This window comes from Lolium perenne, chromosome 1, assembly GCF_019359855.2.
Source record: "Lolium perenne isolate Kyuss_39 chromosome 1, Kyuss_2.0, whole genome shotgun sequence".
Taxonomy (NCBI): Eukaryota; Viridiplantae; Streptophyta; class Magnoliopsida; order Poales; family Poaceae; genus Lolium; species Lolium perenne.
Window position 1 is genome coordinate 20,153,300 of NC_067244.2, and position 144,179 is coordinate 20,297,478.

A 144,179-nucleotide genomic window follows, 5' to 3' on the forward strand; every position below is an offset into this window, starting at 1 on the left:
ATCTTTCTTGGTTGCGCGACCAACGCTCTCGATGGGAGTAGCCCCCGAGCATATGGACAAATGCTTGCATTTGATCATAGGCTCTCTCCTTTTCTTTCTTGCCATACTCGAAGTTTCCTTCTCTCTAAAGTAGCTCCCGAGCATTTGATCAAAAACTTGTATTTGATCAAAAGCTCTCAAAATTATCATCACTTCTTCCTTATCATCAATCTTCATAACACCGCAGTCGAAATTTTTCCTTTGTTAAAGTGACATCAATGCTGACGATAGCCACGACCTCTGTATCGAGAACACGCGAATTCTGCCCTGTCACTGAATTGTGGACCCAAAATCTGTGGCACATTGACACGTTACGCAAGTGGGGGACACACGTCCTCCGCTTTTTCTGGCACGCGCTTTGTAGCGCATGTCCAGTTCCTTCACAGTGAAAATACGTTTTTACCCCTTGATCCACGTGTAAATCATCAAGTCCATTACTGCTGCATCCAACGGTGCGTCGATTCGCAAGTTGTGTATAAAGGACCTTCTTCTTCCTCTGTTCTCCCCTTCGCTGCGCCGCACCTCTGCTCAATCTCTTTCCAAAATCCCCATTGCCAAAACGCTCTTGCGCCCGTGCTTACTTCCCTACCACAGTTAGTTCCACTGAATGCCGCCGCGGTCAAGGCTTTCCAAGCACACCTCCCCCATGGCGACGGAAGACCTGCAGTTCTCCGAGTGGGAGAGATCTAGGATCTCCAATCAAGACGTGAACCTGCTCAAGAAGCTCGGGTTCATGAAGCAAGAGAAGACGCCGATCTTCCCCGGCAAGGAGAGCTACCCCACGCCGCGCATTGGATACCGGGTAACCTTTGTCGACCACCTCATCCGCGGCTTAGCTACTCCGATCCACGAATTTCTTCGTGGGCTACTCTTTGTTTACAGCCTGCAACTCCATCATCTCATCCCCAATTCTATCCTTCACATCTCGATATTTATCACCCTCTGCGAATGCTTTCTCGGGACCCCTCCCAACTGGGGCATGTGGAAACGCATATTCCTTGTTCGCCGCAACAGCTCCCACACCACCGCCTATAATGTAGGTGGTGTAGTTATATGCGTCCGTCCAGATGTCGAATATTTTGATGTCAAGTTCCCTAACTCTGTTCAAGGGTGGCGCAAAAGATGGCTTTATATCCAGGAAGAGCACAATGACGCGCAGGAGTACAATATCGCTCCTTTTGATGGTGGCGAGAAAATCTTCCGTCGTCATTCTTGGGACGTTGAAGCTTCTGATGAAGAGAAAAAGGCGACAGATGCGTTGATGCAGCGCATCCACGAACTCCAGAATACCCGCGGCAAAGAACTGTCGGGTATTCAGATTACTGCGTACTTCCTTAGGATTAGGGTGCAGCCTCTTCAGGCTCGCAAGAACCCTCTCTAGATGTATGCTGGTGACAAAGACGTGGACCGCTTCTCCCAGGATCTATCAGTAAAAGACTTGGAGAAGCTTGTTCGCAAGATTTCGTCGCTGAGCAATTAGGACGCCATTCCTTCCTCTTGTCGCGTGGAGCCGTATAAAGGCACCAACGCCCTCCCCAAGGTAAACTATTTTTGCCCTTCCGAGTTTTTAACATTTGTCGACTACTATTTTTTGCTCACTTCCCTGGTATAACTTACTGTCGACATATCTTTTCCTCCTTGTAGAAACACCAAGTTTTATCTTCCCTTCCTCCCCTTCCTGAAGGCGGGGAAGTCGAAGAACGAACCGTCGTCACAGACGATAACCAGGGCACTTCTCACCCTGAGAGTGAAGTTGCGGGTTCTCATAAATCCGCGGCTTCCTCTGAAAAAGAAGCTGGATCTGAGGCCTCTGAGTCTACGCAATCCCTCCCTTGTGTTGTTTCTCCGACGAACAAAAGAAAAAGGGATGAAGTCGCAGACTCTGGCACCTCCAAAGCGGGTAAATCCCCTATCGAGGAAACTCCACCCGAAGAAGAGGGGAAAGCCTTCAACCCTTACGATGATGCCCTCGTCAGCTCGTAAGTCTCTGTCGCCTTTTTTGCACCCGATATTTTGATTGTTAAGCGTTTCTTATATTCTTTCGTGATGCCTAGTGGCGACGAGGAAGAGGATCCTCCTGTTAACGTGACTGCTCTAACGAGCACGTCTCGTACTTTAGTGATCTCTGAGTCTCGTCCTATTACGGACGAAACCTCGCCTCCTCAACAGGACGTAGGACATCCGACTCCTGTCGGGAGCCCCCGTGCCCCATCACCGAAGAAGGAGAGGATTGAGTTGGGCAAAGAGTCGAGTCTCTTGACCAGTAGTTCATCGACTCCTCTGAAGGACGATGTAAGTTTCTTGATCATTCTCTTTTTGCTGTCGAACCTCTTTCCTATGTTGATTTTCTCATCTGTGTTACTTTTCAGCCTCTAATGAAAGAATGTATTCGTCTTGGTACCCAGTTTATCGGGTACCGTGACTATGCTGATAAATTGAAAGGTATTTCTCTCTTGCCTCTTTTCATCGAGTAGATTTTTCTCTGCTGTTATGTTATAACATTGCTATCCTTTATTTCTTGCTTAGAGGAACTTTCTGGAGCTAACAAGCGCGCCGATGACCTTGCCCTCGAACTGGCACAAAGCAAAAAACCTCGCGAAAAGGCTGAGTTAGATGCTGCCATTGTCGAAGATCTTTGGAAAAGACTTCATGACGTGGAAAATGCCTTGAGCGAGAACATAATGATACGCGTACAGCACGCGTCCGTTGGGAACCCCAAGAGGAAGGTGTGATGCGTACAGCGGCAAGTTTTCCCTCAGTATGAAACCAAGGTTTATTGAACCAGTAGGAGCCAAGAAGCACGTTGAAGGTTGATGGCGGCGAGATGTAGTGCGGCGCAACACCAGGGATTCCGGCGCCAACGTGGAACCTGCACAACACAACCAAAGTACTTTGCCCCAACGAAACAGTGAGGTTGTCAATCTCACCGGCTTGCTGTAACAAAGGATTAGATGTATAGTGTGGATGATGATTGTTTGCGAAAACGAGTAGAAACGATGTGCAGTAGATTGTATTTCAGTATAGAGAATTGGACCGGGGTCCACAGTTCACTAGAGGTGTCTCTCCCATAAGATAAACAGCATGTTGGGTGAACAAATTACAGTTGGGCAATTGACAAATAAAGAGGGCATGACCATGCACATACATATTATGATGAGTATAGTGAGATTTAATTGGGCATTACGACAAAGTACATAGACCGCTATCCAGCATGCATCTATGCCTAAAAAGTCCACCTTCAGGTTATCATCCGAACCCCCTCCAGTATTAAGTTGCTAACAACAGACAATTGCATTAAGTATTGCGCGTAATGTAATCAATAACTACATCCTCGGACATAGCATCAATGTTTTATCCCTAGTGGCAACAGCACATCCATAATCTTAGAGATTTCTGTCACTTCCCCAGATTCACGGAGACATGAACCCACTATCGAGCATAAATACTCCCTCTTGGAGTTACAAGCATCTACTTGGCCAGAGCATCTACTAGTAACGGAGAGCATGCAAGATCATAAACAACACATAGACATAACTTTGATAATCAACATAACAAGTATTCTCTATTCATCGGATCCCAACAAACGCAACATATAGAATTACAGATAGCTGATCTTGATCATGTTAGGCAGCTCACAAGACCCGACAATTAAGCACAATGGGGAGAAGACAACCATCTAGCTACTGCTATGGACCCATAGTCCAGGGGTAGACTACTCACACATCACTCCGGAGGCGACCATGGCGGCGTAGAGTCCTCCGGGAGATGATTCCCCTCTCCGGCGGGTGCCGGAGGCGATCTCTGAATCCCAGAGATGGGATTGGCGGCGGCGGCGTCTCTGGAAGGTTTTCCGTATCGTGGCTCTCCGTACTGGGGGTTTCGCGACGGAGGCTTTAAGTAGGCGGAAGGGCAGGTCAGGGGGCCACACGAGGGCCCCACACTACAGGTCGGCGCGGCCAAGGGCCAGGCCGCGCCGCCCTATGGTGTGGCCGCCTCGTGGCCCCACTTCGTCTCCTCTTCGGTCTTCTGGAAGCTTCGTGGCAAAATAGGACCCTGGGCGTTGATTTCGTCCAATTCCGAGAATATTTTGTTACTAGGATTTCTGAAACCAAAAACAGCAGAAACAAAGAATCGGCACTTCGGCATCTTGTTAATAGGTTAGTTCCAGAAAATGCACGAATATGACATAAAGTGTGCATAAAACATGTAGATATCATCAATAATGTGGCATGGAACATAAGAAATTATCGATACGTCGGAGATGTATCAGCATCCCCAAGCTTAGTTACGCTCGTCCAGCGGTAAAACGATAACAAAGATAATTTCTGGAGTGACATGCCATCATAACCTTGATCATACTATTTGTAAAGCATATGTAGTGAATGCAGCGATCAAAACAATGTATATGACATGAGTAAACAAGTGAATCATATAGCAAAGACTTTTCATGAATAGTACTTCAAGACAAGCATCAATAAGTCTTGCATAAGAGTTAACTCATAAAGCAATAAATCAAAGTAAAGGTATTGAAGCAACACAAAGGAAGATTAAGTTTCAGCGGTTGCTTTCAACTTGTAACATGTATATCTCATGGATATTGTCAACATAGAGTAATATAATAAGTGCAATATGCAAGTATGTAGGAATCAATGCACAGTTCACACAAGTGTTTGCTTCTTGAGGTGGAGAGAAATAGGTGAACTGACTCAACAATAAAAGTAAAAGAATGGTCCTCCATAGAGGAAAAGCATCGATTGCTATATTTGTGCTAGAGCTTTGATTTTGAAAACATGAAACAATTTTGTCAACGGTAGTAATAAATCATATGTATCATGTAAATTATATCTTACAAGTTGCAAGCCTCATGCATAGAATACTAATAGTGCCCGCACCTTGTCCTAATTAGCTTGGACTACCGGATCATCGCAATGCACATGTTTTAACCAAGTGTCACAAAGGGGTACCTCTATGCCGCTTTGTACAAAGGTCTAAGGAGAAAGCTCGCATTGGATTTCTCGCTATTGATTATTCTCAACTTAGACATCCATACCGGGACAACATAGACAACAGATAATGGACTCCTCTTTTATGCATAAGCATGTAACAACAATTAATAATTTTCTCATATGAGATTGAGGATATATGTCCAAAACTGAAACTTCCACCATGGATCATGGCTTTAGTTAGCGGCCCAATGTTCTTCTCTAACAATATGCATGCTTAACCATAAGGTGGTAGATCTCTCTTACTTCAGACAAGACGAACATGCATAGCAACTCACATGATATTCAACAAAGAATAGTTGATGGCGTCCCCAGTGAACATGGTTATCGCACAACAAGCAACTTAATAAGAGATAAAGTGCATAAGTACATATTCAATACCACAATAGTTTTTAAGCTATTTGTCCCATGAGCTATATATTGTAAAGGTGAATGATGGAATTTTAAAGGTAGCACTCAAGCAATTTACTTTGGAATGGCGGAGAAATACCATGTAGTAGGTAGGTATGGTGGACACAAATGGCATAGTGGTTGGCTCAAGGATTTTGGATGCATGAGAAGTATTCCCTCTCGATACAAGGTTTAGGCTAGCAAGGTTATTTGAAACAAACACAAGGATGAACCGGTGCAGCAAAACTCACATAAAAGACATATTGAAAACATTATAAGACTCTACACCGTCTTCCTTGTTGTTCAAACTCAATACTAGAAATTATCTAGACCTTAGAGAGACCAAATATGCAAACCAAATTTAAGCATGCTCTATGTATTTCTTCATTAATGGGTGCAAAGTATATGATGCAAGAGCTTAAACATGAGCACAACAATTGCCAAGTATCACATTATCCAAGACATTATAGCAATTTACTACATGTATCATTTTCCAATTCCAACCATATAACAATTTAACAAAGAAGAAACTTCGCCATGAATACTATGAGTAGAGCCTAAGGACATACTTGTCCATATGCTACAGCGGAGCGTGTCTCTCTCCCACAAAGTGAATGCTAGGATCCATTTTATTCAAACAAAACAAAAAAAACAAAAACAAACCGACGCTCCAAGAAAAGCACATAAGATGTGATGGAATAAAAATATAGTTTCAGGGGAGGAACCTGATAATGTTGTCGATGAAGAAGGGGATGCCTTGGGCATCCCCAAGCTTAGACGCTTGAGTCTTCTTAGAATATGCAGGGGTGAATGATGACCCACAAGTATAGGGGGTGTATCGTAGTATTTTCGATAAGTAAGAATGTCGATCCCAACGAGGAGCAGAAGGTGTTGACAAGCAGTTTCGATGAAGGATTCACTGTAAATGCTCACAGACAAGTATTCAGGGGGTTTTGATGTAACAGTTGAATAAAGTACGAGTAAGTAAAGTGGGAGAGTAACAATTGCAGTGAGTGGCCCAATCCTTTTTAGCACAAAGGACAAGCCGGTTTGTTTACTTATAATGACCAAACGTTCTCGAGGACACACGGGATTTTAGTCTAGTGCTTTCGCTACATACGGCTAAATAATCTTCATTATTATGATAAGTGTTGTGTGGGTGAACCTATGCTAATGTACCGCCCTTCCTAGGACTAATACATACTTGTGATTATACCCCTTGCAAGCATCCGCAACTACAAGAAAGTAATTAAGAATAAATCTAACCACAGCCTTAAACTCTGAGATCCTGCTATCCCTCCTGCATCGATATACCAACGGGGGTTTAGGTTTCTGTCACTCCGGCAACCCCGCAATCGGCAAACGAGTACAAGATGCATTCCCCTAGGCCCATAAATGGTGAAGTGTCATGTAGTCGACGTTCACATGACACCACTAGAAGAATGACACCACAACTTAAATATCATACCATTGAATATTACTCAACCATAGTTCACTACTAACATTTAGACTTCACCCATGTCCTCAAGAACTAAACGAACTACTCACGAGACATCATATGGAACATGATCAGAGGTGATATGATGATGAATAACAATCTGAACATAAACTTGGTTCAATGGTTTCACTCAATAGCATCAACAACGAGTAGAGATCGATACCGGGAGAGTTTCCCCTATCAAACAATCAAGATCAAACCCAAATTGCTACGGCGGTGACGGTGTCCAGCGGTGGAGACGGCGGTGATGATGGTGGAGATGATGATGATGGTGATGGAGATGATGTCCAGCTCGATGACGGTGACGATGGCGTCGATTTCCCCCTCCCGGAGGGAATTTCCCCGGCGGATTCCTGCCCGCCGGAGAGCTCTTTCTCTCTGGTGTTCTCCGCCCACAGAGGCGGTCTGTAACCCTTCGCGAGGTACCCTACGTGGCTTAGGTTTTCGGGACGAAGGATTTCGCGAAGAAAAGGAGGCGAAAGGGGCTGTGGGGCCCCCACACCACATGGTGGCGCGGCCAGCCATGGGCCGCGCCGCCCTATAGTGTGGGCCCACCCTGGGTCCAGTGGCTCCTCCTTACGGCTTCCTTCGTCATCTTGAAAAATAGGATTTTTGGTATAATTTCCTTCCACAGTTGATCTTCCGAAATATTGCGTTACGACGGTGCTTTTTCCAGCAGAATCACAGCTCCGGTGCTTGATCCTCCAATAATGATGAAACATGAAAAAAAGAAGAAATAACATAATAATTGTGTCCAAATAAAAAATAAATCAATGAATAACAACAAATTATGATATAAAATAGTGATGCAAATTGGACGTATCAACCCCCCCAAGCTTAGACTTCGCTTGTCCCCAAGCGAAACTGAGCTCGGTAAACAGGACCACATGTTTATGGAGTGAAGAGTCGATAAATAAAATACGGACAAGAAGCATCATATTCATTCGCACAAGACATTATAGTAGACAACTTCCTCATATAACTCAACTTGAAACAAGTATAAGGTAATCACAAATAAAGGTGCATAAGAAATCATAATTGGTGATGGCAAACTTCGTTCTTGGTCAGAGAACAATTAACAGATTATACTTATCTCATTGAGCAGCGCTCTCATGTTAAAGTTTATAAGGCACAACTTGCATACTCAATCATAATGGTCTCTTCATGATCATTGATAACTTGCAAAGCTATATTCATTCAGATAAAACTTGTACTAAACAAGGAAGAATAAAAGACATGATGAAGCAAATCACAATATAATGGTTTGATCACAACTACTCAAATGCTTGCTTGAGATGGAGGGAAATAGGTTTACTGACTCAACATAAAGTAAAAGACAGGCCCTTCGCAGAGGGAAGCAGGGATTAAATCATGTGCTAGAGCTTTTTCAGTTTTGAAATCATATAAAGAGAATAAAAGTAACATTTTTGAGAGGTGTTTGTTGTTGTCAACGACTGGTAGCGGGTACTCTAACCCCCTTGCCAGACAACCTTCAAAGAGCAGCTCCCATTTTATTTTTATTTTGTGTGGCACTCCTTCCAACCTTTCTTTCGCAAACCATGGCTAACCGAATCCTCGGGTGCCTGCCAACAATCTCATACCATGAAGGAGTGCCTTTTTATTTTAGTTTTATTATGATGACACTCCCCCCAACCTGTGCTTACACAAGCCATGGCTAACCGAATCCTTCGGGTGCCGTCCATCAATCACATACCATGGAGGAGTGTCTATTTAGTTTAATTAATTTGGGACTGGGAATCCCATTGCCAGCTCTTTTTGCAAAATTATTGGATAAGCGGATGAAGCCACTAGTCCATTGGTGAAAGTTGCCCAACAAGATTGAAAGATAAAACACCACATACTTCCTCATGAGCTATAAAACATTGACACAAATAAGAGATACTAAGTTTTGAATTGTGTAAAGGTAGCACATGAAGTATTTACTTGGAATGGCAGAAAATACCATGTAGTAGGTAGGTATGGTGGACACAAATGACATAGGTTTGGGTTAAGGTTTGGATGCACGAGAAGTATTCCCTCTCAGTACAGGTCTTTGGCTAGCAAGGTTAATTAGCAAGCATAAGAGTTGAGGGAAACAAACAAATATACATGTGATAGAAACAATCATGCATCTTCCTTGTAAGCACAAACAATTTTAACTTCAGAATAATAAGCTATGAGCTAACAAGAAAGAAAGACAATGAAACAACTACATGTATTTCTCTTTTCTACTTAAACCTCAAAGTGTTGTTGCTATTGACCAATGCTAAGTTTGCCAAAACCAAATAGATTTATTCAATGCTCCCAAAGTGATACCAATACTAACAACAAGGTAAATCATATAGTAGAGATTGCAAACTAAAATAAGATGTGCAATATGTAAATGATAAGACTTCTCATTAATATTCCATAACGATAACTCACACCAAGGGATACATAGACAACCAACTAAAGGAGAGATACTTCCAAACTGCAACCCATCTTATATGATAACTTCCCTACTCATGATATGACACTACTTGACAATAAAAGTAAAAGGTAGTGATGATGTGATACCGCGACACTCCCCCAAGCTTGGAACAAACCAAGGGGATGCCAATACCGATGATGAATTACCCCTTTGGCGATGGTGGTGATGAACTCCTCCCGCGCTTCTTACAGAACTCTTTCAACTTCAGTTTCTCAGCATGGCAATTCTGCACTAAGACTCGAAGAGATTCATTGTTATCTGAAGTTGGCGATGATGACCTTGTGATGTGAATCGAGTGGTATTCCAGCATTCTTCGGAGGCGGCAATTCTCCTCCTGGAGTATCTCCACTTCTCTTCTTAGAGCCCGATATTGATCACAAAACTCATCGGTAGTTCGTAGAACTTCTTCCAACACAGGGAAGGAGTCGAGGCTAAGAGCGGGTGGTAAAGGTCCCTGCAAGTTATGAGAAAAAGAACGTCGAGTGTCAACAGATCCCACCAAGATTTGCTTGCTCCCAACGGCTGGCTGCTCTTGTCTTGATGGCACCCTCTTCACTTCTTCCTCCGAAAGCCCCTTGCCCTTGTTGTTGGAGGCCATGGTGCTTCTAGACTGAAAACAGATCCTGGCAGAAACAGCTCGAAACAAAACACGTCGAGAAAACGATATACGGACCTCCAGGGGTCCGGGGAATTATATAGCAAAAATTTTCACGACAAAAGGAAAGTACCAGATGGCTCGAACCAGAGTCGGAAAGGGGCGACGAGGCGGCCAAACCATAGGTCGGCGCGGGCCCAGGTCAGGCCGCGCCGCCCTATGGTGGCACCCCCTCGTGCGTCCTTTCCACTCCGTTTCGAACTCGTAATTTTTCATATTTTCCAAAAACAGCAAAAATATTGTTCGGAAAGTAAATTACGTACTTTTCATTACCAGTACTGTTACCTATTCAAAGTCGAGTTCTGGCGGACTGTCAATTTGCCCTTTGATGAAAGCCTCCGGTGTTTCCACTTGAATAATATCAACATCAACATTATAGGAATCACCTGAGATATAATGCTTGAGTCTTTGTCCATTCACCACTTGCGTAGCATTGCCTTGGAGAGAGCTAATTTTGATTGCTCCTGAACGATACACCTCCTCGACAACATATGGTCCTTCCCATTTCGAGAGTAATTTCCCTGCAAAGAATCTGAGACGAGACCGATACAATAGGACTTTATCCCCAATATTAAATTCTCTTTTGATAATCCTTCTATCATGCCATTTTTTAACTTTCTCTTTAAAGAGTTTAGCATTTTCATAAGCTTCACTTCTCCATTCATCTAGAGAACTTAATTGCAACAACCTCTTATCACCGGCAAGTTTAGGATCTTTATTTAATTCTCTAACAGCCCAATAAGCTTTGTGCTCTAGTTCTAAAGGTAAATGACAAGCTTTCCCATAAACCATTTTATAAGGTGACATTCCCATGGGATTTTTATAAGCAGTTCTATAAGCCCATAGTGCATCCTTCAATTTACTAGCCCAATTCTTTCTAGTTTTATTAACAGTCTTTCCCAAAATAGATTTAATCTCTCTATTTGATAATTCTACTTGACCACTAGTTTGAGGATGATAAGCGGAAGCAATTCTATGATTAATACCATACTTAGCAAGAGTTTTTCTAAAACCTCCATGAATAAAATGAGAACCTCCATCAGTCATAATATATCTAGGCACTTCAAATCTAGGAAAAATAATGTCTAAAAGCATTCTTAAAGAGGTCTCACCATCGGCACTTTTTGTAGGTATTGCTTCCACCCATTTAGTAACATAATCAACAGCAACAAGTATGTGAGTGTTACCTTGAAGACGGAAAAGGTCCCATGAAGTCAAATCCCCAACAATCAAACGGTTCAATAACAAGAGTATAATTCATAGGCATTTCATTACGTCTGGAGATATTACCAACCCTTTGGCATTCATCACAAGATAAAATAAACTTTCTCGCATCCTTGAAGAGAGTTGGCCAATAAAAACCTGATTGTAGAACCTTTTGCGCGGTTCTTTCTCCGGCGTGATGTCCTCCATAAGCACTACCATGACATTTACTCAATATCTCTTGTTGTTCATATTCGGGAACACATCTTCGCATAATACCATCCACTCCTTCTTTGTATAAGTGTGGGTCATCCCAGAAATAATGCCTCAAGTCATAAAAGAATTTCCTCCTTTCTTTGAGCTGAAAAGGTTGGAGGCAAGTACTTGGAAACAATAAAGTTAGCATAATCAGCATACCAAGGACTCGTCTCATGAGCTCACCTTTATTACAGCCAACTATTCATTTGGAAAACTATCATTAACTGAGAACAGGATCATAAGCAATATTTTCCAATCTAGACAAATTATCAAACAGGGATTATCAGCACCTTTCCTATCTACAATATGTAAATCAAATTCTTGCAAAAGAAGTACCCATCTAATAAGCCTCGGTTTAGCATCTTTCTTTGTCATAAGGTATCTAATTGCAGCATGATCAGTATGAATAGTAACTTTTGAATCAACAATATAAGATCTAAATTTATCGCAAGCAAAGACTACAGCTAATAATTCTTTTTCAGTTGTAGCATAATTTCTTTGAGCAGCATCAAGAGTTTTACTAGCATAATGAATAACATTCAGTTTTTTATCTACTCGTTGTCCAAGAACAGCGCCTACGAAAATCACTAGCATCACACATAATTTCAAATGGTAAGTTCCAATCAGGAGGTTCAACTATAGGAGCAGTTGTTAAGGCTTTCTTTAGAGTTTCAAAAGCTTCCTTACAATTATCATCAAAAACAAATGGTACATCTTTTTGAAGAAGATTAGTAAGAGGTTTTGAAATCTTGGAGAAATCTTTAATAAACCTCCTATAAAACCCAGCATGACCAAGAACACTACGAATACCTTTAACATCCCTAGGATAGGGCATCTTCTCAATTGCTTCAACTTTAGCTCTATCAACTTCAATACCTCTCTCAGAAATTTTATGTCCCAATACAATTCCTTCATTAACCATAAAGTGGCATTTCTCCCAATTAAGAACAAGGTTAGTTTCTTCACATCTCTGCAAAACTTTATCAAGGTTTCAAGCAACTATCAAAAGAATTCCCATATACGGAAAAATCATCCATGAATACCTCTACAATACTCTCACAAAAACCATGAAAAATAGCAGACATGCATCTTTGAAAAGTAGCAGGAGCATTACATAAACCAAAAGGCATACGTCTATAAGCATAAGTTCCATAGGGACAAGTGAAAGTGGTTTTCTCTTGATCTTTAGCTTTAATGACAATTTGTGAAAACCAGAATAACCATCAAGAAAACAAAAATGAGTATTTTTAGACAATCTTTCTAGCATTTGATCAATAAATGGTAAAGGGTAATGATCTTTCTTAGTAACTTTATTAACTTTTCAAAAATCAATGCACATTCTATACCCTACAACTACTCTTTGAGGGATGAGCTCATCATTATCATTAGGCACAACTGTGATCATTCCTCCTTTCTTGGGAACGCAATGCACAGGACTAACCCATCTAATATCAGCAATAGGATATATAATACCAGCTTCAAGAAGTCTTAATACCTCATTCCTTACCACTTCCTTCATCTTCGGAATTAGACGACGCTGATGTTCAACAACAGGCTTTGCATCATCTTCCATATTAATAGCATGTTGGCAAATAGAAGGAGAAATCCCTTTCAAATCGTCAAGAGTATAGCCAATAGCTCCTCGGTGTTTCTTCAATATTTCCAATAACCTTTCTTCCTCAATCTCTGAAAGCTTAGAACTAATAATAACAGGATATATTTTCTTATCATCAATATGAGCATATTTAAGATTATCGAGGCAAAGGCTTTAATTCAAAAACAGGATCTTCCTTTGGTGGCGGTGTTGTACCCAAATCTTCCAGGTAAATCATGCTTGAGAATAGGTTGGCGAAGAAAAATTTCCTCAAGCTCATCTCTTTCTTTCCTAAAAACTTCACTCTCGCTATCCTCCAAATGTTGCTGCAAAGGATTGTTAGGAACAAGAACAATAGATGCACATTGCTCCATTTTAAAATCATCACTAGGCAAATCAGCTTTATAAGGAGTTTTGGTAAATTTAGAGAAGTTAAACTCATAAGATTCACCAGCAAATTTAGTCAAAATTTTCTCTTTCTTGCAATCTATAATAGCTCCACAAGTATTTAGAAAAGGTCTACCAAAAATAATAGGACAATAATCACTAGCAGCAGAACCAAGTACCAAAAAGTCCAGGATATTTAATCTTACCGCATAAAACTTCCACATCTCGAACAATACCAATTGGAGAAATAGTTTCTCTATTAGCCAGCTGAATAACCACATCAATATCTTCAAGTTCACAAGAATCAATTTCGTGCATAATCTCCGTGTAAAGCTCATAAGGAATAGCACTAACGCTTGCACCAATATCACATAATCCATAATAGCAATGATCACCAATTCTAACAGATAGCATAGGAACACTAACTTGTTTGGGTTTATTAGGATGTGAAACAATATTAGAAGTATCTTCACAGAAAATAATATGACCATCCTCCACATTTTCAGTCACAAGATCTTTAACTATTGCAACAAAGAGGTTCAACTTTTATTTGTTCTTCGTGTTCTACGTGTTTCTTTTCACTTTTATGAACCGCACTATTTATAACAGAGTACTCCTTCATTTTAGCAGGGAAAGGAGTTTTTTCAATATAAGCTTCAGGAATAACATGATCAGTAGTTTCAACTACAACGCATTTATTAATAGATGAATCAATTTTATCTTTATACGGTTCATGATACTTATCAAAATTCTTCTTTGGCAATTCATAATGAGAGGCAAAAGCTTTATAAAGATTTGCAGCAATTTGAGAATCAAGACCATATGTAGCACTCATATTACGAAATTTATCAGTATCCATAAAAGCTTCAATGCATTTATAATCATAAATTATACGATTCTCTATCCTTGTCGTTCTCCCAACCTTCGTATTTTCTTGGATCCGATCAAGAAGGTCCCTTTTAAACTCTTCTTTGTTGCGTGTAAATGATCCAGAACAAGAAGTATCCAGCAAGGTCTTGTCTTGAAAAGAAAGTCTTGCATAGAAATTATCAATAATAACATTACCAGGAAGCTCATGAATGGGGCATTTGAGCATTAAAGACTTCAATCTCCCCCAAGCTTGGGCAATACTCTCTCCATCATGAGGCCAAAAATTATATATGCGATTCCGATCCTTGTGAATTTCACTTGGAGGATAGAACTTAGAATAAAACCGGGGCACAATATCATTCCATTCAAGAGAATCCCCATTATCTAGTAATTTATACCAATGCGCCGCTTTACCAGACAACGATAAAGAGAATAGTTTCTTCCTCACTTCATCCATAGCAATACCTGCACACTTGAATAAACCGCATAATTCATGTAAGAACAATAAATGATCTCCAGGGTGGACAGTTTCATCCCCTTCATAGCGGTTATCCATAACACGTTCAATAATTTTCATAGGTATTTTATATGGTATCACTTCCTCACCTGGCGCCTCATCCACTACCGTTGCAGTAGTAGTAGATTTCCCAAATAAAAATTGAAGAGAAGATCTCTCCATAATGACTTATAGCAGCGAAAGAAATAAAATCAGCACAAATAGTAAAGGTTTTCCTTACCAATTCCACTTACCAATAGCGCTTCACTCCCCGGCAACGGCGCCAGAAAATAGTCTTGATGACCCACAAGTATAGGGGGTGTATCGTAGTATTTTCGATAAGTAAGAATGTCGATCCCAACGAGGAGCAGAAGGTGTTGACAAGCAGTTTCGATGAAGGATTCACTGTAAATGCTCACAGACAAGTATTCAGGGGGTTTTGATGTAACAGTTGAATAAAGTACGAGTAAGTAAAGTGCGAGAGTAACAATTGCAGCGAGTGACCCAATCCTTTTTAGCACAAAGGACAAGCCGGTTTGTTTACTTATAATGACCAAACGTTCTCGAGGACACACGGGATTTTAGTCTAGTGCTTTCGCTACATACGGCTAAATAATCTTCATTGTTATGATAAGTGTTGTGTGGGTGAACCTATGCTAATGTACCGCCCTTCCTAGGACTAATACATACTTGTGATTATACCCCTTGCAAGCATCCGCAACTACAAGAAAGTAATTAAGAATAAATCTAACCACAGCCTTAAACTCTGAGATCCTGCTATCCCTCCTGCATCGATATACCAACGGGGGTTTAGGTTTCTATCACTCCGGCAACCCCGCAATCGGCAAACGAGTACAAGATGCATTCCCCTAGGCCCATAAATGGTGAAGTTTCATGTAGTCGACGTTCACATGACACCACTAGAAGAATGACACCACAACTTAAATATCATACCATTGAATATTACTCAACCATAGTTCACTACTAACATTTAGACTTCACCCATGTCCTCAAGAACTAAACGAACTACTCACGAGACATCATATGGAACATGATCAGAGGTGATATGATGATGAATAACAATCTGAACATAAACTTGGTTCAATGGTTTCACTCAATAGCATCAACAACGAGTAGAGATCGATACCGGGAGAGTTTCCCCTATCAAACAATCAAGATCAAACCCAAATTGCTACGGCGGTGATGGTGTCCAGCGGTGGAGACGGCGGTGATGATGGTGGAGATAATGATGATGGTGATGGAGATGATGTCCAGCTCGATGACGGTGACGATGGCGTCGATTTCCCCCTCCCGGAGGGAATTTCCCCGGCGGATTCCTGCCCACCGGAGAGCTCTTTTCTCTCTGGTGTTCTCCGCCCCGCAGAGGCGGCTGTAACCCTTCGCGAGGTACCCTCTGTGGCTTAGGTTTTCGGGACGAAGGATTTCGCGAAGAAAAGGAGGCGAAAGGGGCTGTGGGGCCCCCACACCACATGGTGGCGCGGCCAGGCCATGGGCCGCGCCGCCCTATGGTGTGGGCCCACCCTGGGTCCAGCTGGCTCCTCCTTCTGGCTTCCTTCGTCATCTTGAAAAATAGGATTTTTGGTATAATTTCCTTCCACAGTTGATCTTCCGAAATATTGCGTTCTGACGGTGCTTTTTCCAGCAGAATCCTGGCTCCGGTGCTTGATCCTCCAATAATGATGAAACATGCAAAATAGATGAAATAACATAAGTATTGTGTCCCAATATGAAATATATCAATGAATAACAGCAAATTATGATATAAAATAGTGATGCAAATTGGACGTATCAGTGAACCACCGGGGCATCCCCAAGCTTAGAGCTTTCACTCTCCTTGATCATATTGCATCATACTCCTCTCTTGATCCTTGAAAACTTCCTCCACACCAAACTTAGAACAACTCATTAGAGGGTTAGTGGACAATAAAAATTAACATGTTCAGAGGTGACATAATCATTCTTAACACTTCTGGACATTGCATAAAGCTACTGGACATTCATGGATCAAAGAAATTCATCCAACATAGCAAAAGAGGCAATGCGAAATAAAAGGCAGAATCTGTCAAAACAGAACAGTTCGTATTGACGAATTTTATCGAGGCACCAGACTTGCTCAAATGAAAATGCTCAAATTGAATGAAAGTTGCGTACATATCTGAGGATCACTCACGTAAATTGGCATAATTTTATGAGTTACCTACAGAGAAAACAGCCCAGATTCGTGACAGCAAAGAAATCTGTTTCTGCGCAGTAATCCAAATCTAGTATGAACTTTACTATCAACGACTTTACTTGGCACAACAAAACACTAAACTAAGATAAGGAGAGGTTGCTCCAGTAGTAAACAACTTCCAAGACACAAAATAAAAACAAAGTACTGTAGTAAAAACCATGGGTTGTCTCCCATAAGCGCTTTTCTTTAACGCCTTTCAGCTAGGCGCAGAAAGTGTGTATCAAGTATTATCAAAGGGTGGTGCATCTACAGCGGGATGCGGAGTTTTCTCAACCAGGCATAGTATATTAGATACATAAGTTTTAGCGTCCCCCTTTTCATTAGTCTTGGGCTTGCTACTCTCATCAAACAAATTTTCAGGAACAAGCCAAGCATAATTATTTTCTAGTGCATCATTCATCGCTAGGAGCTTACATGGTATTGGTGCTTTGATCTCCCCACCATCATTAATATTATTAGTGTACTTTATTCTATCCATATCCATCTTTTCGAGGAGACTAACAAAATTGGTATAAGAACCAAGCATATTATATTTAGCAAAGACCTTTCTAGCCTCTCCTGCTATACCACCAAATTCTCTAAGAAGGGTTTCTAAAACAAAGTCTTTCTTTTCCCCTTCTTCCATATCACCGAGTGTAAGAAACATGTGTTGGATTATAGGATTGAGATTAACAAATTTAGTTTCCATCATACGAACTAAAGCAGCAGCGGCAATTTCATAAGTAGGAGCAAGTTCTACCAAGTGTCTATCTTCAAAATCTTCAACGGTACTGACATGATTGAAAAATTCTTCTATATTATTTCTCCCAATTATAGACCCACGTCCTACCGGTATGTCTTTCGTGGTAAAATTAAAAGGAAACATGATGAATCAAGTAAAGTAAATGCAAGTAACTAATTTTTTTGTGTTTTTGATATAGCAAACAAGATAGCAAATAAAGTAAAACTAGCAACTAATTTTTTTGTATTTTGATTTAGTGCAGCAAACAAAGTAGTAAATAAATCTAAGCAAGACAAAACAAAGTAAAGAGATTGGGATGTGGAGACTCCCCTTGCAGCATGTCTTGATCTCCCCGGCAACGGCGCCAGAAAAAGAGCTGCTGGCGTGTAGTTGACGTGGGAGTTAGAGATCTTTGTGATGTAACTTTTCTTCAGATCCCCGGCAACGGCGCCAGAAAAAGAGCTTGATACGCGTACAGCACGCGTCCGTTGGGAACCCCAAGAGGAAGGTGTGATGCGTACAGTGGCAAGTTTTCCCTCAGTATGAAACCAAGGTTTATCGAACCAGTAGGAGCCAAGAAGCACGTTGAAGGTTGATGGCGGCGAGATGTAGTGCGGCGCAACACCTTCCGGCGCCAACGTGGAACCTGCACAACACAACCAAAGTACTTTGCCCCAACGAAACAGTGAGGTTGTCAATCTCACCGGCTTGCTGTAACAAAGGATTAGATGTATAGTGTGGATGATGATTGTTTGCAGAAAACAGTAGAACAAGATTGCAAGAGATTGTATTTCAGTATAGAGAATTGGACCGGGGTCCACAGTTCACTAGAGGTGTCTCTCCCATAAGATAAACAGCATGTTGGGTGAACAAATTACAGTTGGGCAATTGACAAATAAAGAGGGCATGACCATGCACATACATATTATGATGAGTATAGTGAGATTTAATTGGGCATTACGACAAAGTACATAGACCGCTATCCAGCATGCATCTATGCCTAAAAAGTCCACCTTCAGGTTATCATCCGAACCCCCTCCAGTATTAAGTTGCTAACAACAGACAATTGCATTAAGTATTGCGCGTAATGTAATCAATAACTACATCCTCGGACATAGCATCAATGTTTTATCCCTAGTGGCAACAGCACATCCATAATCTTAGAGATTTCTGTCACTTCCCCAGATTCACGGAGACATGAACCCACTATCGAGCATAAATACTCCCTCTTGGAGTTACAAGCATCTACTTGGCCAGAGCATCTACTAGTAACGGAGAGCATGCAAGATCATAAACAACACATAGACATAACTTTGATAATCAACATAACAAGTATTCTCTATTCATCGGATCCCAACAAACGCAACATATAGAATTACAGATAGCTGATCTTGATCATGTTAGGCAGCTCACAAGACCCGACAATTAAGCACAATGGGGAGAAGACAACCATCTAGCTACTGCTATGGACCCATAGTCCAGGGGTAGACTACTCACACATCACTCCGGAGGCGACCATGGCGGCGTAGAGTCCTCCGGGAGATGATTCCCCTCTCCGGCAGGGTGCCGGAGGCGATCTCCTGAATCCCCCGAGATGGGATTGGCGGCGGCGGCGTCTCTGGAAGGTTTTCCGTATCGTGGCTCTCCGTACTGGGGGTTTCGCGACGGAGGCTTTAAGTAGGCGGAAGGGCAGGTCAGGGGGCCACACGAGGGCCCCACACTACAGGTCGGCGCGGCCAAGGGCCAGGCCGCGCCGCCCTATGGTGTGGCCGCCTCGTGGCCCCACTTCGTCTCCTCTTCGGTCTTCTGGAAGCTTCGTGGCAAAATAGGACCCTGGGCGTTGATTTCGTCCAATTCCGAGAATATTTCGTTACTAGGATTTCTGAAACCAAAAACAGCAGAAAACAAAGAATCGGCACTTCGGCATCTTGTTAATAGGTTTGTTCCAGAAAATGCACGAATATGACATAAAGTGTGCATAAAACATGTAGATATCATCAATAATGTGGCATGGAACATAAGAAATTATCGATACGTCGGAGACGTATCACATAACTCGACAGACTGCTCGCGAGGAAGATATCATCGCCCGCGTGGAGTCACAAATCGACGTTTCGTTAGTAAGTGCTGAAACCATTTTGACTCTTTGTGAACGTTTGCTTTTTCTTGCTCATTTTGACAACCCGAAGATGTTGTTTCAGCAGGGAGGATGCACCAAGATTTTGAACTTAAGAAGCCTGAAGAAGACCGCCTTCTTGACGCTCTTTGTCTCCTTGAAATTCATGGAGACGAAGTGCGCCAGAGCATCTCTGATGCTAGGTCGGCGTTTTCTCGGCTTTTCCCCTACTTCTTCGCGAAGAAAGAAGAGCCCAAAACCTTTGCTGCGCTGACCAAGCATTTCCTCCCTCAAGAAGATCTTGGGCTGGGTCTCCGGCAAGAAGGCTTGAAAATTGGCGTTGAAGGCACCATCGCTTTGGTTGCCGAAAGCCAACAAGCCGTTGACTGGGCGAAGGTTGGTGATGTGAAGAACATGGAGACGAAGAGGTGGCAATCCCTGATTAAGGCTGCCAAGCCTAACTCGAAGAAGATCCTCTCCTTCCTCGGATGCAAACCAACTCCTTCCCCTAGTTCGTCAAAGCCGGAGGTCAAGTAGACCGTCTTGTCTCTGATTTTGCTTTGTTCTTCCTCTTTTGTTGTTGTCGCCATAGTAGCTTTTGCGACAGCTTACCATTGTTTCACTAGGGACCTTCTTTTGCAATGCTCATGTAAATATCCGAATGAATCAATGGAATGCTATGGTTGCCAAGTTATTGATGTCGAAATTTTCCTCTCCAGTTGGTTTTTGACAACTATACCGTGGTGCCTCGTTCTTCGGATGCGTTACCAGCCACGTCCTATGCGAGAAAAACTTCCGTTGACGAGTTTATTGAAGGTTCCTCGAGCGCTGATCAAATAGAAGATTTGAACGAACTTCGACAGCAACTTCAGTCAATGAAGAAACAGGCTCTCGTGATAATGGAGCAGTCTCGAAGATCCTCTGAGAAGGAAAAACTTGCTCTTCAACAGGCTCAGGAGGCCTTAGCACTGAAGGAGGCCGCGGTTAATGAAGCTGCAAAAGCTACTTCGTGGGAAAATTCTATGCTTCAACTGATGAATGACTCCAGCTTGGATATGGCGGGTACACTTCCTAAATTTGACCTTTTTCAACTTTATCCTTCTTGTTTTATAATTCCCGCTGATGCTTCCGTTGTATAGGTTCTTTTTTTGCATACTGCTGCCGAAGATCAACGTGTTGAAGCTAGGTCCAATGTGCTTCTCAAGCTTGCACTCGAACATGGTTCTAACTTCTGGGCTACGCCTGAACGTACCCGACAAATCGTCAGATTTCAAGACCGCGCGGGTCAAGTCCGCGATTTTCTCGAGTTCTGCACAAGGACATTAGCTTTAGTTTATAACACCATGTTTCCTCGCAATTCTCCGCCAGAGACTCTTTCTGCTCTGATGGACAAATTCCGGGATGCTCCTCGAAACCATGAATTTGTGCGGGCCCAACTGACTGCTGGAGCAAGATTTGCCATGATTATGTTGCAGATCTGTTACCCGAAGTTAGACATGACCAAAATTGTCGCCAAATGTCAAGCCAAGCTAACTAAAAGGAGGAGGAACATCGATAAAATCAATGATGTTGTGACCCTATAGCCGAAGAAATGATGGATCAATTACTTCGGCTAGATGCCAAATTCTTCGTAAGAGGTAGCTATGCTGAACATAGAACTGGTGCTGCAAACAATGAGAGAGTAAACATAGATGATATAATGGGTAATAACTGAAAGTTTCTTTTTCCTTGTCGAATTTTCCTTCAAGTGAAGATATGTATATTGTAAGCACAATCTATGTTGTAAGACAGCTGATACGTTTTTTCTTTCATCAAACCCCCGAGCTTTTTGTTGGCCCGTGTTTATATCTTTATTTGTTTGCGAGCAATTTTTGCGCCAGGGATAATAATTATATTTTGCGGAAGTTTATGTATATATTGTTATCGTGGGTTATGAGCCCCCGAGCTTGCCGATGAAAAAGATGTATATCACCAATATCTTTACTATATTGTAGCACCGCGAGTCCGTCTCATTAAAAACCTTTCAGCCCCACTCGGTGCCCTGAAAGGAAAAGAGTGCGTCTGAAAACTCGCGAGCATTTCAGTACATTGTATGTTTACAAAGAGGACTATATTTCGACTTCAGGCATAAAATCGCCTAAGTTGCGCCACGTTCCATGGATTTGGCTCGGCGACTCATGTCTTCTTGTCCTTTATTCTGTATGTTCCTCCTTCAATTACTTCAGTGACGATGTACGGGCCAATCCATGGCGACTCGAGTTTCTCATGGCTATTTTGCGTAAGCCGAAGAACTAAGTCGCCTACCTGGAAGGATCTTGGTCGCAAACGTCTACTGTGGTAGTTTTTCATATCTTGCTGGTACTTGGTGACCCTTGACAATGCCTCATCTCGAGCTTCGTCGAGTGCATCGACATCATCTTCCAGTGCCTTTCTCGAGGTTTCTTCGTTGAATTCCGCTACTCTCGGGGAATTGTGCTCTATCTCTATTGGCAACACTGCCTCAGCTCCATGGACTAAAAAGAACGGGGTTTCTTGTGTCGCTGTATTTGGTGTTGTTCGAATACTCCATAACACGCTAGGCAACTCCTCTGGCCATGTGTGTCGCGCTTTTTCCAATGGTGTTAACAGACGCTTCTTGATGCCATTACAGATGATGTTGTTTGCTTTCTCGACCTGACCATTGGTTTGCGGATGCGCAACTGAGGCAAATTGTAGTTTGATGCCTACCTCTGCGCAATATGCCTTGAACTCCTTGGATGTGAAATTGCTGCCGTTGTCTCTGACAATGCTATGAGGGACTCCAAATCGAAAAAAGATACTCTTAACAAACTTGATTGCGGATGCCGCATCTGGTGAATTGATCGGCTTCGCTTCTATCAAAAGCTCTCTGGTGACAATGAATCGATCCTCTCTTCGTCCCTCGACTCCCCCTTATATAGGAGGCGGAGCCGAGGGTTTCGCAACACACAAGTTACAGAGTTCGGAAGACAATTAGAGTCCGTCCCGTAGTAGTTACATGTCAAGATTCCTAATACAATTCTATCTTTCCAAACTTTCTCCTAACTGGGCTTCCGAACTTCATAATCCTTGGGTCGTGGGCCTTCAATAAAACCCCGGGTACCTTCTTTGGCAGGCCCATTGGGGATGCCTATGTCAGTAGCCCCCGAGATTTTGCTTGAATCGAAGAATCAGGGAAAATCTCCAACTTTATAATTACAACACAACTTCTTCGGGTTGACACATTTGTTTTAATAAATTAATCATATATTGCACAGGGATAACGGTAATTGGGGCTAGTTCATCTGACGGATCAGGTACTAGTTAAATGCTCTTGCGGCAATCCTCCAAAACCTACTTCAAGATCACGTCCCCGGACATGATCTCGGGATACTGGTGTAATTCGACATGCACCGCTTATGGTCTTACCGAATGTCGAATTCCAGTCATGTTTTTATCGGGTACCTAACGCGTCCGTTAGGATTTTTCTTCGTATTTGTTGACACGAAAAAAAGTAGCAAAACGCCGTCAGAGACGATGCTACGCCGCACAGGACGGATCCCGGGGACTTACCTTCGCAAAGTATTGCGGCATTCAGAGATTAATTTGCGACTGAGGCACTCTGAGAATATATTGTCGAGTACTTTTTCGGCTGTTGGAATAGCACATTTGTTCGAGTCATCAGATGACTTGTATATTTTTATCTTGGCATCCCGATGGGAGTATATGAAGAGTTATTTGTATAACTCGAAATATGCTCATCGCACTCTTTATATTTTCATCGGGCACACGAACAGCGTTCCCGATGGGAGTAGCCCCCGAGGCTACAGCCAAGTACTTGGACTTGGTTGTAGGCTCACCATTTTAACGCCTTTTGTCGCTATATTGTCATCTTTTTCGAGTTCTCCTATCTTTCTCGGGTGCGCGACCAGCGCTCCCGACGGGAGTAGCCCCCGAGCGTATGGACAAATGCTTGCATTTGATCATAGGCTCTCGCCTTTTCTTTCTTGCGATACTCGAAGTTTCTCTCTAAAGTAGCCCCCGAGCATTTGATCAAAAACTTGTATTTGATCAAAAGCTCTCAAAATTAACATCACTTCTTCCTTATCATCAATCTTCATAACACCGCAGTCGAAATTTTCCTTTGTTAAAGTGGCGTCAATGCTGACGATAGCCACAACCTCTGTATCGAGAACACGCGAATTCTGCCCTGTCACTGAATTGTGGACCCAAAATCTGTGGCACGTTGACACGTTACGCAAGTGGGGGACACACGTCCTCCGCTTTTTCTGGCACGCGCTTTGTAGCGCCTGTCCAGTTCCATCACAGTGAAAATACCTTTTTACCCCTTGATCCACGTGTAAATCATCAAGTCCATTACTGCTGCATCCAATAGTGCGTCGATTCGCAAGTTGTGTATAAAGGACCTTCTTCTTCCTCCGTTCTCCCCTTCGCTGCGCCGCACCTCTGCTCCATCTCTTTCCAAAATCCCCATTGCCAAAAACGCTCCTGTGCCCGTGCTTACTTCCCTACCACAGTTAGTTCCACTGAATGCCGCCGCGGTCAAGGCTTGCCAAGCACACCTCCCCCATGGCGACGGAAGACCTGTAGTTCTCCGAGTGGGAGAGATCTAGGATCTCCAATCAAGACGTGAACCTGCTCAAGAAGCTCGGGTTCATGAAGCAGGAGAAGACGCTGATCTTCCCCGGCAAGGAGAGCTACCCCACGCCGCGCATTGGATACCGGGTAACCTTTGTCGACCACCTCATCCCCGACTTAGCTACTCCGATCCATGAATTTCTTCGTGGGTTACTCTTTGTTTACGGCCTGCAACTCCACCATCTCACCCCCAATTCTATCCTTCACATCTCGATCTTTATCACCCTCTGCGAATGCTTTCTCGGGACCCCTCCCAACTGGGGCCTGTGGAAACGCATATTCCTTGTCCGCCGCAACAGCTCCCACACCACCGCCTATAATGTAGGTGGTGTAGTTATATGTGTCCGCCCAGATGTCAAATATTTCGATGTCAAGTTCCCTGACTCTGTTCAAGGGTGGCGCAAAAGATGGCTTTATATCCATGAAGAGCACAATGACGCGCAGGAGTACAATGTCGCTCCTTTTGATGGTGGCGAGAAAATCTTTCGGCATCATTCTTGGGACGCTGAAGCTTCTGATGAAGAGAAGAAGGCGACAGATGCGTTGATGCAGCGCATCCACGAACTCCAGAATACCCGCGGCAAAGAACTATCGGGTATTCAGATTACTGTGTACTTCCTTAGGATCAGGGTGCAGCCTCTTCAGGCTCGCAAGAACCCTCTCTAGATGTATGCTGGCGCCAAAGACGTGGACCGCTTCTCCAAGGATCTATCACTAAAAGACTTGGAGAAGCTTGTTCGCAAGATTTCGTTGCTGAGCAATTAGGACGCCATTCCATCCTCTTGTCGCGTGGAGCCGTATAGAGGCACCAACGCCCTCCCCAAGGTAAACTATTTTTGCCCTTCCAAGTTTTTAACGTTTGTCGACTACTATTTTTGCTCACTTCCCTGGTATAACTTACTGTCGACATATCTTTTACTCCTTGTAGAAACACCAAGTTTTATCTTCCCTTCCTCCCCTCCCTGAAGGCGGGGAAGTCGAAGAACGAACCGTCGTCACCGACGATAACCAGGGCACTTCTCACCCTGAGAGTGAAGTTGCGGGTTCTCATAAATCCGCGGCTTCCTCTGAAAAAGAAGCTGGATCTGAGGCCTCTGAGTCTACGCAATCCCTCCCATGTGTTGTTTCTCCGACGAACAGAAGAAAAAGGGATGAAGTCGCAGATTCTGGAACCTCCAAAGCGGGTAAATCCCCTATCGAGGGAACTCCACCCGAAGAAGAGGGGAAAGCCTTCAACCCTTACGATGATGCCCTCGTCTGCTCGTAAGTCTCTATCTCCTTTTTTGCACCCGATATTTTGCCTGTTAAGCGTTTCTTATATTCTTTCGTGATGCCTAGTGGCGACGAGGAAGAGAATCCGCCTGTTATCTTGACTGCTCTAACGAGCACGTCTCGTACTTTAGTGATCTCCGAGTCTCGTCCTATTACGGACGAAACCTCGCCTCCTCAACAGGACGTAGGACATCCGACTCCTGTCGGGAGCCCTCGTGCCCCGTCACCGAAGAAGGCGAGGATTGAGCTGGGCAAAGAGTCGAGTCTCTTGACCAGTAGTTCATCGACTCCTCTGATGGACGATGTAAGTTTCTTTATCATTCTCTTTTTGCCGTCGAACCTCTTTCCTATGTTGATTTTCTCATCTGTGTTATTTTTCAGCCTCTAATGAAAGAATTTATTCGTCTTGGTACCCAGTTTATCGGGTACCGTGACTATGCTGATAAATTGAAAGGTATTTCTGTTATGACCGGCCTGGTCTACCGCCGGAGGGGGCCCACTGGCCCAACCGGCCAGGCTTAGTTAGGGGCTTAGCCCAGTTAGCAGATTAGGGTTTCGCAAGTTCTCTTATAAATACAAGTTGTAATAGACTAAATCAATCAAGCAATAATCAATATCATTATTGCCGACTCCCAGAGGAGTCGGCCTTCTCCCGTTCGCGCCGCCCCAAACCCTAGCCGCCGCCTTCCCACGCGCCCGCGACGGCGCCCTGCCGCCGGCGCCGCCTCTCTTCCTCTTGCTCGCAGCACTTCCACCCCTACAATCTACGCCCTCGTCCCGGTAGAACCCTAGTTTCTACCAATTTGGTATCAGAGACCTCTACGATCATGTCTTCGAGCCAGCCCACCACCGCCACCGCCGCCGCCTCCGAGACACCGCCGGCCTCCTCCGCCGCCGCGCAACTGCCGCCGCCCTCCACGGGCTCCGCGGCGCCACAGCATGTCGCCGGCGCCGCCCCCTCCTCTCGCAGCAAGAGCTATCGACGGCCATTCGCAACCTCACCACCGCCGTCCGGGCATCCGCTGCCTCATCGGTGCGCGAGGGGATGACTACGCCGGCCCTGTCGCCACCCCTCGCCGCCTACCCGGCCGCGCCGACAGCCCTACTCGGCCGGGCGTGCACGCTCCGGCCCCGGCCTCACCGCCGCCGCCGCCGTGGGCGTCCACGGCAGCCGGTCCCCGCACGGGCCCCGCCTCGCTGCCCCAGGGTGTGCCCATCCAGCGGGTCCAGTTCCCGCCATCGCCCTCCCGACTCCCGGCGTGGGTGACCGCGATGGAGCCCTCGCCGATCTACTCGGCCGCACCGGCGCCGTCCCCCCGTCTACACCACCGCCGGGGACCCTCCGCGCCCGTCCTTCCCGGACCCGCCGCCTGCCCGCTTCGCCGAGCCTTCCGCTGGTCGCGTGGAGTACCCCGCCCAGGGCGCCACTGGCCTCGCTCCCCCACGCTACGCCAAGCTGGAATTCGCCACGTACGACGGCGTCGAGGACCCCCTCAACTGGCTCAACCAGTGCGAGCAGTTCTTCCGGGGACAGCGTACCACAGCCGGGACCGGACGTGGCTCGCCTCGTACCACCTCCGTGGCGCCGCCCAGACGTGGTACTACTCCCTGGAGCAGGACGAGGGTGGCATGCCTCCATGGGACCGGTTCCGTGAGCTCTGCCTTCTCCGCTTCGGCCCTCCAATTCGCGGCAGCCGCTTGGCGGAACTTGGGCGTTTGGCGTTCACCACCACGGTGCAGGACTTCGCCGACCGCTTCCAGGCCCTCGCATGCCATGCGCCCGGCGTGACGGGCCAACAGCGCGCCGAGCTCTTCATTGGCGGCCTCCCGGACCACATCCGCGTGGATGTCGAGCTACAGGCCCCGCGGGACCTCCAGACGGCGATGCACTACGCGTGCGCTTATGAGCGTCGCGCCCAGGCGGTTCAGCAGACGCCCCTGGCCCGCGGCACCCGCGCCGCCCGACCTCCTCCTCCGGCCGCGGCCGCCACCCGCCCCGCCCCACCTGGACCGACCGGCCCTGCCCCTGCGGCTACACGCACGTTCCGCCGCCTCACCCCGGCGGAGCAGCTCGAACGCCGCCGCCTGGGGCTCTGCTTCAACTGCGACGACCCATACACGCCCGGTCACGTGTGCCCTCGCCTCTTCTACCTGGAGACAGTCGACGTGGAGGAGGACGACCCGACGACCGGGCCGGTTGCCGCGGCGTCCGAGATGGCCGGGCCGACCGACGCGGCTGCCACGACCTTCGTCGTGTCCCTACACGCGCTCGCCGGCATCCGCCACGAGCGGACAATGCTGCTTCCGGTCACTATCCAGGGCGAGCCTCTGGTGGCGCTACTGGACACGGGGTCTATGCATAACTTTCTCCCCGCCGCCACTATGCGCCGCCTCGCGCTACAGCCGACAGGTGGGGATACCCTCCGCGTGACCGTGGCCAACGGTGACCGCCTCCACTGCCATGGGGTGGTTCAGCACGTTCCCCTTACCATCGGCGACGAGCACTTCGTCATCACGTGCGCCGGCATCGACTTGGGCTGCTTCGACTTCATCCTTGGCGTCGACTTTCCGCGGACGCTCGGTCCCATCCTTTGGGACTTCGACGCCCTGACGATGACCTTCTGGCGCCAGGGACGCCACATTCGCTGGGAGGGTCTCGGGGGCACCTCCCCCGCGCCGCAGCTCCAGCACGTCTCTGGGGCCGACGACGCCGAGCACCCCCTCCTAACGCACCTCCTGCAGCAGCACGGCGACATCTTCGAGGAGCCACAGGGCCTGCCGCCCCCACGAGCGTGTGACCATCGCATCCACTTGCTCCCGGGGTCGGCGCCAGTGGCGGTGCGCCCATACCGCTACCCCCAGCTGCAGAAGGATGAGCTAGAGCGCCAGTGCGCGCTCATGTTGGCGGCGGGCATCATCAGGATCTCCACGTCCCCGTTCTCCGCGCCGGTGCTATTGGTGCGCAAGTCGGATGGCACGTGGCGCTTCTGCATCGACTACCGCGCCCTCAACGCCCTCACGCTCAAGGACAAGTTCCCGATCCCGGTGGTCGACGAGCTGTTTGACGAGCTCCACGGTGCGCGGTTCTTCACCAAGCTCGACCTCCGCTCAGGCTATCATCAGGTGCACATGCACCCGGAGGACATCGCCAAGACGGCGTTCCGGACACACCATGGCCACTTCGAGTTCGTGGTGATGCCTTTCGGCCTCACCAACGCGCCCGCGACCTTCCAGGCCCTGATGAATGATGTCCTTCGCCCATACTTACGTCGTTTTGTGCTGGTTTTTTCGATGATATTTTGATCTACATCGCATCATGGGCGGAGCACCTGCAGCATGTCGCCATCGTCTTCAACGAGCTTCGAGCGCATCGACTTCACCTCAAGCGCTCGAAGTGCACGTTTGCGACGACCTCGGTGGCCTATCTCGGTCACGTCATCTCCGCCGACGGGGTGGCGATGGATGCGGACAAGGTGGCGGCGGTCGCCGCCTGGCCGACGCCGCGTTCACCACGCGCCCTCCGCGGGTTCCTGGGCCTCGCCGGCTACTACCGGAAGTTCATCCGGGATTTTGGCATCATCGCCTCGCCACTCACGCGCCTGCTGCGGCACGAGGCTTTCGCTTGGGACGACGAGGCTACCGCTGCTTTCGAGGCCCTCAAGGGGGCCCTAACGACGGGCCCCGTCCTCCAGATGCCGGACTTCGACAAGCCGTTCATCGTCGACTGCGATGCCTCCGGGGCGGGGTTCGGTGCCGTCCTTCACCAGGGTGACGGGCCGCTCGCCTACTTCAGCCGGCCGTTTGCTGCACGCCACCTCAAGCTTGCGGCGTACGAGCAGGAACTCATTGGCTTGGTTCAGGCCGTCCGCCACTGGCGTCCCTACCTATGGGGGCGCTCGTTCCGCGTACGTACGGACCACTACAACCTTAAGTTCCTCTTGGACCAGCGGCTGTCGACGGTGCCCCAGCACCAGTGGATCAGCAAGCTGTTTGGCTTCGACTTCACAGTGGAGTATCGTCCGGGGCGCCTCAACACGGTGGCCGACGCCTTGTCCCGCCGCAACGTCGATCTCGACGCCACTGAGGGAGCCTCGGACGGACGCCTACTCTGCATCTGCTCGGGGCCCTCCTTCGTCCTCTTCGACCGCATCCGCCAGGCGACGGTGTCCGCGCCGGATGCCCAATGTCTGCGGCAGCAGCTCGACGCGGGCGAGCTGGACGACCCTTGGCGCGTCATCGATGGCCTTCTCCTCCACGGGCGCCGCGTGTTCGTTCCCGACCACGATGACCTCCGCCACCAGGTGCTGCTCTTGGCGCATTCTGCCGGTCATGAGGGTGTCCAGAAGACCCTCCACCGTCTTCGCGCGGACTTCTACATCCCTGGCGATCGGGCCATGGTCCAGGATTGGGTGCGTTCGTGTGAGACGTGCCAGCGCAACAAGACAGAGACTTTGCGCCCAGCTGGCGTCTTGCAGCCGCTTGACGTTCCTTCGCAGGTGTGGGCCGACATCTCCATGGACTTCATCGAGGGCCTTCCGAGGGTGGGCGGCAAGTCTGTCATCCTCACGGTGGTTGACCGCTTCTCCAAGTACGCCCACTTCCTCGCGCTTGGCCATCCCTACACAGCATCGTCTGTGGCCTGCGCCTTCTTCGACGGTATCGTCCGCCTACACGGGTTTCCCTCGTCCATCGTCTGTGACCGAGATCCGGTGTTCACGGGGCACGTGTGGCGGGACCTCTTCCGCATGGCTGGGGTCCAACTCCGGTTCAGCACGGCGTTCCATCCTCAGACGGACGGCCAGTCCGAGGTGGTCAATAAGGTGATCGCCATGTATTTGCGCTGTGTTACAGGTGATCGTCCTCGTGCTTGGGTGGATTGGCTTGCATGGGCAGAGTACTGCTACAACACCTCCTACCACTCCGCCCTGCGCGCTACGCCATTCGAGGTGGTCTACGGTCGGCCACCACCACCTATTCTACCGGTGGATCTAGCGACGGCGCGAACGGAGGCAGCTGGCGAGCTCATCCGCGCCCGCGACGAGATGCTGACCGAGGTGCGGCAGCGTCTTGTCCAAGCTCAGCAGGTGGCCAAGCACTACTATGACGGGCGACATCGTGAGGTTGAGTACGTGGTGGGTGACTGGGTGTGGCTTCGCCTGTTGCACCGCTCTCATCAGTCCCTCGACCCGCGTGACAAGCGCAAACTTGGTCCGCGCTATGCGGGGCCCTTCATCATCGTCGAGCGGATTGGGACCATGGCGTACAGACTTCAGTTGCCGGAGGGGGCCCGCATTCACGACGTCTTCCACGTGGGACTGCTGAAGCCCTATCGCGGTGCCCCACCTGGCCACTCCACCACTTCCGCCGACGGCCGAGGGTCGTCTGCTGCCCAGTCCGGCCAAGGTGCTCCGCGCTCAACTACGTCGTGATGTTTGGCACTTGTTGGTGCAGTGGGAGGGCCTTTCCGAGGAGGAGGCGACTTGGGAGCCCCACGAGGAGTTCCAGCAGCATTACCCAGACTACCAGCTCGAGGACGAGCTGTTTACGCAGGCGGGGAGAGATGTTATGACCGGCTTGGTCTACCGCCGGAGGGGGCCCACTGGCCCAACCGGCCAGGCTTAGTTAGGGGCTTAGCCCAGTTAGCAGATTAGGATTTCGCAAGTTCTCTTATAAATACAAGTTGTAATAGACTAAATCAATCAAGCAATAATCAATATCATTATTGCCGACTCCCAGAGGAGTCGGCCTTCTCCCGTCCGCGCCGCCCCAAACCCTAGCCGCCGCCTTCCCACGCGCCCGCGACGGCGCCCTGCCGCCGGCGCCGCCTCTCTTCCTCTCACTCGCAGCACTTCCACCCCTACAATCTACGCCCTCGTCCCGGTAGAACCCTAGTTTCTACCAATTTCTCTCTTGCCTCTTTTCATCGAGTAGATTTTTCTCTGTTGTTATGTTATAACATTGCTATCCTTTATTTCTTGCTTAGAGAAACTTTCTGGAGCTAACAAGCGCGCCGATGACCTTGCCCTCGAACTGGCACAAAGCGAAAAAGCTCGCGAAAAGGTTGAGTTAGACGCTGCCACTGTCGAAGATCTTCGGAAAAGACTTCATGACGCGGAAAATGCCTTGAGCGAGAACATAACTCGACAGACTGCTCGCGAGGAAGATATCATCGCCCGCTTGGAGTCACAAAATCGATGCTTCGTTAGTAAGTGCTGAAACCACTTTGACTCTTTGTGAACGTTTGCTTTTTCTTGCTCATGTTGACAACCCGAAGATGCTGTTTCAGCAGGGTAGGTGCATCACGCTAGTACAGAGAATGCACCTTCAGATCTCGTTCAATAATTCAGAAAAGAAGTTTCTGGAAAAAGAACATATGATCTCCATCAGCACAGGGTAAGTAAGGATGGCAACTATAGTTGAACTGTTCTTTTCAAGATCACGATTCACAATACTGTCACGTCATTCCACTAAGACCCTGTTCGGCAGAGGTGGATTACTGTGTATTTTAGTGTATTAACCAACATGTCTTCGGTGAAAACACCTCAAGGCCTAAAATGTTCTCCATGCGTACATCTTTTGGTAATGTAGCATGAATCAATTGCCCGAACAAAGCTAATGCACCATAAATTTCAGAGAATGAGTATATGTTTCAGAAACGGAAAATCAAATCTGATCCCGGGTGCATATGCACCCGGTATTTATAAAACATATTTCCAAACCGTAAAAATTTTAGGAAAAAAATTTAGCATGTAGAGGGACATGTTCTCGTAAATTTTCACCTAAAACCAACATTTTTTGTACCCTGTGTAAAAAAGGCAAATAATGCCTCAAAAAATAGACTATTTTAGCACCTAAGATTTGTCTTTTTTGCACAAGGCATGAAACATATCGGTTTTTGCTGAAACAACTTTGTAAGCATGTAACATGTCAAGGTATACACAAAGAATTTTTATTTGTATTTTTCTAACATTTTTAAATATATTTAATATGCGTTTCAAATAAAGGGTGCATATGCACCCGGGTGTAGAAACACCCTGTCCAGAAAGAAAGAAGATCATATGAACAACACAGGGTAAGCATAGTAACAACGGGTGTTCAGTTGCTTATTAGCATCCTCTCCAGTCTTCACCACTGGCCTGCCTTCTTCACCAAGGTGGTTGCTGAGTAGAAGAGGAATAAATCTTGTTCAACTTTTTTCCTTTCGAGGAATAATTCTTGTTTAACTAAGATATGATATGTTGGCTTGGGTTCATGCTCAAGCTGTCATGCATATATGACTAACTTGATGCATTCTAAGCTGAGTACGTCGCATAATACCAGTTTTAGGAGACGCACTCATGACACCAAGGGGGACCAACAAGACAATACTCATACATGATCGCAAGATTGTCTCATAGATCATATTGGTCAAGTGGACCACCCCAGTAAAGAGAATGCACCATTAACTCAGAGAATATATCTCGTTCAGAACTTCAGAGAACATATGTTTCAGAAAGGAAGAACATATGTACAGCATCAGCACAGGGTAACTGGGTAAGGATAGCAACAACCTGAGTTTAGTTACTTATTAGCAAACCATCTCGTCACTCAGATGCAAAGCGGAGTACCGAACAGTAATAATATGTAGAGGACAGGATGGAAGCTCGAAGAAAGCGACCACACCATGCCTATTTAGATACATCGCGAAGGCATTCCTAACCACACCAGTTCTGGAAGCCAACACAAGAGTTCAGCTATACCGATCCATCAGCTATGAAAAGCTACTGGCAGATTACTTCCACTTCTTGAACTTGCCGCCGCCGAACATGCCGCCGTGGCCATGCTTGCCGTGCTTGAACTTGCCATGGCCGTGCTTCCCATGCTTGAACTTGCCGCCGTGGTGGCCTCCGTAGCCGCCGTGGCCGACTCCGTAGCCTCCATGGCCCATCATGCCTCCTCCCATGTGTCCACCTCCCATGTGCCCACCATGACTGCCAGAAATCTTGTGTGCTCCATAAGCCATTGCCGCAGCTGCTGCGCCTCCAGCGAGCATGCCACCCATGCCAGGTCCATGGCTACCACCATGACCTGAAGAAACAACATCAGATTAGAATGGAATGGTCAAGAACAATACAAGTTTAGATACAAGAGAACTCGGGGCTCATGGCATCAACATAAAGCATTACATATATAGTGGGAGTGAAATTTGTTATTGTTGAAGATGCAGCACATAGTACACATATAAAAGCATCTCAATCATCAAATTCTCAATTTCAATGCAAATTGCAGTAACTACAGAATTTCCAACACAAATAGTAGTATGATAGCTATGCACAGATCGATCATACCAACAGCATACAACTGGTGAAGATTCGGCTATATACATACCAGATGAGCCAGGGTAACCTGCAGGGGGGTAGCCACCTTGCTGAGGGTAGCCATGCTGCTGTGGAGGGTAGCCCTGCTGCGGGGGGTAACCATGCTGCTGCGGAGGGTAACCGCCAGGTGCCGGTGGGTAACCACCAGGTGCAGGCGGGTAGCCTTGCTGCGGAGGGTATCCCTGAGGTGGGTACCCTTGCTGGGGAGGGTAGCCCTGCTGTGGCGGGTACCCCTGCGGCGGGTACCCGTGGCCACCAGCACCTGCAACGCCGTGCATCAGGTTGGACATGAGCCCCTTGTCCCTGTCGTCATGGTTGTCATTGCCTCCTCCCATCTTCCGCGGTGAGCTGGGCTGTACCAATTGTGATCAGACAAATGTTAGAACATGATCCGAGAAATATTGGTGCATCCAAGCAAATGAGTTGCGGTCAGAACATGTAATGTAAGGTATGCAGATGAACAAGTTTTCTTGTCAGTTCAGAGCCAATCGCATCGCATTGACGTGTTAATGTCAGTCCATGTCCATACATAACACCCGCTTTTGTACAGGAATCATATGCTAGAGTTACTGGGTGCAAATGTTGTTATGCAAGGAGTCGTCAAATGTTTAGCGATAACAAAATCTTGTGGTCTTGAGGCATGTGAATAGGCATGTATGCACAGACAGTGATTTTTCTAGCCAGTTCAAACCAACAACAGCACAATGATGTGCCTATGTGAACAACCGTGGTGGAACTAGTCCCTCTGCTTACGGAATATACATTTGACTTGGTAAGACAATCATATATATGTCTGAATCAGAACATCCAGGGTATTAACGTCCACCACGACAGATAGAGCTCACGCTGGCACTTGCGCTTATATTAAACAGTTTGGTAGTTCCTCCTAGACGGCCATTGATTTTTCTATGCCTGAATCATTGTCCACACTAGTACTACTTGGTCAAATTTCACCCATTCATGTTCACACGGCCTAAGAAACTACGGCCTAATTTGTGGGGACACTGTTCCTTGGTCGAAAATCCAAATTAACCACGCCAATAGTACATACCCATCATGCCTAGGTGTTGTCACAGAATTCCATCCGAATATACTAGATCGTGCTCTTGCAAAAGATGGGTGAAGATCATGCCGTTCTAATCTAACAACGAAGCGCCTGATAGGTGCCGAGTAAACTCTGGACCTCCACCTCCACGGCCTGACCAGGCAGATGGACATTTCACAATACCATACCCATATTTTACGGAACCGATCCATGAGGTCGCGCCAATCAATCGAGGACCGGGCGAAAGAAATCTACTAGAAACCAGAAATACCTCCGGAGCCGAGCAAGCGATCGAGCTCCGCGCGCGGGGCCAGCCAGATCCGCGAGGATCAGCCCGCTCCATGACCTCCAAAGAAAAAGAAAAAAAAACCCCAACCCAGAAAGCATAGATGCCGGAAGAAATTCGCGGAAGCACGGGGGATTATTACGAGGCGGCGGCGCATACCTAGAAGGAAGACCAGCGATAATCGTCGGAGAGGAGGAAGAAGCCGATCTGGAAGACGCTGCTGATGACGCCGGATGATGATCCTCCGTCCCGTTTGTGTTGGGTCCTGTGGCGGACGGTGGGGAGATATATAGCTCGGGTTCACGCGCTTGCACCGAATCCCGGCTCGCTGCCTGGCAGGTGGGCCCGTCGCGGAGCCATTCGTGGGCTCGTGGGTCTGGTGGACGGATGGATAGGCTTTGACCTCCCTCGGGCGCCGGGTCGCTGGCAGGTGGGTCCCGCAGACGCGCGGGGCGAGGCAAGCGCGGGGCGAGCGCGTCGTGGGGCGCATCAAGGAAGAAAGTAACGCGGCGAAGGAACCCACTTTTGTTCGGGCAGATATTTATTATTTTCTCGCGTTGAAACGACGACAAGCACACACGTGTCGGCTGCTTGCTTTGTGGCTAGGACCACGTGATTCGGCCCGCGGTGGAGGTGTGGCCCGCTGGGCTCAGTCTATGTAAAATTACTGTTGCCGAGGCTAATGGATTTGGGATGGAGATTTACTTTCGAAAGATGGTTTTCTCCTGATTTAGAGCATCTCCAGTCGCGTCCCCCAAACCGCGCCGGATCGAGCGTTTGGGGGACGTGTTTTGTTCGTGCCGCGTTTGGGGGACGTCGCTACGCGTCCCCCAAACGCCGCCCAATCGAAATTCAAATAGATGCATTCAAAAGAGATCGTTCCCGCCGATTCGTCCACGATCCGAGTAGCGGCGATCGATCAAAGTATCAAGGCGCGCGATCATATTCTGACCGGTGGTGCATGCAAATTAGAAGAAGGGCGGGGTTGGTCGACGGCGTCGTGTCCTCGAGTCGACGCAGTTCGTCGAGCACGACGACCTCGTCACGATCCGCTGTTCTGTGCATGGTGCGTCGCTCCGTCGCCGACGCGAGGCCGACGCAGGTGTAGCAAGATGAAGACGCGTCGGCTTTGCTCTTCTTCTTGCGCATTTGCCGCTGAGAACGCCGCGTCCGCCGCCGCCATTTTGGCTTCGATGTCGTCGAGGATCGGCATTTGAAGAAGTTGTGCGCCGCTCGCGTCCGGGGAGACATTCCCTCTCACGACGTTCTCGGCAGGGACATGTCGTCCCTGCGTTTCTTGAGCTCCAGCTTCTCCTCTTGCCTCTTGAGCGGCTCGGCCCACCTTTGGTCGGCCTTCTTGTCGCGGGAGATAAAGGTCGAGGAGACGTCGGCGAGGCATTTCGTGATCGACGCTGCGTCTTCTCGACGACGCAGCGTCGGCCAAGGCGGCCTTGGCAGCCTTGTTGCCGATAGGACGCCCCTGTCGAAGTTGCCGGCGGCGCGTCCAGATCAATGGCGTCCTTCCCCTTGGACGGCGACAAGCGCGTCGCACCGCCATTTCTCATTCATTTTGAGCTTGCCATAGCAATGCATCAGCGCGAACGGCTTATGCCCATCTGAATTCCTCGCGTAAACCTCCATGGCCCTATCAAACTAACCAAAGGAAGCAGAGTCATTTCATCGAACACAATGTAGGCGCTACAGATTATGGAAGAAACGATCGTGCAGGTTGGGCGACGTCGGCGCAGCTGTCGCCTGCGGTCTCTAAGTCCCGATGGTACCCATGGAAGGAGTTCACCGACGCACGGATGATGGCCCATCGCGTCGACATTGCCTTCGGCTCCTCTTCATTGTCACTTTGTAGTTGCTGTTGATGAGCTTGCGCTCATCGAACTCGGCCTTGATCCTCGCCCAATACTTCCCGCCTTTTTGGTTGGCGCCGATGATGGAGTCATGGCTCACCGTCGCCCACGACTCGCACAGACAAAGATCTTCCAGAGGCGTCCACTTCGGGCCTCGTGTGCCCGACGCCTTCTTCTTCTTCTTCTTCGTCCTCACGCCGTCCGCGTCTACCTCCACGAGATCATCGTCACCGGCACCCTCGTCGTCCTCTTCGTCAACGCCCTCTTCGTCCTCATCGTCGTCCTCCTCGTCGTCCTCCACCCCCTCCTCTTCCTCGTCGTCCTCCTCCTCAACCCCGTCGTCCTCCTCAGCACCGGCGCCGTCGTATTCGAGCGGACCCCTGCGGCCGGTGAAAGGGTCGCCGTCCGGACCGAGTCCTGGCTCGCGCTGCTCGTACGCCGGGGAGTAGAGGTTGTTGGGGTTGAAGCCGCCGTGCGGCAGCGCATCCTGGTAGTGCGGCGACAAGTTAGGCGTCACGCACCCGGGAGTGGAGGAGGGGCCGTCGTTGTAGAAGGCGGCTTGCGACGGAGAGATCACTCCGGGAACGTACACCGGCATGGACGTACTCCATGGGCTCGCGTTCGTGGCGGCGATACACCCGGCCATTACGTCTTTGGTCTTTGCCGCGCGCCTGAGCCTTCTTCTCCAGCTCCACCGCCCTCCGTCCTTTCCGCTCCGCCGTCGATAGCTTCCGGCGTAGGCAATCTTGCTGCCATTGATCTTCGGTCATTCCTTCAGGCTTCTTCTTCGCAGCCGGCGCCTTCCGCGGCTTCGCGAACGGCGCTTTCGCCCGTATCGTCGCATTGCCCGGCGGCTTCTTGGCCGCTTTCTTCGCCATCTTTTTGGGGGCTGTCGGCGGCGCCATGGAATGGGGAGAGGGTAGCGGCGGCGGGTGGACGGCGGGAGGGAGAAAGAAATAGGCGGGATAGGAGAAATGAATCGGCGGCGGGATATGTTTTGGGAGGCCTGTGCGCGGCGGTATAGGCGCGATTTGGCGGGAGCGGCGGGATTTGGCGGGAGTGTGAGACGACTTTTCCCTGTGCCGCTGACGGGTCGGCCCCGCGTCGGTTGGCCTCGCTTTTCGTTGTGTCCGGCGTCCCCGGAGCGTCCCCTGTGGGACGGGGACGGGCTCGGGGCGCCGGACACCGTATGGGGGCGCGCCGGACAAAAAAGGGCTTTGGGGGACGCGGCTGAAACGCATTTTCTGTCCGGCGCGCCTCAAATCCCTTTGGGGGACGGTTTGGGGGACGCGACTGGAGATGCTCTTATCCAAACAAATGAATGCCTAGATTGGTCTGTTAGTTCAGATCAACCTAACTGGAGAAAAAGATAAATCTTTTTAAAAATGGTGTATTCTCAGTCAAGTCACTTTACAATTATCCCTGTAGCAATGGGCTAGATCGATCCTTCATGCACCTCTAGAAATGTGAGATCCCACTCAACATCAAGATTTGGCTATGGCTCATCTGAAAAAATGCCATTGCCACAAAATATACAAGGTCTAAGTTGCAACTTACCTTACCGTGTCTTACTCCAAATCCTTTTAACAAAAAAAATATTTTAATATTTCTAATTATTTTTCCCGAAGATACGAGATTTCTCTCTAGCCTTCCCAAATGTCCATAGCAACATCGACCCTTATACCATTTTTATGATTAATTTTAAAGATACATATGTGTATGCGCGTGTACACAAGTAGCTATTGGTAGAAATAAGAATCATGGCATAGTTCGCTCGATGAATAGAAATAAATACGCCCTTTTCAAAATTTCGAAGACCATGGACCTTTCAAATGTATAAATCATTTAGTTTGTTATTGCATTACACTAATATTTATCTTACCCAATACTAAGACATTTTAAGTCTTTTGTGTGTGATGGAGATTGTTAAGGGACCAGAACACCAATCATGCTTAAACTTTAAATAATATATAAAAAAATAGCATAAATAAATACCTTTTAAAAACAAATCTATAGTAGGGGGCCATAGCCCCCGCCCTAAGAAAACATCACTATTGTCAAAGGGCTCTTGATGTCATTTCTTCCTATGGCCCCTAAAATCGTCCTCTGCTCTCTGGACTTGGCACGACGTTCTCGGCCGGCCGGAGATCCGGAGGAGCACCAGCAGCTGCAGCTCATGGCGACCTTGATTCCCTGCCATCGGACGACACAGCTCCTCCGCGCGAAGGCTGAGCTTCTCAGGGATGGGGAATTGGGGATGGCCGGATGGGGACGCGAAAACTCACCTGTGTCTACGTATGTGCGTCGGCGTCAGTGGCCCCAATTACCGGAGGTGCGTGACGACGGCGCACGGGCGGCGCGGGGAATCGGGGGCAGGTGAAGTCAGGGCACGAGTGCCACGGCGCGGGTTTTCGCCCGATTTTCTCCTAAAAATTGGGCACTTTCTTCTTAATTAATGGATGAGGCAAAACTTTTGCCTCCGTTTCAAAAAAAAAACAGTTCCGTAGAAACAAGCAGCGATACAATGGGAAGACCGTAGTCCTGCCGATCATCTGGCAAGCGATGTCCTCGTCCATGGACGAGAGGACTAGCCCTAGGACGCGATGGTCCTGTGTCCACCACGCAGCGTAGGCGGGTGGTGCCATCAAGGTTCAGGAAAGCGGAAAAAAACGTCGCTTATGCGCGCTAAAGCGCAATGCGGAGGCCTTCCGCATCGATAGCATAAGCGCTTAAGCAGAAAAAAGCGGAAAAAAGAGGCGAAAAGCGCCGCTTATGCACGCTGAAGCGCTAACCGGAAGGCCACCGCTCCGATTACGCATAACGCTTTCTTGAACCTTGGGTGCCATCGAGGTAGCCGTGAAGTCCCGCCCCGGAGAGATTGGGGAGCGAGAGGGTGCGCCACAGCATGAAATTGCTCCGATTGAGACGCAGTGCCGGTAGCGGAACAGAGGTGGTGACAGCGGCGGTAGTGGTGGCATTGGGCGGTGCGAGGAGAGGACCGAGGGCCATGGAGGTTTGCGCGAAGGAGCTCATGGCGGCGGCGGCTGCGGATTGCAAGAGAAGAGAGAGAGAGCCGAGATCGGCACGGCTCTGATACCAAGTTTGAAAATAGGTTTAGGGTTTCGTGGTGTATCTCCAAAATACACCTATACAGACCGTATTTAACAAACATATTTCGCTCATCCGTAGTAACGCGCGGGCATTGTCTTTACTAGACAAATGTTCACATATATGTATATATATATATATACTCTGTAAACACACATCCTATACGAGCACCTCCGAATCTAGATTCTCGTGCGCACACATGTACATGTGTCCAGGAAAAGAACCACCATGGACGTACATTTGCATGCATGGGACGCTGCGCCTGAACCACGCGCGTGACTGAGCAGCCGGCTCGTCCGGCCGTCCGGCCCGCTGCTCCCGTCGAGCGTCGAACGCACTGATAGATCTGGTGTCTGCATGGTGTACCTCGAGCCACACCTTCTCCACCGGGCCGCCGGAGATGTGCCGCTTTGTAAAGATTTCAACTCTCACTTTCACCGGATTGCAAAGGGTCGTGTATGCAGAGATTTTATTTAGCTAAATCGGATCTAATCTACTCCCTCCGTCCATAAATAGATGCCAAAGATTTGTCTAAATTCGGATGTATTTATACACTAAATCGTGGCTAGATACATTCAAATTGAGACAAACTTTTGGCATCTATTTATGGACAGAGGTAGTATGAAATTTGGAAATTTAAAAATTGGATGCTGGGGTCAAGCCGTCAAGGACCTCTCCGTGGCGAGCGCCGGTGCGTGTCCATCGGCGGGGAGGCCGTGCAGGACCCATGCACACACTAGAGGCGGAGCTGATGCGAATGTCAGCGAGGCTCCGCGGGGATAGATCGTGCCAGGATCGAAGGGGACGGTGGCGCCCTGGCTTGGCCTTCATCGGGATAGCGCTTCAGGACTCTCCGAAGAGCATGCAGTCGCTGGCGGCGGTGAATGCGTGCCTCCAGGTCCAGCTTCTCACCAGCACTAGCACCGGAGGCCCTTCTAGTCATGCCGGGCACGTCCACCGCTGCATCGCAGCCCACGGATGGATCCACGGGGGCTTGCGCGTGGTCCCCGAGATGCGATGGATGCATGCACCGCCCGCTACCGGAATCGACTTCTGCGCCGCCGAACCAATCGGCGGCGTAGGGTCCGTCATCGTAGGGGACTAGCGGTTGCTGAAGCCGCCGACATGGTCCTTGCGATCTACGTTCTGGTGTCTGCCCAGCGCCTGCGATTTGAGGAACGTCTTGCTGCAGAAGAGACGGGAACAGTCGCACCTCTTTTCCATCCACGCAAGCCATTGGCGCCACTTGTTCCCGACCTTGGCGGCTTTCTGTCGACGCCAACCCTAGCGACTGACGCAACGGGCCGGGGCCGTCGCCGGCGATTGGACATGGAACAACCAAGACGACGACCTGGTCTTCTCCATCAATCCAAATATATATTATTCTGATGTTGTTGCAGTGTAAGTGTACTACTCTACACAAAGCAAGAATTCAGGAAGTGTATAGCTGAGGACGGTAGCCGCGGTGCTTCTAAACTGGGAACGGAGAGGACGAATGGGTGACGAGCATACTGTATTATGGTCTATGGAGGTCAAACTCGATGGAGCTAAGAATGAATGCAATATTTCACGAAAAAGGGAGTGACTAAAGAGCAGCTGCCTGTTTTTCAATTCATAAACAGACACTTTTCCTGGACCAATCAAACGGAGCCAGCTGTCTGTTTCAGTTAACTAAGAAACACTCAGTTTATGAAAAAGGTGTCTGTTTTCAGTACACAGAAACAGACACATTTCAGTTTGTGAAAGGCTTTTGAGTCACGATTTCACCATCTGTTTTAACACCCTACGAATCAGCCCTCTACGTCTTTCTCGCATTACAAGGCCCAGAAAAGGCAGCTGTTCGACCTTCTTCACCAAGCAAAGCACCTCACTTGCTGCAACCACCCCAACCACTCCTTCCAGCCATTCGTCTCGAGGGAAACCTGCCACCAAAACACAATGGACGGGGGAGAAGAGCAATCACTGGAGAAAGGAAAAGAATTTCTCCAAGAAACCATACTTCCACGTGAAGACGCTTCACATCCTCAGGTAAATGGTCCCGATCAAATCTGCTACTGAAAAACACAAAATAATTCTCTATCTAAACTTTGAAAAGATGTAGCTAGCAGCAGTTTTATCGTGTTGATGTCTATATGTGTTGAAACTAACACTAATTTTGATGCAAACTCTTATCCAAGCCATTTTCAAAAATTACTTCCTGGGAACAAAACTGAATTAGTGAAACTACAAGAATAGCTTTGGGAACATCCAGCTAATTTTGATACAAACTCTTATCCAAGCTTTACACCAGAACATGTAAAATTATTACCTTGGAACAAAACTGAATAGCTGGATCTACATTAGCTTTCGGACCACTCCAGCTAATTACTGAATCTACATGATAAATGCACACTCTAATCCAAGTCTTACACAAAAGAACATGTAAAATTACTACCATAGCCTTGGGGACCAAACTAAAGAGTTGAATCTACAATAGCTTTAGGAACATCCAGATTGGGAAATGGTACATCGTTATCATGTAAGACTGATCACCCAAAAACACTCTTTATTAAGTCACAATCCTTAATATTTAGAGTAAATAAAATGAATGAATACACATGACAGCAGTATAACCAAGAGAAATTAAGAAAAATAGGTACACCTGAAAACTGACAGACGTAGAAAGAGTAACTGCAGCTGTAGATCGAAAATGGATCCCGTTGGCGAGGAATACCTGTGAATGCAAACTCAGAGATTGAGGGGAACAAGCACATGGAAACATAAAAAAATAAGTCTCAGACACAAAGCATCACATAGAGATTTATCTTGAGGATTTGCAGCCAGCGCGGTTCGTGCACGATCTCTGCATCAGCTGGAGTGTCACCCCAGATGGAGACAAAGTGACTACGTCGTATATTGTAGTGGATCTATATTGTAGTCGATCTGATCGGGAAAAATCTGTAATAGGTAAGTTGTTTAGAGAAAATTTTGAATTTTCAGAAAACAGAAAATAAAACATAAAACACCTAAAACAGAGAATGCGAACTTAGATATTGAGATAGTGAACTACTACCTAAATTTGCTGAACAAACTCCAAAAACTGAGCACTACCTTGATGAAGTGAACTAGTTACTTCTGGGATGTATGCATAGTGCTAGATATAATGAAAGACAATGTATAGCAATAATATCTGGATTTGGTTTGGAGTGGGATATCCATTAGGATCACTGATCCCTTTAGGACTCCTCAAGCCGAAATTCAGAGTGTATTCTTGAGGAGTTTACACAGCATGACAACTCCTTCCAGAAAAAAGAAAACTAAAATCTTGATGAATAAAGTAACACTAATCAAATGGAAGCTGCTACAGTTTGTTACGGGCCAAGTTGCTTCTTAAGATTTAGTCATTAGTACTCCCTTACAGGTTTCCTGCCTGACCACAAGGCAAGCATGAAGTAAAAATACTTTCCGATGTGCCAGCTGCACCCCATTGTGCCACATAAAATAGAAAGAGACATACACACACAGAGCTACCTTGAGGAGGATTGCAATGGCTGACGGAGACTAACGACTGCACCTGTAGGTCGGCGAGGAAACTGGGTTTGCGGGAATGCAGACTGAGAAATTGAGACAATGAAAAAGTGACGAACTTACAAAATCAATATCATTAAGAGAAAGAGATAAAGTAAACTGCAAAATGAGTGACTCAAGAAACTGAGAAATTGAAGAAACGCAAAATGAGTTACTCAAGAAACTGAGAAATTGAAACTGAGGTTTTTACTGAAGAAAAATGAGAGACTCAAAAACTCATGGACTAGAAAGACTGAACATGACTTCCAGATAAGGACTGAAGAAACTAAGAATGAGATTGACTGAAAACTGAGGGACCGAGAGAAACATAGCTCTGAATGAGTGACTAAGAAACACAGAAAATACAAACACTGAAAACATAGGAAGGATGGAAGACAAACATAGGAATGAAAGATAGAAGACATAATGAGATAATAATGGACCGAAAGACTGAGTGAAAACCGAAAGACAAAATGAGGTTTTTACTGAAGAAAAATGAGAGACTTAGAAACTCAGGGACTAGAAAGACTGAACATGACTTCCAGATAAGGAACTGAAGAAACTAAGAATGAGATTGATTGGAAACTGAGGGACCGAGAGAAACCCATTGCTCTAAATGAGTGACTAAGAAACTCAGGGAATACAAACACTGAAAACATAAGAAGGATGGAAGACATAAACATAGGAATGAAAAATAGAAGACATAATAGATACTAATGGACCGAAAGACTGACTGAAAACTGAAAGACTAACTGAACACTGAGGAAGAACAAATACAGGGCATTCGGGAATGAAAACTAAGAAAATGAAACATTGATAAAATTATATTGAGATACTAAATAAATAAGGAAAATGAAAATGAGTAGAATGAATGAGTCCGATGGTTTTCCGCGTTCAAGAAAAAAGACTAGAATGATTGAACATATACTATTATCAATCAATGTAATTCATGATATCTATTATTTTGTTGCAGGGGCTAAAAGGTGGAAATACAATGGCACAAATGACCGACAACTTATTATTACAATTAATATTTTCTAAATTAAATAAATGTTTAAAAACACTTTTATACGCTAGTAAAACTAACATAAAGAAATTGCAGCAAACAATTCCATACATGGCATTAATAAGGGGCGACCTTGACATACGCTGCTCATCGGAAATTGCAAATATGGAGGTAACTAGTACTAAGCTCTATAAAAATAATGAACATGTCTATATTTAATTTTCCATCTACGAAATAAAATATGTGAAATTCAATTTATGCTACAGGGAGATGCCCGGATTTTTTTCGTCATCAGGCAATAATGACAGTACATGGCGTCTACCTACTGAAAGAATTCAAAATGACCTACAGGCAAGTGGCAAAGCCGGAAGATCAATGTTTCAGGGTCAAAAACATCAATATATATATCAACTGTAAGCTTTTTTATAAATACAGTTAATAAAAAATAGAGTTTTAAAATGCATATGAATACAAAAATGCTAACATTATAAACTTATGCAGGTACATCAATTAATGGATAGTGAAGGACCATCCGCAAGGTTAACATATATTGACTTGGAAGAAGGAAGAATTGAGGAGTAGGAAGAAACTGAAGATAATCCATGGAACTCAAGTATATTTGAAGACATGCATCTAGATGAGGTATGAACATAATAAAAAACAAATAACTAATAAATAAAAAATGAGAATATTAACTTGAGAATGTTTTCCTGTTAGGTTGCTGAAGAAGAGGACCAAGAAGACGAAGCACATAACCTTGACTTTGACCATTCTTGGAACATGGATAAAAGGAATGCAAACATTAGTGAACATGATGATCCAAAAAAAAAGATGAATCTGATTCGACTCATGAAAATCAAGAAAAGGACAACAACATAACTGAAGAAGATGTGCAGAAATTTTTAGATGATGATGAACAAGGTACTGAACAAGATGCTGGAAATGGTACTGCACAAGATTAGTTGACAGTAAGTTCTGACATCAAGCCTGAGATAGGAATGCAATTTAAATCAAGAGAGGATGCGCAACAATACCTAAGCATGTACTCTTTTGCTGCTGGATTTTCCATTGTTGTTGTTTCCGTTTATCGAACAACTAGCAAGAAAATGAATAACAAGATCATAAGAGCAACAATAAAGTGCAGTAAGCATGGACACAACGCATCAACGCCCAAAAAATATTTGCACCGACGATCACAACAGATCAACATAAAAAGAGCAGATTTAGGGAAACCTTACATAACCACAGAACACCTATTTGCACTGACGTCAGATGAACACATTCAGGTCAAACTAAACATCGCCACCAACACCCAAACACATATTAGCTCATCGTCTAGTAGTAACGAGGCTATAACAGAATGATCGAATTGTAGTAACAAGGCTAGAACACACCGTACTCTGCAGTATCATGCATTGAAACACAGCTATGGGGAACAATTCAGAAAAGTTATGCTTTAGCTTCCACTAAAAAGCTACTTTGGTGATTGAATTCCCAACAATTCTTGCTGTCAACGGTGCTGCAGCTAGATGCTACTTGGTCCCCAATGGCTGTTTGCGGGAGACGATAGATCGATCTAGCAGCAACTTTTCTGAACGAACCCTTTCTTCCATCTCTCTGAATATGTGCTGGAGATGATAGTGCACATTCAATCAGTGGAGTGATTCCTGGAGATGGCGTTGCTCGACGCAACACTCCCAGTACCGAGCAGCACCGCCCGCCCCTTGACGCAGGCCGAGCAGTACACGCTGTCGCTGCAGCCACCGACCCCTCCAACATCGGCCGTGCTGGTTGCGCCGAGCTTTCTCCGCCATGGATCCGCCTCCTCGCAGGACCAAGAGAAAAAAATGGTGGGACTGAAGCGAACGGGACAAAAGAGGGGGCGACTCGAACAGGATAATAGAAGGGAAATGAAAATTCAAAATAAGACTGAAAAGGACAGGACAGTCGAGTAAGGGGTGGGAGGGAGACTCAACGGAAGCTAGAAAAGATGCACCAAAATTGGTGAAGATATCGGACGGCCAAAAAAAATAGCTGTTTGCCAATTGAAAAACAGCTAGCTGTTTAGTAGGAAACCTGAAAAATAATCCACGGAGCTAAATGGTGGGGTAACGGTCGTTTGGCCATGTCATCATTGTGGGACCACGACGGCTAATAACCCTATCAGTCGATGATTTGCGTGATTTGTTGTTGGTTGTCGGTACTGAACTGAAAAAAAATATCAAAAATGGTACCGATCGATCTATAATTTTGGAACCCAAATATGGGAGTTCTTCCTTGTAATTTACTCTTTGCTTGGCAACGCACCCAGATATTTTGGCCGCTGACATTTTGTATCATTTTCACTGTTTGTCTTGGTAGAGGCTGGCACCATCTTCGCGCCTTTGATCTACGAGTGCTGGTGTGCGTGTGCGCCATGTCAGCCCGATCAGCGACTGTGCCAGCGCAAAGCCAGGAATGTGGGCCGCTCTCGTTCTCATGGCCGCATGGGGCTCTCTTGCCTACGGCTAACACGTGAAACTCAACATGTGCCGCGAATGCGCCGCCGTGGCACTTGAAGTTCATGCTACAAGGAGGAATTTATCTCAAGATAAAGTTTGATATATTATGATTCAAATTCAATAAGCCTGGGGGGTTCCCCCCCCCCCCCCCCCCGAGTCACACGTACGGATCCGATCCGATACTAGTTAGAGTGATGTGAAACTCCTCCACCCTAAACCTTATACTCCCTTCTTCCCAATTTAAGATGCATATTAGATTTGATCAAAGTCAAACTTTATAAAGTTAGTCCCACTATACATGGAAACATACTAATGTTTATAATACTAAATGCATATACTATGAAAATATATTTCAGGATGATTTTAATAACATTCATTCAAATAATGTCGTAGATATTACTATAGTTTTCTATATATTTAATCAAAATTTAACTTTGACCAAAACTAATATGCATCCTAATTTGGGAGAGAGGGAGTACTAGGAGTATCATGTTTGGAGTAGTATGGATTTCTTTGACTGGTGTTGGGTTCTTGAGATGCCGTCGGAGATTATGGGGCGGAGCCAACATGGTGGAAGGGTGGGGCCCGCCCCTCCCTAAGATTTGGTCCAACCCATATGTTTTATATAGAAAATAAGGAAAAAATTAAAAAAAAGCCCAGCCCAAATAAGGTCTGCCCCACCCTAGCAAAATGGGCTGAATTCGCCACTAAGATTATCTGGGAATAAAATAGCACGTCTTCATTTCGTTGGTTCAGGACTTCAGGTTGTGTGTAATAACTATTCCTTTGAAGGCATTTCTCCGGTGGAGCTACCATTCGTCAGTCGTCACCCCATCTTCCATTTCATTTAGGTTTATGTTTATGCTAGATTTCAGGTTTATGTACTTATGCTAGATTTCAGATTTCTGCGGTACTCCACGCATAACATGGACAATGAGAGACTTCCTTTTTCTAATGGGAAAGGAAAAAAGGTTTGCAAAATATGATAGACTTTCAGCAACAATAAAACAAGCAGGCCATCGTTTTTCACAGTGAAAAAGTTTCGGAGTTATTTTCAATTTTCAACAAACTTTTCATCCATATATCATCTTAGGATCATGAACCAATAAACCAAATTGCTGTGCGGTCAGAGATTATTTGGCAATGAACCAACACTTCTTCATTTCTTTGACTCTCTAAATTAGGTTTAGCTTGTGCTTTGCATGCCCACGTGAATGCTCAATCAGGACCGAGTAGATAGGCATGCATTGGGCCACAAATGTTGCATGGAGATTAGAAACGACTAGCACAAAGCCACGCATGGTAGAATTAAATCTACACTAGTAGAAAATGGGTCTTTTGTTCGGAGTTGTAAGTAGCATTAGTCTTGGTCGTGATTTGATTCGGGACTATTGCAATAGTTCCGGTTCTAAGAGCATCTCTAATAGAGCCCGTAAATCCTGCCGGAATTGAATTTTTTCGGTGGATTTACGGGTTCGGACCGAACCGCGTAGAACAGAGCCCAAAAACATGGGCCGGGCCCGTAAACGAAGTTCAGGGGCCAAGAAACTCCCCACACGCCCCGTATTAAAAGGGGCCGCGGAGGGGAGTTCGGTTCGTAAACCCTACTCCCCTCCGCCGCTTTCACTCCCGCCGCCGCCGCCTGCCTCTGCTCCGGCGAGCGATTCCTCCACCTCCGACGCCGCTCCATCGCTTCGGCCACCAACCCTCCGTCCGAAACGGGCCGTTTAAGACGCGTGGGTAGGGGAGGTGGCCGAATCGGCGGCGGAAGATCACCTCGGCGTCCGCCGGGTGCACGGGCGGCGGCGGAGCGCGCCAGGCGGTTGCGCTCCGATGGCGCATGGAAGTGGCCGGAACTAATGGCGTGACGTGGCTCGCTGTGAGAGCAGCAAAATGGGGTCATCTATTAAGAAAGAGAATTATCCGGTGACGTAGCTCGCTGTGAGAGCAGCAAAATGGGGTCATCTATTAAGAAAGAGAAGATAATGGAAAAGAAAATGAAAATAGAAATGGAAATGGAAAAGATGGAGCGTGAACACAAGGCCGTTAGTTTTGAACCGACGGCTGATATTTTTCGCGCGAGCGCGAACGGCAAACTCCCACGTGGACGGCTGCGCCGCTCACTCCATAGCAGGATCTTCTCCGCCTCCGTTATCCATTTGCCCCTCCCCTCCCCGCGAAACAGCCGACAAGTCCGCTTCAAGACTCCCTTGGTCTCCGTCGCCTCGAGCGCGGCCATGGGCGCCGCCGGCCTCCCGGCACCGGTACTCCAACCCCTACTCCCCTTTCCTTCTCCCCGCAGCTTCTTCCTCTTCGGGAGTCTCGAAAGCTTTCGGCTTACGAACTGGGCAGAGCGGTAGTTCACTAATTTTCCCACTAGACGACCTTTATAATGGTTTCTTGTGTGGAACGCGGGTTGATTTTAGTTGGATTGGAACTGTAACGAGTATTGAAGACAGCTATACAGTTAGTAGGCTTGGTTTTCGTCCATTTATTTCCGTGTCCTTTCCGCTAATTTTATGTCGCGATGGAGCCATTCCGATGTTAAATTCGTTCACCACAGGTAGCAATGGCTAATACAAGCTTTTATTAATCCCTTGCTGAACCCTTTTGCATTTGTCTCCATTTAGGGGAGAAAGTTCAATTTTTGTTTGGGCAAAGCAGGTTGCTGAAACTCATATAGAATAATAAACTGCTTTGCCCAAACTAAATGAGTCTTATGTTATAAAAAAAAAACTAAATGAGTTTCAGCAATCTGCTTCGCCCAAACTAAATTCTAGCTTGATGATGCTTTTGGTTGCAGAATTTGGCAGTAGTCCACTTCGAGCACAAGCTTATTATTTGTGGTATGCACGTGTCTATGTTGTAGGGATGCTTGCAAAAAGTTGGACAAGGTGCCGTGTTGGACATGTTCGGATTGAGGACGGTCAGCTATAGAACACACAAGACGTTCAAGTTTCAGTGCGTTGCATCCAATGGGCCTCGATTTGGGACTGATCTTTCTAATAAGAAGAAAGTAGGTTCCATCAGTCCTATGTTTTCCTTTCACCTACTTCTGTGCAGGTGCATTGCATTCCATCTTTGGCCACCATCATCATTATTTTAAAATGGAACTGGAGATGCTTTCTAGCCCCATATGCTTTCCTACGTCTTGTTCAATGACTAGAATTGTACACTGGCTTAAAAGGTTTGGTTCCATAATAGTCCACTTTGCATTGTCATTTCCATTAGATCAAAAGCAGGAAGAAGGCAAAGGATGCTGCACTGGATAAAAGGTAAAACATATTCCTCTGGGGCATTGTCGTTTTGAGTTTGGACATTGCAATAGTCTCTGCGGCACAACTTGGGGTACTATTTCTGTCACAATATACTTATAGATCCAACAAAACAATGTATTCTGGAAGTACTTCTCGAGAAAAAACCCATATGATTTTCAAATATCTAGTCTAAATATTTTTATTTTCTTAATGCTGTTAGTAATCAAAATTTTGGAAGTTTGAATTTACCTATAGCGAAACAGGTAGCTTTGGGAAACCAGAGGGAGTAGTTCAGCTCCTAGCATTATTCTTGTCTGAAACATCTGTAAAACTAAACTGTTTTGCTATCTGCAATCATATGAATATCCAGGTAATTCAAGGTCATGAACCCATGATGTATGAAGCTCCCATGCATTATCTTTCCTTTTTGCTCTAGCTTTGTCTTACTTGATGGTTCTTTATGTTTACATTATTGGAAGCTCTAGTCGAAGAAATTTCTGTAATTTTTATTCATATTGTTCTAAAACATTACTTAATATATTCATAATTATCTTTTGCTTAGTTTTTTCATCAGTTCTTTTGTTTATCTATATTTGTTCTTAAAACATTGTTGAACAGTTTCACCAACAAATTTTGTTTTGCTGCAGCAAGGTAGCATCTGGAGACTCAAAGAACCAGGAACAGTGTAAGTGCACGCTATAATTAGATTATTTATAAAAAAATATTTTCGTGTATCATAAGGATGGCAGTTTATGCTACCGGGATTTCTAAATTTTCTTTTTTAGCAAATTACCATTTGTGTTAGTTTTCTCTAACCACACCCTCCCTTCCTATTTTATTACTTGGTGGCCCATAAATTGTTTCCTCATAGCGTTTGATGGCCTTAATGTCATAGATAGACTCACGGAATAGTTATTTCTTAGAATGTAGTACTAGTGTACTGTAAATCTCATATGCTTATACTGCAAGTTGCTAAGGCGTAGTATTTTGTTACTGGGTTAACTTATGTGGAAGTTCCTCGTCATAGAGTTCTTTTGGCGCTACCATTCTTTTGTTAATATTTCGGAACTGGCATTTCCAGCTTTAAACCTTCAAGCTATCTCTCTTGCTTTTAGTATAAGCTGAGTCTTTTCTCAAAAAAAATATAAGCTGGACCATTGTTTTGGGTCGATATATAGGACTTTAAACTTATTTTCTGCATTTAGCTTACGATATCTGTTAGATAAACTGTCACTTACTATTTTTTACTTTCACCATTGACATGTCTCAATATTTGTGAATTCACATTTTATAGGGGCACCAGAATTAGGAACTGGAAGAGAAGAAAAATCTGGTAAAACAGTCATGGATAAGAAATTTCTGGAAAAAATTGAAGCTGTTCGAAGGTACTGAATTATTACTCATGCTACACTGACTGAAATAATAGGTCCATTTGTTTTATGACTATGTTTAAATAGAGGTCTAGTTATGCTACTCATGGAAACCTTGTGAGCAAGTTGTTCTATACATGAAACACGGGGACTCGATATGGTATCGAATCAAAAGATTCATAGTTTTACCCCAGACCAGTTACTCTGGAAGTGGACGGCCAGCGGCAACTACTCTGCCAGCTCCGCTTACCTCGCCACGTTCCAGGGCTCTACCCCCTGCCCGGCGTGGAAACACATTTGGAAAGCTTGGGCGCCACCACGGGTCAAGTTCTTCCACTGGTTAGCGTCCCAAAATCGCTGCTGGACTGCCGACCGGCTGGCGCGTCGAGGCTTGCAACACCACCCCCGCTGCCTATTGTGCGATCAGGAACCCGAAACCATGCGGCACCTACTCATCCACTGCCCCTTCGCCAAGCAAGTTTGGCATGAGGCTTTGGCATGGCTGCGTTTGTCGTGCCGCACGCCACGGGACATGGACGATTCTATCTTCACTTGGCTGGTGGAGGCAAAACAGGTGACGCCCAAACCTCTCCGCAAAGGGCTAGGATCAGCAGCGCTGCTCCTGCCATGGATGATTTGGAAGCACAGAAACGACTGCGTTTTTGAGGGAACACGGCCATCTGTGCATGACCTGCCGTCCAAAGTCAAGGAAGAGGCATCCCTCTGGGCTAGGGCGGGTGCTATGGGGCTTAGAGTAGCGTTGCCGGCGACCTGGGATGTGCACTAAGTAGCTGGGTGTGTACGGTGTATGCTGCCTCCTAGGAGGATTGTAAACAAACTATCTTTTCAATGAAATGAGACGCAAAGGTCCTTTGCGTTTTCTCGGAAAAAAAGATTCATAGTTTGTTTGACCTATGTGTTGAAAAAAATAAAAAAATGTATGTGCTCTGTATTTTCCTGACCACAACAGATTTGGCCAGTGTGTTTCTAGCATGCTGTATTTTTTCCGTGACTGCCCTTTGTACCGTGAGAATCTACAGTATGCCTTTACGTCCATCCTGATTTCTCACTACACATCCATATGATTGCTATCATTATGTATTGCTGGAATTTTGGCTGAAATCACTATCCGGTGTAGCTGTGTCCAAAAATAATGACATATTTTCTGATGATCAAGAAGAGGCGGTAGTAGGAAAATTGTGGAGATCCACACCCGCTTAAATAGAGTGTACTCCAAGTTCGTACTAATCTACAATGTGAAGTTGACAAAGTACTCAGTTCTCCCTGAGTCTTATACTGCAAACCTCTAGTGTCTAGAATTATTGAAATTAGACAAATGTAAGAAATCCTTTATGGGGCGGAGGGAGTAGCAGAACTAAGAATTACCGAAAGGTAAGGATTTTGATCGGCTCAAGCTTAGCTCCAATCTCAGCTTTCCTTTAGATAGAATGATCTTCCTATGAGGCCCGCCTCACTCATGTCTGAATTTGAGTTAAGCTCGTCATATGTCATGGTTGTTTCGCATATTTACTTAGGCTTTACATATATCAAGCAAAGAAAGACCATGCTTCAATCTAATCTTTTAAACTCGTCCTTCTGTCAGTGTAAAATAGTCCTCTCCATTGCTCTAAACAATAGTCCTCTCTTTGTTCTAAGAAAGTCAAGACAACTAACCTTTCTGAAATCAATCTTGTTATGCCACCTCCATATTAAATATTTATTTAGATGCGCTAGTTTGCCAACTTTGTTCTGCTGCCTGTGGTACTTCCTTTATTTTATCTGTTAAAATGACAAGACGTCTTAGAATGCTTCTTGAACGTTTACCGTGGCTATCATGTTAGTGTGTTGCCGGACTCTCTTCGTCTGGAGCCGATACCATGCTCTTTTATTAATAAGGTTCATTTATTTTTTCAGTTCAATAAAACTTTATTTGTTTGGAGTTATATATTACAAATGCGGCATGTTAGAATGAGTACAGGACACATCAGTGTGCAACGACTGCACCTAGCTGATGGTGAATTTACTAATAACGGAAGTACCCAATACAGGTTACCTGTACCTTTCCTCAAGATGATACATGAAAAATTAAAAATACTTCTCTTGTGAATAGCACAAAACATCTACCCCTGTATTAGTGTTTGCCCTTGTTACCTTTAGACTGATTGAAGTTTATAGTTGCCAAATTTCAGAATGTGCAATCAATGTCTGTAGCATGTAGCTGACTTTGGTGAGCCCAGACAGCAAATTAGGAAGATATCCAGTGAATCTAATTGCTGTATAGACTCCGTGAATGTTTCCAAGCCGCATTACCTCGTAAACTTTGGCTACAAACTTCCACTTTTATTCTCTCATGCATGTATGTATAAGATGTTGCCATGTTGTTAATAGTTAAAGTGTACATAATGCTGGTAAACTCTTGATGAGATATCCACCCAATGCACTAAAAATTGATCATTTGGCATATTGAAATAAATGGTTTATTTTACTTTAATGTTTTTATTCATGCTCTCAACTAGGGGGGCTCTTTCTTATTATCTTTTTTACAGGGCTGCACTTGATAAAAAGAAAGTTGAGGAGAAGAAAACTTATCAAGCTATTGATTATGATGCTCCAATTGAATCAGATAAGAGTACAATTGGCTTTGGTACAAGGGTTGGTATTTCTATACATCGTTATCGTGTTCTCACTATTTGGTAGATTCCTTAACATATATAGCATAATTTTTTGTGGCAGGTTGGAATTGGAATAGCTGTTGTGGTCTTTGGACTAGTTTTCACTCTTGGGGATTTTCTTCCTTATGGAAGGTGACTTTACATCTAGTGCGCTAACAGACCACTAATAGTTCACTCTGCTTTTTTAGTCATTTGAACTAGAGTCCACACGTGACATGCCTTTTACTATTCCTATTCATACTGCACTTATTTCTAAAATTCCTTATGCGTATAAAATAGACAAGCAGTTAATTTCACAAAACTAAGGTATTCTGTACAAACTATCACAAAACTCCACTCAACCATCATTGACAATTTGATGTTCTTTCATACTGGGCATTCCGAGTTTTATCAGAATCTTAAATGTTATATGTACAAATTAGAGTCACTTTAGGAGAACCTTTCTCGCATTCCGAGTTTTATCAGCGGCACTGCGTGTGGCTGATAGCTCCAGCATGACGCTTTCTTTTGTAGTAATTTGCTGTGTGCATCCTCAATGGCTGGAGTAACTCCTGACATTGTGTTGTTGCAGAGGCCGGATGTACTTAATTTTAACTTGATATTAATATATTGCCCATTATAAAAAAATATACGAATTGGAGGGTTTTTCTAAGCCTCCATAAGTCTCCTAGGAAACACTCCCTCAATAATTTCAGGGTGAGGATCAGAGGAGAGATTAAGCTGTCCTGCTGACATACGACAGGGTTTAACCGGCCGATAATTTACAGGACATATCTAAGTATAGCCTCCTACTATGTTAATAAAAATGAATATATCCTAATACAGGATAAGTGTGACCTAGATCAAGTATTACCATGTAGGAGTTGATTTCAGATGCAATAATGATTTCAGTTAAGATTTTCATACATCAGATCAAAGTCTGAAGCCTTATGCATGTCCAACTAGGTCATCACAGATATCTAAGTTTTGGATAATTCTGAGTCATATTTGGAAATAAAACTAATTGATCATACATGCATCACCAAGAAAACTGAGCAACTAATTCAGTTTTGTAGGGATTACTCAAGGCTACTGTGTCATTTTTGTTATCTATGTGACCACTTCCTTCTGCAATTGCGGTATTCACAAAATAGAGAACAAGCTCACCCGCAGAAAATGTTGTGATATGTCATATATGTGTTACTTTCTGTGTTTGGAAATGTAGTGATGAATTTATTGGAAATGCAATTGTACCTTATATTATTTTTCTCTTACATGTGATGTTGGTAACTAAATTGATTAATGCTTTGTAACTAAATTATAGGTCACAGGAAAATTATAATGATTCTGTTTTGCGATTGAAAGTTGACTTTATGTTACATTATGTACATGATTATTTTTCTTATACTTGCTGCGGTTATTGGTTAACTCTACACTTCCCTTTTACAGTGATAGTCCTAGCAAGGAAAGCACGGTGGTCAACAAACAACTTTCTGCAGAGGAAAAAACAAATTTTAAGGTGCCATTATTTTTCCCACAGAAGTATTGCAGGTTTTAAAATAAATTAACTACTTGAATTACAATGAATGAAACAAGGTGCATGTGACATTGATCAAAGATTGTTTATTAATTATTTTCTTTAAGGGAAAAATAAATATAAACCCATGCCTATATTTATCCCTTGACAAGATTGTAACCTTGTGTACTTTATTCGTCTGTCCTGCTTAGAAAGACTCAAGAAGTAATAGAAAAATCTTGACAGTACTGTAGCACTTGTGCACTCATGAAAACTATAGTATATTCTTTCACAAGAAGGTTATGATCACTTGTAAATATGTTTCCCCAGTTGGGGAATAATGGAAGCTGTGTTACCTGTATTGCATAGTGGTCACAACCACTATCTAAGTATTCAGAACTACAGGAATAAAACGGCATGCTTAGTCACACTGTTGTTGCTGAATGTGGTTGCTCACGAGTTGTTTTCTACCTCTGACCATATGTTTGATTTCCAAGGGAAAGGGCAACAAATGTCTAATATATATTTGTTCTGAACAAGAGTTTGCTTTATATTTGGTACTTTGGTATCGTATTAATATATTGTAATTGTTTGGATTAGAGAGCGCTTGAAGGGTTCGAAGAAACATTGACGAAGTCACCTAATGATCCTACTGCTCTTGAGGTGAATTGCTATTTCTTTCTTTTTCTTTTGTTTGAGTTACATTCTTAAATATGGTCTCCTAGGACTTTCTCCTCTTAATATGTTCTTTGTGTTGACATATTGGTATTTACCAGTTTATATCTGATGCTGCATATTTGCATAAAAGTCTCATTATGATTGTCCATGAATGTTCCATACTTAGGTAGTGAAAGTTATATTGGCCACTGGCAGTTACCAGCCTTACCACTGTCTCCTGGCCAGCCATATATCCGGGTCAGTTGTCCTGAATGGCCAACGTTTGAAAAGTGGAATATGGTTTTACTGTTTTCTTTTCCTTGTTGACATTTAATGTCATAAAGAAAGTTTTCAGAATAATAAAGTGCATATTATAAATAATTGAAATTTCTGGATAATTTTATTTTGAGAACTGCCATTCTAGTTCCACGATGTACCTATTTACTTCTGACATGGCCCCACAGGGTGCAGCAGTATCATTGGTTGAACTTGGTGAATATGAGAAGGCATCCAGTCTACTTGAGAAACTAGTTAAGGTATGCTATTTGGTGCACCTTGTATTTATCTGGCATTCCTATCGATCTTGTGAACTTATTATCTGGTAGAAACACACATTTTACTTGATGTAGGTTATCCCTGACAAAGCAGAAGCCTATCGTTTGTTAGGTGAAGTAAAGTTTGAGCTCAAGGATTACGAGGGGAGTTCTTCATCATATAGGAACTCTTTATCTGTAAGGAAATTTGATAGCACATCTGTATTATGCAAAATATATGTTCTAGTTAACTGTTTACCATAATGCAAGTTTTCTAAAGCTAACACATTGTTCAACAGGCATCTGACGGCATTGATTTTGAAGTTCTTCGTGGTCTGACAAATTCATTAATTGCTGCTAAGAAGCCGGATCAGGTCTTTAAACAAAATTACGATGATGATACCTTACATAGTACTTATTTGAAGTTTAACACTAGTTTTGACTGCATCATACAAATAAAAACGCATGACATATTATTTGAATTTAATCGATCATAATATGTGATAGGCAGTTGAAGTAATTCTCTCTTGCCGCCGGAAGTTGAATGAAAAGAGTCAAATACCAAGTGCTGACCTTAAGGCTGCAAATGACAAAGGTGCTCAGAAGTCTCAAGATATTGATCCTATCCAAGTAAGTATTTTGTTTCTTTCCTCAAAACAAATTATGTTGTTTCTTCCCTGACGGCATTCACATTTGGGTTACTTAGTTTTCATATGAGAGAGAGTCAGCTCCAATAGTTTGTAATTTGCATATGCTATCACGTACAGATTGATCTTCTTCTAGGGAAGGCCTATTCTGACTGGGGCCATATCAGTGATGCTGTTACAGTTTATGATAAGCTAATCACGGAACATCCTGAAGACTTCCGCGGTTATTTGGCGAAGGTATTCATAAAATGCTTTAAGTTTTGCTGTAGCTAGGATTTTCAAAATTTCAGTGACGCTTGCTAGGACAACATCTAGGACATACAATGATTCAGCTAGTGGGTTAGCACTAAATTTTGATGTTGCTCTGATATTAACTAGCTATGTGTTTCTGTTGTGAAGTGATGGTAAATATGTTGAGTCCATTTTCTCAGGGAATCATACTGAAGCAGAATGGCAAGGCAGGCGATGCAGAAAGAATGTTTATTCAGGTACGGTTTTTGTGTGCGACCCAACATACAAATCTGCTTACAGTGGTTGAAAATTTATCAAGTCTTCCAAAGTTGCACCCTAAAGATACCCGGTTTGTGTGCAATTAAACTATGGGCATTAGGGACTTGAACGTTGATATGCTATCTGTACGTAGCAGTAACCAGAAATGAACTTGAGCAACAGAGTTGCGTTCTAACCAAGTAGGGTCATTCAACAGATCCAACGCCTTCTGTCTTCAGAATGTCATATCTCACTTCCTTTCATGCAGGCCAAATTCTTCGCCCCAGAGGCAGCGAAGGCACTTGTTGATATTTATGCACAGAGATAGAGGTACAGAAGAAAAGCTTTCGTTCGAGGCACCAATGCGTTCCTTTTGGGTTGAACGACTTTTTTCCCCTACTACTATGTTAATGTCTAGATTCAGTGCACAATAAATAACGGGATAAAAGTTACAGACATATGGCATATCAGGTTGATTGAAACATAAGCGAGGGCAACAGTCCAAGATAAGGAAGGGAAAAAGCAACAGCAAAAGAGCAGAGTTGGAAGGGAAGGAAGGAGGTATCTTGAGAAGAACTTGGTCTAAACGTTAGGATAGAGTTCAGTTTTGTTTAAGTCCAAGGCTTGCTATTCCCTTTCTGTTTCAAAGGGGGCTGGACTGAAGTTGCATGAAAACTATGAATGAAATTTGCAAGGGGGCGAAAGTTTGCTCGCCTTGCTTCTCAACGCGACTCATGGCTAACCTTGATTTGGTACCGCTCGTGCAGCCCGGACTGAAACAGTGCTTGAGTACGCGGCACACTCTAATGCCATGCCTGTGTTTTGACCGGTTCGTGCGTGTTTCCATTGATGTAACAATTGTCCAACAATTAAGCAATCTCAGTTAGAGCGACAACAATCTGTCTATGTACATCTCCCCATATGGATCATCACCGCTAAGCAGTTCGTCCGCAAGAAAAATGCAAGCAGCGGACACGAAGAGCCCCAGTAAAAGCAAGAGGTACCCGACGAGGAGACCAAGGCAAGGGCTCGTTGTGTGCTCCAAATTGATCATCTGGCACGCGCCTAGGCAGTCAAGGGCCACCGCCACGCAGGCCAGAAGGCCAATCACCGCCCACCTGCTACACTCTTGGGGCTCCGCCCTCGCCACCACCTGCTGCTCCTCCTCGCCGGCCATTGTGCGCCGCCGCCTGGCCTCTGATCGATCTATCTAACCTACTTGAGGTTTCGTCTGCTGCCGGTCTGGTACGAAAGAAAAGAAACAGAAGATCGATGCATGTATTGACCTAGTTGGAGCTAGTATTTGTTTGTTTGGGATCGGTCGGACTATCTGTTTGTTTAATCAGTAATGACTCTCAATTCTGACAATTTAACATAACTCGATCAGTACTGGATCCAACAATCCAAGACCAGGCAATCTAAACTAGCCAATATATCCAACATATATCTCCGATCCATCTGGTCGCAAGCCCAACAATTTCCATCCAAACAAGTTACACATACATCCACATTTTTTTTCTTCGAAAAAGAGTTTATATAAATATCACGGAGAGATATCAATTACATCCAGCCTCTGCAACAACATCATGCTCTAATGGTATAAAGGATGCACACAGCTAAAAATGAGAGAAACATTACAAAAAAAAAGTCCCGCTACATAGATCAAAAACCTGAAACAGCAGCACTCACACCACCAAGACAACACCAGAAGATCAGCTTCTCCATAAGTGATGTCTCCAAGAAGGAAACAGTGCACAAACGTTGTCGTCGTCCGATCATAGATCTTAGATTTTCACCCTGAAAAAAAGCCCTCACTCTCAAAACAATGCATTCAACAAGAATATTGCCAGACACAACCAATTAAGACCAGATTTTGGATTTTCATCCTGAAAGATAGAACTCTGAACTTCTCCTGTGCAGTCGCCTCCACATACAAGTCGGTGTTTGAAGTCACGAAGCACCAAGCCAATTCCACCTCACCACCAAGATTTGACCACCATTGCTCGTCCATCGATCTCAGCTTTCATGACCTTCTCCGCCAGCACCATGGAAAGAAAACGAGTTCCATGGTATTAACAACCAGTAGAGTTTCGAAGCGCTCCCTCTAAAACCAAACGGCCAGATAAAAAACATGGGTGGACATGACCGAAAACACCTAATCCAGCAATCTTCAGGCATTGATCGCACAATGAATTTTGCCGGTAGGGCCTTCCGAAACACGACAATCCAGCCAGCCCGGTGGGAAGAAGCCTCCGACCGATCTTCACTTGGCGCAAGAGGAATCCGAGGACCACCACCATTATTCGCAAGACTAGCAGCCCCCTCACCACCGGTCAACTACCAACCAGATCGGAAGACATGGATAGGGAAGACCAGTGCAGCCCGTCGGCGTGGCAAGGACCAACACCAGGACCACACCTGCCTAGGTCCACTCGGTCGAGATCTTGTCCCAAGACCTAGATCGGATCGAGGCGACCTAGGGCACCACCGTGTGGGCGGGTGCCCGACGGTGCACCATCCCCTCCTCGTCTCCGCTCTGGTGGAGGCGCTCAGACCCCGACCAAGACCAGCCGTGCTGCCCAAGGCCCTTCACCGACGCCCACCAACCCCCATGAGCCACGGTCGAGAAACTTCTTGGGCGCCGACGCCCACCTAAGCGTTTCAGACGGTTAGGCGCCGCCATCACCGCCGCCGGCGGCGGCAACGGCGGCCAAGAGCGGTGCGAGGGAGGGGGACTTAGGGTTGGGTAGGCGGGGGACCTCCGGAGTCGCCCGGGAGGGAGGTGACTCGGGAGGGATGGAGACTCGGGAGGGATCCATCTTCACCAACTGTACTCTGTTACTCCTTATTTAGCAAAGCATAGCATCACTCCGACACACAGATATTAAGCGTAGCTAGAGTTCGAAGGGAAGGTAGGTAGGATAAGGTGATGCATAGCTGTCCTGAGAGCCTACTACTCACTCGGAGTACATCGCAGAGTCGCAGCTTAGCTACCAGTGCAATGGACTTTGGAGTACATTCAGCCTTGCAAATCAACCAAACTTGCCGTGGTGGCCGTAACCATGCCCACCGTGGTAATGTCTGTAACCGGGGTGCCCATGGCCAGTGCTGCCGTAGCCTCCATATCCCGTATGTCCACAGTAGCATCCGTGCCCAACATGAGGGAGCCAATATCCTCCAGGTAGCCATGGTCCCATGTGTCCTCCATGACAGCTCCTGCAGCCTAGAAAAAAAAGGAACGGCTGAGACGACGGTGAGATGATGAGGAACCAACGACATTCATTCGGACTCCTAACAGTCACGAGGCTGAAGTCTGTCTGGTATGAAATCAAATGTTGCAGACACAATTAGGACGGAACCATATATACGGTATATACCTGAACAATACATTATGCTGGTGCAGAGAAAAATGAGTCTGGTCGATGACGATCAAGAGATGAGCAAGAACAAACAATCGACATGCATGAATCGAGACCCATAAAAGTACAAGAATAATTTATGCTAAATATGGCAAATACAACAACTAGGGTGAAACATCATATACTTGAGTAAGGAGGGACACATTACCATGGTACCGCGCTGGGTAGTAGGAAGGGTACCCGTATTGCGGAGGGTATACAATAGGCAGAGGATATGCGTCAGGACAAGGGTAGGGTACCCTAGGTGGCGGGCAACCTAGAGGAGGGTATTCATATCCCTTCGGCGGATGCCCATGTCGACCACCATGCATCATGGTTGGGACCGGCATGTCTTTCTCCCCATGCTTGTCCTTCTCTCCTTCCATCGTTGCGCCACCATGCATCATAGTTGGGAACAGCACCATGTCCTTCTCCTCATGCTTGTCCTTCTTATCTCCTTCCATGGCTGCGCCGTGGAGTTATGTATACCTTCAAGAATTTTACACTGTACATTATAACAACCAGGTGTAGTTATCCCCACCATGAGTATACATGCGGGTCATCGTGGCACGACATGAATCTCGTAGCACTGAAAACTTCAAGATGGTGATGTGTGGAGACAAAGTAAACAATCATGATGCAACAACTGTGTGAGACAGTTCAGAAATTAAAACCAGGTTCGTTGTTCACCAGCCAACCGATCAGTACAGACCAGGACCATATTTTCGATAGATATATAAACCAACCCGCGAAAATCGGGCAAAAGAGCAAAAGTAATTTCGAAACCAAAGCTTTGCAGAGACAAAGATCGGAAGGGATTGATACCAATTCCGGAGGAGCAGCGGCAGGAGGTGGAGGAAGAGCGAATGGGATCCGATTTTGCGAGTTGGGTCTGGTTCAGCGCGCTCTGCCCAATCCAACTTCTTATGCAGAGAAAGAGATTGGAAGGAATCGGATTCCCGCCACCACTCACCCACTCGCATCGCGCGCGATTTGAGTTGATCGAACCAGAGCTAGCAGGTGGGTGCGTCTCGGAGCGCCTCTGCCGTGTGGGGCCTCTTGCCCACCCTGGCGCGCTACGTGTCGTCGTCGGAGAGAGCACGAGCCGAGGAGCCGCTTTCGGCCGGGTGTATGCCCGCGACTTGTTCGACGGATTTTCACTCTCGCTCTCTGCTGCTAGGTGATCCAAGACAGAAATACTCCTGTTGCAGTATGTGGACGTACGTAGAAGCACGACAAGCAAAGGTTTAGCTATGCATTTCGTGACAGTTTTTCCTTTTTTAATGCCGTCTAATTACCTAGATTCCAGAATGCAGTATTATCTGTCATCTTAACTGAACGACATAGTAGCACAAGGTAAACCTCATAAGTACTATAGATAAGTAATCATGTCTTTTGTACTAGCTAATAATGAGACATCCAATATCAGAAAAGTTAATGAATATATGTAGTATTCAAGTTCGGTGGATGCCATGTCGATTATGCCGCGCAGCGCCAGGTGATCTCTTTCGGCCCTTGTTTGCGCCGTGTACATACGAAAAGGAAACAGAAAATCGATGCATGTACGCATGTGGAGCTAGTATTTGTTTATTTGGGATTGGTCCGACCGCGGTATCCCTTTTCAAAACTATTTTTTTTTTAATATGAGCATAACCCCAGCCTTCTGTATCAATTGATGCACATAACTTTTTCACTGCGGTACCGTGTAAGTTTTAATGGTACTGAATCCAAATTCTCATAATTAACCAAATTCGATCAGTACTGGATCCAATCAAAGACCAGGCAATTCAACCATATATCCACCATATCTCTCCGATCGATCTGGTCGTAAGGTCAACAGGTCAATCCAAAGCAAGTTAAACATAGATCGATCAATCTTCAGCAACTGATTGGTTTATGTGTACTCTGCTACTCCTTATTTATCCAAACATAGCATAAGTCGGGCGGGCACAATTAAGCATAGCCAGAGCACCAAGTTGTTGACGTAGGATAATATAATTAAGGTGATACATTTGGAGTAAGAGTGCTGGCAGCCCAGCTACAAATATAAGAGTTGGAGTACAATCAACCATACAAATCAGCACTTCCACCTCTTGAACTTGCCGTGACCATGCTTCCCGTGGTGATGATGATGGTGGCCGTGGTGGCCGTAACCATGCCCACCATGGTAATGTCCATAACCGTGGTGTCCATGTCGTCCGTGGCCGTGGCCGCCGTAGCCTCCATATCCCATATGTCCACCGTAGCCTCCATGTCCCCCGTGAGAGAGATTGTGTGCTCCATATGCACCGGCAGCAAGACCTGCACCTCCAGCTAGCCATGGTCCCATGTGTCCTCCTCCATGGCTGCTCCCATAGCCTAACAGAAAGGATTCGGTTAACGCATGGATTCAGACCCATAAACGATGCAAGGATAACTGAAACTAGTCATATTAGGAAGCTGAAATCTGTTTGCTAAGCAATCAAACATTGCAAATACAAACATATATAACTTAAGAATAAGCATTAAATTACCATGAGAATATCCGGAATGGGGATAGCCACCAGATGGAGGGTACCCATATTGCGGAGGGTATGCAACCGGAGGAGGATATGCCGGGTAGGGTACCCCTGGTGGTGGGTACCCCTGCGGGGGATATCCATATCCCTGAGGTGGGTACCCATAACCACCACCATGCATCATGTTTGAGAACATCCCCCTGTCTTTCTCCTCGTGCTTGTCTTTCTCCTCATACTTGTCTTTCCCTCCTTCCATTTTGCACCGCTAAGGTACCTATGGGACTTAACACTAAAAATTGTAATGAGAGACATGCCACATGCAAGAAAAAAATCGGTTATATTATGGTTACAACTAAATTTATTCCGTTGCATACTGGTTATAACCAGAAAATTCCATTTCAAATTGAATTTGTTTTCCAAGTTGAAATATCATTGCAACTGAAATTGTCTTTTTAACTATGTGTGACGTGGTTTGAGTAACACTTAAACTAATTTTCATTCGAATTCAAACGAGCGCTAGGCAGACCCTACAATTATCCACACCCTAGCTATATATGCAGCCATCTTGGCATGCATGAATCACCACTAAAGAGTTTCAAGTGGGTGATGTGTGGAGACAAAGTAAAAATCATGTGAGGGTTTGAAGCCAGTGGCTTAGATCGGAGGATCATTCCACATCGACTTGTGAACCACCGTGTCTATACAACAAAGGGTGTGAGCAGCCGTATCATTTCCAGTCTAGACCTTTGAACCCGGGAGGTTCATACCACGGTGTACATGCAACTTTGTATTGATCTGGGTGCCCACGAATCCACGATGAACAAAGAACACAATTCACAAATTAAAATCCTGGTTAGTCGTTCACCGATCAATGAAATTCCGCAAAGGGATCGATCGATCACGGCGTTCATTCCATGACCACAGAATAAATCCAACCCGCAGAAATCGAGCAAGAACAAGACAAGAAAATTCAGAACCAAGTTGTGCGGAGACGGAGATAGGAAGGGATGGGTACCAATTCCGAGGCAGCAGCAGGAGGAGCGAGGATCCGATTTCGCGAGTTTGGTCTGGGTTCCCTCCGCCCACCCCACTTCTTCTTATACCGGAGAATCCGATTCGCGCTGCCACTCGTCCACTCGCGCGCGGAAAAATGGAATCCGAGTAGGTGGGCAGCGCCACCTTTACACTGATATTTCGGGAATGCGCGCCGCGCTTCGACGTCGGAAATGGTGGCATGCCTGTGACCTGTTCGACGAAATGCCATGCCGGCCTCGACCCGTGCTGCGCCGTTGTTCAGGACTTCAGGCACGCACACAACTTAAGGATCCCTACAGCGCATCAAGACCGGCTCGGAATCCTCTTAACGCCGGTGAGAATCATCACTTAGGGCATGTACAATGGTGATATCTTAGCAATGCCACGTAGGATAAATGCTGACGTGGAGGAAAGAGAAAGTCAAAAAAAGACTTTGCCTTCTCTTAGCTAAGAGATGATCTCTTAGCACAATCTGTCTCACCACATATTTAGGATGTCTAGTTACTAAAGATAAGACTAAATAATAACTCATTGTACATCATATTTTACTGTCATATCTAGATTACATGGCAGAGCTAAGATAAGACGGTCTTATCAACCATTGCACATGCCCTTATATTTTTGCTGATGCTGTGCGCGCGATTCTTGTTTCTTACTTACCGCCTGGTGACCAACTACCTTGAATTACTTGCTTACCCACCTACTTTATATTTTGTTCGTTTGGGTTACTTGCTACACCCACGTATCATGCACGTCGTCATAAAACACACAAAACTGTTTCGGATGTGCGCGCGATGTTCTTCAACGCCGTTCATGTGTCAATGACGCGTCGGGCCTGCCTTGCTTCTCACTATGTCCGGCGCGTCTGGACAGTCCCCTGTGGAGCGGGGATGAGCTCGAGGCGCCGAACACCGTATTGGGTCACGCCAGGCGGAAGGAGTGACGAGGGGCCTCCTCGGCAATGCCCGCTGATACGCGTGAAGCACACGTCCGTTGGGAACCCCAAGAGGAAGGTGTGATGCGTACAGCAGCAAGTTTTCCCTCAGTAAGAAACCAAGGTTATCGAACCAGTAGGAGTCAAGGATCACGTGAAGGTTGTTGACGGAGGAGTGTAGTGCGGCGTAACACCAGGGATTCCGGCGCCAACGTGGAACCTGCACAACACAATCAAAGTACTTTGCCCCAACGTAACAGTGAGGTTGTCAATCTCACCGGCTTGCTGTAAACAAAGGATTAATTGTATAGTGTGGAAGATGATGTTTGTTTTTGTTTGCGAAGAACAGTAAAGAACAATGTTTGCAGTAGATTGTATTCAGATGTAAAAGAATGGACCGGGGTCCACAATTCACTAGTGGTGTCTCTCCAATAAGATAAATAGCATGTTGGGTGAACAAATTACAGTTGGGCAATTGACAAATAAAGAGGGCATAACAATGCACATACATATCATGATGACTACTATGAGATTTAATCAGGGCATTACGACAAAGTACATAGACCGCTATCCAGCATGCATCTATGCCTAAAAAGTCCACCTTCGGGTTAGCATCCGTACCCCTTCCAGTATTAAGTTGCAAACAACAGACAATTGCATTAAGTATGGTGCGTAATGTAATCAACACAAACATATTTAGACAAAGCATTGATGTTTTATCCCTAGTGGCAACAACATATCCACAACCTTAGAACTTTCTGTCACTGTCCCAGATTCAATGGAGGCATGAACCCACTATCGAGCATAAATACTCCCTCTTGGAGTCACAAGTATCAACTTGGCCAGAGCCTCTACTAGCAACGGAGAGCATGCAAGAATATAAAAAACACATATATGATAGATTGATAATCAACTTGACATAGTATTCCATATTCATCGGATCCCAACAAACACAACATGTAGCATTACAAATAGATGATCTTGATCATGATAGGCAACTCACAAGATCTAACATGATAGCACAATTAGGAGAAGACAACCATCTAGCTACTGCTATTGACCCATAGTCCAAGGGTAAACTACTCACACATCAGTCCGGAGGCGATCATGGTGATGTAGAGTCCTCCGGGAGATGATTCCCCTGTCCGGCAGGGTGCCGGAGGCGATCTCCTGAATCCCCCGAGATGGGATTGGCGGCGGCGGCGTCTCTGGAAGGTTTTCCGTATCGTGGCTCTCGGTACAGGGGTTTTCGCGACGGAGGCTATAAGTACGCGGAAGGGCAGGGTTGGAGGGCTGACGAGGGGCCCACACCATAGGGCGGCGCGGCCCCCCCTTTGGCCGCGCGGCCCTATGGTGGCGGCGCCTCGTCGCCCCACTTCGTATCCCCTTCGGTCTTCTGGAAGCTCCGTGGAAAAATAAGTCCCTGGGCGTTGATTTCGTCCAATTCCGAGAATATTTCCTTTGTAGGATTTCTGAAACCAAAAAAGCAGAAAACAGCAACTGGCTCTTCGGCATCTTGTCAATAGGTTAGTGCCGGAAAATGCATAATAATGACATAAAGTGTGTATAAAACATGTGAGTATCATCATAAAAGTAGCATGGAACATAAGAAATTATAGATACGTTTGAGACGTGTCAAGCATCCCCAAGCTTAGTTCCTACTCGCCCTCGAGTAGGTAAACGATAACAAAGATAATTTCTGAAGTGACATGCTATCATAATCTTGATCAATACTATTGTAAAGCATATGAGATGAATGCAGTGATTCGAAGCAATGGTAAAGATAATGATTAAACAACTGAATCATATAACAAAGACTTTTCATGAATAGTACTTTTAAGACAAGCATCAATAAGACTTGCATAGGAGTTAACTCATAAAGCAATAGATTCTTAGAAGAAAGCTTTGAAGCAACACAAAGGAAGATATAAGTTTCAGCAGTTGCTTTCAACTTCAACATGTATATCTCATGGATAATTGTCAACACAAAGTAATATGATGAATGCAAATAAGCAAGTATGTAAGAATCAATGCACACAGTTGACACAAGTGTTTGCTTCTAAGATAGAAAGAAGTAGGTAAACTGACTCAACATAAAAGTAAAAGAATGGCCCTTCGCAGAGGGAAGCATGGATTGCTATATTTGTGCTAGAGCTTTTATTTTGAAAACATAGAAACAATTTTGCCAACGGTAGTAATAATTCATATGTATTATGCATAAGACATCTTATAACTTGCAAGTCTCATGCATAGATTACCAATAGTGCTTGCACCTTGTCCTAATTAGCTTGGATTTACATGGATTATCATCGCATAACATATGTTTCAACCAAGTGTCACAGAGGGGTACCTCTATGCCGCCTGTACAAAGGTCTAAGGAGAAAGTTCGCATTGGATTTCTCGCTTTTGATTATTCTCAACTTAGACATCCATACCGGGACAACATAGAAAACAGATAATGGACTCCTTGATACGTCTCCGACGTATCGATAATTTCTTATGTTCCATGCCACATTATTGATGATATCTACATGTTTTATGTATACTTTATGTCATATTTATGCATTTTCCGGCACTAACCTATTAACGAGATGCCGAAGAGCCGATTCTTGTTTTCTGCTGTTTTTGGTTTCAGAAATCCTAGTAAGGAAATATTCTCGGAATTGGACGAAATCAACGCCCAGGGGCCTATTTTCACACGAAGCTTCCAGAAGACCGAAGATGATACGAAGTGGGGCCACGAGGTGGCCAGACGCTAGGGCGGCGCTGCCCAAGCCCTGGCCGCGCCGGCCTAGTGTGTGGGCCCCCTGTCAGGCCCCCTGACCTATCTCCTCCGCCTACTTATAGCCTTCGTCGCGAAACCCCCAGTACCGAGAGCCACGATACTGAAAACCTTCCAGAGACGCCGCCGCCGCCAATCCCATCTCGGGGGATTAAGGAGATCGCCTCCGGCACCCTGCCGGAGAGGGGAATCATCTCCCGGAGGACTCTTCACCGCCATGGTAGCCTCCGGAGTGATGTGTGAGTAGTTCACCCCTGGACTATGGGTCCATAGCAGTAGCTAGATGGTCGTCTTCTCCTAATTGTGCTTCATTGTCGGGTCTTGTGAGCTGCCTAACATGATCAAGATCATCTATCTGTAATGCTATATGTTGTGTTTGTTGGGATCCGATGGATAGAGAATACTATGTTATGTTGATTATCAATCTATCTATGTGTTGTTTATGATCTTGCATGCTCTCCGTTATTAGTAGAGGCTCTGGCCAAGTTTTACTCTTAACTCCAAGAGGGAGTATTTATGCTCGATAGTGGGTTCATGTCTCCATTAAATCTGGGGGAGTGACAGCAACCCCTAAGGTTGTGGATGTGCTGTTGCCACTAGGGATAAAACATTGATGCTATGTCCGAGGATGTAGTTATTGATTACATTACGCACCATACTTAATGCAATTGTCTGTTGTTTGCAACTTAATACTGGAAGGGTTCGGATGATAACCTGAAGGTGGACTTTTTAGGCATAGATGCATGCTGGATAGCGGTCTATGTACTTTGTCGTAATGCCCAATTAAATCTCACAATACTCATCATATCATGTATGTGCATTGTCATGCCCTCTCTATTTGTCAATTGCCCAACTGTAATTTGTTCACCCAACATGCTATTTATCTTATGGGAGAGACACCTCTAGTGAACTGTGGACCCCGGTCCATTCTTTACATCGAATACAATCTACTGCAATACTTGTTCTACTGTTCTCTGCAAACAATCATCATCCACACTATACATCTAATCCTTTGTTACAGCAAGCCGGTGAGATTTACAACCTCACTGTTTCGTTGGGGAAAAGTACTTTGGTTGTGTTGTGCAGGTTCCACGTTGGCGCCGGAATCCCTGGTGTTGCGCCGCACTACATCTCGCCGCCATCAACCTTCAACGTGCTTCTTGGCTCCTACTGGTTCGATAAACCTTGGTTTCTTACTGAGGGAAAACTTGCCGTTGTACGCATCACACCTTCCTCTTGGGGTTCCCAACGGACGCGTGATGTACGCGTATCAAGCAGATTGTCTGGCGCCGTTGCCGGGGAGATCAAGACACGCTGCAAGGGAGTCTCCACATCCAATCTCTTTACTTTGTTTTTGTCTTGCTTTATTTTATTTACTACTTTGTTTGCTGCACTAAATCAAAATACAAAAAAATTAGTTGCTAGTTTTACTTTATTTTGCTATCTTGTTTGCTATATCAAAAACACAAAAAAATTAGTTACTCGCATTTACTTATTTCATCATGTTTCCTTTTAATTTTACTGTAAAAGATATACCGGTAGGACAAGGGTCTATAATTGGAAGAGATAATATAGAAGAATTTTTCACCCATGTTAGTATGCATGAAGATCTTAAAGATATACCCCTTGCAAAAGCTGTCCCTACCTATGAAGATGCCTCCGTTTGTTTGGTACGCATGATGGAAGCTAGATTTATTAGTCTCAACCCCATGATACAACACATGTTCCTTACACTTTCTGATATGGAGAGGGGAGAGAAGAGAAATTTTGTTCTAAAAGTCCTAGTGCGAGAATTTGAGGATATAGCTAAAGAAGCTAGAAAAGTTTTTAGTAAGCATGATAGGCTTGGTATGACCACCGATTTTAAAAGAACACTTGAAAAGATGGATATGGATAGAATTAAGTACACTAATAATGTTAATGATGGTGGGGAGATTAAAGCACCAATACCTTGCAAGCTCCTAGCTATGCATGAAGCTCTAGATGATAATTATGCTTGGCTTGTTCCTGAAAATTTGTTTGATGAGAGTAGCAAGCCCAAGACTAATGAAAAGGGAGCCGCTGAGACTTATGTATCCAAAATACAATGCATGGTTAAAAAAACTCCACACCCCACTGTAGATGCACCATCTCTTGATAACACTTGATACACACTTTCTGCGCCTAGCTGAAAGGCGTTAAAGAAAAACGCTTGTGGGAGACAACCCATGTTTTTACTACGGTACCTTTTGTTTTATATTTGAGTCTTGGAAGTTGTTACTACTGTAGCAACCTCTCCTTATCTTAGTTTTGTGCATTGTTGTGCCAAGTGAAGTCGTTGATAGTAAGGTTCATACTAGATTTGGATTACTGTGCAGAAACAGATTTCTTTGCTGTCACGAATCTGGACCTAATTCTCTGTAGGTAACTCAGAAAATTATGCCAATTTACGTGAGTGATCCTCAGATATGTACGCAACTTTCATTAAATTTGAGCATTTTCATTTGAGCAAGTCTGGTGCCTCAATAAAATTCGTCTTTACGAACTGTTCTGTTTTGACAGATTCTGCCTTTTATTTCGCATTGCCTGTTTTGCTATGCTTGATGGATTTTTCTATTCCATTAACTTTCAGTAGCTTTGTGCAATGTCCAGAAGTGTTAAGAATGATTATGTCACCTCTGAACATGTAAATTTTAATTGCCCACTAACCCTCTAATGAGTTGTTTTGAGTTTGGTGTGGAGGAAGTTTTCAAGGATCAAGAGAGGAGGATGATACAATATGATCAAGGAGAGTGAAAGCTCTAAGCTTGGGGATGCCCCGGTGGTTCACCCCTGCATATATCAAGAAGACTCAAGCGTCTAAGCTTGGGGATGCCCAAGGCATCCCCTTCTTCATCGACAACATTATCAGGTTCCTCTAGTGAAACTATATTTTTATTCCATCACATCTTATGTACTTTGCTTGGAGCGTCGGTTTGTTTTTGTTTTATTTTGTTTGAATAAAATGGATCCTAGCATTCATTGTGTGGGAGAGAGACACGCTCCGCTGTTGCATATGGACAAGTATGTCCTTAGTCTTTACTCATAATATTCATGGCGAAGGTTGAATCTTCTTCGTTAAATTGTTATATGGTTGAAAACGGAAAATGCTACATGTAGTAATTGGTAAAATGTCTTGGATAATGTGATACTTGGCAATTGTTGTGCTCATGTTTAAGCTCTTGCATCATATAATTTGCACCTATTAATGAAGAAATACACAGAGCTTGCTAAAATTTGGTTTGCATATTTGGTCTCTCTAAGGTCTAGATAATTTCTAGTAAAGAGTTTGAACAACAAGGAAGACGGTGTAGAGTCTTATCATGTTTACAATATGTCTTTTATGTGAGTTTTGCTGCACCGGTTCATCCTTGTGTTTGTTTCAAATAGCCTTGCTAGCCTAAACCTTGTATCGAGAGGGAATACTTCTCATGCATCCAAAATTCTTGAGCCAACCACTATGCCATTTGTGTCCACCATACCTACCTACTACATGGTATTTCTCCGTCATTCCAAAGTAAATTGCTTGAGTGCTACCTTTAAATTTCTATCATTCACCTTTGCAATATATAGCTCATGGGACAAATAGCCTAAAAACTATTGTGGTATTGAATATGTACTTATGCACTTTATCTCTTATTAAGTTGCTTGTTGTGCGATAACCATGTTCCTGGGGACGCCATCAACTACTCTTTGTTGAATATCATGTGAGTTGCTATGCATGTCCGTCTTGTCTGAAGTAAGGGAGATTTACCACTAGAATGGTTAGAGCATGCATAATGTTAGAGAAGATCATTGGGCCGCTAACTAAAGCCATGATCCATGGTGGAAGTTTCAGTTTTGGACAAATATCCTCAATCTCATATGAGAAATAATTGTTGAATGCTTATGCATAAAAGAGGAGTCCATTATCTGTTGTCTATGTTGTCCCGGTATGGATGTCTAAGTTGAGAATAATCAATAGCGAGAAATCCAATGCGAGCTTTCTCCTTAGACCTTTGTACATGCGGCATAGAGGTACCCCTTTGTGACACTTGGTTAAACATATGTATTGCGATGATAATCCAGGTAATCCGAGCTAATTAGGACAAGGTGCGGGCACTATTAGTATACTATGCATGAGGCTTGCAACTTGTAAGATATAATTTACATAACACATATGCTTTATTACTACCGTTGACAAAATTGTTTCTTGTTTTCAAAATCAAAGCTCTAGCACAAATATAGCAATCAATGCTTCCCTCTGCGAAGGGCCCTTTCTTTTACTTTTATGTTGAGTCAGTTCACCTATTTCTCTCCATCCCAAGAAGCAAACACTTGTGTGAACTGTGCATTGATTCCTACATACTTGCATATTGCACTTGTTATATTACTTTGCATTGACAACTATCCATGAGATATACATGTTACAAGTTGAAAGCAACCACTGAAACTTAATCTTCCTTTATGTTGCTTCAATACCTTTACTTTGAATTATTGCTTTATGAGTTAACTCTTATGCAAGACTTATTGATGCTTGTCTTGAAAGTACTATTCATGAAAAGTCTTTGCTATATGATTCATTTGTTTACTCATGTCATTTACCATTGTTTTGATCGCTGCATTCATTACATATGCTTACAATAGTATGATCAAGGTTATGATGGCATGTCACTCCAGAAATTATCTTTGTTATCGTTTACCTGCTCGGGACGAGCAGAAACTAAGCTTGGGAATGCTGATACGTCTCCGACGTATCGATAATTTCTTATGTTCCATGCCACATTATTGATGATATCTACATGTTTTATGCATACTTTATGTCATATTTATGCATTTTCTGGCACTAACCTATTAACGAGATGCCGAAGAGCCGATTCTGTTTTTTCGCTGTTTTTGGTTTCAGAAATCCTAGTAAGGAAATATTCTCGGAATTGGACGAAATCAACGCCCAGGGGCCTATTTTCACACGAAGCTTCCAGAAGACCGAAGATGATACGAAGTGGGGCCACGAGGTGGCCAGACGCTAGGGCGGTGCGGCCCAAGCCCAGGCCGCGCCGGCCTAGTGTGTGGGCCCCCTGTCAGGCCCCCTGACCTATCGCCTTCGCCTACTTATAGCCTTCGTCGCGAAACCCCCAGTACCGAGAGCCACGATACGGAAAACCTTCCAGAGACGCCGCCGCCGCCAATCCCATCTCGGGGGATTCAGGAGATCGCCTCCGGCACCCTGCCGGAGGGGGGAATCATCTCCCGGAGGACTCTTCACTGCCATGGTCGCCTCCGGAGTGATGTGTGAGTAGTTCACCCCTGGACTATGGGTCCATAGCAGTAGCTAGATGGTCGTCTTCTCCTAATTGTGCTTCATTGTCGGGTCTTGTGAGCTGTCTAACATGATCAAGATCATCTATCTGTAATGTTATATGTTGTGTTTGTTGGGATCCGATGGATAGAGAATACTATGTTATGTTGATTATCAATCTATCTATGTGTTGTTTATGATCTTGCATGCTCTCCGTTATTAGTAGAGGCTCTGGCCAAGTTTTTACTCTTAACTCCAAGAGGGAGTATTTATGCTCGATAGTGGGTTCATGTCTCCATTAAATTTGGGGGAGTGACAGCAACCCCTAAGGTTGTGGATGTGCTGTTGCCACTAGGGATAAAACATTGATGCTATGTCCGAGGATGTAGTTATTGATTACATTACGCACCATACTTAATGCAATTGTCTGTTGTTTGCCACTTAATACTGGAAGGGGTTCGGATGATAACCTGAAGGTGGACTTTTTAGGCATAGATGCATGCTGGATAGCGGTCTATGTACTTTGTCGTAATGCCCAATTAAATCTCACAATACTCATCATATCATGTATGTGCATTGTCATGCCCTCTCTATTTGTCAATTGCCCAACTGCAATTTGTTCACCCAACATGCTATTTATCTTACGGGAGAGACACCTCTAGTGAACTGTGGACCCCGGTCCATTCTTTACATCGAATACAATCTACTGCAATACTTGTTCTACTGTTCTCTGCAAACAATCATCATCCACACTATACATCTAATCCTTTGTTACAGCAAGCCGGTGAGATTGACAACCTCACTGTTTCGTTGGGGCAAAGTACTTTGGTTGTGTTGTGCAGGTTCCACGTTGGCGCTGGAATCCCTGATGTTGCGCCGCACTACATCTCGCCGCCATCAACCTTCAACGTGCTTCTTGGCTCCTACTGGTTCGATAAACCTTGGTTTCTTACTGAGGGAAAACTTGCCGCTGTACGCATCACACCTTCCTCTTGGGGTTCCCAACGGACGCGTGCTGTACGCGTATCAAGCAGATTTTCTGGCGCCGTTGCCGGGGAAATCAAGACACGCTGCAAGGGAGTCTCCACATCCAATCTCTTTACTTTGTTTTTGTCTTGCTTTATTTTATTTACTACTTTGTTTGCTGCACTAAATCAAAATACAAAAAAATTAGTTGCTAGTTTTACTTTATTTTGCTATCTTGTTTGCTATATCAAAAACACAAAAAAATTAGTTACTCGCATTTACTTATTTCATCATGTTTCCTTTTAATTTTACTGTAAAAGATATACCGGTAGGACAAGGGTCTATAATTGGAAGAGATAATATAGAAGAATTTTTCACCCATGTTAGTATGCATGAAGATCTTAAAGATATACCCCTTGCAAAAGCTGTCCCTACCTATGAAGATGCCTCCGTTTGTTTGGTACGCATGATGGAAGCTAGATTTATTAGTCTCAACCCCATGATACAACACATGTTCCTTACACTTTCTAATATGGAGAGGGGAGAGAAGAGAGATTTTGTTCTAAAAGTCCTAGTGCGAGAATTTGAGGATATAGCTAAAGAAGCTAGAAAAGTTTTTAGTAAGCATGATAGGCTTGGTATGACCACCGATTTTAAAAGAACACTTGAAAAGATGGACATGGATAGAATTAAGTACACTAATAATGTTAATGATGGTGGGGAGATTAAAGCACCAATACCTTGCAAGCTCCTAGCTATGCATGAAGCTCTAGATGATAATTATGCTTGGCTTGTTCCTAAAAATTTGTTTGATGAGAGTAGCAAGCCCAAGACTAATGAAAAGGGAGCCGCTGAGACTTATGTATCCAAAATACAATGCATGGTTGAAAAAACTCCACACCCCACTGTAGATGCACCATCTCTTGATAACACTTGATACACACTTTCTGCGCCTAGCTGAAAGGCGTTAAAGAAAAACGCTTGTGGGAGACAACCCATGTTTTTACTACAGTACCTTTTGTTTTATATTTGAGTCTTGGAAGTTGTTACTACTGTAGCAACCTCTCCTTATCTTAGTTTTGTGCATTGTTGTGCCAAGTAAAGTCGTTGATAGTAAGGTTCATACTAGATTTGGATTACTGCGCAGAAATAGATTTCTTTGCTGTCACGAATCTGGACCTAATTCTCTGTAGGTAACTCAGAAAATTATGCCAATTTACGTGAGTGATCCTCAGATATGTACGCAACTTTCATTAAATTTGAGCATTTTCATTTGAGCAAGTCTGGTGCCTCAATAAAATTCGTCTTTACGAACTGTTCTGTTTTGACAGATTCTGCCTTTTATTTCGCATTGCCTGTTTTGCTATGCTTGTTGGATTTTTCTATTCCATTAACTTTCAGTAGCTTTGTGCAATGTCCAGAAGTGTTAAGAATGATTATGTCACCTCTGAACATGTAAATTTTAATTGTCCACTAACCCTCTAATGAGTTGTTTTGAGTTTGATGTGGAGGAAGTTTTCAAGGATCAAGAGAGGAGGATGATACAATATGATCAAGGAGAGTGAAAGCTCTAAGCTTGGGGATGCCCCGGTGGTTCACCCCTGCATATATCAAGAAGACTCAAGCGTCTAAGCTTGGGGATGCCCAAGGCATCCCCTTCTTCATCGACAACATTATCAGGTTCCTCTAGTGAAACTATATTTTTATTCCATCACATCTTATGTACTTTGCTTGGAGCGTCGGTTTGTTTTTGTTTTGTTTTGTTTGAATAAAATGGATCCTAGCATTGATTGTGTGGGAGAGAGACACGCTCCGCTGTTGCATATGGACAAGTATGTCCTTAGTCTTTACTCATAATATTCATGGCGAAGGTTGAATCTTCTTCGTTAAATTGTTATATGGTTGGAAACGGAAAATGCTACATGTAGTAATTGGTAAAATGTCTTGGATAATGTGATACTTGGCAATTGTTCTGCTCATGTTTAAGCTCTTGCATCATATACTTTGCACCTATTAATGAAGAAATACATAGAGCTTGCTAAAATTTGGTTTGCATATTTGGTCTCTCTAAGGTCTAGATAATTTCTAGTAAAGAGTTTGAACAACAAGGAAGACGGTGTAGAGTCTTATAATGTTTACAATATGTCTTTTATGTGAGTTTTGCTGCACCGGTTCATCCTTGTGTTTGTTTCAAATAGCTTTGCTAGCCTAAACCTTGTATCGAGAGGGAATACTTCTCATGCATCGAAAATTCTTGAGCCAACCACTATGCCATTTGTGTCCACCATACCTACCTACTACATGGTATTTCTCCGTCATTCCAAAGTAAATTGCTTGAGTGCTACCTTTAAATTTCTATCATTCACCTTTGCAATATATAGCTCATGGGACAAATAGCCTAAAAACTATTGTGGTATTGAATATGTACTTATGCACTTTATCTCTTATTAAGTTGCTTGTTGTGCGATAACCATGTTCCTGGGGACGCCATCAACTACTCTTTGTTGAATATCATGTGAGTTGCTATGCATGTCCGTCTTGTCTGAAGTAAGGGAGATTTACCACTAGAATGGTTAGAGCATGCATAATGTTAGAGAAGAACATTGGGCCGCTAACTAAAGCCATGATCCATGGTGGAAGTTTCAGTTTTGGACAAATATCCTCAATCTCATATGAGAAATAATTGTTGAATGCTTATGCATAAAAGAGGAGTCCATTATCTGTTGTCTATGTTGTCCCGGTATGGATGTCTAAGTTGAGAATAATCAATAGCGAGAAATCCAATGCGAGCTTTCTCCTTAGACCTTTGTACATGCGGCATAGAGGTACCCCTTTGTGACACTTGGTTAAAACATATGTATTGCGATGATAATCCAGGTAATCCGAGCTAATTAGGACAAGGTGCGGGCACTATTAGTATACTATGCATGAGGCTTGCAACTTGTAAGATATAATTTACATAACACATATGCTTTATTACTACCGTTGACAAAATTGTTTCTTGTTTTCAAAATCAAAGCTCTAGCACAAATATAGCAATCAATGCTTCCCTCTGCGAAGGGCCCTTTCTTTTACTTTTATGTTGAGTCAGTTCACCTATTTCTCTCCATCCCAAGAAGCAAACACTTGTGTGAACTGTGCATTGATTCCTACATACTTGCATATTGCACTTGTTATATTACTTTGCATTGACAACTATCCATGAGATATACATGTTACAAGTTGAAAGCAACCGCTGAAACTTAATCTTCCTTTATGTTGCTTCAATACCTTTACTTTGAATTATTGCTTTATGAGTTAACTCTTATGCAAGACTTATTGGTGCTTGTCTTGAAAGTACTATTCATGAAAAGTCTTTGCTATATGATTCATTTGTTTACTCATGTCATTTACCATTGTTTTGATCGCTGCATTCATTACATATGCTTACAATAGTATGATCAAGGTTATGATGGCATGTCACTCCAGAAATTATCTTTGTTATCATTTACCTGCTCGGGACGAGCAGAAACTAAGCTTGGGGATGCTGATACGTCTCCGACGTATCGATAATTTCTTATGTTCCATGCCACATTATTGATGATATCTACATGTTTTATGCATAATTTATGTCATATTTATGCATTTTCCGGCACTAACCTATTAACGAGATGCCGAAGAGCCAGTTGCTGTTTTCTGCTGTTTTTGGTTTCAGAAATCCTAGTAAGGAAATATTCTCGGAATTGGACGAAATCAACGCCCAGGGGCCTATTTTCACACGAAGCTTCCAGAAGACCGAAGATGATACGAAGTGGGGCCACGAGGTGGCCAGACGCTAGGGCGGCGCGGCCCAAGCCCTGGCCGCGCCGGCCTAGTGTGTGGGCCCCCTGTCAGGCCCCCTGACCTATCGCCTCCGCCTACTTATAGCCTTCGTCGCGAAACCCCCAGTACCGAGAGCCACGATACGAAAAACCTTCCAGAGACGCCGCCGCCGCCAATCCCATCTCGGGGGATTCAGGAGATCGCCTCCGGCACCCTGCCGAAGAGGGGAATCATCTCCCGGAGGACTCTTCACCGCCATGGTCACCTCCGGGGTGATGTGTGAGTAGTTCACCCCTGGACTATGGGTCCATAGCAGTAGCTAGATGGTCTTCTTCTCCTAATTGTGCTTCATTGTCGGGTCTTGTGAGCTGCCTAACATGATCAAGATCATCTATCTGTAATGTTATATGTTGTGTTTGTTGGGATCCGATGGATAGAGAATACTATGTTATGTTGATTATCAATCTATCTATGTGTTGTTTATGATCTTGCATGCTCTCCGTTATTAGTAGAGGCTCTGGCCAAGTTTTTACTCTTAACTCCAAGAGGGAGTATTTATGCTCGATAGTGGGTTCATGTCTCCATTAAATTTGGGGGAGTGACAGCAACCCCTAAGGTTGTGGATGTGCTGTTGCCACTAGGGATAAAACATTGATGCTATGTCCGAGGATGTAGTTATTGATTACATTACGCACCATACTTAATGCAATTGTCTGTTGTTTGCAACTTAATACTGGAAGGGGTTCGGATGATAACCTGAAGGTGGACTTTTTAGGCATAGATGCATGCTGGATAGCGGTCTATGTACTTTGTCGTAATGCCCAATTAAATCTCACAATACTCATCATATCATGTATATGCATTGTCATGCCCTCTCTATTTGTCAATTGCCCAACTGTAATTTGTTCACCCAACATGCTATTTATCTTATGGGAGAGACACCTCTAGTGAACTGTGGACCCCGGTCCATTCTTTACATCGAATACAATCTACTGCAATACTTGTTCTACTGTTCTCTGCAAACAATCATCATCCACACTATACATCTAATCCTTTGTTACAGCAAGCCGGTGAGATTGACAACCTCACTGTTTCATTGGGGCAAAGTACTTTGGTTGTGTTGTGCAGGTTCCACGTTGGCGCTGGAATCCCTGGTGTTGCGCCGCACTACATCTCGCCGCCATCAACCTTCAGCGTGCTTCTTGGCTCCTACTGGTTCGATAAACCTTGGTTTCTTACTGAGGGAAAACTTGCCGCTGTACGCATCACACCTTCCTCTTGGGGTTCCCAACGGACGCGTGCTGTACGCGTATCAAGCAGATTTTCTGGCGCCGTTGCCGGGGAGATCAAGACACGCTGCAAGGGAGTCTCCACATCCAATCTCTTTACTTTGTTTTTGTCTTGCTTTATTTTATTTACTACTTTGTTTGCTGCACTAAATCAAAATACAAAAAAATTAGTTGCTAGTTTTACTTTATTTTGCTATCTTGTTTGCTATATCAAAAACACAAAAAAATTAGTTACTCGCATTTACTTATTTCATCATGTTTCCTTTTAATTTTACTGTAAAAGATATACCGGTAGGACAAGGGTCTATAATTGGAAGAGATAATATAGAAGAATTTTTCACCCATGTTAGTATGCATGAAGATCTTAAAGATATACCCCTTGCAAAAGCTGTCCCTACCTATGAAGATGCCTCCGTTTGTTTGGTACGCATGATGGAAACTAGATTTATTAGTCTCAACCCCATGATACAACACATGTTCCTTCCGGAGTGATGTGTGAGTAGTCTACCCCTGGACTATGGGTCCATAGCAGTAGCTAGATGGTTGTCTTCTCCCCATTGTGCTTAATTGTCGGGTCTTGTGAGCTGCCGAACATGATCAAGATCATCTATCTGTAATTCTATATGTTGTGTTTGTTGGGATCCGATGAATAGAGAATACTTGTTATGTTGATTATCAATTTATATCTATGTGTTATTTATGATCTTGCATGCTCTCCGTTACTAGTAGATGCTCTGGCCAAGTAGATGCTTGTAACTCCAAGAGGGAGTATTTATGCTCGATAGTGGGTTCATGTCTCCGTGAATGCGGGAGTGAGAAACCTCTAAGATTATGGATGTGCTGTTGCCACTAGGGATAAAACATTGGTGCTATGTTCGAGGATGTAGTTACTGATTACATTACGCGCAATACTTAATGCAATTGTCTGTTGTTAGCAACTTAATACTGGAGGGGGTTCGGATGATAACCTGAAGGTGGACTTTTTAGGCATAGATGCATGCTGGATAGCGGTCTATGTACTTTGTCGTAATGCCCAATTAAATCTCACAATACTCATCATATCATGTATGTGCATTGTCATGCCCTCTCTATTTGTCAATTGCCCAACTGTAATTTGTTCACCCAACATGCTATTTATCTTATGGGAGAGACACCTCTAGTGAACTGTGGACCCCGGTCCATTCTTTACATCGAATACAATCTACTGCAATACTTGTTCTACTGTTCTCTGCAAACAATCATCATCCACACTATACATCTAATCCTTTGTTACAGCAAGCCGGTGAGATTGACAACCTCACTGTTTCGTTGGGGCAAAGTACTTTGGTTGTGTTGTGCAGGTTCCACGTTGGCGCCGGAATCCCTGGTGTTGCGCCGCACTACATCTCGCCGCCATCAACCTTCAACGTGCTTCTTGGCTCCTACTGGTTCGATAAACCTTGGTTTCTTACTGAGGGAAAACTTGCCGCTGTACGCATCACACCTTCCTCTTGGGGTTCCCAACGGACGCGTGCTGTACGCATATCAAGCAGATTTTCTAGCGCCGTTGCCGGGGAGATCAAGACACGCTGCAAGGGAGTCTCCACATCCAAAGTACATGATGCAAGAGCTTAAACATGATCTATTTGAGCACAACAATTGCCAAGTATCAAATTATTCAAGACATTATACCAATTATCACATGAAGCATTTTCTGTTTCCAACCATATAACAATGAACGAAGCAGTTTCAACCTTCGCCATGAACATTAAGAGTAAAGCTAAGAACACATGTGTTCATATGCAACAGCGGAGCGTGTCTCTCTCCCAAACAAAGAATGCTAGGATCCGATTTTATTGAAACAAAAACAAAAACAAAAACATACAGACGCTCCAAGTAAAGCACATAAGATGTGACTGATGGCGTGTACAGCACACGTCCGTTGGGAACCCCAAGAGGAAGGTGTGATGCGTACAGCGGCAAGTTTTCCCTCAGTATGAAACCAAGGTTTATCGAACCAGTAGGAGCCAAGAAGCACGTTGAAGGTTGATGGCGGCGGGATGTAGTGCGGCGCAACACCAGGGATTCCAACGCCAACGTGAAACCTGCACAACACAAACCAAGTACTTTGCCCCAACGAAACAGCGAGGTTGTCAATCTCACCGGCTTGCTGTAACAAAGGATTAGATGTATAGTGTGGAAGATGATTGTTTGCAGAAAACAGTAGAACAAGATTAAGAGATTGTATTTCAGTATAGAGAATTGGACCGGGGTCCACAGTTCACTACAGGTGTCTCTCCCATAAGATAAACAGCATGTTGGGTGAACAAATTACAGTTGGGCAATTGACAAATAAAGAGGGCATGACCATGCACATACATATTATGATGAGTATGGTGAGATTTAATTGGGCATTACAACAAAGTACATAGACCGCTATCCAGCATGCATCTATGCCTAAAAAGTCCACCTTCAGGTTATCATCCGAACCCCCTCCAGTATTAAGTTGCTAACAACAGACAATTGCATTAAGTATTGCGCGTAATGTAATCAGTAACTACATCCTCGAACATAGCACCAATGTTTTATCCCTAGTGGCAACAGCACATCCATAATCTTAGAGGTTTCTGTCACTCCCCCAGATTCACGGAGACATGAACCCACTATCGAGCATAAATACTCCCTCTTGGAGTTACAAGCATCTACTTGGCCAGAGCATCTACTAGTAACGAAGAGCATGCAAGATCATAAACAACACATAGATATAAATTGATAATCAACATAACAAGTATTCTCTATTCATCGGATCCCAACAAACACAACATATAGAATTACAGATAGATGATCTTGATCATGTTCGGCAGCTCACAAGACCCGACAATTAAGCACAATGAGGAGAAGACAACCATCTAGCTACTGCTATGGACCCATAGTCCAGGGGTAGACTACTCACACATCACTCCGGAGGCGACCATGGCGGCGTAGAGTCCTCCGGGAGATGATTCCCCTCTCCGGCAGGGTGCCGGAGGCGATCTCCTGAATCCCCCGAGATGGGATTGGCGGCGGCGGCGTCTCTGGAAGGTTTTACGTATCGTGGCTCTCGGTATTGGGGGTTTCGCGACGAAGGCTATTTATAGGCGGAAGGGCAGGTCAAGGGGCGTCACGAGGGGCCCAGATGACAGGGCCGCGCGGCCAAGACCTAGGCCGCGCCGCCCTGTAGTCTGGCCGCCTCGTGGCCCCACTTCGTTGACTCTTCGGTCTTCTGGAAGCTTCGTGGCAAAATAGGACCCTGGGCGTTGATTTCGTCCAATTCCGAGAATATTTCCTTACTAGGATTTCTGAAACCAAAAATAGCAGAAAACAGCAACTGGCACTTCGGCATCTTGTTAATAGGTTAGTTCCAGAAAATGCACGAATATGACATAAAGTGTGCATAAAACATGTAGATATCATCAATAATGTGGCATGGAACATAAGAAATTATCGATACGTCGGAGACGTATCAGCATCCCCAAGCTTAGTTCCTGCTCGTCCCGAGCAGGTAAACGATAAACAAAGATAATTTCTGGAGTGACATGCCATCATAACCTTGATCATACTATTGTAAAGCATATGTAGTGAATGCAGCGATCAAAACAATGTATATGACATGAGTAAACAATGAATCATATAGCAAAGACTTTTCATGAATAGTACTTCAAGACAAGCATCAATAAGTCTTGCATAAGAGTTAACTCATAAAGCAATAATTCAAAGTAAAGGCATTGAAGCAACACAAAGGAAGATGAAGTTTCAGCGGTTGCTTTCAACTTATAACATGTATATCTCGTGGATATTGCCAACATACAGTAATATAATAAGTGCAATATGCAAGTATGCAGGAATCAATGCACAGTTCACACAAGTGTTTGCTTCTTGAGGTGGAGAGAGATAGGTGAACTGACTCAACAACAAAAGTAAAAGAAAGGTCCTTCAAAGAGGAAAGCATCGATTGCTATATTTGTGCTAGAGCTTTGATTTTAAAAACAAGAAACAATTTTGTCAACGGTAGTAATAAAGCATATGTGTTATGTAAATTATATCTTACAAGTTGCAAGCCTCATGCATAGTATACTAATAGTGCCCGCACCTTGTCCTAATTAGCTTGGACTACCGGGATTATCGCAATGCACATGTTTTAACCAAGTGTCACAAAGGGGTACCTCTATGCCGCCTGTACAAAGGTCTAAGGAGAAAGCTCGCATTGGATTTCTCGCTATTGATTATTCTCAACTTAGACATCCATACCGGGACAACATAGACAACAGATAATGGACTCCTCTTTTATGCATAAGCATGTAACAACAATTAATTTTCTCATATGAGATTGAGGATATATGTCCAAAACTGAAACTTCCACCATGGATCATGGCTTTAGTTAGCGGCCCAATGTTCTTCTCTAACAATATGCACGCTCTAACCATGAGGTGGTAGATCGCCCTTACTTCAGACAAGACGAACATGCATAGCAACTCACATGATATTCAACAAAGAGTAGTTGATGGCGTCCCCAGGAACATGGTTATCGCACAACAAGCAACTTAATAAGAGATAAAGTGCATAAGTACATATTCAATACCACAATAGTTTTTAAGCTATTTGTCCCATGAGCTATATATTGTAAAGGTGAAGAATGGAAATTTAAAGGTAGCACTCAAGCAATTTACTTTGGAATGGCGGAGAAATACCATGTAGTAGGTAGGTATGATGGACACAAATGGCATAGTGGTTGGCTCAAGTATTTTGGATGCATGAGAAGTATTCCCTCTCGATACAAGGTTTAGGCTAGCAAGGCTTATTTGAAACAAACACAAGGATGAACCGGTGCAGCAAAACTCACATAAAAGACATATTGAAAACATTATAAGACTCTACACCGTCTTCCTTGTTGTTCAAACTCAATACTAGAAATTATCTAGACCTTAGAGAGACCAAATATGCAAACCAAATTTTAGCATGCTCTATGTATTTCTTCATTAATGGGTGCAAAGTATATGATGCAAGAGCTTAAACATGAGCACAACAATTGCCAAGTATCACATTATCCAAGACATTTTAGCAATTACTACATGTATCATTTTCAAATTCCAACCATATAACAATTTAACGAAGAAGAAACTTCACCATGAATATTATGAGTAAAGCCTAAGGACATACTTGTCCATATGCAACAGCGGAGCGTGTCTCTCTCCCACACAAAGAATGCTAAGATCCATTTTATTCAAACAAAACAAAAAACAAAAACAAACCGACGCTCCAAGAAAAACACATAAGATGTGATGGAATAAAAATATAGTTTCAGGGGAGGAACCTGATAATGTTGTCGATGAAGAAGGGGGTGCCTTGGGCATCCCCAAGCTTAGACGCTTGAGTCTTCTTGATATATGCAGGGGTGAACCATCGGGGCATCCCCAAGCTTAGAGCTTTCACTCTCCTTGATCATGTTGTATCATCTCCCTCTCTTGATCCTTGAAAACTTCCTCCACACCAAATTTAGAACAACTCATTAGAGGGTTAGTGCACAATCAAAATATACATGTTCAGAGGTGACATAATCATTCTTAACACTTCTGGACATTGCACAAAGCTACTGAAAGTCAATGGAATCAAAATATCCATCGAACATAACAAAACAGGCAATGCGAAATAAAAGGCAGAATCTGTCAAAACAGAACAGTTCGTATTGACGAATTTTATTGAGGCACCAGACTTGCTCAAATGAAAATGCTCAAATTGAATGAAAGTTGCGTACATATCTGAGGATCACTCATGTAAATTGGCATAATTTTCTGAGTTACCTACAGAGAATTTTGCCCAGATTCGTGACAGCAAAGAAATCTGTTTCTGCGCAGTAATCCAAATCTAGTATGAACTTTACTATCAACGACTTTACTTGGCACAACAAAACACTAAACTAAGATAAGGAGAGGTTGCTACAGTAGTAAACAACTTCCAAGACACAAAATAAAAACAAAGTACTGTAGTAAAAACATGGGTTGTCTCCCATAAACGCTTTTCTTTAACGCCTGTCAGCTAGGCGCAGAAAGTGTGTATCAAATGTTATCGAGAGATGGTGTATCAACCTTACCTTGGGCTTTACCCTTACCTTTCTTGTTCTTTTTCTTTCTCTTTGATTTAGGAAATATATGATTTCCCCCCCGGTGTAGAGGTGAATTCCAGGGTGCCTTCTCCCACCTCTATGACTGCTCCCAATAGTTTCAGCAGGGATCTTCCGAGTGTGATTTTTCCTGTCCCTACACATTCAATAACAAGATAATCAATGGATATTGTTCTTCCAAGAATGGTTGTATGCACACCTGCGGCTATTCCCTTAGGAATTATAACAGAGTTATCAATGAGAGTTGTTTCTTCTCCTCCTTCATCAACTCCCCAAAGTTTCAAAGATTTATAAATGCTCTCAGGTATAAGGCAAAATTCAGACATAATATCACAATTGGCATGAAGAGTTTGATCACCGATAACAATTTTAACAGTAGGATCCCATAATGAAGGTTCAGAGTTCACTAAAACTTGTTCAAGACGATTATGAACATAGCGATAGTTGTCGTCCAGGCGAGATGTACTTATCTCGAGATTGTTTAATCTATTATAAATGCTAATAAGGGCTGAATCAAAGTTATTAGCTGAATCATGTGATGCAACCAACTTCTTTATGGCATTAAAAGCTTGATCCCCATTGCAATGAAGGAAATCTCCTCCCACTAAAGCATCCAAAGCATATCTATAGCGAATCATAAGACCAAAATAAAAATTACTAAGGAGCAAACTTAGAGTCATTTGAGGTTCAGTTTTACGATAAGAAGTAAAAATTCTAGACCAAGCATCCTTAAAACTCTCCTCATCCCCTTGTTTAAAAGTGAAGACTAATTCTTCAGGCGAAGAAGTAATAGGTTCAGAGCTAGACATGGTAACAAAAGTAACTAATTTTTTTGTATTTTTAATATAGAGTGCAAGACAGTAAATAAAGCAAACTAGATAAAGTAAATGCAAGTAACTAATTTTTTTGTATTTTTGATATAGTGCAGCAAACAAAGTAGTAAATAAAACTAAGCAAGACAAAAACAAAGTAAAGAGATTGGGATGTGGAGACTCCCCTTGCAGCGTGTCTTGATCTCCCCGGCAACGGCGCCAGAAAAATTGCTTGATGGCGTGTACAGCACACGTCCGTTGGGAACCCCAAGAGGAAGGTGTGATGTGTACAGCGGCAAGTTTTCCCTCAGTATGAAACCAAGGTTTATCGAACCAGTAGGAGCCAAGAAGCACGTTGAAGGTTGATGGCGGCGGGATGTAGTGCGGCGCAACACCAGGGATTCCGGCGCCAACGTGGAACCTGCACAACACAAACCAAGTACTTTGCCCCAACGAAACAGCGAGGTTGTCAATCTCACCGGCTTGCTGTAACAAAGGATTAGATGTATAGTGTGGAAGATGATTGTTTGCAGAAAACAGTAGAACAGTATTGCAGTAGATTGTATTTCAGTATAGAGAATTGGACCGGGGTCCACAGTTCACTAGAGGTGTCTCTCCCATAAGATAAACAGCATGTTGGGTGAACAAATTACAGTTGGGCAATTGACAAATAAAGAGGGCATGACCATGCACATACATATTATGATGAGTATAGTGAGATTTAATTGGGCATTACGACAAAGTACATAGACCGCTATCCAGCATGCATCTATGCCTAAAAAGTCCACCTTCAGGTTATCATCCGAACCCCCTCCAGTATTAAGTTGCTAACAACAGACAATTGCATTAAGTATTGCGCGTAATGTAATCAGTAACTACATCCTCGAACATAGCACCAATGTTTTATCCCTAGTGGCAACAGCACATCCATAATCTTAGAGGTTTCTATCACTCCCCCAGATTCACGGAGACATGAACCCACTATCGAGCATAAATACTCCCTCTTGGAGTTACAAGCATCTACTTGGCCAGAGCATCTACTAGTAACGGAGAGCATGCAAGATCATAAACAACACATAGATATAAATTGATAATCAACATAACAAGTATTCTCTATTCATCGGATCCCAACAAACACAACATATAGAATTACAGATAGATGATCTTGATCATGTTCGGCAGCTCACAAGACCCGACAATTAAGCACAATGAGGAGAAGACAACCATCTAGCTACTGCTATGGACCCATAGTCCAGGGGTAGACTACTCACACATCACTCCGGAGGCGACCATGGCGGCGTAGAGTCCTCCGGGAGATGATTCCCCTCTCCGGCAGGGTGCCGGAGGCGATCTCCTGAATCCCTCGAGATGGGATTGGCGGCGGCGGCGTCTCTGGAAGGTTTTCCGTATCGTGGCTCTCGGTACTGGGGGTTTCGCGACGAAGGCTATTTGTAGGCGGAAGGGCAGGTCAAGGGGCGTCACGAGGGGCCCAGATGACAGGGCCGCGCGGCCAAGACCTAGGCCGCGCTGCCCTATAGTCTGGCCGCCTCATGGCCCCACTTCGTTGACTCTTCGGTCTTCTGGAAGCTTCGTGGAAAAATAGGACCCTGGGCGTTGATTTCGTCCAATTCCGAGAATATTTCCTTACTAGGATTTCTGAAACCAAAAATAGCAGAAAACAGCAACTGGCACTTCGGCATCTTGTTAATAGGTTAGTTCCAGAAAATGCACGAATATGACATAAAGTGTGCATAAAACATGTAGATATCATCAATAATGTGGCATGGAACATAAGAAATTATCGATACGTCGGAGACGTATCAGTGACGGAATAAAAATATAGTTTCACTAGAGGTGACCTGATAAGTTGTTGATGAAGAAGGGATGCCTTGGGCATCCCCAAGCTTAGATGCTTGATTCTTCTTAAAATATGCAGGGATGAACCACGGGGGCATCCCCAAGCTTAGAGTTTTCACTCTTGTTGATCCTATTGTATCATCCTCCTCTCTTGATCCTTGAAAACTTCCTCCACACCAAACTCAAAACAAACTCATTACAGGGTTAGTGCATAATCAAAAATTCACATATTCGGAGGTGACATAATCATTTTTAACACTTCTGGACATTACACAAAGCTACTGAAAGTTAATGGAACAAAGAAATCCATCAAACATAGCAAAACATGCAATGTGAAATAAAAGGCAGAATCTGTCAAAACAGAGCAGTCCGTAAAGATGAATTTTTCTGGGGCACTTAACTTGCTCAGACGAAAAAGCTCAAATTGAATGAAAGTACATATCTAAGGATCACGCACGTAAATTGGCAGATTTTTCTAAATTACCTAAGAGGGGGCTGCTCAATTTCGTGACAGTAAGAAATCTGTTTCTGCGCAGTAATCCAAATCTAGTATCATCTTTACTATCAAAGACTTTACTTGGCACAACAATGCAATAAAATAAAGATAAGAAGAGGTTGCTACAGTAGTAACAACTTCCAAGACTCAAATATAAAACAAAAGTGCAGAAGTAAAATAATGGGTTGTCTCCCATAAGCGCTTTTCTTTAACGCCTTTCAGCTAGGCGCAGAAAGTGTGAATCAAGTATTATCGAGAGATGAAGCATTAACATTCTTACCAGGGGTTTTGGGAGTTTCCTCAACAATACATTATATCTGGTCTATGTAAGTAACTCCTCTTTCGTTGCTTTTAGGCTTACTATTCTCATCAAACAAATTTCCAGGAACAAGCCAAGCATAGTTATTTTCTAGAGCTTCATGCATTCCTAGGAGCTTACTAGGTATCGGTACTTTAATCTCCCCCCATCATTGACATTATTAGTGTACGTTATTCTATCCATGTCCATCTTTTCAAGTGTTTTTGCAAAGTCGGTGAACAACCCAAGCCTCTTATGCTTAATAAAAACTTTTCTAGCTTCTTTAGCTATATCACCAAATTCTCTAAGAAGGAAATCTAAAACAAAATTTCTCTTTTCTCCCATTTCCATATCAGAGAGTGTAAGAAACATATGTTGAATTATAGGATTGAGATTAACAAATCTAGTTTCCAACATGTGTACTAAACAGGCAGTAGCACTTTCATAAGTAGGAATAGCTTTTACCAAGGGTGTATCTTCAAAATCTTCATCCATACTAACATGAGTGAAAAATGCTTCTATATTATCTCTTCCAATGATAGACCCTCGTCCTACCGGTATATCTTTCAGAGTGAACTTAGGAGGAAACATGATGAAATAAGCAAAAAGTAAATAAGGTAAATGCAAGTAACTAATTTTTTGTGTTTTTAATATTGTGAACGCAAACAAGATAGTAAATAAAGTAAAGCAAGTAACTAATTTTTTTGTGTTTTTGATATAGAGAACAAACGAAGCAGTAAATAAAATAAAGTAAAGCAAGACAAAAACAAAGTAAAGAGATTGGAAGTGGGAGACTCCCCTTGCAGTGTGTCTTGATCTCCCCGGCAACGGCGCCAGAAAAAGAGCTTGACACGCGTGAAGCACACGTCCGTTGGGAACCCCAAGAGGAAGGTGTGATGCGTACAGCAACAAGTTTTCCCTCAGTAAGAAACCAAGGTTATCGAACCAGTAGGAGTCAAGGATCACGTGAAGGTTGTTGGCGGAGGAGTGTAGTGCGGCGCAACACCAGGGATTCCGGCGCCAACGTGGAACCTGCACAACACAATCAAAGTACTTTGCCCCAACGTAACAGTGAGGTTGTCAATCTCACCGGCTTGCTGTAAACAAAGGATTAAGTGTATAGTGTGGAAGATGATGTTTGTTTGCGAAGAACAGTAAAGAACAATGTTTGCAGTAGATTGTATTCAAAGAATGGACCGGGGTCCACAGTTCACTAGTGGTGTCTCTCCAATAAGATAAATAGCATGTTGGGTGAACAAATTACAGTTGGGCAATTGACAAATAAAGAGGGCATAACAATGCACATACATATCATGATGACTACTATGAGATTTAATCAGGGCATTACGACAAAGTACATAGACCGCTATCTAGCATGCATCTATGCCTAAAAAGTCCACCTTCGGGTTAGCATCCATGATAACCCACAAGTATAGGGGATCGCGGCAGTCTTCGAGGGAAGTAAAACCCAAATTTATTGATTCGACACAAGAGGAGGTAAAGAATACTTATAAGCCTTAACAACTGAGTTGTCAATTCAGCTGCACCTGGAAAAGCACTAGTAACAGGGGTAATGTGAAAGCAGCAGTAATATGAGAGCAATAGTAATAGTAACACAGCAGCGGTAACAATAACACAGAGGCAATGGCACCAGAAAATAGTTGATACTACTTCCAATGACATATAGAGACGAGTATATGATGATGAGAGATGGACCGGGGTTCCCAGCGATCTACACTAGTGGTAACTCTCCAATAACAAGTGACAAGTGTTGGGTGAACAAATTACAGTTAGGAAATTGATAGGATTGATAAAGCATTAAGACAGAACATCCAGATTATTAATCATGTAGGCATGTTTTCCATATATAGTCATACGTGCTCGCAATGAGAAACTTGTACAACATCTTTTGTCCTACCAGCCGGTGGTAGCCGGGCCTCAAGGGAATCTACTGGATATTAAGGTACTCCTTTTAATAGAGCACCGGAGCAAAGCATTAACACTCCGTGAAAACATGTGATCCTCACATCACTGCCATCCCCTCCGGTTGTCCCGATTTCTGTCACTTTGGAGCCTTTGGTTCCGGACAGCGACATGTGCATACAACTTGTAGATACAATCTAAGCAATAAGTATAGAGCTTAAATCTAAGATCATGCCACTCGGGCCCTAGTAACAAGCATTAAGCATAACAAGATTGCAGCAACAATAACTTCACAAGCTTTATAGATAGACTAATCATAATGTATCATCCATCGGATCCCAACAAACACAACACCGATTACATCAGATGGATCTCAATCATGTAAGGCATCTCATGAGATCATTGTATTGAAGTACTTGGGCGAGAGAGTACCAACTAGCTACTGCTAGAACCCGTAGTACATGGGGGGACTACTCACGGAGCATGATGGAGGCGGTGGCGTCGATGGAGATGGCTTCCGGGGGCACTTCCCCGTCCCGGCAGGGTGCCGGAACAGAGACTTCTGTCCCCCGAATTGGAGTTTCGCGATGGCGGCGGCGCCCCTGGAGTCTTTCTAGAGTTTCGTCAAAAGGTATCGAGTTTTTAGGTCGAAAGGGCTTATATAGGCGAAGAGGCGGCGCAGGAGGGGCAACAGGGTGCCCTCCCCATAGGCCGGCGCGGCCAGGGGCTGGCCCGTGCGGCCCTATGGTGTGGGGGCCCCAGGCCTCCCCTCTGACTCCCCTTCGGTGTCCTGGTCCGTCACGGTGAATTATGATGTTTGGTCTTCGTTTCGTCGAATTCCGAGAATATTGCCCAAACAGCCTTTCTGGAACCAAAAACAGCAGAAAACAGGAACTGGCACTGTGGCATCTTGTTAATAGGTTAGTTCCAGAAAACGCATAAAAACATTATAAAGTGCGAGCAAAACATGTAAGTATTGTCATAAAACAAGCATGGAACATCAAAAATTATGGATACGTTGGAGACGTATCAGCATCCCCAAGCTTAGTTCCTACTCGTCCTTGAGTAGGTAAACGATAAAAAGAATAATTCCTGTAGTGACATGCTACTTACATAACCTTGATCATACTATTACAAAGCATATGAAATGAATGAAGTGACTCAAGGCAATGATCTATAGTTGCTAACAAATAGATAACATATAGCAAAACTTTTCATGAATAGTACTTTCAAGACAAGCATCAAAAGCCTTGCATAAGAGTTAACTCATAAAGCAATAAATTCAAAGTAAAGGCATCGAAACAACACAAAGGAAGATATAAGTTTCAGCAGTTGCTTTCAACTTTCAACATGCATATCTCATGGATAATTGTCAACACAAAGTAATATGATGAATGCAAATAAGCAAGTATGTAAGAATCAATGCACAGTTGACACAAGTGTTTGCTTCTAAGACGGAAGGAAGTAGGTAAACTGACTCAACATAAAGTAAAAGAAAGGCCCTTTGTAGAGGGAAGCATTGATTGCTATATTTGTGCTAGAGCTTTGGTTTTGAAAACATAAAGAGAGCATAAAAGTAAAGTTTTGAGAGGTGTTTATTGTTGTCAACGAATGGTAGTGGGCACTCTAACCCCCTTGTCAGACAAACCTTCAAAGAGCGGCTCCCATTTTATTTTATTTTTGGGTGGCACTCTGTAACGGCCCAGGGTAGCACCCCTATTAGATTTGCTTGTGTTTTTATTTTGTGCATCATCATGGCATCATGCATGCATCACATCCATGTTTTAACAAAATAAAATTATTTTTATTAAACCCTATCTGCTAACCTCCCTGGGCCCTTTTCTCTCTTTCCTCGGCGGCCTGCTTTCCTTCTTCTCTTCCCCCCAGCCCGATCCAACCCATCCTGCGGCCCACTTCTCCTCTGATCCAGTACCGCTTCGGTAGCCCACCTCCCTCTTCTTTTTCCTCTCGACACTGTTGTCGTCTTCCTGGACGCTAGCACGCAGAGAACGTGAGCGAGCAGCTCGTCCGCTCCTCACCTGCTCCCCTGGTCCCCTTTCCTCCCCTCTTTTTCTAGCCACTGAGACGCGCCCGGAAACCCTAACCCTACCATCTCCCCTCCCTCGCGCCGCCGCCTCCTTCCTCTCTTCATTTCCTCCCTGTGAACACCGAAAAACGCCGCCGCTGCTGTTGCTTCCCGCCGTCGACCCCGGCCACCCGGTGCCGCGCCAAGACCACCAGGAGAAGCGCCTGGAAGTCCTCGTTCTACACGCCACACGAATCGAGCTTGGATGCTCCCAGACGCCGCCAAATCGCCGTTCCCTTCTCTCATTTCCGGCAACCTTTTCGTCGAATTCCGGCGCCACCGACCTACTTCGTCACCGGCGACCACACCACTGCCTTCCTGGTAACATGGCGTATCTCCTGGACACCTTCTCCCCCTTCTTTGCTTCCGGGTTCTTCTCCTCACCGTGATGGCCGAACCTTTCCCCGCAGATCCCCGCTGCCGGCGCATCTCCGTCGACCTCCTCCTGGCGGCGCCTCTCCCTCTTGGTCCACGCCGACGAGACGAGTGGAACGCGCCCACGCGCGCTTGCTGGGAAGCCGCCAATCGCCCGCGTGCACCCGCGCCATGCCGCGGTGACCATCGCGCCTGGAACGCGCACGGCGTCGAACGCCCTGCGTGCAAGCCGCGGATGGTTCGCCACGTCATCCGCCACGTCAACCCCCGGGTCCCACGCGTCATTCTCTGCGGCTAGAAACCCCCCGGTGAGAAAAACATCTCCAGATCCAGATCTGGATCTTTTCTGTTTTGCCCCCTGCATCTTTTGATTCCTGAACCCGGCGTCCCTCCCTGTGTTCCTTTTTGCAAAACCCCCTGTAACTAATTCAAACTAACCCGAGGTCCTCCCCCCCGTATGAAATTGTTTCTGGGTCCTTTTCTAATAAAAATAAAATCTGTTTATCTATTTTAAATAATAAAAGCTAATCTGCTAATAACTTTTAAATGGTAATTCGAAATAAAAAGTGTTCTATATGAAAATTGATCAGAAAAATGTGCTGGACATGAATATGCCATCCATGCTTGCTGTTGCATCCTGCATCATATAAATTCGCGATAGTTTGCATTATCACCTAATATGGAACATATGGAATATGTGGGATATTATATATATGTTGTCCCGATTCCATTTAACTTTGTTGTAGCTCACCCCTGCCATGTTTGCTATGCTAATCCACCCTTAAATTTGTCGGTAGAAAATGCAACTTCAACCTAATTGATTGTCCGGGGTTCCGACTCCGATTAATATGGATAAGTTGCACCGCATCATCCTTGCCATGTCATGCATATCATCTTGAGCATGCTGGTTCTTTATCCGTAGTAGTAAGACTTGCATACGTTGTGTGTTCCAGCATTTGCTTCTTCATGGATAGGATCACGAAGTGGTGTGTGAGATACGACGAGTTCTCCGACAAGTTCTTCTGCAGCTTTTCACAGGCGAGCCCACCCCTTCACCTATTTTACTTTTACATGCTCTTTTGATCTATTTCTATCCTTATGTTGCGATTCTGTTGTATCACGTGCCCTATCCACCTGTTACCTATATGTCCGAGATACACCTCCTCGCCCTACCTATTGTTTGTTGTTTGCCAGCCTTGCGGGTCGTAGGCGTGTTTAGGCTCTGTTGTTTATCTCGATCTGTTATCGGGATATGTTGGGTTATTGGGAGGTTATCACATGCTATATCAATTGTTGGAGATATTCATGCTTTACTTTATTGTTAACAACTAAAATTGTAAGCAGAGGCATCTGTGAGCCCCTTTGCGAAAGCATCGGAACTTTGACTCGCTAATGTCCCCTAGGACCCGAGTTCTTGTTATCTGTTCCGAGATTGAGCGCTCTACCCGTACGTGGGGGAGTGGGACCCCCATCACCCACTACCTTTCCTCGAGTCTGTTTATTGGGAGCCACAACCTTGGTTTTATTTGCTCATATGCACGATGCACGATTTACTTCTGTTGCCTTCGGGTGTTTATATTCTGTTCTGTACTCATATCGTGGAACGATTAGCGACAGCAGGTTGTTCACACTTAGCTTAGCCGTTGTCACAAACCTCTGGGTCCGTATCGGAGTACGGCCGGACTTCGTCACGGGTAGCTTAGTTGGGTGGCTCCCATTAAACTTTCTCTTGCATTGTGAACGGTCTTGATGTGAGACTCCACCTGTAGCAAGTGGGTTCGAGCATGCGTATGGTTACATTTGGGCAACCCCTGCAGGGTGTACATCTTATCGATAAGCCGTGTCCGCGGTTATGGACGACTTGGAATTGTATAGCTTGATCATAGAATAACTTACACCTTTATGTTGTTGATAATAATTTGCTAATAACTTGATTAGTAATATAGCATTACTACAACCAATACCTAATAAAACTTGTCCACCGTTGAGTGCCTTTTACATTGCCTCTTCGCAATTGTTGAAGGGGATATGTGTATTTGGCTGGGTTATGTTTGTGTAGTATTTATCTGTTACCTTGTGCGCTCTCTTATCTTCTCTGAGTAGACGGATGTTGTAGCGTGTCTCTATTGGATAGTAGCTTTGCTGCCGCTAAACTCCACATATAGCCGGGTGAAGTTTATACCGCCCACCAGCGAGCATAGCTGGTCTTGTCTCGCAAGTACGTGCCAATGGTACTTACCCTCGCCTTCCTTTCTTTTTGTCTCCTCCCCCTTTTGTCGGCAACCGATGGCCCGACTTTGACAGGTACGAGATGATGACGTTAGCAAGGTTACCCTTCCGGCTTGGCCTGGGCAGGGTTATGGACGCCAATGGTTATCTTCAGGACTCTTAGTCCAATTTGTATCTTATCCGTACTCGGACGTATTTGATCTTCTGTATGATTTGGATCTTTGTATGTATCTATTTGTATCTTGACTCGTAGGAGTCGTTGTTGTATATATGTATCTTGTGGGCTCTATTGTAATCCTGTTGTAATGTTACCGCTCGTGTTAATTCCTCTGGCATCACGTGAGTGATTCGTCGCGCACGTCGTGTCGGAGGGCGTCTCTGAATCGATATCGTGCGGATTTCGGCGGGATCGCTGGAATCCTCATGGTACCGGTTCCAGGGCGTCACAAGTTGGTATCAGAGCCCAGGTTGACGGTACCCCACTAGTCCAGCCTGTAGGATAACCTTGCCAATGGTCATTGAGTTTAGAGTGTCAAAACTATTTTCTAAAATTCGTTGGATAGATCTGATTAGCTCTGATTTTTCTCCTTATCTCTATTCTTTCTCTTCTTACCTATGCGAGTTTTGAGTCTTCTCTCTTATCTGTGTTCTCCGAGTCTTAGGTTTCGACGTGGGTTGGATGATCTATGCCTTTCACCTATTAGGTCTGATCTTCGGAGGATACCGACTGAAGCGCATCATCAACATCGGGACAATGACTTCTTGTTAGTGGTGTCGACCAATCAACATGGAGCAAGAACTCTTGTTAGTGGTGTCGAGGAGATCAACACTTCGCCAGAAGAAGGTTCCACCTCGAGGTCGGGTGATTGTCAACATGGTACAAGAAGACTCGATAGTTTAACCAACTCCCCCTTGGCTTGACCTGGAACCTCGGGGCGAGGTTCCTTGTTAGTGGTGTCGATTGTAACGGCCCAGGGTAGCACCCCTATTAGATTTGCTTGTGTTTTTATTTTGTGCATCATCATGGCATCATGCATGCATCACATCCATGTTTTAACAAAATAAAATTATTTTTATTAAACCCTATCTGCTAACCTCCCTGGGCCCTTTTCTCTCTTTCCCCGGCGGCCTGCTTTCCTTCTTCTCTTCCCCCCAGCCCGATCCAACCCATCCTGCGGCCCACTTCTCCTCTGATCCAGTACCGCTTCGGTAGCCCACCTCCCTCTTCTTTTTCCTCTCGACACTGTTGTCGTCTTCCTGGACGCCAGCACGCAGAGAACGTGAGCGAGCAGCTCGTCCGCTCCTCACCTGCTCCCCTGGTCCCCTTTCCTCCCCTCTTTTTCTAGCCACCGAGACGCGCCCGGAAACCCTAACCCTACCATCTCCCCTCCCTCGCGCCGCCGCCTCCTTCCTCTCTTCGTTTCCTCCCTGTGAACACCGAAAAACGCCGCCGCCTCCTTCCTCTCTTCGTTTCCTCCCTGTGAACACCGAAAAACGCCGCCGCTGCTGTTGCTTCCCGCCGTCGACCCCGGCCACCCGGCGCCGCGCCAAGACCACCAGGAGAAGCGCCTGGATGTCCTCGTTCTACACACCGCACGAATCGAGCTTGGATGCTCCCAGACGCCGCCAAATCGCCGTTCCCTTCTCTCATTTCCGGCAACCTTTTCGTCGAATTCCGGCGCCACCGACCTACTCCGTCACCGGCGACCACACCACTGCCTTCCTGGTAACATGGCGTATCTCCTGGACACCTTCTCCCCCTTCTTTGCTTCCGGGTTCTTCTCCTCACCGTGATGGCCGAACCTTTCCCCGCAGATCCCCGCCGCCGGCGCATCTCCGTCGACCTCCTCCTGGCGGCGCCTCTCCCTCTTGGTCCACGCCGACGAGACGAGTGGAACGCGCCCACGCGCGCTTGCTGGGAAGCCGCCAATCGCCCGCGCGCACCCGCGCCATGCCGCGGTGACCATCGCGCCTGGAACGCGCACGGCGTCGAACGCCCTGCGTGCAAGCCGCGGATGGTTCGCCACGTCATCCGCCACATCAACCCCCGGGTCCCACGCGTCATTCTCTGCGGCTAGAAACCCCCCGGTGAGAAAAATATCTCCAGATCCAGATCTGGATCTTTTCTGTTTTGCCCCCTGCATCTTTTGATTCTTGAACCCGGCGTCCCTCCCTGTGTTCCTTTTTGCAAAACCCCCTGTAACTAATTCAAACTAACCCGGGGTCCTCCCCCCCGTATGAAATTGTTTCTGGGTCCTTTTCTAATAAAAATAAAATCTGTTTATCTATTTTAAATAATAAAAGCTAATCTGCTAATAACTTTTAAATGGTAATTCGAAATAAAAAGTGTTCTATATGAAAATTGATCAGAAAAATGTGCTGGACATGAATATGCCATCCATGCTTGCTGTTGCATCCTGCATCATATAAATTCGCGATAGTTTGCATTATCACCTAATATGAAACATTTGGAATATGTGGGATATTATATATATGTTGTCCCGATTCCATTTAACTTTGTTGTAGCTCACCCCTGCCATGTTTGCTATGCTAATCCACCCTTAAATTTGTCGGTAGAAAATGCAACTTCAACCTAATTGATTGTCCGGGGTTCCGACTCCGATTAATATGGATAAGTTGCACCGCATCATCCTTGCCATGTCATGCATATCATCTTGAGCATGCTGGTTCTTTATCCGTAGTAGTAAGACTTGCATACGTTGTGTGTTCCAGCATTTGCTTCTTCATGGATAGGATCACGAAGTGGTGTGTGAGATACGACGAGTTCTCCGACAAGTTCTTCTGCAGCTTTTCACAGGCGAGCCCACCCCTTCACCTATTTTACTTTTACATGCTCTTTTGATCTATTTCTATCCTTATGTTGCGATTCTGTTGTATCACGTGCCCTATCCACCTGTTACCTATATGTCCGAGATACACCTCCTCGCCCTACCTATTGTTTGTTGTTTGCCAGCCTTGCGGGTCGTAGGCGTGTTTAGGCTCTGTTGTTTATCTCGATCTGTTATCGGGATATGTTGGGTTATTGGGAGGTTATCACATGCTATATCAATTGTTGGAGATATTCATGCTTTACTTTATTGTTAACAACTAAAATTGTAAGCAGAGGCATCTGTGAGCCCCTTTGCGAAAGCATCGGAACTTTGACTCGCTAATGTCCCCTAGGACCCGAGTTCTTGTTATCTGTTCCGAGATTGAGCGCTCTACCCGTACGTGGGGGAGTGGGACCCCCATCACCCACTACCTTTCCTCGAGTCTGTTTATTGGGAGCCACAACCTTGGTTTTATTTGCTCATATGCACGATGCACGATTTACTTCTGTTGCCTTCGGGTGTTTATATTCTGTTCTGTACTCATATCGTGGAACGATTAGCGACAGCAGGTTGTTCACACTTAGCTTAGCCGTTGTCACAAACCTCTGGGTCCGTATCGGAGTACGGCCGGACTTCGTCACGGGTAGCTTAGTTGGGTGGCTCCCATTAAACTTTCTCTTGCATTGGGAACGGTCTTGATGTGAGACTCCACCTGTAGCAAGTGGGTTCGAGCATGCGTATGGTTACATTTGGGCAACCCCTGCAGGGTGTACATCTTATCGATAAGCCGTGTCCGCGGTTATGGACGACTTGGAATTGTATAGCTTGATCATAGAATAACTTACACCTTTATGTTGTTGATAATAATTTGCTAATAACTTGATTAGTAATATAGCATTACTACAACCAATACCTAATAAAACTTGTCCACCGTTGAGTGCCTTTTACATTGCCTCTTTGCAATTGTTGAAGGGGATATGTGTATTTGGCTGGGTTATGTTTTTGTAGTATTTATCTGTTACCTTGTGCGCTCTCTTATCTTCTCTGAGTAGACGGATGTTGTAGCGTGTCTCTATTGGATAGTAGCTTTGCTGCCGCTAAACTCCACATATAGCCGGGTGAAGTTTATACCGCCCACCAGCGAGCATAGCTGGTCTTGTCTCGCAAGTACGTGCCAATGGTATTTACCCTCACCTTCCTTTCTTTTTGTCTCCTCCCCCTTTTGTCGGCAACCGATGGCCCGACTTTGACATGTACGAGATGATGATGTTAGCAAGGTTACCCTTCCGGCTTAGCCTGGGCAGGGTTATGGACGCCAATGGTTATCTTCAGGACTCTTAGTCCAATTTGTATCTTATCCGTACTCGGACGTATTTGATCTTCTGTATGATTTGGATCTTTGTATGTATCTATTTGTATCTTGACTCGTAGGAGTCGTTGTTGTATATATGTATCTTGTGGGCTCTATTGTAATCCTGTTGTAATGTTACCGCTCGTGTTAATTCCTCTGGCATCACGTGAGTGATTCGTCGCGCACGTCGTGTCGGAGGGCGTCTCTGAATCGATATCGTGCGGATTTCGGCGGGATCGCTGGAATCCTCATGGTACCGGTTCCGGGGCGTCACACACTCCTTCCAACCTTTCTTTCACAAACCATGGCTAACCGAATCCTCGGGTGCCTGCCAACAATCTCATACCATGAAGGAGTGTCTATTTTATTTTAGTTTTATTTAGTGATGACACTCCTCCCCACCTTTGCTTTCTCAAGCCATGGCTAACCGAATCCTCGGGTGCCTACCAATCATTCACATACCATGGAGGAGTGTCTATTTTGGTTAATTAATTTGGAACTGGGAATCCCATTGCCAGCTCTTTTTGCAAAATTATTGGATAAGCGGATGAAGCCACTAGTCCATTGGTGAAAGTTGCCCAACAAGATTGAAAGATAAACACCATATACTTCCTCATGAGCTATAAAACATTGACACAAATCAGAGGTAATAAATTTTGAATTGTTTAAAGGTAGCACTCAAGCAATTTACTTTGGAATGGCGGAGAAATACCATGTAGTAGGTAGGTATGGTGGACACAAATGGCATAGTGGTTGGCTCAAGGATTTTGGATGCATGAGAAGTATTCCCTCTCAGTACAAGGCTTTGGGCTAGCAAGGTTGTTTGAAGCAAACACAAGTATGAACCGGTACATCAAAACTTACATAAGAACATATTGCAAGCATTATAATACTCTACACTGTCTTCCTTGTTGCTCAAACACTTTTACCAGAAAATATCTAGACCTTAAGAGAGACCAATCATGCAAACCAATTTCAACAAGCTCTACGGTAGTTCTCCACTAATAGGTTTAAACTACATGAAAAAACTTAATCATAATCTACTTGAGAGCTCAAAACAATTGCCAAGTGTCAAATTATCCAAGACAATATGAGGCATTTTCTGTTTCCAACCAAATAACAATAAGTATTGTAGCTTCCAACTTTTATCATTGAACATTAAAAGTAAAACGAAGAACAAGTGTTCATATTGAAAAGCGGAGCGTGTCTCTCTCCCAAATAAGGATTGCTAGGATCCGAATTTATTCAAACATAAATAAAACGAAAATAAACACACAGACGCTCCAAGTAAAGCACATAAGATGTGACCGAATAAAAATATAGTTTAAATAGAAGAAACCTGATAAGTTGATGAAGAAGGGGATGCCTTGGGCATCCCCAAGCTTAGACGCTTGAGTCTTCTCGAACTATGCAGGGATGAACCACGGGGGCATCCCCAAGCTTAGACTTTTCACTCTTCTTGATCATATATCATCCTCCTCTCTTGACCCTTGAAAACTTCCTTCACACCAAACTTCTCATAAACTTCATTAGAGGGATTAGTGCTCAAAAAAATTGAATCCACCTTGGTCCTGTAGTGACACATTGCAAGAACTCAATAAAACATTAGCTACAGCTCTCCACGTCTAGAAAGCCTCACTTAAAGTCCACAAGAGACAATGCAAAAAACAGAGACATAATCTGCCAAAACAGAACAGCCAGTAAAGACGAATTTTAAAGAGGTACTTCCGTTGCTCAAATCAGAAAACGCAAAACTAATGAAAGTTGCGTAAATATCTGAGGAAAACGCACGTAAATTGGCAGATTTTTATGAGTTACCTACAGAGAAAACAGCCCAGATTCATGACAGATAGAAATCTGTTTCTGCGCAGAAATCCAAATCTAGTATCAACCTTCTATTAGAAGCTTCACTTGGCACAACATTGCAATAAAATAAAGATAAGGAGAGGTTGCTACAGTAGTAACAACTTCCAAAACACAACAAAATAGTAGCAAAATAAACACATGGGTTATCTCCCAAGAAGTTCTTTCTTTATAGCCATTAAGATGGGCTCAGCAGTTTTAATGATGCACTCGCAAGAAGTAAGAGTTGAAGCAAAAGAGAGCATCAAAAAGCAAGTTCAAAACACATTTAAGTCTAACCCACTTCCTATGCATAGGAGTCTTGTACACAAATAAATTCATGAAGAACAAAGTAGCAAGCATAAGAAGATCAAACAAGAGTAACTTCAAAATTTTAAGCGTATAGAGAGGTGTTTTAGTACCATGCAAATTTCTACAACCATATTTTCCTCTCTCATAATAATTTTCAGTAGCTTCATGAATAAACTCAACAATATAACTATCACATGCAGCATACTTTTCATGATTTATAAACATATAATTTTTATCAAGCTCAAAAATAGTGGGATCCAAACTTTCAAACCCACTTTTATCAACAATATAACATGATGATTGATCAATCTCAAAAGATATGGGACTCATAGATAAAGTCAAGATTTCAATCCCATTTTCATTAGTAGTACAATTAATATTATCAAGTAACATAGGACCATCATCTAGAGCTTTATCATAAACATTTGCTACGCAAAACTCTTTAGTACCATGCATTTCGGCATCAGGCACAAACAAAGCATTATCATAAGATTTATCAAAGTAGCATGGATTATCATAAATAACAGTAGCATAATCATTCTCACAAGTATTACTCATAGGTACTATTTCAAGAGAATCCACAGGAACATAACATTCAACCTCTTTCGGTAAGCATGGAGGACAATCAAATAATGTAAGAGATAAAGAGTTACTCTCATTAGAAGGTTGGCATGGGTAGCTAATCCATTCTTCCTCCTTTTGTTCATCACTCTCCTCTTCTTTTTCATCCAATGAGCTTTCCGGTTCATCAATTTCCTCCTCTTTTTCATCCAATGAGCTTTCAGGTTCATTAATTTCTTCTTCCACGGGTTCCTGCAAATTGTGAGTGCATTCTTGTGCATTAATGAGTCTCTCTTTATAATCAATGATATAAGGATTATCAGTGTAACTTTCATTGCAAAAATTAAGGATAGAAGAGACATAATCTTTAAGGTCCTTACAAACAACACAAGTTTCATAATTTTTAACCATGAAGGATTCTATCTCAGAGGCTCCCATAAATATGACAAATTGTTCTACCTCTTCGAACCCAAGATGAATATAGTTATTCCAATTATAGTTCTTAATTAAAACTTCTTCACTAAAGCCACATTGAAATTACAGATGTTTAGTGTCCTCTTTAGAGCAACAATTTATATCATGGCGTTTAAGCAAGATTTTAGCAATTGTATTCAATTTTTCTATCATAGCACTCATTACTTTACCAGTTCTTGATTCTCCATAATTATTATAATATTCTATAAGCTCCAAGTAGGTTATGGGTTCTCCCATAACAGCAGTTTTTAATTTTTAGGTTTTTCAAAATTTTATGGATTTTTGGGTATATAAGAAAAGTAAAACAAGACAAAAAGAAACTAGACAAAAGTAAACTAAGCAAAATAATACTAGACAGAAATAAACTAAGCACAAATAAACTAGACAAAAGTAAACTAGGCAAAACAAAATAAAATAAAATAGAGAGAGAGGTAGAGTGTACTCCCCAGGTGAACTTATGAGTAGAGCTATGCCTCCCCGGCAACGGCGCCAGAAAACAGTCTTGATAACCCACAAGTATAGGGGATCGCGGCAGTCTTCAAGGGAAGTAAAACCCAAATTTATTGATTCGACACAAGGGGAGGTAAAGAATACTTATAAGCCTTAACAACTGAGTTGTCAATTCAGCTACACCTGGAAAAGCACTAGTAACAGGGGTAATGTGAAAGCAGCAGTAATATGAGAGCAATAGTAACAGTAACACAGCAGCGGTAACAGTAACACAGAGGCAATGGCACCAGAAAATAGTTGATACTACTTACAATGACATATAGAGACGAGTATATGATGATGAGAGATGGACCGGGGTTCCCAGCGATCTACACTAGTGGTAACTCTCCAATAACAAGTGACAAGTGTTGGGTGAACAAATTACAGTTGGGCAATTGATAGGATTGATAAAGCATTAAGACAGAACATCCAGATTATTAATCATGTAGGCATGTTTTCCATATATAGTCATACGTGCTCGCAATGAGAAACTTGTACAACATCTTTTGTCCTACCAGCCGGTGGCAGCCGAGCCTCAAGGGAATCTACTGGATATTAAGGTACTCCTTTTAATAGAGCACTGGAGCAAAGCATTAACACTCTGTGAAAACATGTGATCCTCACATCACCGCCATCCCCTCCGGTTGTCCCGATTTCTGTCACTTCGGGGCCATTGGTTCCGGACAGCGACATGTGCATACAACTTGTAGATACAATCTAAGCAATAAGTATAGAGCTTAAATCTAAGATCATGCCACTCGGGCCCTAGTGACAATCATTAAGCATAACAAGATTGCAGCAACAATAACTTCACAAGCTTTATAGATAGACTAATCATAATGTATCATCCATCGGATCCCAACAAACACAACACCGATTACATCAGATGGATCTCAATCATGTAAGGCAGCTCATGAGATCATTGTATTGAAGTACATGGGCGAGAGAGTACCAACTAGCTACTGCTAGAACCCGTAGTCCATGGGGGGACTACTCACGGAGCATGATGGAGGCGGTGGCGTCGATGGAGATGGCTTCCGGGGGCACTTCCCCGTCCCAGCAGGGTGCCGGAACAGAGACTTCTGTCCCCCGAATTGGAGTTTCGCGATGGCGGCGGCGCCCCTGGAGTCTTTCTGGAGTTTCGTCAAAAGGTATCGAGTTTTTAGGTCGAAAGGGCTTATATAGGCGAAGAGGCGGCGCAGGAGGGGCAACAGGGTGCCCTCCCCATAGGCCGGCGCGGCTAGGGGCTGGCCCGCGCGGCCCTATGGTGTGGGGGCCCCAGGCCTCCCCTCTGACTCCCCTTCGGTGTCCTGGTACGTCTCGGTGAATTATGATGTTTGGTCTTCGTTTCGTCGAATTCCGAGAATATTGCCCGAACAGACTTTCTGGAACCAAAAACAGCAGAAAATAGGAACTGGCACTGTGGCATCTTGTTAATAGGTTAGTTCCGGAAAACGCATAAAAACATTATAAAGTGCGAGCAAAACATGTAAGTATTGTCATAAAACAAGCATGGAACATCAGAAATTATGGATACGTTGGAGACGTATCAATCCACACCCCTTCCAGTATTAAGTTGCAAACAACAGACAATTGCATTAAGTATGGTGCGTAATGTAATCAACACAAATATCCTTAGACAAAGCATTGATGTTTTATCCCTAGTGGGAACAGCACATCCACAACCTTAGAACTTTCTGTCACTGTCCCAGATTCAATGGAGGCATGAACCCACTATCGAGCATAAATACTCCCTCTTGGAGTCACAAGTATCAACTTGGCCAGAACCTCTACTAGCAACGGAGAGCATGCAAGAACATAAACAACACATATGTGATAGATTGATAATCAACTTGACATAGTATTCCATATTCATCGGATCCCAACAAACACAACATGTAGCATTACAAATAGATGATCTTGATCATGATAGGCAGCTCACAAGATCTAACATGATAGTACAATTAGGAGAAGATAACCATCTAGCTACTGCTATGGACCCATAGTCCAAGGGTGAACTACTCACACATCAGTCCGGAGGCGATCATGGTGATGTAGAGTCCTCCGGGAGATGATTCCCCTCTCCGGCAGGGTGCCGAAGGCGATCTCCTGAATCCCCCAAGATGGGATTGGCGGCGGCGGCGTCTCTGGAAGGTTTTCCGTATCGTGGCTCTCGGTACAGGGGTTTCTGCGATGGAGGCTATAAGTAGGCGGAAGGGCAGGGTTGGAGGGCTGACGAGGGGCCCACACCATAGGGCGGCGCGGGCCCCCCTTTGGCCGCGCGGCCCTATGGTGGCGGCGCCTCGCCGCCCCACTTCGTATCCCCTTCGGTCTTCTGGAAGCTCCGTGGAAAAATAAGACCATGGGCGTTGATTTCGTCCAATTTCGAGAATATTTCCTTTGTAGGATTTCTTAAACCAAAAACAGCAGAAATGCTCTTCGGCATCTTGTCAATAGGTTAGTGCCGGAAAATGCATAATAATGACATAAAGTGTGTATAAAACATGTGAGTATCATCATAAAAGTAGCATGGAACATAAGAAATTATAGATACGTTTGAGACGTATCACCCACCATGAGAGGCTTAGGGTTGATGGAATCCTGCAGGTTAGCACGAGACATCGGATACCAAACGAGCAAGAGACAAGATTTACCCAGGTTCTGGACCCTCGATGAAGTAAAAAACCCTTACTCCTGCTTGTATGATCTTGATTATCGATAAAAAATGTTACAATGGGGCAGCCGATAGACTGAGTGGTGGTGATTTCATCGGGAGGCAATGTTTCTAGGGTTTGGTGTATGCAAAATAGTGTAAGTTGTGTGGGTGGGTCCCCGGCAGGCCCTCTCCTGCCCTTTATATAGGAGGCCAAGTCCCAAGAATCCTGCAGGGGTTCGACTAGGTTACAGGTGAGATCTAATCTATCTTTCCTTTAATCGACATCTCCTCATCTTGTCCTTCAAGGAATCGTCTCCTTCCATCTTCCCACCGCTGCAACCGACGTATTAGTCCATCATGGGTTGTGGCCAGAGGGGATATGCTAATGTTGGGTATCCGAAGGGTAATGCCCACATCAAAGAGGCTTTGGGACGCGCGATTGAGACCGAAAATATGTCTGACGCGCCCCAAAAAAGCTTTGGGGTACGCAACTGAAGATGCTCTTAGAGCAACTCTAGCGGACCCTCCATTCGGTCTGAAACTGGAAAATAATAGCCAATATGTGGTACCTAGCGTACATTAAGACCCGCGCAAATACTGAAAAACGCGGGAGGCCAATTTTTTTGCAGCAAATCCCGCTCGTGGCGTCAAAAGATGGATATACTGAAGGAGATATGCCCTAGAGGCAATAAAAAAGTGGTTATTATTATATATCTTTATGTTTATGATAAATGTTTATATGTCATGCTATAATTGTATTAACCGAAACATTAGTACATGTGTGATATGTAGACAAACAGAGAGTCCCTAGTATGCCTCTTAACTAGCTTGTTGATTAATAGATGATTAGTTTCATAATCATGAACATTGGATGTTATTAATAACAAGGTTATATCATTGTATGAATGATGTAATGGACACACCCAATTAAGCGTAGCATAAGATCACATCATTAAGTTATTTGCTATAAGCTTTCGATACATAGTTACCTAGTCCTTATGACCATGAGATCATGTAAATCACTTATACCGGAAAGGTACTTTGATTACACCAAACGCCACTGCGTAAATGGGTGGTTATAAAGGTGGGATTAAGTATCCGGAAAGTATGAGTTGAGGCATATGGATCAACAGTGGGATTTTTCCATCCCGATGACGGATAGATATACTCTGGGCCCTCTCGGTGGAATGTCGTCTAATGTCTTGCAAGCATATGAATAAGTTCATAAGAGACCACATACCACGGTACGAGTAAATAGTACTTGTCAGGAGACGAGGTTGAACAAGGTATAGAGTGATACCGATGATCAAACCTCGGACAAGTAAAATATCGCGTGACAAAGGGAATTGGTATCGTATGTGAATGGTTCATTCGATCACTAAAGTCATCGTTGAATATGTGGGAGCCATTATGGATCTCCAGATCCCGCTATTGGTTATTGGTCGGAGTGAGTACTCAACCATGTCCGCATAGTTCGCGAACCGTAGGGTGACACACTTAAAGTTGGATGTTGAAATGGTAGAACTTGAATATGGAATGGAGTTCGAATATTTGTTCGGAGTCCCGGATGAGATCCCGGACATCACGAGGAGTCCCGGAATGGTCCGGAGAATAAGATTCAAATATAGGAAGTCATTTTATGTGAATTAAAATGATTCGGAAGGTTCTAGAAGGTTCTAGAAAAGTCCGGAAGAAACCACCAAGGAAGGCGGAGTCCCGGTGGGACTCCACCTCCCATGGCCGGCCAACCCTAAGGGGGAGGAGTCCCAAGTGGACTCCCCAAGGGGGGCCGGCCACCCCCTCCCAAGGAAGGTGGGATTCCCACCTCTAGTGGGAGTCCTAGCTTGGGTAGGTTTCATGTGTTATGGAAGGTTTTGGTTTGGGGTCTTATTCGAAGACTTGTAGACCAACTCTTGGGTGTTCCACCTATATAATAAAGGCCAAGGGGAGGGGGCCGGCCACCTCAAGAACCACCAAGGTGGCCGCACCCCTTAGTGGTCGGCGCCCCCCTCTCCCAAACCCTAGTGGCCTCTCTCCTCCACCACATCCCGCACGCTTAGCGAAGCTCCGCCGGATTTCTCCACCACCACCGACACCACGTCGTCGTGCTGTCGGATTCAAGAGGAGCTACTACTTCCGCTGCCCGCTGGAACGGGAGGTGGACGTCGTCTTCATCAACAACCGAACGTGTGACCGAGTACGGAGGTGCTGCCCGTTCGTGGCGCCGTGATCAAGATCTTCTACGCGCTTTTGCAAGCGGCAAGTGAACATCTACCGCAGCAACAAGAGCCTCATCTTGTAGGCTTTGGAATCTCTTCAAGGGTGAGACTCGATAATCCCCTCGTTGCTACCGTCTTCTAGATTGCATCTTGGCTTGGATTGCGTGTTCGCGGTAGGAAAATTTTTGTTTTCTATGCAACGTTATCCAACAGTGGTATCAGAGCCGTGTCTATGCATAGATGGTTGCACGAGTAGAACACAATGGTTTTGTGGGCGTTGATGCTCTTGTTATCTTTAGTTTGAGTACTTTGCATCTTTGTGGCATAGTGGGATGAAGCGGCTCGGACTAACTTTACATGACCGCGTTCATGAGACTTGTTCCTCGTTCGACATGCAACTTGTATTGCATAAGAGGCTTTGCGGGTGTCTGTCTCTCCTACTATAGTGAAGATTCAATTTACTCTTCTATTGAAAACATTAGTATCAACGTTGTGGTTCATGTTCGTAGGTAGATTAGATCTCTCTCGAAAACCCTAAACCACGTAAAATATGCAAACCAAATTAGAGACGTCTAACTTGTTTTTGCAGGGTTTGGTGATGTGATATGGCCATAATGTGATGATGAATATGTATGAGATGATCATTATTGTATTGTGGCAACCGGCAGGAGCCTTATGGTTGTCTTTAAATTTCATGTTGAGTAGTATTTCAAAGTAGTTGTAATAGTTGCTACATGGAGGACAATCATGAAGACGGCGCCATTGACCTTGACACTACGCCGACGATGATGGAGATCATGCCCGAAGATGATGGAGATCATGTCCGTGCTTTGGAGATGAAGATCAAAGGCGCAAAGACAAAAGGGCCATATCATATCACATATGAACTGCATGTGATGTTAATCCTTTTTATGCATCTTATTTTGCTTAGGTCGCGACGGTAGCATTATAAGATGATCCCTCACTAAAATCTCAAGATAATAAAGTGTTCATCCTTAGTAGCACCGTTGCCAAGACTTGTCGTTTCGAAGCATCTCGTGATGATCGGGTGTGATAGAATCAACAAGTGCATACAACGGGTGCAAGACAGTTTTGCACATGCGGATACTAAGGTGGCCTTGACGAGCCTAGCATGTACAGACATGGTCTCGGAACACGTGATACTGAAAGGTAGAGCATGAATCATATGGTTGATATGATGAACACTTTGAGTGTTCGCCATTGAAATCACACCTTGTCTCGTGATGATCAGACTTAGGTGCGGTTGATTTGGTTCGTGTGATCACTAAGACAATGCGGGGGATATTGTTTTGAGTGGGAGTTTACCTAGATTTTTAATTATGTTGAATTAAAATTTGAACTCAATTTGTCATAAACTTAGTCTAAACTTTTGCAAATATATGTTGTAGAGATGGCGTCCCCAATCAATTTTAACCAGTTCCTAGAGAAAGAAAAACTTAAGAGCAACGGTAACAACTTCACCGATTGGTTCCGTCATGTGAGGATCTTCCTCTCTGGCGGAAATCTGCAATATGTGCTTGATGCACCGCTAGGTGACCCTCCTGCAGAAACTGAAACCGATGAAGTAAAAGCTGTTTACGAGACTCAGAAAACTCGGTACTCTCAAGTTCGGTGCCATCCCGTGCAGTCTGAATCCGATCTTCAAAAACGTTTTGAGCACCACGATCCTCATGAGTTGATGAAAGAGCTGAAAGCTATTTTTGAGACTCATGCGGCCGTGGAATGCTATGAAGCATCGAAACATTTCTTCAGCTGCATGATGGAAGAAGGCAGCTCCGTTAGTGAGCACATGCTCGCCATGACCGGGCATGCGAAGAAACTCAGTGACTTGGGAATATTGATTCCTAACAGACTGGGGATTAATTGTGTCCTTCAATCACTGCCACCAAGTTACAAGAACTTTGTGATGAACTACAATATGCAGAACATGAACAAGGAGTTACCTGAACTCTTTGGCATGCTAAAAGCTGCTGAGATTGAGATCAAGAAAGAGCACCAAGTGTTGATGGTCAACAAGACCACCAGTTTCAAGAAACAGGGCAAGTCTAAGGGAAAATTCAAGAAGGGTGGCAAGAAAGCTGCCACGTCTCCTGTGAAACCTAAGAACGGCCCTAAGCCTGATGCTGAGTGCTATTACTGCAAGGAGAAGGGACACTGGAAGCGTAATTGCTCCAAGTATCTGGCTGATCTGAAGAGCGGCCTTGTCAAGAAGAAGAAAGAAGGTATATATGATATACATGTTATAGATGTTTATCTCACTGGTTCTCGTTCTAGTACCTGGGTATTTGATACTGGTTCGGTTGCTCATATTTGTAACTCGAAACAGGAACTAAAGAATAAGCGAAGACTACTAAAAGATGAAGTGACGATGCGCGTTGGAAACGGATCCAAAGTCGATGTGATCGCTCTCGGCACACTTCCTCTACATCTACCTTGGGGATTAGTTTTAAGCCTAAATAATTGTTATTTTGTACCCGCGTTGAGCATGAACATTATATCTGGATCTTGTTTAATGCAAGACGGTTATTCATTCAAGTCTGAGAATACTGGTTATTCTATTTTTATGAATAATATCTTTTATGGTCGAGCACCAGAAAAGAATGGCTTATTTCTGTTAGATCTCGATAGTAGTGATACGCATATACATAACATTGATGCTAAGCGAATTAAATTGAATAATAATTCTACTTATATGTGGCAATCTGCTGCCTTGGTCATATTGGAGTGAAACGCATGAAGAAACTCCATACCGATGGATTACTTGAATCACTTGACTTTGAGTCACTTGATAGATGCGAAGCATGTCTAATGGGAAAAATGACTAAGACTCCATTTTCTGGTATGATGGAGCGAGCTACTGACTTATTGGAAATCATACATACCGATGTATGTGGACCAATGAGCGTAGCATTGCGCGGTGGTTATCGTTATGTTCTAACCTTCACAGATGATGTGAGTAGATATGGGTATATCTATTTCATGAAACATAAATCCGAAACTTTCGAGAAGTTTAAGGAATTCCAAAGTGAAGTAGAAAATCAACGTAACAAGAAGATTAAATTTCTACGATCTGATCGTGGAGGTGAATATCTGAGTTATGAGTTTGGCATGCATTTAAAGAAATGCGGAATACTTTCACAATTGACACCGCCGGGAACACCACAACGAAACGGTGTGTCCGAACGTCGTAATCGAACTCTCTTAGATATGGTTCGTTCTATGATGTCTCTTACTGATTTGCCGTTATCATTTTGGAGTTATGCATTAGAGACAGCCGCATTCACTTTAAATAGAGCACCATCAAAATCCGTAGAAACGACACCGTATGAATTATGGTTTAATAAGAAACCTAAGCTGTCGTTCCTGAAAGTTTGGAGTTGCGAAGCCTATGTAAAGAAGTTACAACCGGACAAGCTAGAACCCAAAGCGGAGAAATGCGTCTTCATAGGATACCCTAAGGAAACTATAGGGTACATTTTCTATCACAGATCCGAAGGCAAAATCTTTGTTGCTAAGAACGGAACCTTTCTTGAGAAAGAATTTCTCACTAAAGAAGTGACTGGAAGAAAAGTAGAACTCGATGAGATTGATGAATCTATACTCGTTGATCAGAGTAGCGCAGTACCGGAAGTTGTACCTGTACCGCCTACACCGGCAACAGAGGAAGCTAATGGTAATGATCATGAAACTTCGAACGAGGAAACTACTGAACCTCGCAGATCGACAAGGGAGCGTGCCACTCCTGATTGGTATGATCCTTGTCTAAATGTCATGATTGTGGATAACAATGATGAGGACCCTGCGACGTATGAAGAAGCGATGATGATCCCAGATTCCAACAAATGGCAAGAAGCCATGAAATCCGAAATGGGATCCATGTATGATAACAAAGTATGGACTTTGGTAGACTTACCTGATAGCCGAAAGGCTGTCGAGAATAAATGGATCTTCAAGAGAAAACAGATGCCGATGGTAATATTATCGTCTATAAAGCTCGACTTGTCGCAAAGGGTTTCCGACAAATTCAAGGAGTTGACTACGATGAGACTTTCTCACCTGTAGCGAAGCTAAAATCTGTGAGGATTTTGTTAGCAATAGCTGCATTTTTCGATTATGAGATTTGGCAGATGGATGTCAAAACGGCGTTCCTTAATGGAGACATTGAGGAAGAGTTGTATATGGTACAACCCAAAGGTTTTGTCGATCCTAAAAATGTTGACAAAGTATGCAAACTTCAGCGTTCAATCTATGGACTGAAGCAAGCATCAAGAAGTTGGAACCGACGCTTTGATAAGGTGATCAAAGACTTCGGGTTTATACAAAGGTCATGGAGAGGCCTGTATTTACAAGAAAGTGAGTGGGAGCTCTGTAGCATTCCCGATATTATATGTAGATGACATATTATTGATTGGGAATGATATAGAACTATTAAGCAGTGTAAAAGGTTATTTGAATAATAGCTTTCAATGAAAGACCTTGGTGAAGCATCATATATATTAGGCATCAAGATTTATAGAGATAGATCAAGACGCCTAATAGGGCTATCACAGAGTACATACCTGGACAAGATTCTAAAGAAGTTTAGAATGGACGAAAGTAAGAAAGGGTTCTTACCTATGTTACTGTGCAAGGTCTTGAGTAAGACTCAAGGACCGGCTACGGCAGAAGAAAGAGAAAGGATGAGTAATATCCCCTATGCCTCGGCAGTAGGATCTATCATGTATGCCATGCTATGTACTAGACCGGATATAGCGCATGCTGTTAGTTTGACTAGCAGATATCAAAGTGATCCAGGAATGGAACACTGGACAGCGGTCAAGAATAACCTGAAGTATTTGAAAAGAACTAAGGATATGTTTCTTTGTTATGGAGGTGACCAAGAGCTCGTTGTAAACGGTTACACCGATGCAAGTTGGAACACTGATCCTGATGACTCTAAGTCACAGTCTGGGTACGTGTTTATATTGAATGGTGTTGCAGTAAGCTGGGCAAGCTCGAAGCAGTGCACGGTGGCAAAGTCTTCAACAGAATCAGAGTACATAGCGGCTTCAGAGGCTTCATCAGAAGCGGTATGGATGAAGAGGTTCATTGTAGAGCTCGGTGTGGTTCCTAGTGCATTGGACCCATTAATCATTTACTGTGATAACATGGGTGCCATCGCCAATGCACAAGAGCCAAGGTCACACAAGAGGCTGAAGCATATCAAGCTGCGTTACCACTCGATTCGCGAGTACATCGAAGATGGAGAAGTAAAGATTTGCAAAGTACACACTGATCTGAATGTAGCAGATCCGTTGACTAAAGCTCTCCCTAGGGCAAAGCATGACCAACACCAGAATGCCATGGGTGTTAGGTATATTACAATGTAATCTAGATTATTGACTCTAGTGCAAGTGGGAGACTGAAGGAGATATGCCCTAGAGGCAATAATAAAGTGGTTATTATTATATATCTTTATGTTTATGATAAATGTTTATATGTCATGCTATAATTGTATTAACCGAAACATTAGTACATGTGTGATATGTAGACAAACAGAGAGTCCCTAGTATGCCTCTTAACTAGCTTGTTGATTAATAGATGATTAGTTTCATAATCATGAACATTGGATGTTATTAATAACAAGGTTATATCATTATATGAATGATGTAATGGACACACCCAATTAAGCGTAGCATAAGATCACGTCATTAAGTTATTTGCTATAAGCTTTCGATACATAGTTACCTAGTCCTTATGACCATGAGATCATGTAAATCACTTATACCGGAAAGGTACTTTGATTACACCAAACGCCACTGCGTAAATGGGTGGTTATAAAGGTGGGATTAAGTATCCGGAAAGTATGAGTTGAGGCATATGGATCAACAGTGGGATTTGTCCATCCCGATGACGGATAGATATACTTTGGGCCCTCTCGGTGGAATGTCGTCTAATGTCTTGCAAGCATATGAATAAGTTCATAAGAGACCACATACCACGGTACGAGTAAAGAGTACTTGTCAGGAGACGAGGTTGAACAAGGTATAGAGTGATACCGATGATCAAACCTCAGACAAGTAAAATATCGCGTGACAAAGGGAATTGGTATCGTATGTGAATGGTTCATTCGATCACTAAAGTCATCGTTGAATATGTGGGAGCCATTATGGATCTCCAGATCCCGCTATTGGTTATTGGTCGGAGTGAGTACTCAACCATGTCCGCATAGTTCGCGAACCGTAGGGTGACACACTTAAAGTTGGATGTTGAAATGGTAGAACTTGAATATGGAATGGAGTTCGAATATTTGTTCGGAGTCCCGGATGAGATCCCGGACATCACGAGGAGTCCCGGAATGGTCCGGAGAATAAGATTCATATATAGGAAGTCATTTTATGTGAATTAAAATGATCCGAAAGGTTCTATGGAAGGTTCTAGAAGGTTCTAGAAAAGTCCGGAAGAAACCACCAAGGAAGGCGGAGTCCCGGTGGGACTCCACCTCCCATGGCCGGCCAACCCTAAGGCCTTGTTTACTTCTCTCGTATTTTTCTTCCCAATGGGTATGGGGATGGAAGGGGATTTGGTGTTCACCCAATCCCCTCAAATATCCTTCCCCAAAAATACACTAGTATGATGGAGAGTTTTTGATTTAGGCAAAAAAATGTGGGGATGGGAGGGGATGAGAGGGGATATCTCGGGATTATGTCGTTCAAAACCGGAGAAGTAAACGGACTAGTGGGGATTTTCCGGGATACGAAATAATCCCCTTCCATCCCCATAAATACACTAGAAGTAAACAAGGCCTAAGGAGGAGGAGTCCCAAGTGGACTCCCCAAGGGGGGCCGGCCACCCCCTCCCAAGGAAGGTGGGATTCCCACCTCTAGTGGGAGTCCTACCTTGGGTATGTTTCATGTGTTATGGAAGATTTTGGTTTGGGGTCTTATTCGAAGACTTGTAGACCAACTCTTGGGTGTTCCACCTATATAATGAGGGCCAAGGGAGGGGGCCGGCCACCTCAAGAACCACCAAGGTGGCCGCACCCGTTAGTGGCCGGCGCCCCCCTCTCCCAAACCCTAGCGGCCTCTCTCCTCCACCACATCCCGCACGCTTAGCGAAGCTCCACCGGATTTCTCCACCACCACCGACACCACGCCGTCGTGATGTCGGATTCAAGAGGAGCTACTTCTTCCGCTGCCCGCTGGAACGGGAGGTGGACGTCGTTTTTATCAACAACCGAACGTGTGACTGAGTACGGAGGTGCTGCCCGTTTGTGGCGCCGTGATCAAGATCTTCTACGCGCTTTTGCAAGCGGCAAGTGAACGTCTACCGCAGCAACAAGAGCCTCATCTTGTAGGCTTTGGAATCTCTTCAAGGGTGAAACTCGTTGCTACCGTCTTCTAGATTGCATCTTGGATTGGATTGCGTGTTCGTGGTAGGAAATTTTTTTTTTCTATGCAACGTTATCCAACATATACTTGGATTGACGGCTCAACTAAGATGTTTTCCCCATCGCGTAAGAATCCAGCGCACACTGAACATTTAGCTCGGAACTCCTCGCGCCCCATCGCTCGAGCCCTAGATCTAGCCTCGTCCGGCCGCCGCCGCCACCGCCTCCAACCAAGTTTGTCCGCTGGTACTATGGTATCTAAATACAACTCGATCATGATGCGTTTGAGTGATATCTTCTCTTTCTAAATAGTTGACCCCATTTTCCTGTCCTCCTATGAAGCCACGTCAACCCAATTAGCGATCCCCTCCAGTTCTCCTCCCAACGGCTCTGCTCCTCCCGCGAATCAATAGACACGGGAGCGATGCCTCCACAATTTCTTCCGCTCCACAGAAACGGCTGTCGACATTATATTAGCCACTAATCTCTCTTGACAGAAACGGCTGATGCCATTATACCAGGCACTGATCTACTCCCGTGATATAATCCCCGAGGACTGCCCATCTCCATCTTCGTGACATTCATCTTGAGCAGACCATGAGCACCGTGCAGGTGGCTCCTTTCTCCTGGCGATGATCCCGGCCCTCTCCTTCATCTTGCCGACATAGGCCACAACATGTACCTGAAGGAAACACAAGGGACTATGTATCCGCCGAGAGGACTCGTCGGAAAGCAGTACTCATCATCGGGTGCGGAAACTCCGGGATGGAGATCGCCCTGGATCTTGCCGAGGGCGGCACCGCCGCCTCCATCGTAGTCCGCGGCGAGCTCCACCTGACGACGAGGGAGATGAGCACGTCCACAGCGCTGTTCCCGTACCTGCCCGTCTAGATAATCGACATGCTAGCGCTGGCCGCGTGCTTCCTCATGTTCGGCGACACCGTCTAGCACGGCGTGCCGTGCCGTCGGTCCCTTCGCCAGAAATCTACAGAGCAACGCTTACCCTATCTGCCTGTCATCGCGTCGGCACCTACAACAAGATCAAGAACGGCCAGATACATGTGCTACCTGCGAGGACGAACATCGAGGGGGTCATTACCAGTTACCACTGAACCTGATTCTCTCCATTGGAAGCCTTGCAGTCCTAGCTGACCAGGTTCGTCCATTCGTGTAGTACCTCTTCATCTTTCATCTTTTGCAGTCTTATTTCGAAATTCATTTGTGGTATCCCACTTACAGATATAAGAGCCGAGGAAGTGCTATAATTCTCTGGAAATCAATTGGAGAAACACTTTTAAGCAATCGCTCCTCATAGTACCTCTTCCCCGTTTATTTCTGTAATGTTGCCTCTTTGGTAGTTCCCCCGATCGCTACATATTAAAGTTCTGTTTGTGGCATGGACAAAAAAAAAATTGTGTGTACATTCATGGTGCTCAATGAATCTGTTAGCTTACCATTTTCATTTTTTTTCTTATAGTATGAAGTACCCAAAACTAAGAGGAGCCTATGAGTTGCCCTGTGTGTGAGTGTGTCTGTGTGGTTTGTATTGCCAATGCAGCTCCATAAGGTGAGATACTGCAGTATCTACATTGCCTTCTGAAAAGGTGAGCCCTCTGGACTGCAAATTGTACATGCCCCGCATATTTTATCATTGTTAGCACTTATCACATATATCAGGTATTTTGTCGCCTCCAAAAGGATACATAGGTTGTTTGTATGCATGTTTACATTGTGCTACAAAATTTCCCCATCTACTACTGTAATTGGAGTTTAAAATGAGATGCTCACACATCAAATGAAAGCCTTCATATTATCTTTCAAATTTGCATTTTATTTTTCTGATGGTTTCTGTTTGACAGGTTTCTTCGATTTATTTATACATATTTTGCCCACATTTACTGATGGCCTATGTTTACTATCTAGGGAATATTTAAAAGTTTATTGCCACCACCATGCTTTAGGCATTATATTTAGCATGCACCAACAGATCACGGTTTTGATCTCATTTTATTACCGCAGTCTGCATTTCCTCTCTAGATGATTACTTGAGGTATGTGATAACCCAACATGCTCACGATGTCTCTCTATATTACTGGAAACAGTCATGTCTTGAATCAAATCGTACTTTATTCAAAGGCACACAAAAATAGTGTAGGTATTATGCACACTTACATTTTTGACCTATAGATTTTGGCTACCTCGGGAAGGTGGTTTCAGTTTGTGCAGTTATTATTATCTTAAGTGTGTGTGGTTAGTTCTCCTCATTCATTTATACTACTGTATCATTCTGAATTCTCAATCATGAGTTGAATTTCTTCTTATTAAGTTTGTGTCGTCATAGATCTCAGGCTATATCCTGTTTCCATTAATTCCAGTGTGGACACAACAAGGTCATACATTCAAGGCACACAGTAGGTGCGAAAACACACTCATAGTCGTAAGTTTAATTTAGGACTACTTATCTATATATCTTATAAAGCAAAACCCCACTAAGAGATCATTTAAGTTGTCTATCTCAACATGCAACCTAGCCACATCATCAAAATTATTTTAGCCATTGGATTTACTAACTTGGTCCAACAAAAACCCAACAACCGTCTGATCTACACATGGAGATTTCTTTCCACCGTACAACATGCGTTAGTGCATCTAAGTTATCTTTAATCTCCTGGTCATTATTTAATTATAGCATCCATGCAACCCACTACCGATTTTTTTGCTTGCTTTGTGCCTTCCATCCAGCCCAGGCGTTTTTGTTCTTAATCATCCCTTAATTATCAACAAGTCTTCTCCGATATGCAGGTTCATATCAACAATCGTGTGACTTTTCTGTTCAGCTTCAGATTGGGCAAAGTAACCTGTTACCTAGAAATGCAGCTAAAGATCCCAAAAGGCAGACATGTTCAACTGTAAATTCCATATATAACATGCCACATTCACTCACAGGTTTGGACCGAATCAAGCAATTCTTGCATAGTACACCTTTTGTTAGCTATCAAATGAGCATTTGATACAAATACCAAAATTGTTCAGAATCACGCAACTGCATGGAATATATATACATATTGCATCGTTATTTTTTTATGTACTAATATTGAATGCCAGGTCGAAACGTGTAGTAAACCTCTACAACTGCAGTATTTTTAATATGTTCTCATAAAAGTTGGGAACGATTTGTAATTTCTCTGGGATGTCGTCCAAAAAGAGATTATAAGATGCACATATATATCTAAACCCTTTCAAGGCATGTGAATTGTCAAGCATAGAGTATGGTATTTCTATACGGCTTGCTAGGAGCTACAATCTATTACAAGGTTTCTACGACAATAGTGGAATTTCAAAACGTCAAGATCAGCTAATATTTTCTCCGAACTTACATTGCTCCATGCCAAATGTATTCTCTCCAAATAACAAGGTGTTCCAAAATTTATTTCAGAGCATCCAAATTTTTAGATATTCAATAATTTAATTTTAGATGTTTCCGCCGCAACGCGCGGGGTATTCTTCTAGTTTTAGAATGCTCTAGTATACTAGTAGAAAATTCATTGGATGGATGATTATCCTGCCACGTGCATTTGTTTTAAAGCATCAAGAACCGAAAAGTCCTTTTAGATCATGGGCACCAGTGATCTTAGTGTATTAAAAAATTCGAAAACTATATTTATATATTTCAAAAAATTATGTAGCTAAATTCTACAAATAGCCAATGATGTATTCCATTAACGTATAAAATTTCAATTACAAATGTTTTGTTTTCTGAGCTACACAAAAATGACAAATTCTGAATTTTTTTGGAGATTTGAATCACTATAGTCAGATCCACATATTTGTTATTTTTGTGCAGTCCAAAATACACGTTATTTTCATTTGAAAATTTACACGTTTGTGGGATACAATACTGACTACATCATGATTTATTTTCAGATTTTTCTTAAACTTAAAAATATGATTTTTAATTACTTTTCTAAAAAGGGATCACTGGAGCTCATGTGCACCAAATCTGTGTCCAGTACACAACCAGATCTTGGTTCAACAATTATTTTGCAAGAAATAAAAGCATGAAACAGGTAAGTTTAAGACCAGATCCTGTATTTTCAGTCTTAGAAGGTTCAATTTAAATAGTATAAACTATAAAATAAATCAAGCAAGCAGATAGGGAAATGTAAGGTATATACAGTAAATCATGTATGTGTACCTCAGAAAGAGAAATCTTGTCATTTTTTCAGAAAAAGGAAAGAGTATGGGTGCAGTTATAGGACATGAAGAAGTCGTGCTAATTTGAAAAGAACACCCAGCTCAAATATACAATACGGCTACCTGTTGGGCCACAAAGGCAGCACCCCATCAGCGCAGGCAGACAGAGCTCCATATCGCGGTCGCGCGGTTCGTCGCCGTCTCTCGACGACCGCCCGCCTCCGCCGACGACGCGCGGTTGCGGCGAACGCCATTCTTGGTTGGCCGAAGCAGCCCTCACGCCGCCCCGCTGAATTTCCCCGTCTCGCACGACCCACCAGCACGAGCCCCATGTCTCGCCTCTACTCGACCACTCCGGCGGCCATCTTCCTCCGCCGCTCCTGGTGTCGTCCTCGACGCCGCCACGGAGCGTGTCCGCTCTGGGACGTTCAGCCCTGAGGACGCACGCGCCCTGTTCGACGAATTGCTGCTGCAAGCCACTCCAGTCCCGGAGGAAAGAAGTACAGATAACACCCTAACTATCGTGGGACGCTAAGCCCCCCTATGTTTAAACCGGAGCACGTAACACCCCTATGTATGCAAAACCGGACAGCAAACCCCCCGACGGTGGTTTAGCAGTATGCCAGGCAGTTTTGGTGACGTAGAAATGCGGCAGCTATTCCAGCGTGGCATCGCCTCTCCTGCTCTGCTTCGGATGTCAGCGGCGGCAGCGGAGGCCAGCCGCCCCCCATCCACCTCTATGCTCTGCTCCCTTGCCTTGTGCCGGCGGCCGCGAACGTCAAGGCTCTAAAGGACATCCAAGTAGTCCTCTCCCGTTCTGTGGCTGCTGCCACGAAGATGCTAAGGCCGCACCACAGTCGCCGGAGCGGCAGCGGGCCGTCGTCGCAAGGCAGCAACAGCGAGAGCTGCAACACGGCGCGGCGGACCATGCGGACTGCTGCAGGTGACTAAATTTGGCTCTCCTTCATCTCCATTGATTCCCTCTATCAATTCTTCAGATCTCTCTTGCGTGAGACCACCTAAAAAAGTGGCGGTGGAGACTGCCGCGACGAGAGCCGCCGGTGCCAATCTGAGGAGGATATCCTGGTGCCAGGTACTGGCCGAGCCGCCTAGGTAAGGGAGGACTGGAAGGAGGACGCGGGAGTCTATTGTCGTCCTCAGCGTCGGTGGAGGCGGATCGATTAATCAGGTCGGCTTCGGATGTCACCATGCAAAGAATTGTGATGGATTACGTTTTCAGCTCTTTGTCTCTTCGCTTCTTCTTCCGTTCATACGCGCTTACAGCTTCTTGCCGCCACCGTCGCGTGAAGCAAGTACTGACTGGATCTAGCAAAGCGTGTACAAAACGATCTTGTTAATCTCTGTAATAGTACAACATCAGTAGCTAGACACATGAGGGCTCTGTAATAGTACAACATCAGTAGCTAGACACATGAGGGCAATTCTTCATTGATATACAGCAGTTTGCCTGCATCCTAAAGTCATCAGCCTTGCTCTAGTTCATGCGCAGCTGCAGAACAGGAACACATATTCCGGTGAGAAGGAAGGCGAGGCCGGGGGTGTTAGCGGCGGGCGGACGGTGCTGCGACGTCGGCCGACACTGGGAGCCGGCGGCGAGTAGGCCTTTGGACTGACTTGGCGGGTGGGAGTGACGGCGTTGGTCAGTTGCAACAGAGAGGAGAAAGCAGATGGGGAATGACTGAGCTGAACGATATTTCCGTCCTAGCTGTACTAAACTACTGTCCACGTCACCGAAACCACCGGTTAATACCGCTCTCGATGGGTGGAGGGGGTCAATTGCCCGGTATACAATACCTAGGGGGGTTAAGTGCTCTAGTTTAAACTTAAGGGGTTTACCGTTCCAAACCTAATAGTTAGGGGGGTTATATGGACTTCTTTCGTCCCGGAGCGCGCCCTCAACGGCTTTCTCGCCGCCCTAGCCCGCACGACCTGCAGCGACGGCCTCTCGCTCGCCGTCGCCCTCTTCAGCCGCATGTCCCGAGGCCATGGCCCACCTGTGGCATCGCCCACAGTCCACACGTACGGCATCCTGCTCGGCTTCTGCTGCCGCGCTCGGCAGCCAGACTTGGCGCTTGCCTTCTTCGGCTGCTTCCTCAGGGCGGGCCTCAAGGCAAACAGCCTTATCGTCAACACCCTCCTCAAGGTCCTCTGCCAGGCAAAGCGGACAGATGAGGCTGCGGACGTGCTGCTTCACAGGATGCCGCATCTGGGCTGCGAGCCTGATGCCATCTCATACAACACAGTTATCAAGGGCTTGTGTGATGGTAGCAGGAGCAACCGTGCACTCGAGCTACTCCGGATGATGGCAAAACAAGAAGCTGGCTGCTCCCCTCCCCTGACGTGGTGTCGTATAACACGGTTATGTTGCATACTAGATTTCAGATTTCCCTATAAATTTTAAAGCCCACTTAGTGGCAGCCTTGTGAGTTTGAGCCCAAGTTGGTGGCAGCTCACTAGGGAGTGGCAAGAGGTGGGAAGTTTAGTCCCACATGGAAAGTTGGGAGGTAGTTAGACCACCTTATAAGGTGGGTTGTTCCACCACTAGTAAGTGAGTGAGAATAGAAGTGCTACACGCGCGCGCTCCTCCTCCTCCTCGCTCGTCTCGACCCGCCGCGCGCGCCGCGCTCGTGGTGAGTGGTGAGTGGATTGAGCCTCGAGCCGAGACTTTCCTTACTTTTTGCAGCTCAGGAAAACGAACAGAGTCCTAGACGGACGCGTCGCAGTTAGTCGGTTCGGGTCGCTCCCGGGCCGTGGGCTATCTGTAACCGACTCGAAACGTGCGCGCTACGTGGGCGTGCCCCACGTTGCCTAGGGTTTCCCGAGCCTATATAATCTCTTGCCCGGCTACCGCAGAAACATATCTAATACACGAGTTAGGTTTTCCACCTCTCTCTGCTTGCGCCGCCATCGTAGCCTACTCCATCCCGCGCGCCGACGTGCATCGGCGAACGGGAGAGCAGGTCTCCGGAACCGCTCGTCCTTGCGATCCTGTACGGGAGAGGGCGAATTAGGTTTTTGGGAAGCGCTCTGCGCGACTGCTCAAGCTCTTCATCACGGGTCGCCTTCCGTCCAAGTCGGGCGGTGCTGCCTACCGTCATCTTCAACGTCGTCTACTTCGACCCGTCGTCCCTGTCGTCCACAACGTTGTCATCAACAACGTTACTGCTGCGACATCATCTGCTACACCTCCACCGCCACCTCCAGATCGGTACGTGCGACATATCTCGATCTGTTTAGCGATGGATGCTTTACCGTTTGTGTTGCTGCTACTCATGTTGATTAATGCATCTAGTATGTTCGAGTTTCACATGTTAGTAGTTACTGTCGTCATGCTTAATATTCTGGAATTAATCATGAAAATTGTGCCTAATTATCCAACAATCCAAAAACCTAATTGTAGGCAATTTCCTGAGTTAACAATGGCTGGTTTTGCTGATGCACTGAGGCCGGATAAGTTTACCGGTGTGCACTTTAAGAGGTGGCAGATTAAGGCCACGCTCTGGCTTACTCATCTGAAAGTATTCCAAGTTAGTAATGGCTTACCTGAAGGAACTATATCTGACCAAGATCAGAACAAGTTCAAGGAAGACAATACTCTCTTTGTTGGATGCGTTCTGAGTATACTTGCTGATCGTCTATGTGATGTGTACATGCACATAGTAGACGGTAAAGAGCTCTGGGATGCACTGAATGTTAAATTCGGTGCAACCGATGCTGGCAGTGAATTGTACATCATGGAGAGCTTCCACGACATCAGGATGGTGAACAACCGTTCTGTAGTCGAACAAGCTCATGAGATACAGTGCATTGCGAAAGAGATTGAACTCCTTAAGTGTGCCTTACCTGACAAGTATGTGGCTGGATGCATCATCGCTAAGTTGCCCCCTTCATGGAGGAACTTTGCCACAACTCTCAAACACAAGAGACAGGAGATATCAGTTGAAAATCTGATAGCGTCTCTTGATATTGAGGAGAAAGCTCGGGCTAAGGATACTACTGAGAAAGGAGAGGGTCAGTCTAGCGCCAACATGGTGCAGAAGAAACCCTACAGCAAGAATAAGGGGAATAACAAGCCCTTCTTCAATAAGCCTATGAAGACTACAACCTTCAAGAAGAAGAAGATGATAAACAAAGCAGATCTGAGCTGCTTTACCTGTGGAGAGACTGGCCACTTTTCTAAGGACTGTCCAGAGAGGGCAGACCGCAAGAAAAAGGCGAGGCAAGTCAACACTGTGACCGCTAGCAATGCTGATGGGTACGGTAATCTCTTTACTGTTCTTTCGGTATTTCAATCTCCATGTTGGTGGATTGATACGGGTGCTAATGTTCATGTGTGTGCTGACATATCCATGTTCACTTCTTACCAGGTCGCCCGGGATTCTTCCGTCTTGATGGGGAATGGGTCACATGCTTCTGTTCGTGGTGTTGGCACGGTAGATCTGAAGTTCACTTCGGGGAAGATCGTGCAGCTGAGGAACGTGCAGCATGTCCCTACTATGAACAAGAATCTCGTTAGCGGCTCCCTTCTATGCAGAGATGGGTTTAAGGTTGTTTTAGAGTCGAATAAAGTAGTTGTTTCCAAGTTTGGACAATTTATTGGTAAAGGCTATGAGTGCGGAGGCTTGTTCCGCTTTTCGCTTTCTGATTTCAGTAATAAGTCTGTGAACCATATTTGTGGCAATGTTAGTGATGATACCAGTGTTTGGCATTCTCGTTTATGTCACATTAATTTTGGTTTAATGTCTCGGCTATCCAGTTTGAGTTTAATTCCGAATTTCACCATTGCCAAAGGTTCTAAGTGCCATAGTTGTGTGCAATCAAAGCAACCCCGGAAGCCTCACAAGGCGGCCGAGGAGAGAAACTTGGCACCTCTAGAACTCATACATTCTGATCTATGCGAGATGAATGGTGTGTTGACAAAAGGTGAAAAGAGATATTTCATGACATTGATTGATGATGCGACTAGATTTTGCTATGTTTATTTATTGCGAACTAAAGATGAAGCTTTAGACTACTTTAAAATTTATAAGGCTGAAGTTGAGAATCAACTAGAGAGAAAGATCAAGCGTCTTAGGTCGGATCGTGGTGGTGAATATTTTCCTAAAATCTTTGATGAATTCTGTGAGGAACATGGCATTATTCATGAGAGGATGCCTCCCTATTCGCCCCAGTCAAACGGGGTTGCCGAGAGGAAAAACCGCACGCTGACTGACTTGGTGAATTCCATGTTAGCCACTGCTGGTTTATCAAAGGCATGGTGGGAGGAGGCTTTATTGACTTCATGTCATGTCCTGAATAGAGTTCCTAACAAGAATAAAGATAAAACCCCTTACGAGGAGTGGGCTGGGAGAAAACCATCACTTTCGTATTTGCGCACGTGGGGATGTTTGGCGAAAGTCAATATTCCAATTACTAAGAAGCGCAAACTCGGACCAAAGACAAGGATTGTATCTTTCTAGGTTATGCTCCATGAGTATAGGCTATAGATTTTTAGTAGTTCAATCCGAGGTACCTGATATGCATGTTGATACTATTATGGAATCTCGTGATGCAACATTTTTTGAGAACATGTTTCCTATGAAAGATATGCATAGCATTGCTAGAATTTCTACTGAGATAATTCCTGAGTCTAGTCCATCTAATGAGTATTTTGAACAATCACGTGAGAATGTTACTGAGAAGGATGACAATGAAGCTCCTAAACGGAGCAAGAGACGGAGGATTGAAAAATCCTTTGGTGATGATTTCATTGTGTACCTTGTGGATGATACTCCCACGTCCATTGCAGAGGCATTCGCATCTCCAGATGCAGATGACTGGAAAGAAGCTGTCCATAATGAGATGGACTCGATTCTTTCTAATGGAACTTGGGAGCTATCAGAACGACCCCATGGATGCAAGCCTGTAGGCTGCAAATGGGTGTTCAAGAAGAAGCTAAGGCCTGATGGTACTATTGAGAAGTACAAGGCGCGGCTTGTAGCTAAAGGCTACACACAGAGAGAAGGCGAAGTTTACTTCGACACCTATTCACCTGTCGCTAGACTTACCACCATTCGAATACTACTGTCCATGGCTGCCTCCTATGGTCTTATCGTTCATCAAATGGACGTAAAGACAGCTTTTCTTAATGGAGAGTTGGAAGAGGAAATCTATATGGATCAGCCTGATGGGTTTGTAGTAAAAGGTGAAGAAAGAAAGGTGTGCAAGTTGCTGAAATCTTTATATGGCCTGAAACAAGCACCTAAGCAATGGCATGAGAAGTTTGACAGAACTTTGACTTCTGTAGGCTTTGTTGTCAATGAGGCTGACAAGTGCGTTTACTATCGCCATGGTGGGGGCGAAGGTGTTATACTGTGTTTGTATGTGGATGATATTCTGATATTTGGTACAAACATGAAAGTAATACACGAGGTCAAGTCTTTCTTGTCAAAGTGTTTTGATATGAAAGATCTGGGAGAAGCTGATGTGATTCTGAACATCAAGCTTATTAAGAACGAGAGTGGGATTACTCTAACACAATCCCATTATGTTGAGAAGATCTTGAGCCGGTTCGGCTATATTGATAGCAAGTCTTGTCCAACACCTTATGATCCCAGTGTGACATTACGCAAGAACCGGAGGATTGCCGTAGATCAACTGAGATACTCTCAGATTGTTGGCTCACTCATGTACTTAGCGAGCGCGACTAGACCCGACATCTCTTTTGCTGTTAGCAAGTTGAGTAGATTCATGTCAAACCCGGCATCGATCATTGGCATGCACTTGATAGGGTCATGCGCTACCTATGTGGTACAATGAGTTATGGGATTCACTATTCAGGGCACCCAGCTGTGCTTGAAGGATATAGTGATTCAAATTGGATCTCTGATGTAGCTGAACTCTACGCCACTAGCGGGTATGTATTTACCTTTGGAGGTGGCGTAGTGTCATGGAGATCTTGTAAGCAAACCATATTGACGAGGTCAACTATGGAAGCAGAACTTACTGCTTTGGACACAACCACTGTTGAATCAGAATGGTTGCGTGAGCTCTTGATGGACTTGCCTGTGGTTGAAAAACCTGTACCGGCAATCATTTTGAATTGTGACAATCAAACTGTAATTGTCAAAGTGAACAATTCTAAGGATAACGCGAAGTCATCAAGACACATCAAAAGACGTTTGAAGTCTGTTAGGAAATTGCGAAACTCCGGAGTAATAACTGTTACATATATTCAAACAGATAAAAACCTGGCAGATCCCTTTACAAAGGGACTATCACGTAATGTGATAGAAAGTGCATCGAGGGAGATGGGTTTGATACCCGTTGATGTTACACCATAGTGGTAACCCAACCTTTGTGATCGGAGATCCCGTGAATTAGGACCTGAGAAGAACAAACTAGTGGTTTAATTGAGGAGAGTATTCTGTAACCCTCTCTATGCGAAGATGCACAACTCTCAATTGCTGTAAGGCAGGTTGGCAACAAGCGTTAATGTGTTTATGTTGGCTATTTTAGCAAAGATGTTGTCCTACAGAGCATTCTTGAAATAACACACCTATATGAGTCCGATTGTTAAACGTCGGAATCTATGAGATTTGGGTGATCTCTAGTAAACTCATGAAGAGACCACGAAGTATGACGCATATACTTCACCCGCGGGGTAGGCTACTGGCAGCCATGTACTGGTTATGACTTTGAGTGAAACCCTGTTCACGCAAAACTTGCAATTCAAGGCTTAGTCCATTGTTCAAGTGTGAATGGATGTAGCTTAAGGTTCTAGGCGGAAGTTCAACTTAACAGTCTCCGCTGAAACACTGGTATATAAACAAGCAGCGAGTATTGGTAAATCTCTAATTGGGGATTTGAGATCTGGTGGGGGATTGTTGAAATATTGGGCCCATACACATTGGCCCATACTAGATTTCAGATTCCCTATAAATCTCAAAGCCCACTTAGCGGCAGCCTTGTGAGTTTGAGCCCAAGTTGGTGGCAGCTCACTAGGGAGTGGCAAGAGGTGGGAAGTTTAGTCCCGCATGGAAAGTTGGGAGGTAGTTAGACCACCTTATAAGGTGGGTTGTTCCACCACTAGTAAGTGAGTAAGAATAGGAGTGGTTCACGCGCGCTCCTCCTCCTCCTCGCTCGCTCGTCTCGACTCGACTCGACGCGCGCGCCGCGCTCGTGGTGAGTGGTGAGTGGATTGAGCCTCGAGCCGAGACTTTCCTTACTTTTTGCAGCTCAGGAAAACGAACAGAGTCCTAGACGGACGCGTCGCAGTTAGTCGGTTCGGGTCGCTCCCGGGCCGTGGGCTATCTGTAACCGACTCGAAACGTGCGCGCTACATGGGCGTGCCCCACGTTGCCTAGGGTTTCCTGAGCCTATATAATCTCTTGCCCGGCTACCGCAGAAACATATAATACACGAGTTAGGTTTTCCACCTCTCTCTGCTTGCGCCGCCATCGTAGCCTACTCCATCCCGCACGCCGACGTGCATCGGCGAACGGGAGAGCAGGTCTCCGGAACCGCTCGTCCTTGCGATCCTGTACGGGAGAGGGCGAATTAGGTTTTTGGGAAGCGCTCTGCGCGACTGCTCAAGCTCTTCATCACGGATCGCCTTCCGTCCAAGTCGGGCGGTGCTGCCTACCGTCGTCTTCAACGTCGTCTACTTCGACCCGTCGTCCCTGTCGTCCACAACGTTGTCATCAACAACGTTACTGCTGCGACATCATCTGCTACACCTCCACCGCCACCTCCAGATCGGTACGTGCGACATATCTCGATCTGTTTAGCGATGGATGCTTTACCGTTTGTGTTGCTGCTACTCATGTTGATTAATGCATCTAGTATGTTCGAGTTTCACATGTTAGTAGTTACTGTCGTCATGCTTAATATTCTGGAATTAATCATGAAAATTGTGCCTAATTATCCAACAGGTTATCCATGGCTTCTTAAAGGAGGGTAAATTCAGCACGGCAAGCAACCTATTCCATGAAATGGTACAACAGGTTGTTGTTCCTGATGTGGTGACGTATAGCTCGATGATTGGTGTGCTGTGCAAGCGTGGAAGAAGCAAAGAAGCTAGACAGATTCTGGATTGTGGGATTCTCAAGGGCCTCAAACCAGATATCGTTGCATACACTACTATGCTTCACGGGTACGCTACACAAGGATGCCTTGTTGATATGAATAATCTCTACAACTTGATGGTAGGAGAAGGTGTCGTACCTGACCAATATGTTTTCAACATATTGATCAATGCACATGCTAAATGTGGATTGGTGGATGAGGCTTTTCTTATCTTTGAAGACATGCTGAAGCAGGGAGTGAAACCGGATGCTGTGACCTATTTAGCCATGATAGATGCGTTTTGCAGAAAGGGTAGGATGAATGATGCTATTCAACAATTCAACCAGATGATTAATGTGGGGGTACCACCGAATATACAGACTTATGGGTGCCTGATTCAGAGTTATTGTGCACATGGTGATTTAGTGAGAGCTAAAGAATTGGTTTATGAAATGAAGGAAAAAGGCATCCGTTATCTTGGCATTATCTTCTTTAACTCAATAATAAATAGCCTATGCAAACAAGGAAGGGTGACAGATGCACAAGATATCTTTGACTTTATGATACATATAGGTGAGAAGCCCGATGTTATCACATTCAGTTCACTGATTGATGGATACTGCTTAGTTGGCAAGATGCAGAAAACATCCAGAGTACATGATGATATGGTATCAGTTGGCATCGAGCCTGGTGCAATTACGTACAGTACACTTATTGATGGATACTTTAAAGCTGGAATGGTGGATGCTGCGTTGACTTTGTTCCAAGAAATGTCAGGTATGGCAGCTAAACCGGATGCTCTTATAACATCATAATGGATGGATTATTTAAGGCTGGTAGAACCATTGCTGCAAAAGAAAAGTTCCATGAGATGATCAAAAGTGGAGTGAGATTGTCCATTGGTACATACAATGTAATTCTCGGCGGGCTTTGCAGAAATGGTTGTGCAGATGAAGCAGTCATGCTGTTCGACAAGTTGCGAGCAATGAACCTTAAGTTTGATATTAGAACTCTCACTATTATAATTGATGCAATGTTTAAAGTTGGAAGAATAGAGCAAGCTAAGAATTTGTTTGCTGCAATACCAGTCAAGGGATTGGTACCTGATGCTATAACCTACACCACGATGATGTCAAACCTTATAGAAAAAGGATTGGTAGAAGATGCTGACAGTATATTTTCATCAATGGAGAGGAGTGGTTGTGCTTCCAACTCTCGTATGCTAAATATTATTATCAGAAAGTTATTGAAAAAAGGTGAAATAGTCAGGGCCATCAATTATATGTCCAGAGTTGATGGGAAAAGCATGTCGCTTGAAGCTTCAACTATTTCCCTGTTGATAACTCTCTTTTCAAGGAAAGGGATATACCATAAGCACAAAGATTTGCTCACAGAAAGGTATCAGTTTTTGGAAGGAGACATCCACAGTTGACATGATACATTCTATCTGAACTTAAATCCTCAAAAGGCACACTTCAGATTTTCCTTGCAATGAGGCCTTTCTGCTTATACAAGAAATGCAATCTATCTGCGAGTAGAAAGTTAGTACCCAATTCTCTTTCTTTTTGTTTTCCAATGTGTTAAAATCATGGAATGTGAACTGTCGGTATTTCAGTAATGATATGTATTTTCTGTATATTGTTTTTTGTGTTTGTATATGCGGATAGGTTGCATTTGTTAGAACGATGGCTTTTGGTGCCTGGTGGTGATTGTGGAAGGCATAGAAGTGTGTTGTTCCACAAGAGTTTGAATCTTTATTTTGTGAATGTTTCTGTATGGCCTCTCACCACCTAGATTTCTGAATGAATGTGTATTGTTGTCATCTTTACTGAACAGCAGAATAGCCCAAGCTAACCTCATAAGTGTCTCACAGACAAAGAATTCAAAAAAAAAGTCCCACAAACAAGGAATCATGTCTTTTGTGACTAATCAGACATTCATTGTCATAGAAACATTATGAAGGTAAATTATGTATAGTAGCAGTATATCCTCTGAACATAAACATCTAATATATATAAACTCTAACTAATCCCAGCGAGAATGTGGCCCTGAAAGGAACTGTCCGGCATTGAGAGGACACAACCTAACATCATATTTCTAGTGGTGTATGCTTGACGGTTTATTTAGCTCCATGCATGATGAGTTTAGTTCATTCGCAAAGTCCTGATCATCATTACAGCGTGTCAGTCCACAAAGTCATAGGGGAAACATTAGCTGGTAATTTAGCCAGACAGACATGAGTTACCTATTCCATTTTAGCGAAGAATGCCATGTCGCTGTGCTGCTTCTGTAACGCCGGATTCATGCATGCCAGCAGCGAGGACTTCTTCTTCTTGGCTGGAAAGAGGAATGACCGGAGTGGCACTCTTGATTTAGAGGGTGTATTCCTCCAGGTGCCAAAGCCTTTCGACGCAGATAAGCTTGGGCTATTAAGAATCTTTGGTATAACCTTTTCGATCTCTCCTTGGAGCCCTCTTATATGATCCAAACCAGCCTGCAGTTCATCCGCAACCTTGTTATTCTCCTGCTTCATGTTTAGGATCTCTCCTTGGAATTTGGCAGCATGGTAGGAAGTGAATTGAATTCCCTCCTCAGTTTCTGCATCCATCTCCATAGCTGCTTGGATTTCCTCTTGTATGCTGCAGAGTGAAGAAAACCTATAGTGGAGCTCTCCTTTGAACATAGCATTCTGTTCCAACCATACTTGCATGTCAATCTTAAGTTCTCTCAGCTGCTTTTCTATGGCTTCAGATTCAACTTTTGCAGGAGGATCACTTGCCCGTCCGCTGTTCACCTTGAGCTTGTCCTCATTTACTATCTTTCCAATCTCTGATTGTAGCTGATCATGCTTGGTCTGAAATTCTTGTATCTTTTGGAATGATGTGCTGAACTTCATCCAGAACTCTAGGTTCTCCCCCAAAAGTCCATCAATGTCTCTTCGAAACTTGTCTTCAAGAGGTGAGGCGTTCTCCATCTCAAGAATATTAGTTAATCTGTGGTCACCCAGAACAATGCTTTCTTGGTCAAGAACAGTGTCATGTGATGCATCATCCTCCATATGGGCTTCATGGTTTGCATTATTTTTAGGGCTATAATTCTGAATAGAAGATGCACTTTGTCTCCTTTGATGAACTGGCAAAAAGCTTGGGATCCTTCGATGCCCCCTAAAAGACCCACTCTTGAAACTCACGGTCGTGTTTGTATTTATGTGATGGCCACTGTGCTGTGCATCTTTGTCAGTAGAAGAGTTCAAGAGTTCACGCAGTGACCGTATCTCCTTGTCCTTCAATTCATTGGCACACCGTAGTTCACTCATCATGGCTTTCATCTCATTCAAACATTCCTCGTTCTTTATCTCCATTTCTGTAAGGCTTCTCTTTGCATTCTTGTAATTTCGGAGGATAGAAGTGTACTCGGTCAATAGTACCTTTTCCTTGTCTTGGAGTCCACTCATAAGCAATTCCTGCAGATTAGCCATGTTCTCCTCTTGATCTACAGCACCAACAACCTTTCCATTGCAAGGAGTAGAATTTTCGGTGCTACGAGTGTTTTCTGACTCTTCTGCCTTGTTCATCTCCTTTTCGGAGTGGCCTGCGGAAATGCTATGACCAGCTGTTGATAAATCTTGCTTGTCATCCACTTGTTTTAGATCGTGATCTTGTGGAGCATCAGTTGAAATATTATGCAATTGATCTAATGAACCTTGCTCGCAGGAATGTACAACATATGGTTGCATGCTGCTGCCAAGGTTGCCAACAGTTCCGTGAACATATTCCACTTCTTTATTGTTATGCTCACCAGATGCATCCTCGTCTGATATTTCCTTACTCACTGGTGGAGCTGTCAAGCTAGATTTGCTTTCAAGCCCACAATGCCACAAATCCTCTAAATCATCTGCTCTGTAATGCTTTTCTGCCATACTTTCATGGTAACCATCAGATGGCTGCTTGTTACCGCTGAAGATTTCTAGCTCCAACTCACGGGACCAATCAGGAAATCCATCTATGGCATGCTTTCTTGTATCTTTATCCATCTGAAGATCTATTTCTGGGTCTTGTTTCTCGCACTCGGTTAATGATAACTTTTCCTTGTCTTGCAGTCCACTCATAAGAGAATGCTGTAGAATAGCCATGTTCTGTTTTTGATCTTCAAAGCCAATAACTTCTCTATTACCAGGAGTACAACTTTCAGTAATATATGAGTTTTCTGACCCTTCTGCATGGTTTATATCTTGTTTTGTGTGGCCTTCGAAAATTCTGTGGTCCGCTGTTGATGAATCCTGCTTGTCACCTGCTTTTTTTAGATTGTGATCTAGTGAGCCTTCAGATACATTATGATGCAATTGATCCAATGAACCTTGCTCATGGGAATGTATAACATATGGTTGCATGCCGCTGCCAATTACTCCATGAGCATATTCTACTTCCGTACTGCTATGTTCACCAAATGGATTGTTATGTGCACTTTCTGCTGTTACCTTATCTACTGATGGAACTTCAAAGCTTGATTTGCCTTCCAGCTCAAAATGCCACAAATTCTCTGAATCATCATTGATGATGGCCAACTCCGACTTAACGGAGCTATCTGCGAATCCATCTATGTCAGGCTTTTGTGTAGCTTTATCCATCTGAGGATCTTCTTCTGGATCTTGTTTCTTGCACTCGCTTAATGGTACATTTTCCTTGTCTTCGAGTCCACTCATAGGGATTTGCTGCAGATTAGCCATGTTCTCTTGATCTTCAAAGCCAACAACTAGTCCATTTTCAGGAGTAGAATTTTCACTGATATGCAAGTTTTCTGACTCATCTGCTTTCTTTATCTTTTGTTCTGAGTGGTCTTCAGAAATGATATGGTCAGCTGATGACGAATCTTGCTTGTCATCTACTTGTTTTAGGTTGTGATCTTCTGGGCCTTCATATGAAATATGATCCAACAGATCCAGCGACCCTTGCTCATGGGAATGTGTAACATGTGGTTGCATGCTGGTGTCAATGACTCCATGAGCATATTCCACTTCTTCATTGCCATGTTCACCAAATGTATCATTATCTGCATTTTCTTCTGTTCCCTTATCTAATGATGGAGCGGCAAATCTTGATTTCCCTTCAGTCTCAAAGGGACACAAATCCTCTGAATCATCATTGATGATCGCTAAATCTGACTGACCAGAGCAATCTGCAAATCCATCTAGCTCAGCCTTTTGTGTAGCTTTGTCCTGATTATCTTCATCTTCTGGTTTTATTTTCTCACACTCGCCAAATGGTTCGGTGTGGTTGGATGGTGTTGCTTCATCAGCCTGTGTGAGCACCGGGTCAGTTTGGTGCTCAATGAGAGGTGACTGCAACATATCTGTAATACCACAGAAACTAGTTACAGTTTCAGCGAAATTTGAATAAACTATACTTTCTTCTTCATGGAAGGAGCTCTCAAGATACTGCACTCTCATCAGCTCATCTTCTGCCTTCTCGAGCTTCTCGTTCAATTCACCTGAGCCACTTGTTACTACTGCCTTCACTTCCTCCAGTTCATGCAAGGACTTCTCCAGATCTGTGTTTTCCAGACACAGCCTATCTATCTTCGCAGTCTGTGATGAAACCATAAGTTCCAAATCAACAACCTTATTGACTATATCATCGATTTTTTCTGCGATCTCTGCCACGGAAATATCAGTGTCTTTCTGAAAATACTCCTTGATCTTGTCTACTATTGCTTCCATTTCGATTTTCTGCTGCTTCATAGAGTACACATCATCCATCTCAACGCTGGCATCATTTGCCGCATTCTCGTAGAGAGAATTTCCTGAATCTGACAGGACTTTACCATGCTTTTTCATGATATTCTTCAGTTTATCTCTTGAAACGTTGGCCCTTTCCAGTTCAACCATTGCCTGGCTGAACGATAACTTCTGTTGTTCCTGCAGTTTGGAAATGGTGTCTTCACAAGATTTAAGTGCACTTGCTGTCATCAGGGCTCTGGCCTCATCATCTTCAATCACGGCGCTTTCGCTGAACTCCTCTTGGAAGTAGCAGACTTCTTCATGCATGTCATTGATCTGCTTTTCGAGATCCCAGTATTTCGCTATTCCGCTCTCGTAAGAGCTCTTGATAAACTCTTTCTCCGTCTGCAGCACCAATATCTCTTTCTGCTTCCTGCTGATCTCCGATTGCGCGTTATCCTTGTTGACTGGACCTGCAGAGTTGGCTCCTCCACCCTTCGGTCCTGATTTATCTCCTTTCTTCTTTTTCATTAGCCCCTCGACCGTTGACTTGCGGATCTTACGAGGATCAACCGTCGTGAACGCCTTTGGGAGGCTGTCATCGTCCTCTTCTAGCATAGAGTACTGAACCTGGTCAGGGAATGCAGTTGCAACTGTGTGGTTTGCTTTGTGTAGCTCTCCTGACATGTGGTCATAGCGTTCGGCAAGAGCTCTGTATGCCCGGTAAGCTTCTTCCACGGAACTGATCACCTCTGGCCGCCTCTGGTAATACATTTCTGCCCTCTTTGCAAAAGAATCTGCTTCCTCTCCGAGGAGTAGGAGAATGCACTTGACCCTGTCGTCCATATCTGCACATTAACGGCAATCTATTAATGGTCTACCCAAAAGAGTAACGCTGACCAATTAGTTGGTTAGGTAGCAACACGATTTGACCCTGTTTTGTGGAACCCGTGCTGGTAAGAGTAATTTCTCAAAATCAGCATCAAGTCGATGTGCAGAGTTGCTGATTTTTTTATATATAGGATGGCCATGCTACTCTGATTAAACATGCATATGCTTCAAAGTAAATTTAATCAGTATTAGGTTGATATCACTGGCTTCTAGCTTTTTCACCTAATAATACCTGTAGAATGGCATGCCTATGTTTTAGTTGTGATCAACTTGAACTGTGTATTATCTTTCGGAGGAAATTTAATTGTATATATGCTAGTCTAAATGCAGCAGTATTTCTTTGTCTGAGTGACCAAGCCTCCACATAACTTGGCTACAAAATAGCAATATACCATAATATATTTCTGCTGATCTGAGTCATGCATCGAATTCATAATCACCTGGCAGTAATATAGTGTATAGATATTTACATGATTTATGTGTTAATTAGCCAGAATGGTGATACAAATTACATATTTTGCCTTTATTTGACAACTGCTGCAGGATACTATGCAATGTTTTGACCAGAAATAAATCAAAGATGCGCCAAGAAAGTAATGAAAATCTAGGAGCATGGACAAAGAAGATGGACGGACCTTGGAGGTTGCTGTCGAGCCATTTGGACTGCCTGGTGCGGATGTGGCTCGCCCACCACCATGAGTAGGCGTTGCTCGCCGCCCGCTGCAGCATCCTCCTCCTTTCTTCCGCCACACTTCTTCAGCTGCCGGTTAGCCAGCCCCTCCTCTCCCCTCTTCCTCCAAAGCTGATGTCTCTTTCACCTTCTCTTCCAATGCACAAAAGACCTGATCAGTTCGCACGCCTGAATGTGTGTGGGTGGGTCCCTGCTGATCATCGCTGTTGTTGCAAACAGGACAAGATCAAAGTTGCAGGAGTTCAAACTGAAAAGTCAGCAATGTGCATTGCCTACAATTGTCGGGCTATACACCATCTTCGAAAGAAGAAGAACACGGTGGCACCGGAGGGGAGGAAGAAGAACAGAGAAGAAGAGAAGAAAATAATCAGGAATGCAAGCAATCTTCCTGCAGAGATGCTACTTGTGCTTGGCTGGCAGAAGAGCGGAAGTGGTAGTGGAGAAGTGGTGGCATGTGGCAAGGCTTGGGGATATAGTCTCTGAAATGTGGGCCCCGTGGATGCGTCGAGTCCTGGTCGCGGCCTGTGCTGCTCTGCTCGTGCTCTGCACGTTGGCATGTGCACACTGGGCCGAAAGTAGCTCTGAGATGGGCCGTGGGCTCAAGTCGTACTGTCACCTTTTACTTTTTTTTCTTTCCCTTTCTCTTTTCTTTCTAGTAGTAGATTTCTGTAGATTTGGTGTCAATAGCAAATTATTGACTGATGGAAACATAAGGGCTTCCTCTCCTGCAAATGCATATATTTTCTGCTATTACCTGCCATAGCCAATCATACTTTACTTAGATTTCAAGCACACAACAAATCCAAGTTACCAAAGATAGAAAACCAGCAGAAAATCACGAAGTAATCAAAAAACAAACACAATATTTCCATTTTAAGAAAATGTTCCTATAGCTCTCTAGCAAAAAAAAAAGATCCACAATAAATCTCTAAGCAGTGCTACACATTATACTGGAGACCAAATGAATGCTTCTCTCGTTTGACACTTTACAACCAGCCAGGATGACATTATGTACAGTTATAGGCCACATGGGTGCATGTGCACAAATCCAGCCCCATCTAAGAAAAGAAACAATTATGAAATTACAGCTATTCAGCTGTACCATACCAACATATCATGCCATTTTCATTTTCACCCACTTGATTTGATCCATGCCACCTTCCTAAGCAACCAAGATTAGGAGGGTCCAACCACACCAAAAATAAGTAAAGAAAACAAAAAGGCCAACTCATCTCAATCGATTTCAGCTGTTAAAAAAGATAATCATGGATGGGATGGCCAACATGGCAACCAACATGAGTGATCAGCTTTCTGCCTGCCACCAGACATGAATATGCTTTCCGACACAACAGACATGATTAGAGTAGCCAACAGATCATGCCAACAAGCTTGATGGTTAAATTAGGTAAGATTACATTACAATAGATGATACATGTGATCAGATTGTCATAAGGAGCTACACAGTTTTCAGAAATGACTGGTAACATTGTGATTAGGAGGAGCTCCATCCAGTTACAAACAAACGGCCACAAATCGTGTAGATAATTATAGCCACACCCATAGGGCAAAGAACAGGAGGTCCAACTTCAAAAGAAAAGGAAAAAAAAAACACAGCCACAAACTAATGCAATCACCAGAACAAGATACAGTTATTGACAAAAGAAAAAGATCGCGCGCGGAAATTAAGCACACTACTTGCTGTCAAACAAAAAAGAAAATCAGAGTAAACACCAATAACAGTACATGTGTTTTCTGTTCACCTGCTAGTGCTACTACTTGCTGCTTTTCTTCTTCAGTAGGCTGCCAAACTTCTTCAGCAGAGGCTTGTTCTTCTTCTGTTTCGTTACCGGAGACATTGCGACTTTGCTGGTAACTTCTGCCGACGCCGTGCCGTTTACGTGATCTGTGCTGCTATCATCCTTGGAGGACTGATCGTCTCTGGAAGATTCGGTTTCCTGCTTCCTGTCTGTCCATGGCTGGTTCTCGACGACTTTGTTGCTCTCCTGTACCATGGTTTCTTCCATTTTTACTTCCTTCTGTGCAACCTTACAGTCTTCTTTCTCTTCCTCTTGATTCATGTCCCTATTGGAGTTCCCGTTGGCAACGATGAGTTCCATGTTCGGCTTTTTATCGCTCTCTCCTTCCGTGTCTTCAGTTTCTGCACCTGAATCAGCAACTACTTCGCGTGCTGAACTGTGTACCTCATCGACAACCACTAGCTTCTCTTCCTCCTCAGGATGCTTTTTTACCATGGCTTCAGCGAGCAGAGCAGACAATTCATCTATCTTCTTCATGGCCTCAGCTTCTCGCAGCCTGAATTCGTCATTCTCCTGGGTTAAGCTCTGCAATGCGTTCTCTTTATCAAGTAACCTGTCCTTCAGTTGCAAACTCTCAGACGTAGCCGCCTGCACAGCCTTGTTAGCTTCAGCTACTGCTGATTCCATGTGCATTAGCTGCTCTTGAAGACCCTCTTTCTCAGCCTTTACCTCCTGCACAATCTTGTTAGCCTCAGCAACCGCTGATTCCGTGTGCGTTAGCTGCTCTTGAAGATCCTCTTTCTCAGCCTTTACTTCCTGTACTGCCTTGTTAGCTTCAGCAACCGCTGATTCCGTGTGTATTAGCTTCTCATGAAGACCCTCTTTCTCAGCCTTTACCTCCTGTACGGCCTTGTTAGCTTCAGCAACCGCTGATTCCGTGTGCATTAGCCGCTCTTCAAGATCCTCTTTCTCAGCCTTTACCTCCTGTACGGCCTTGTTAGCTTCGGCAACCGATGATTCCATCTGCACTAGCTGCTCTAGAAGACCTTCTTTCTCAGCCTTTACTTCCTGCACAACCATGTTAGCTTCCGCAACTGCTGATTCTGTGTGCATTAGCTTCTCTTGAAGCATCTCTTTCTCCTCATTGACGGTTTCGAGTTTGTGCTCTGCGTCTCGCAGTGATGCTACTACCTTGTCGGCTTCTGCTTTAAGAGTGCCAATTTCTTCCTCCGACTGCTTGCTTGAATTGACAATGGCAATCTCCTTAGCTTCGCATTCTTCTCTGTACTTGATCACCTCAGCCTCCAATGTTCCGACGGTTTTCTGTAAACACGTAATGTCATAGTTTGCCTCGTCAAGCATTACCTCGTAATTCTCTTTGGTGCTATTTAGGGACAGCTTCAGATCACCAATCTGTGCGAGGGCATGCTCGTAATCATCTTCCTTGTTCTGCAATCTCTCATGTGCTTCCTTTGCTTTGCCAGACGCCTCACTCAGGGCAGCAGTGAGATCCTCCACCGCCCTTCTCTCTTTCTCCTCTCTGTCCCTAGCATCATCCAACTCGTTAATTAGCCTGATTTTCTCCTCGGTCAGGATCTCAATATTTGCATTAGCATTCTTCTCACTGTTCAAAGCCAAGGAGGCCACTTCTTCGGCAGCCTCAAGCTTGTTCTTGAGAACATCTATCGTTGTCTGCAGCCCAAACAACTCCTGCTGAGAGGCATCCAAGTGCTCACTGGATTCGTTGATGTCTGCTGAAAGCCTTGCCACCTCAATTTCAAGTGCCGTTGTCTTTCCTTTGAGCACTTCGATCTCAGATTCCCTGTCCTGTAAAATAGACTGGGTGGTGTCCAACTCTTGTGCCGTGGAGATAAGGGTTTCACTTTTGGCCTTCTCCGAGAGAGTAAGTTCCTCCAGTTCCATTTCCAGTGATCCAGCCTTGAGCTTCCATTCTTCAAACTGCTGACGCAATTCTGACTCGGCTTTCTTTGCATCAGCCAGCTGTGACTTGAGCTCCTCGGTCTGTTTCTCTGTATCTGCCAGCTTCTCTTCAAGGACTTTGGCTTCCTCTAGTTTTCCTTTCAGAACTGAGATTTCGGATTCTAAACTCTTGATAAATGCCTCAGCTTCACGGATCTTACTATCCTCGCTGGCGGTGCTCGAATCGAGCAACCCTTTCAAGCGCATGACCTCGCTAGAGAGGATCTCCACCTTCTCAGCATTGACCTCGGCGATCTTCATGGCATCGTCGGCGTGGCCAAGCGCGGCCTTCTTGGACTCGTTGGCAACCGCGAGCTCGCGCCTGAACCTCTCGAGCTCCTCGGTGGTGGCGACGAGCGTCTCGAGGTCTGCGGCGTGCTGGCCACGCACGCACTCGACCTCGCGCTGCCACTCGTCGTCGCGCCTCTGCGCCTCGTCGATGCCGGCCTGCTCGAGCTCGTCGGCGCGGAACTTCTCGATCTCGGTGGCCTCCTCGGCCCAGCGCTTGGCCATGAGCGCGTCCTGCAGCTTCTCGTGCACCTCGTCGGCCACGTGCCGGGCCTCGCCGAGCTCGCCGAGGAGCCGGTCCTTCTCGCCGGCCACGAAGGCCAGCTGGTCCTTGGCCTTCTTGAGGTCCTCGTGCGCCGACTCCAGCCGGCCCTGCAGCTCCGCCTCCCGCCGCAGCTGCTTCTGCTGCATCGTTACGAGGATTGCAGGTCAGTTCCGGCAAATGCAGGCACCGACGGACAGGATGGAAGTTCCCAGGGTGGGGGAGGGGCTGCGGTTTACTTACGTCGGGAGGAGGCGTGCCGATCTTGGGCACCCGGCGCTCGACGACGGGCTTGGTGTCGGCGGATCTCGGGGACCGGTCGAAGGAGAGGCGCGGGCGCGCCGACGGCGGCGAGTTGGGCTCGGACCTGAACGGCCCGCCCCCATTGCGCGAGCGCGGCGTGGATGGCGTCCCGCCGCCGCCACCGCCTGTGCCGGTTCCGACGGCCCTCCGCCTGGTGCCGCCGGGCGTGGAGGGGCGGTAGCCGGAGGACGGCGTGGAGGGGCGGTGGCCGGAGGACGGCGTGCTCGGCCTGGTCCTGCTGCCGACCGGCGACTCATTGGGCCCAGATCTGTTCACAGCAACAACAGCACACTCCGTGTTATCCATTAAAGCTCCAATCTTCCGAAATGCAGGGCCCCGAATCACAAACCAAAATCAACCACAGCTCTCGAGACGCACTTAAGAGGACAATTTGAGCGGAAGAACGAAAGTGTAGCACCGACAGACAAAATCAAGTGGATCAAGAAGGCAGTTCCAGCCGACAGAGTACGGGGGAATTCGTCGGTTCCCAACTTCCAACGCGTTGTTAAATTCGTGGCCGCGGAGGTACCGGTGAAAGCAAGCAAAGCGGCGACGGGGAAAATGGCGGCGAGATCTACCGCCGCCAGCGGAACCGAATACTCAGAAAGAAAAGATAAAACCAGCCGAATCAAACAGGAAACCAAGAACACTGGGCAGGAAAAGAACCGGGGAGAGGGGAGTAGAACGGCACCTTGATCTGGAGGAGGGCAGCATTGCGGCGGACACAGGTGGGGGCGCCGAGTCCAGATTGAGAAGGTGAAGCAGAAGAAGAAGAAGCAGCAGAAGTGGAAGAGAAGAGGGGAGTGGGGGCGGTCAGTCCGTCGGCCACACCCACCAGAGCGAGCGACGGACGGGCCGAAAGGCTGCAAAGGCAAAAGGCAAAGCGGCGCACCGGCACCGGCACCGGCACAGGCCAAAGGCAAAGTCGAAAGATGCAGATGCCGTGGGAAATTTTTAACTTGGGAATAATGCGACTTGTTGGTTGTGGTTTGGCAGAGAAATGTTGGTTGGCGCGTGCTAATCAGGGATGCGTCCCTGGGGCAGAGGTTACACTGCATGCCGCGCTTCTCACCTACTGATGGCGATGCCGGCACCACCCCTGGTGCCATGAGACGAGGGGCATGGACTTGGGGCGCCATTATTAGTTGGGGAGGAGAAAAGTGTAGGCAGGGTGGTTGGGCTAGCATATCTCTGATGGGTGAATTAGGGCATCTCGAGCGAGACGGCGCAAAATATTATCTAGGTTTTTCTGTGAATTAGGAGTATTTTTATCTGATCGACGCAAACACACCGTTTATGTCTGCTTTGACAACTAAACAAACAAGTTGAAACCCATAAGCCCGACGCGGGAACGAGGTGTTGGCCTGGACCAAGAGGCTGAGGACGATGAATGGAACCATGATGATGACCTCTCCGACAATGTTGGTGCGCCTGCTCTGCTCGTCGGTGAACCGAAGGTCCTCACCGAGGAAGAGGCGGTCGAGCTAGCCATTGCGTGGAGCCATCCAGCTGCGGAACTCCAGGCTGGTTCAGGGTAGGCCGGTGACCCCTCTAATCACCCACGCGCAGCCACCTTCTCCCACTCCTGCGCCGCTACCACCACCTCCTCTGGGCTACAGCACCGCTCGCGCCACTATCGTTCTATGTACTGGCACTGGCCATGGGTGCCTCCGTTCTTCGTCGACACCGACGATGCGGAGTAGGCGTCCATGGCGAAAACCCTTGCTAGGCTTTTTAAACTAAAAGTCCTTTTTTTAGCACCATGTAAATTACTTTCTATTAATAAAAATATTGTTGAAAAATATGCGGTGGGATGATGGGTACGCCCGACAACCAACCGCTCAAAACTACCATTTCGGTGTTGTGTCCGCGATCCAACTCAAACGGAGACAAACAGTCGTGTCCGAAATACATTAGGCTTCACCAAGTTTTTACGAGTTTTCGTGGGTCATTCTTCTTGTTTTCCACAGATTGCACAACGG

At 44.8% G+C, this 144,179-nt stretch overlaps 5 protein-coding genes and 3 long non-coding RNA genes across 12 annotated transcripts; 2 read left to right on the forward strand and 6 right to left on the reverse strand.

The window, feature by feature from the left end:
- Positions 1 to 33,422: 33,422 nt before the first annotated feature.
- LOC127343584 (uncharacterized) lies at positions 33,423 to 35,869 on the reverse strand. 2 transcript variants are annotated; one of them, XM_051369736.2, is made up of 3 exons: positions 35,730 to 35,869; positions 34,250 to 34,587; positions 33,423 to 33,949 (listed from the first exon to the last, which is right to left on the reverse strand). In XM_051369736.2, exons 2-3 carry the CDS (start codon positions 34,572 to 34,574, stop codon positions 33,654 to 33,656), a joined length of 621 nt encoding a protein of 206 aa, XP_051225696.1. In that variant the 5' UTR covers positions 34,575 to 34,587; positions 35,730 to 35,869; the 3' UTR covers positions 33,423 to 33,653. The 2 variants fall into 2 exon arrangements, with proteins under 2 accessions (XP_051225696.1, XP_051225689.1); XM_051369729.2 differs by having other exon boundaries at positions 34,250 to 34,592.
- Positions 35,870 to 42,188: 6,319 nt separating this feature from the next.
- On the reverse strand, positions 42,189 to 46,777 carry LOC127343596 (uncharacterized). 2 transcript variants are annotated; one of them, XR_007877346.1, is made up of 3 exons: positions 43,333 to 46,777; positions 43,182 to 43,253; positions 42,189 to 42,594 (listed from the first exon to the last, which is right to left on the reverse strand). It is a non-coding gene; the product is annotated as an uncharacterized lncRNA (long non-coding RNA). The 2 variants fall into 2 exon arrangements; XR_011752216.1 differs by having other exon boundaries at positions 42,189 to 43,253.
- Positions 46,778 to 49,697: 2,920 nt separating this feature from the next.
- LOC127343613 (uncharacterized) lies at positions 49,698 to 59,439 on the forward strand. 2 transcript variants are annotated; one of them, XM_051369767.2, is made up of 17 exons: positions 49,698 to 49,857; positions 50,463 to 50,609; positions 50,825 to 50,868; positions 51,498 to 51,535; positions 52,145 to 52,235; positions 54,767 to 54,872; positions 54,954 to 55,024; positions 56,321 to 56,390; positions 56,988 to 57,050; positions 57,509 to 57,580; positions 57,674 to 57,775; positions 57,877 to 57,951; positions 58,085 to 58,207; positions 58,345 to 58,461; positions 58,656 to 58,712; positions 58,982 to 59,043; positions 59,169 to 59,439. In XM_051369767.2, exons 1-16 carry the CDS (start codon positions 49,831 to 49,833, stop codon positions 59,039 to 59,041), a joined length of 1,263 nt encoding a protein of 420 aa, XP_051225727.1. In that variant the 5' UTR covers positions 49,698 to 49,830; the 3' UTR covers positions 59,042 to 59,043; positions 59,169 to 59,439. The 2 variants fall into 2 exon arrangements, with proteins under 2 accessions (XP_051225727.1, XP_051225740.1); XM_051369780.2 differs by having other exon boundaries at positions 59,185 to 59,439.
- An 828-nt stretch (positions 59,440 to 60,267) lies between these two features.
- On the reverse strand, positions 60,268 to 63,066 carry LOC127343627 (uncharacterized). Its single transcript, XR_011751675.1, has 3 exons — positions 62,937 to 63,066; positions 62,281 to 62,600; positions 60,268 to 61,936 (listed from the first exon to the last, which is right to left on the reverse strand). It is a non-coding gene; the product is annotated as an uncharacterized lncRNA (long non-coding RNA).
- Positions 63,067 to 64,004: 938 nt separating this feature from the next.
- Positions 64,005 to 65,775, reverse strand: LOC127343637 (uncharacterized). The gene is made up of 3 exons (XM_051369802.1): positions 65,625 to 65,775; positions 64,625 to 64,898; positions 64,005 to 64,469 (listed from the first exon to the last, which is right to left on the reverse strand). The coding sequence occupies exons 2-3, from the start codon at positions 64,863 to 64,865 to the stop codon at positions 64,189 to 64,191; spliced, it is 522 nt and encodes a 173-aa protein (XP_051225762.1). The 5' UTR covers positions 64,866 to 64,898; positions 65,625 to 65,775; the 3' UTR covers positions 64,005 to 64,188.
- A 29,453-nt stretch (positions 65,776 to 95,228) lies between these two features.
- On the forward strand, positions 95,229 to 97,170 carry LOC139836104 (uncharacterized). The gene is made up of 2 exons (XR_011752217.1): positions 95,229 to 95,733; positions 97,000 to 97,170. It is a non-coding gene; the product is annotated as an uncharacterized lncRNA (long non-coding RNA).
- A 35,114-nt stretch (positions 97,171 to 132,284) lies between these two features.
- On the reverse strand, positions 132,285 to 137,683 carry LOC127343659 (protein NETWORKED 2A-like). The gene is made up of 5 exons (XM_051369824.2): positions 137,552 to 137,683; positions 135,560 to 136,873; positions 135,175 to 135,190; positions 132,555 to 134,325; positions 132,285 to 132,472 (listed from the first exon to the last, which is right to left on the reverse strand). Exons 1-4 carry the CDS (start codon positions 137,643 to 137,645, stop codon positions 132,555 to 132,557), a joined length of 3,195 nt encoding a protein of 1,064 aa, XP_051225784.2. The 5' UTR covers positions 137,646 to 137,683; the 3' UTR covers positions 132,285 to 132,472.
- A 1,388-nt stretch (positions 137,684 to 139,071) lies between these two features.
- On the reverse strand, positions 139,072 to 143,116 carry LOC127343666 (WEB family protein At5g16730, chloroplastic). 2 transcript variants are annotated; one of them, XM_051369841.2, is made up of 3 exons: positions 142,889 to 143,116; positions 142,138 to 142,465; positions 139,072 to 142,034 (listed from the first exon to the last, which is right to left on the reverse strand). In XM_051369841.2, exons 1-3 carry the CDS (start codon positions 142,909 to 142,911, stop codon positions 139,380 to 139,382), a joined length of 3,006 nt encoding a protein of 1,001 aa, XP_051225801.1. In that variant the 5' UTR covers positions 142,912 to 143,116; the 3' UTR covers positions 139,072 to 139,379. The 2 variants fall into 2 exon arrangements, with proteins under 2 accessions (XP_051225801.1, XP_051225789.1); XM_051369829.2 differs by having other exon boundaries at positions 139,072 to 142,037.
- Between the last annotated feature and the right edge of the window lie 1,063 nt (positions 143,117 to 144,179).

Coding starts and splice junctions, on each gene's coding strand:
- LOC127343584 (XM_051369736.2), bottom strand. CDS start 34,574: ATGGGAGGAGGCAATGACAACCATGACGACAGGGACAAGGGGCTCATG. Junction 33,950..34,249: donor AGGTTACCCTGGCTCATCTG/GTATGTATATAG, acceptor TTGTTTCTTCAG/GTCATGGTGGTAGCCATGGA.
- LOC127343613 (XM_051369767.2), top strand. CDS start 49,831: ATGGGCGCCGCCGGCCTCCCGGCACCG. Junction 57,952..58,084: donor CTGCTAAGAAGCCGGATCAG/GTCTTTAAACAA, acceptor AATATGTGATAG/GCAGTTGAAGTAATTCTCTC. Junction 58,713..58,981: donor CAGAAAGAATGTTTATTCAG/GTACGGTTTTTG, acceptor CCTTTCATGCAG/GCCAAATTCTTCGCCCCAGA.
- LOC127343637 (XM_051369802.1), bottom strand. CDS start 64,865: ATGGAAGGAGGGAAAGACAAGTATGAGGAGAAAGACAAGCACGAGGAG. Junction 64,470..64,624: donor CCATTCCGGATATTCTCATG/GTAATTTAATGC, acceptor CCTTTCTGTTAG/GCTATGGGAGCAGCCATGGA.
- LOC127343659 (XM_051369824.2), bottom strand. CDS start 137,645: ATGCTGCAGCGGGCGGCGAGCAACGCCTACTCATGGTGGTGGGCGAGC. Junction 136,874..137,551: donor GCTCGACAGCAACCTCCAAG/GTCCGTCCATCT, acceptor GTTAATGTGCAG/ATATGGACGACAGGGTCAAG.
- LOC127343666 (XM_051369829.2), bottom strand. CDS start 142,911: ATGCTGCCCTCCTCCAGATCAAG. Junction 142,466..142,888: donor CTGCCCTCCTCCAGATCAAG/GTGCCGTTCTAC, acceptor TGCTGTGAACAG/ATCTGGGCCCAATGAGTCGC. Junction 142,038..142,137: donor TCGGCACGCCTCCTCCCGAC/GTAAGTAAACCG, acceptor GTAACGATGCAG/CAGAAGCAGCTGCGGCGGGA.